The following is a 142081-nucleotide window of genomic DNA, read 5'->3' as shown; positions in this document are numbered from 1 at the left end:
CCTGGATGCTCACTGAAAGTGAGTGATCCTTAAAGTTCCCCGATGCGAGCCTTACACTTTTGAGTGTAACCTTAACCATAACCTTAACCAACCTTAACCAAGCAGTAATCAAAAGGCATTCAGAAGCATTAGTGCACAGAAAGAAAAAGGAGGGCTCTTGTCTCATAACAGAATGTTTTCTCACTTAGAGATTGGCTTCAGCTGCTTGAGACAGGAGCAGAGTTGTACAGAACAAATGCAAAAAGTTGGACAGCCATGGTTTAAACAAATCGAGTGATCCAGGAATGCTATGCAAGTCCCCAGGTCAACAAGACTTAGGTTCTTCTAATTCCGTCTTCCAGGACGCCTGGTTCTCCGGTTCTCTACATGTGAGCAGAGCTCCAGCTGTAATGCCTGTTAGCTTCAGCTCAGAAAAAGAAGATGGACACAAAACCAAGAGCAGAGCTTTGGCTGAGCTAGCACCCTTTAAAGGACCTTTCTGGAATACCCACCCCCCTGCCCTCTCCTTGTATTGATTGGCCAGGACCCTGCTGCTTGACCACCCCTGCCTGAAAGGGACAGGGAAATGCATGCTGCACCAAATAAAATTCAAGTTCTGTTTGTGAGAGAGGAGACAGAATATTGGACAGGCGGCCAGCAGGCTCTGTCACAAATGAGCAAAGATGATCACAGTTATGTGTATCTTTGCCTGCAATCTAGAAAAACAGCAGCTTTTTGTAGGGCATCTTTGCTGGTTATTTTTCTCCTGGACCATCATATTTAATGCATCTTTTTAATGCTCGAAGGTGATTCCTAGGAAGTTTCTGTAGTGAATGGAAATGCTAAGAGCTTCCCATCACTAAAATAACTATGACATCATCTCAAAAGAAAAATAACAAATCCCCCGCAATTACTCTTATAAACACTCAGAGTTGGAAATATTCTACATTTTTTTTTTTAACATTCTACATTTTAATGGGAACCGGGGCAGTCCCCATGGGCAGGACAGGGTTGATAAGCGCTGCATGCCACTTCCTTTGTTTGCTGTATCTTCCTTCTTCACATCCAGACAGGAGATGTGATGATCCACAACATGGAGCAGATGATGCCCTTGTCTGCTTTTCTCACCACATGCAGTCTCGTCCTCTCACTCTGGTCCTGGATAGTGTTCTCTAAAAACACCTGCATCCCCCTAAATGGGAAAGGTGATCTGTGTGACTGCAAGATTTGCCTCCAGCCCTAGATGTGGCTGGAACATCTTCTGGTTGTTGGGCTGTGCGGGCGTTCCCTGTCTTAGATGGTAGTTCTCTATATATTTATACAGGATTCTGGAATCTCTCACATCGGACCTTGAAGCACCAACAAAGGAACAAGTCAATATCAAGAATGAGTAAACAACACCCCCAACAAAACTTGAGCCTTTTAAGAAATCTGAGGAAAAGTAGAAAAGGAGTAATGGTGTAAGAGTTTAAAGAACATGTTTTCACCTTATATTCTTGCTGAGTTAAAAGCAGACTCAAAAAACTATTTTAAAAGGTTGGAATAAAAAAGGAGTGGGAAAAAAAAAAGAGAAAAGCACAATAGCCAAAATAAAATCTTAGTCATGCAGAAAGAAAAAAATGACAAAACTCTGAACAAACCATGTTACATTACATGAACCTGGAAGGCTCAAGAAATGAGACATCAGTTGATTAGTTTTTAAATAACAGAGAAGGTAAAAGGTTTGTAAAATACAGTTGGGAATTCTAACCTTAAAATAACAATAATTCCAGAATGGGAGAGATCAAATACACAAAAAGGAAAAAAAAAAAAGAAAAAAATTAACAAAATTTATTTTAGCATCTGGCACATATTAAGAACTTAACAAGTATTTATTAAATAGTTGAATTAAGTAAAAAAAAATAATGAGACTGAAAATGTAGAGATTTTGCCATTTTTATGCAAAACTGAAAAGCAAAAATCAATGCCAACAAACATTCTGGGGAAAGTTTTCCAGTGAATACCTTATGTTTATCCACACACACACACAGTATTTATATTTAACAATAGTGAAAATCAAGATGCCTTCCTGTTTCTTCTCTGGAGCATTGATTAATGAGAAGGTAGTCAATAATACCTTCAGAGGTTTTAGAAGGAAAGTATAACACTATTGGTCCATTTCTCAAAAGCCATTCTCAGCTCTTCTTAGCTCCCCACAGGATTGAGGTGAGGGGCTAAATATCTGCCCTCCCGGCCTTTCTTAGTTAGGGGTGGATACCAAGCCTGACCCTGGTTCTTGAGAAGAAAACAGAATTCTGCTGACAGCACTTCTGAGAAAGCCTTTGGATTTCTATAAAGAGCTGGAGATTTGACCGATGTGGCTCTTTTGCCTCCGCCTCACTTTGAAACCCTCCCTTGGACATTGTATAGGGATATTGATGCCATAAAAAACTTAGTGGCTGAAAACAACACAAATATTACCTTACAGTTCTGGAGTTGGGTCAGAAGTTCAAAATGTGTCTAAATTGGGCTTAAAAAAATCAAGGTGAGGGGCACCTGGGTGGCCCAGTCTGTTAGGCGTCTGTCTTGGGCTCAGGTCATGATCTCAGGGTCCTGGGTCAAGCCCCATACCGGGCTCCCTGCTTAGCAAGGAGTCTGCTTCTCCCTCTCCTTCTCCCCACCCCCCTCCTTTCTCTCTCTCTGTCAAATAAATAAAATCTGTTTTAAAAAAAATCAAGGTGTAGTAGGGCTGTGTTCCTTGTCCAGGCTCTAGGGAGAATCTGTTTTCTTGCCTTTTCTTGTGTGACTTCTAGGGTCTACTGCATTCCTTAGCTGATGTTCTCTAAGCTCAAAAGCCAGTAACGTTGGGCTGAATCATTTTGCTGACTCTCTCCTGTCTCCTTCTCCCACTTCTAGTAATAGTGAGTCCACCCAGACAACCCAGGATAATCCCTCTACCACAAAATCAGGTGATAAGCAGCCCTAATTCTATCTGCAAACTTAATTCCCCATCACTATGTAAACCAGCATAACGTCCTAATTCCAGGGATTAGGATATGGATATTTTGGGGGATCCCCCCCTTATTCTGCCAACCACAGACATGATGCTGGAGCGTCAGTGTCCATACTGGCACCTGAGCCAAAGCCAGCAACGACATATACTTTTTATGTTACGTGAGAAAAAATAAACATCTGTAATTGTGAGATTTTTCTTTTCTTTTTTTTTTTTACCTGTAGCTTCATACAGCTGTATTGGGTTAGACTCAAACATTACATCCCCAGCTAAGGGCTTATTCTTTTTGAACATCAAGCTGGGGTCGTTCTCAGATCTGTAAATTTTTGGAAGATTTACCACTCAAGACTGTTTTCCAGCAAGACACACAACAAATGTACTCTGAATAATTAAGAGATGAATAAGCAATTGCATTCTTCATTAGGGAGGTTGTGATTGAGAAAAAGTGGCTATAATCACTGAAACTATCTAAAATTGTATGAAATTGTAGGATAAGTAAAATACAAAACAAAATATAAACTTGCAAAACACTAATAACAACAGGAAAATTCAGTAATTGAGGGTAATTATGGCAACCGAAGTAAAATACTCAATGTAAACATAAAAAGAAAGTCTTTTTTTCTTAAACGAGATTTTAACTCCAATTTAGCAGCCTGCAAAATATGAAAGGGAGATAGCAAAGATGAGGATATCATCGGTGTTAATTTCCTTGATGCCCATCAAAGGAAGTCAGTAGTTATTGTTGACATAATTAGGCAAAAAGAACTTTAATGTTTTAAGATAATCACATAAGATTATCTTTTAAAAAGAGTGTTAACCTTACAAATCAGAGATAAAAGCTAAAAACCAATGGATATATTTCATTCATCCAAGGAAAAACAGATAAAAAATCACAAGGAAGCATTAAAACATAGAAAGGATAATTAAAGTGACAGATGTCAAGCCTAGTACAATGTCCTAATAAGCATAATATTCTAGAACAATTTCTATGGTAAGTCAGTGGAATAAGTACGCTGTGAAATTTCCTCATGCAGCAAGTAACAGAGTCTCTTCCACATTTTATAATACACTGAAATGAACTATTGTCTCTTGCATGCCTAAAAATATTTATATAAATGAGACAGTATTTGGAGAAACTTGACCCTTTTTTCTCAGATGAAAGTGGAACTATTGGTGATAGTACAAAATAATACTGTTAAAATTAAATATATAATTTTGAAATATTTAAACCAAGGAATTAAAATACACACACACACACCAGGAAGGAGAAAATTGCCATTTTTCTGTTTCCCACCCTCCCTCTGATTTCATCCTTGCAACCTCATAACCCAAAGAGAGATGGGAAGATGATGTTGACTTGTCTACAGAATTGATATTTTTTGTTTTGTTTTGTTTTGTTTTTAGGATTTTACGTATTTATTTGAAAGAGAGAGAGCTCACAAGTGAGGTGAGGAACAGAGGGACAAGTAGACTTCCTGCTGAGAAGAGCACCAGCTGCAGGGCTTGATCTCAGGACCTGGAGATCATGACCTTAGCTGAAGACAGATGCTTAACCCACTGAGCCACCCAGGTGCCACTGATTAGGTTCTTATAAGCAATAACTTCCAAGCTCATTCCAGTCTTTGTGTAGCTAAAGTAGCAATCATGAAAAGAGATAAAACTTAGAAATGAGCTTCCTTTTTATTATAATATACCCAAGAGGATGCAGTGTGAAGGTGAGAAATGATTTTTTTTTAAATCGTAGTATAGTCACATTCAAATTCAAACAAAATATAGACTTAAAGACTTTAATCACTTTATTTTTTTTAAGATTTTATTTATTTGACAGAGAGAGAGAACGCGCAAGTAGGCAGAGTGGCAGGCAGAGGGAGAGGGAGAAGCAGGGACCTTGATGTCCGCGGGGCTCGATCCCAGGACTCTGGGATCAGGACCTGAGCCAAAGGCAGGTGCTTAACTGACTGAACCACCCAGGTAGATGCCCCAAACTTTAATCACTTTAAATTAAAACATGGAATTATTTCTGTATTGGAAGATAGAGTTCACTCCTTAACTGGATTATATTCGTTCATTCCATTGAAAGTAAATTAATGAAATAAAGACATTTGACGTGTAAAATGTTAAATAAAACTAATAAAAATTACAGAAATTTCCCATATTAACTCTCATTAAATCTCTACTGACAATAGCAACTTCGCTCTTCCTCTCTCCCGCAGTCTTATTGCCCAGAAGCAGCTTTGCTAACACTGCTCTTCATAATAGTGTAATTACTCATTTTATTACAGGCAAGGTGGGCTTCACTAATTGTTAGATAATGAGGTTTTTCCTCCTTATAATTTTGTTCTGTACTATCTATGAGAATTAATGTTTGGCCTTGTGAGTTGCGCTTTTCTGAATCACTGCTACCTGTTGGATACTAGAAGGAAAAAAAAGTGGCATAGTAATGATTCATGTTGGTTATAAGATGAAGAAGGAAAAATGGATTTAGTGTCACCTTCTTTATTGTTCTCTTAGAGGCCCCAGAGTAGGGTAAATAATTCAGGATTCCCCCCAAAGGAGATTTTTAAATGCCAGATTAATTTAGTGTAGTATATGAAAGAGGAATAGAAAAATAATACATTCATGCATGCATTTCTTAAAAAGAAAATCATACTTTTGCTCAAACTAATGGTTCTACCTAGGGAGACTTTCTCTCTTTGGTCAGCTAGTTACCTCCTGTTTATTCTTAAAAATCTCAGCTCACAGACCAGAAATAAATCCTCACAAACATGGTCAACTGGATGTATATATGCAAAAGACTAGAGTTGGACCTTTATATTATAGCAGATACAAAAATTAACTCAAAATGCAGCAAAGACCTACACTTAAGAGCTAAGACTATAAAAATCTTGGAAGAAAACAATTGGGAAAATCTTCATGCCATTGTATCTGGCAATGATTCCATAGACATGATACCAAGAGCAGAGGCATCAAAACAAAAAGCAGAGGAATTGGACTTCATCAAAATTAAGAACTTTTGTTCTCCAAAGAACACATGCAGATTACCAATAGGCACATAGAGAAGATGCTCAACCTCGTTCATCAGTCAGGGAAATGCAAATCAAAACCGTAATACGATATCACTTCACCCTTACTAGGATGGCTAGAATTTAAAAACTGGACAATTACCAGTCAATACTGAGGATGTGGAAAAATTGGAACCCTCATGTATCACTGATGGGATTGCTAAATAATGCAGCACCCGTGGAAAACAATCAGTCGGTTTTCTAAAAAGCTAACGTGGAACTACCACATGAGCCAGCGACTTCACTCCTAGGTATAGATCCAAGAGTCCGAAGCAGGCACTAGAATAGATGTTTGTATGCCCATGTTCATAACAGCGTTCTTCACAATAGCCAAAAGGTGGGAACAATCTAAGCATCTGTTGATGAATGGATAAACAAAAATTGGTATAAACACATGATGGAATATTATTCAACCAGAAATAGGAACCATATTTTGAGGTATGCTACAAAGATGGACCTTGAAAATATTATGTGTAGTGAAATAAACCAGATCCAGGACACATACTGTATAATTCTAGCTTTATAGGGTATCTAGAGTAGACAAATTCATAGAGACAGAAAAATAGAATAGAGGCTACCAGGGGTTGGGATGGGGAGGGGTTATTGTTTAATAGGACAGAGTTTTTGTTGGGGAAGATGAAAAAATGTTTGGATACACATAGTGGTGCTAATCACATAACATTGTAAATGTATTTAATGCCACTGAATTGTGATTAAAATGATGAATATTGAGTTACATATATTTTTACTACAATTAAAAAACCCACCTCAGCTCACAGATTGCTATTTCAGGAAAACCTTCTGAAATCCTATTACACTCACAGGGTCTGTGTTTTTTTCTTTCATCATATTTACTCTTGTGGGTAAATATGTATTTATTTGTGTCATTTTTGAGAATGTCTTTCTCTTCCCGAGACCATGGGCTCCATAATGATTTCCATCTCAGGCTTAGTTACTTATCTCCGGACAGTGTCTAGCCCATTGAAATAATTTGGTATAAAAGCTTGTATTGGATGAATGCTCCTAGTATTAGAGGACACTACACTACAATCTTGAGTATCACACACATTGCAATTATCTAAATCTTTCTTAGCCATGACATTTGTAAAGTTGACTAAGTTTAATAGGTCATATAAAAAATATCATTTAGCAAACGTGGCGTGACGAGGCCACACACAAACACAGGGCAACAAGTCTAATTATTCTATTGTTACATCACGTAATTATCCATGATCAAATTATAGATTGTAGAAGGGATAATTATTCCTAATGGTGTCCAAAAGCCATCATTTTCTTTCACTCGAATTTAGTAGGAACTGAGTGAGGTAGCTAACTAGCAAAAGGCACAGCAACACATTCTGATTTTTGGTAATTCATTCTGAAGACGAATAATCATGGCACATGAAGTTTCCTATGAGAATCTATGTGCCTTGTGATGGATTTCAGATAAACTAGCAGAGCAGGACGTATTATAGAATTCTATACCCAATAGCCTGCAATAGCTTTTCACACAATTGCTAATAGTTTAAGAGTTGAACGATAACAAAAAAGAGTGAGATTTGCTCTTCTTTTTCTTTTCCTTTTCTTGTTTGACTCAAAAATTTAAGATTTTAGGATAGCTTCTTTGGTGAATGCCTTAGATTCTGAATACCCTGAAGAAGACTGACTTCTGAGAACACCCAGGAGAAGAGTGACAAAAGTTTATCCTATCAGCGTATTTACAAAGCAACTCTCCTTCTACTTTTTCTTTTTTTCCCTTTCTTTTTCCTTTCTTTTCTTTCTTTCTTTTTTTTTTTTTAGTAGTGATAGTAGAAAGGATGGTGGATTCAGTGCTACTTAAAATGGGGAATTACTCTAGTTTACATTAATTATATTGACATTATTTTACTGTGTGTCCGTTCCTATGTGATCTGCTTTGTTACTGATAAGCATATTCTTCACTTACATCACTTAGTCTATTTTTCCAAAGGAAAACATTTTCATGTCTTTGTAAATAAATGATTAAGGCCTTTAAGACTGTTTTTGTTGAGACTGGTAAGTTTGTGTATGATTATGATGTGTGCCTTTCTCTATGATCTATGGTTTTTCCATCTGCTAAATGCCATTGAATAATTTTTTTTAAAAAGACTGCTAAGAAACTGGTTGGCAGAGAGACAACATTCAAGCAATAGCAGTTAGTGTCATAAGATAGAGAGTGTTTTTGGTTTTTTCCTCTGAGCAGCTGCTTGAATACTCTCCTTGAGGAAAGTTGTTTTGTTTTGTTTGGAGGAAATGTGTTGTTGGTTAGCTCTGGGGGGTTAGCGTGTACTCGGGTACCGTAGGATGCTTCCACCTGCCGCTCGTCAGGTTGACTGTCATACCCTCAATTTTTTAAATAAATTTATTTTTATTGGTGTTCAATTTGCCAACATATAGAATAACACCGAGTACTCATCCCGTCAAGTGCCCCCCTCAGTGCCCGTCACCCAGTCACCCCCACCCCCCACCCACCTCCCCTTCTACCACCCCTAGTTCGTTTCCCTGAGTTAGGAGTCTCTCATGTTCTGTCTCCCTTTCTGATATTTCCCACTCATTTTTTTCTCCTTTCCCCTTTATTCCTTTTCACTATTTTTTATATTCCCCAAATGAATGAGACCATAAAATGTTTGTCCTTCCCCAATTGACTTATTTCACTCAGCAGAATACCCTCCAGTTCCGTCCACGTCAAAGCAAATGGTGGGTATTTGTCGTTTCTAATGGCTGAGGAATATTCCATTGTATACATAGACCACATCTTCTTTATCCATCATCTTTCGATGGACACCGAGGCTCCTTCCACAGTGTGGCCACTGTGGACATTGCTGCTATAAACATCGGGGTGCAGGTGTCTCGGTCTCACTGCATCTGAATCTTTGGGGTAAATCCTCAACAGTGCAATTGCTGGGTCGTAGGGCAGGTCTATTTTAACTCTTTGAGGAGCCTCCACACAGTTTTCCAGAGTGGCTGCACCAGTTCACATTCCCACCAACAGTGCAGGAGGGTTCCTCTTCCTCCACATCCTCTCCAACATTTGTTTCCTGCCTTGTTAATGTTCCCCATTCTCACTGGTATGAGGTGGGATCTCATTGTGGTTTTGATCTGTATTTCCCTGATGGCAAGTGATGCGGAGCATTTTCTCATGTGCTTGTTGGCCATGTCCATGTCTTCCTCTGTGATATTTCTATTCATGACTTTTGCCCATTTCAGGATTGGATTGTTGGTTTCTTTGCTCTTGAGTTTATTAAGTTCTTTGTAGATCTTGGAATCTAGCCCTTTATCTGATATGTCATTTGCAAATATCCTCTCCCATTCTGTAGGTTGTCTTTTAGTTTTGTTGACTGTTTCTTTTGCTGTGCAAAAGCTTCTTATCTTGATGAAGTCCCAATAGTTCATTTTTGCTTTTGTTTCTCTTGCCTTCGTGGATGTATCTTGCAAGAAGTTGCTGTGGCCAAGTTCAAGAAGGGTGTTGCCTGTGTTCTCCTCTAGGATTTTGATGGACTCTTGTCTCACATTTAGATCTCTCATCCATTTTGAGTTTATCTTTGTGTATGGTGCAAGAGATTGGTCTAGTTTCATTCTTCTGCATGTGGATGTCCAATTTTCCCAGCACCATTTCCCTCAATTTTTTTTAGCTGAATATTGTATGCATATGTAAACTTGGATATAGGGGTGGGAGCAGGGCTGAGCTGCTTTACACAATAAAGGGATGAGTGTTTAGGGGTTTGTGTTTAATTCTTTTTCAAACAGCAATTGGATGGAGATTTCAGAACACCAATGAAAAAAGGGTGGTCAAGGGGCTCGAACTTCCTTTCTTCTAAATTAAATGTACTGGTAGAAGGAGATGCAGTTGTCAGCTCCACTAGTTCAGTGCTGGGCTTCCTCAGTGACTGGTGGGTGACAACACAAAGGCATCGGTGGCCCATCGGTGGCCATCTGAGGTTGGGTCCTCCAAAGGCTTTAAAGCTACCACAGAAGAGAAAGTGTATCATGGTCATAATTATTACTCATAATTATTACTCCTGCCCAGGGCAGGACCTTATGTGTACTTTCCAAGTGTATTGTGGGAAAATCCATGAACAACGATTTCTGTCTTTTTGAGATATTAAAGAGTGACTTTCTTTCTAACCTGCTAACTGAAGCAGATGTGTAAGCAAACAAGGTTCCCAAAGAAAGTATCGGTAGGATTTTTAGGAAAAGGTTGCAGTGACCCTGAGTTACTTTTCTGTAGATAATGATTGTCATCTCTTCATTAAGGGCTCTGTTCCTTTTCCCAAAAATGTAAAAAATCACCATATACCTTTGCCTGGAGAGGTGTGGAGATTTTCACGTGGAATCTCAGCTAAGAAGGAAGAGGACCCGGAAATAGAAAAGACACAGTGAAGCTGGACCATTTGAGGAGTGGGAGGGTGGAGGGAGACAGGGACAGAGACAGATAGAGGGAGATCCCAAGGCAAGCCATGTGAGTGTGTCTCCACCTGCAGATAACCTGTGGTCACCTCCAGGTCAAGAAGCTCAGTAGACAGGTAGGCTTATCTCTCTCTTTACTTTTTACCAATTTGATATAGATGAGTAGAAGGATCTTGGAAGTTATGTTTTTAAAAAGGCAGATGGGAAAAAACAGCCACTCTTGAGTCTTTGAATTACTCCTTGGAGTAGTGGAGAGGTAACCGTCACCCAGAAACAACCAGTGAGGACTTTACATAAGCAAGAAATAAATTTCTACCATGCCTGTGCCACCGTGAAGTTTGGAGTTTTGCTTGTGACAACAGCTAATGTGTCCCTAATGTCCTGTGCTGGTACACGGAGAAAACAGATCGTGCTTGTGGGTGCTGAAGTCATAGGATCAGAGAAAGCACTTATCTAGGTTGTATTAAGAGGCCAGGAGATTGAACAGAAATTTGAATTGGAGACACTCAAAACCTCCAATGTCATCCACTGTCGCGGGGCTCCTCCTGTAACGTCTATGTTTCAGAGAAGGAAGGTAAAGAAAGCGTTAGAGAACGCAAAACACATCTACCTCGGTCCTGGCTTCTGTAGCTGGTCACAAGGTTTAAATTCATAGTCATCGTGACCTTCTTTCACCTGCCAGTCCACTTTCCCTCTACCCTCTACTGGCACCTCAGCACGGCTGAGTTCTCTCTTGGGATGCATCACGTCTTCATTCCCAGAGGCAGAGGGCTGAGTCTATGGGGCCCCAGCTTCATTGGGTTGCTGCAGTTTTTGTTACCTAGAAATACTGGACAGAGGAACATATCCTAGGGAATTCTCTGCGTTCTGGGCTTTGTCCAGCTTGTCACTATTATGCAGTAGCCACCAAATTTCCCTTGGGTCGTGGGGATCATTCATTGAAACTGAGATCACGACCACTGAGATAATGATGAAAATATGTCAAAAGCATTTACCCACTATTGCTTACCGTTCCCCCTCATGTTACGCACCTGTTTAGGGGTGTTTGCTTGTTTGGGGTCTATATTTTTCCAGTTTTTCTCTGGAAATTTTCATGTAAGCAATACTTTTTAATGTATGTGAACTCTTTCTTCTTCTTTGATGTTTGTTTGTTTTTACTTCATCCTTTCTCTAATCAATGAGCGCAATATGTCCTCAGATTTTTCTGAAAAGAAAAAAGACACTTGGAATTAAATAAATGTCCTTGTCTGGGATTTATCTCTGTTCCCTGAAATCTGTATTTCGTTCGATTACCTTGGTCTTTCCCTTTAATGTTACCACATAAGTAAGAGTAGTTAATGAACCAATCCTCCAGTTTTTAATACCTCAATCCAGTAGAAATCATTTTGTTTTGTTTTCTGTTCACATGAAGGCCATTGCATATCTTCCTGGTCAGGAAGCTCACTGGGGCAGCTCTCCTACAGAGGTGACTCAGATCCAGGAGGTCAGTGCCCAAGGCTCCCCACGGCTGACACAAAAGGTGGAAGAGAGGAGGATCATATGTTGGAAATTAGGAGTTTGGGACCAAACCTGCAAGCGTCATACACTTCTGCTCACATTCCACTCTTCAGAACTAGTCATCTGGTCTCCTTGAGACCCTAGGGAATTGGGAAATACCATTTTTCCAGAATCCCAAGAGGATAATTAAATGGTTTGTTAAATCCATAACATTCTCCTTACCACAGCTGTTTTCTTTTTAAAACCAAATGTCTGCTGATACTGTTATCCAACCACGTTTATGAAAAAAAAAAAGTTGATTATTACCTATCACTGACTCACGTTTTCTGCGAAGTGCTGGCCAGTTCCCTGCATGAGAAGACGACCGCATGTTCTCTGTTTTTGGGTGTGGTGGGTGGACTGGCAGCCTTTGCTCTCAGATAAGCAAGCTGGCAACCCTTTCTCTGAAAGCCACTGCCCCTCTTAGGTTCACAGTTGAATTCTTTGGAAGCTGTGTTTTCTGGCTTCACGTTTTAGACATGTTGTCTACACCTAGTCATACACATATGGAGGTCAGAAGGAGACTCTGACCCAGCAGCCCTTGAACACACAGTTCTTCAACCAACTGGGCTAAGTTCTCTCTCATGCCCTGATCATGTCCCTGTGGATTGAGGGAACCCTGAAAATGGCCCTCACTCTCTGCTTTCTCTGCTACCTGTCTAAGCTGCGTTTCGGCTCTGATTTCTGTATCACGTTGGCCATAGCTGGTTTTGATCTCTCAGAAAGGCATAAAGTCTTGTTTTGTTATTTCCTTTTAAGCATTCAGCAATAATATTAATTTCTTTTCTTTTGTGCATCTTTACCAAAACCTATACTTTGATAGTTCGTGGCTTTTTTTTTTTTTAATAAGGAGAGGTCAATGATTTTTTTCAATCTGTTGTCTTAAATTAAAAGCTATATGTTTTTCACATAGCAATAAATGGTTTTCCATGTGAATACAATTATTTTCTGTAACACTAAATGATGTCCTAAGACAAGTTTTGAATTATGAAAATTAGTCCATTTTGTGGGCCATAATGTGTCTTCTGACTTCCTCTGGTTGAATGTTTAGCTTATTTTGGTATTGCTACTGACAATTATAAGCAGCTCTGCAGGGGCGCCGGGGCGGCTCAGTGGTTGGGCGTCTGCCTTTGGCTCAGGTCATGATCCTGGGGTCCTGGGATCGAATCCCTCATCGGGCTCCCTGCAGGGATCCTGCTTCTCCCTCTGCCTATGTCTCTGCCTCTGTGTCTCTCATGAATAAATAATAAAATATTAAAAAAAAACAGTTTTGCAATGGACATTCTTGCACCTTGGGATGTAAAATATCTGAAGATTTTCTTAGATCACATTCCTTGAAGTGGAATTGCTGACTCAAGGGTATTTGCTTTTTTAGGACTTTATATATATATAACGAATTGCCCTCCAGAAATAGCATACTGTTGTATAAGCTCATCAGCTGTTCATATTATCATTTAAAAATATTTATCAATGTATTTATACTAATAGCAGTTACTATTGGGCATATTGGTTTCCTCAACTGTGAAGTATAGTCTAGGTATTGGGAATCTTGTAAAGATTAAACGTGCACCTCAGGCATGCCCACCACACACTGAATATATGATACATTTTATTTTAAAAATGATAAATTATTGGGAGCTCCTGGGTGGCTCAGTGGTTGAGTGTCTGCCTTTGGCTCAGGTCGTGTTCCCAGGGGGTCCTGGGATGGAGTCCTGCATTGGGCTCCCTGCAGGGATCCTGCTTCACCCTCTGCCTCTTTCTCTGTCTCTCATGAATAGGTAAATAAAAATCTTTTAAAAAATGAAAAAACAAAAATGATGAATTATTAAAAAAAAAAGAACCAGCTGGCTGTCTTTCAGGGTCATTATGAGGATTAAGTGAGATAATATGTGTGAAAATACATAGAAGGGGCATATATGTAGTATGCAAGTGCTAAGTTCCCTGTCCTTCTAATCCAGGCTTCTTGAATGTGACAGTAATTGAAATCCCAAAGCCCTAGTTCAGGCACAGAAAAGCAAGCAAATCATGTGGATAGCATCTGAGCTTGGGGGTGGGTGGCAGGACCGACCCATCACTGAAGAAGATCAAAGACACCAACAAAGGATCGACTTCAGGCAATTTACTTCCCCTTGGCCAAGCATTCAGATTTCCTTTTGATTACAGATTTATCTGAGCATCTGTGTGTGAGCAATTTATCCACCAGACTGCCATTGTCTCCTCCCTCTGCTCCATCCCTGTGGCTAAGTGATTTTCTGCTCTCCCCCACTCCCACTGAGTCTTTCTATGAACATGACCCAGGGATGGGGAGAGGACACATTTCCGGTTCACTCCAGAACACTGGGGGTCTTGATAACAGTTGGCAGGAAGGGAAGGACAGAGTTTTGAAAAGAATAAAGAGGAGAGAACCAGCCAAATAAACTGGGTATTGAAAGGGACTACTTGGGTATGGAAAGATGAATATAAAATTGTTAGAAAGTTAGGTCCAGAAATGATAGAACAAAGAGAATTTGGGTGGAACAGAAGAACGGTTGACCAGGTGTGCTTCTGCCTTGAACTTTTCTGTAAATTCCGGGTCTTGGCTACACGGAACATTTTGGGTTAAAAGCCTTATTTTCTTCTTCCTCTTTTCTTCCTTTTCCCTCTGCTTTTCCTGTCCTGGAGGTAAACCCTAGTCAGTTACGTAAATCCATTGTTTTACATCGACAGTTCAAATAAAATACGTTTGATTAGGAATAAATGTCACCAAACCCATTGACATGGTCATTGTGTCCTGCTTTGTTTCCTATGTGTGTGCCCTGAAATCAACTGGCACCTTCTATGTTGTTGCCTTGTGAAGTAAAGGAGCCAGGCAAGCGTGGAAAACAAAAGCGTCCTTTCTGAGTTTATATCAATTAGGTTATGCATTCTTCTGCAGGTAAGAGATGCGAAGTAAACATGATTTAAACAAACACAACATTGTTGCTTTCATTTACATAAAAGATGCCCAGAGTGAGGCAGCAGAGAGCTAGTAAGTGGTTTGACTGCAGAGTGGTTTGGGCGAGATCAATGTTTCTTCTCTTTTGCATAAAAGTCTGAATGTCAGTAGTTCAAGGCAGCTGTAGAAGCTGTAGAAGCTGTAGAAGTCCTAGGTGACTAGGACCTAGAATAATTTTCTGCTTTGCACACCCCAGAGCACTAAAGGTCCAAACATGAGTGAGGGCGTCCCACTCAGGCACAAAGGAGCAGGATAGGGGAAGGCAGCCAGAATGAATGTATCCACTTCCTTTTAGGACTTTTAGTGACAGTTGCAGACCACACTGGAGCTTACATCCCTAGTCCCATGGCTATGCCTCGCTATAAGCAAATCTGGAAAATCTGCTTCTTTAATTCCAAATCTCCATATGCTCACCTAACTTTTTTTTTAAGTAGGTCCCATGCCCAGTGTGGAGCCCAATGCAGGGCTTGAACTCACAACCCTGAGATCAAGACCTGAGCTGAGGTTATGGGTTGGTTGCTTAACCGACTGAGCCACTCAGGCACCCCCATATGCCCAACTAAATTTAATTTGGGTTTCTTAGAGTAGAAGAATGGAGAACAGATATTGGGGGACAACTAGTAGTCACATAATTTACTTGGAAGACAGCATGGAAAAATAAACTGAAAATATGATAATTTATCAACTTATTTAAAAAATACCCAGAATTCTAATTCCAGTAAAACCAATAAGGTGATACAAGAGAGTAACTGTACTGATACCTGTATGACTTTGCAGAAAATAATTACTTCTGAGGTCATGATAACATAAACACTGTTTTAACTTTTCAGCTTTTAGAGTTGACTTTATAGAAGAAGCACATAATACTCAGTTGTGCTACAGAATAGAATGTAAATTGTGTCAACCTCGATTAATGTATAAGTAAAATTACAGATGACAAATTTGGTGCATGGAAGGAAGGTTAAAGAAACAGATGAAATTTAGGACACCAATGACATCACATTATGAAGTAAGGAGTCAACAGAGAGTATGGATTTTTACAGGATAAAAGAAATAAAGATGTAAGGATGTGTCGATTGTGAACATGTTTTGGAGGTACAAAAGTAATCAATAGAGAATTTATATAAATAATAATATGTGGGAGTATTGGCTTGGTGAAGAGAAGGGATAAGCAAACTAAATATTCATCTGTGAAGACAATAGCATCACACCCTGGTTAGGTCCTCCTTCCCAAATGATGATATCAATTGGTTGATATGACCGCAGCGGAACCCCTCTATGGACTCTGGAGTAGACAAGAGGATGTCACTGTGATCTGAGTGGATGATATAAAAGTTATATGCTGGATGAATGGATGAAGGAACAAATGAGTGGTTCTGAATTCAGAATTCCTCTCGTTCAAGTAGATGGCTCAAGAGCATGTCTCCAGAACCTGTGATGATTTTTCATTATCGAATTTTAAATTTGTAAACTGGCATTCTAGTTTATCAAGCAACCTTTGAATGTGGGTAGACCATGATAGATTCATCCACCTTTTCTGAGCTGGTACAAATTTACGAGCTTAGAAAGCTTGGGATTGCAGCTTGGGACTTGATGACTTCCATGAGGGGTACGATGCCACAGAGAAATCGTTTGGTGGCCAACAAGGCAGAGGTCCTGGAGACGTCATCCCTCTGTTACTTCCTTCTCATTATCTAGGCAGTGGTTTTTGTGGTTTTTTTTTGTTTGTTTTGTTTTTGTTTGTTTGTTTTTTAAGGAGTTAAACCTTCACTCTCCTAAAACTGGGCAAAGCTGGTTTCTTTAAAGTTGTCTTCTACCATTGACCAACTGATCTTCCTCTCTGTACTTGGACATTTTGTGAGTCCTTTCATATTCCTCTTTGTAGCCAAAGCTTCATTTCAGGAAAGAATATTTTTCTTTCCTTGCTAACATCTACTCCTGTCCCAACTATGCCTTATCTTAGATTCTCAGGTCCTAGTTTCTCAGTCCGTGAATGCTTGGGTTCAAGTCCTAGCTCCACCACTACCAAGCTATGGGTGTCAAATGATGCAAATTACTTAACAACTTTAGGACTCCTTATTTTCATCCATAAATATAATGGACTCACCTTGGTAAGCTAGGAGGCCCTCTCATTGTTAGAATTAATGAATCTGTAGGCTCATAGGTGGGCTTCCCTAGAACTGACAGTTCCCAATATAATCAACTAAAGAGATGATTTTATTATTTTATTTTTACATATGAATTTTAAATTTATGATTTAATTTTTTAAAAATACTTTTAAAGTATAATCATTTAATATTTTTTACTTATAATTATATTTATATAATTCAAGGGTTCAAAGTGACAATAATTGTTTTGTTTATTTATCTTAGAGACAATGGTTAATACTATGCGATAATTTCCCAAGTTAGGAGCCAAGTGTCCCCCCTCTTAAAAGCCCTGTTGACCAGTGCCACTCCTTTAATGAGATCCTTATAATCACTCACATTCCCCAGACCTTCACCTGTGTTTGCTGTCCTGCCTTACCTGGAAACTGCTCCTAAAAAGGCCTGGCCTTCTGCCCTCTGCTGGCGTGGTCAGTCTTGCACCAGCTACTTTCTTGCTTCCTTTCTCTCCTCACCCTATCCCTTCCTCCCTCCCTCCCTCCCTCCCTTCCTTCCTTCCTTCCTTCCTTCCTTCCTTCCTTCCTTCCTTCCCTTTCTTCCTTCCTGCCTTCCTGCCTACCTTCCCATTCCCCTCCATCCCTTTCTATCTGTATTTGACACACTCAGGCTACATTTTATCTAGTCATATGTGTGTCAGAAGTCACTAACTTATTTATCTATATTGAGCACATCTTCAGAATCCTGCCAACATCTCACAAGCTCCTTACCTCTACATTCACTTTCTTTACCTTCTTTATTTGCCTTCTGGTCTCTCTAACAGATTCTAATGCTCTCATAACACTGGATATGAAACATACAGAAATGTTAGATATGTGCCATTTATAAGTAGTACAGCACCTGCGCAATACCTTGCAATTCCTTCCTGCTTGGTTTTTCCTTCCAGTGAAATCTTTGAAGTCTAGCTAGGCCAGTTGTTCTCATACCAGCTTCTTCTTTTCTTTTCTTTTCTTTTCTTTTCTTTTCTTTTCTTTTCTTTTCTTTTCTTTTCTTTTCTTTTCTTTTCTTCTTTTCTTTCTTTTTTTTTTTTTTATCTTTGTCTTCTTTTCCTTTACTCTCCCTGGACATGGAGATGTCTTTTGGAAGAAATATGGGAGTTCACTTGACCTAGAGGAGCCTCCGCTCTTAGTGAAAATACCACAATAGGGGCTTCTTCTGCTTCATGTTTCACTCTTCCTTAATTATAGCTTCATTAGGCTTAAAGGTAATGGCCACACCTAAGGCTCTTATGAAATGTGCAGAAGCCAGCTTGCTCTCTCCCAGGGTGTGTGTGCGTGTGTGTGCGTGTGTGTGTGCGTGTGTGTGTGTGTCCCACAGAGTGGCAGAGCTTGCTTCAACTACTTCACCAAGGACCTGAGGGGTGGTGCAGAGGAGTGCTGGAGGAGGGACAGCTCATCCCTAACAATGACCTTATACACCCATTAGGGGTCCTCACTTCACCTTGACTCTCTGTACCTTTCAACTCCTTAAGGAAGGAATATTAAACTTCCAAACACCGCACCCTCACCATGCAGGAGCTCCTAGGTTATTCATTGTTCATCTTGCTTCCATCAGTCATGGGTCATATTAAATGTAATATTTGTATCCTTATGGGTAGAGAGCTATTTGAAATTTAAGCAAATATGTTATGTTAATGAGTAAGGCTCTGTAGACATACTTAGCGACTATGTTCGTTGTTTTTTACTACTGTGATCAAATGAAATTATGGTGTCTTTAGGAGACTTCCAGCTTACGAGAAAAAGGTAGAGGAAGGTTCTTTGTCAAAGTGCATATCCCTAGGCCTACCTGAGCTCTGAGTATATCTATATATACTATATAGTATATATATATACTAGTAGCTATATCTTCTAGCTACACCTAGCTACACCTAAATCAGTGGTGTTCCTTGGACAATATTCCTAGAAGTCTTGTTTTCTCACCTTCGCGTAATCCTCATAGTATGCTTCTTCCTAGCTCCTACATTTTACATAAACCTGTCATGGGTTTAAGTCATCTTCTAGCTTGGGGAGGGGGGGTGTTTGCTTGTTTTGTTTTACTATAATCAACTCTTCAAGCAGGTTGTCTCTGTGGCTATATCCTTAGAATCTTATTTTGCATCTGGAATCATAGAATCTAGAATCATTCAAAGACTAGGCCTTATTGACTTAATATTTTAAAATGAATTTCAGTTAAAAAGATATTATTGCTCATGTAATCAAATCTATCCATTGCTTGTTGACTCCATGTTCTTGAGGAGGTTCTGAGTGTGTTTGCTGATCATTCTAACCCAGGGAACGTGCTGTCTATAACCGTGGCTGCTACATAGTAAGTATTCAATAAATGTTTACAGCAGTAGTAGTAGTAGTATTTTTGTAGTCTGATTCGACTCACTTTGGATTTTTTTTTCTTTCTCATATTCCCTGACCTCTTCACAACACTCTTCCTTTGAGCATATTTGGATTCACTTCGAGACCCATTTCCTGAAATTCCCGATTTTTGTGAAATCCCCCTTGCCTTTCAAATATCTGAAATTCCTAACACTGCAAATGTATTTGCTAACAGAAAACTCAATCTTGTTGTTTTGCCTTTTGCCTGTTTTCCTCCTATGAAGAGGAAAATTAATTCATCTCTTGCCTCCCATCCGAGCCTTTTCTTGTTTCTGTGTCCCCCCGGGGAAGCGAAAGCGAGCATTTACCCTGATAACGGGGCACACCACCACCATCATTGGAGATTTGGAGTCAGACTACCTTGGGTTGACCTCTTGGCTCAACCACCCGCTAATCTTGCAACTGTGGGCAGGATTATGTAACTAATCTGTGCCTCATCTTTCTTATCTGTGGAGTGCTGTTGATAATAAAAGCCCTTGGAACCAGGGTCTTTATCAGGATAGAGTTGTTAAACATTTCCATAGGAAGGACAGGAGCCAAGGAAGCACCAACATGAATAGATGGTCGGGGTGAAGGGCAAGCCTCTGTGCAGCATCAGTGTGAAGCTCTGCTGTTCCCACTCTCTGGTGACCAATAATGAAGTGTAGCAGCTTAAACACAGGTGCTTTGTAGTCGGTCAGCATTAGACAGAACCCAGATGATGCCGGTGTTGTGTGACCTTGGGCAAGTGATTTCGTCTCTCCAAGCCTCAATGCCCTTGTCAGTTGCATGGAACAGGATGATGCAGCTTGAAGGGCGATGAAGAAGGAGACAACTCGATTGCACCTGAACACAGCAAGGGCCCATCCTGTGCTCTCTGTTAGAAAAAAGAAATTGCCCATGCCTTCAACCTCATTAATCCACTAATTTTAAAACTCGTTTTGGGATTTGCTTTGTCATTTCTTTTCAATTTGCATATGCAGCTTATCATTTTTTTTCCCTTAAGGTGCTTTCTTTAGTAACTCTTCTACTTCCCTGAAAATTTCCCAACCTGCTCTGTCTCAACTTGCTCCAGTAAGAGAAACTCCATTATCACGGAGCACCCACTTTCCAACAGAGCTCTGTAAGTTTCTGAGCGGAGCTGTGAGGCTTGGTCACATCGTCACTGTGCTCTTAGTAATGCAGTCATGAGTAAACACCCCTGCCAGGTCAAACAATTGTTGCTATTGACGTGACTCATCACAAGGCTTGCTTTGGGATCTTAGGGTGTGTGTAGGAGAGAAAGGGTGCAAGGGTGTGCGCATGTGCACTGGCCTCTCCCAGCCTGAGTCTGATGGTTGGTCTTTGGGACACCTTGCTCTGGGAGTGACAGCAACCGGACGCCCTGGTTCTCCTGACTTTCCCCTGAATGGCTGTCCTTTTTGCCTCCTGCCAAGGTTTCCGTGATCCCAGGAAGCCACACCCGGAGCTCGAGGCGCCTGCTTCTCCCGCCTCTGCAACTGGGTCCCCACCCTCCATCCTCTTGGTAGCACCCGGGCTCATCCCCGTTGCTGTTGACTTTATGCAGCTAGTGTCTGCTCTGCTGTGCATATTTTCCCTTTTGTCTAGTTGTCCTCTTCTGCTACTGCTCCTCTGACTTTTCTCTCCTCCCGGAGAGTTCTCCAAGGTGGGCCCCGCGGGAGGGCCCAGGAGGGGGTGGCTGGAGCAAGTGCACTGGGGTACTTCTCCCGCCCTCCCTCTAGGCCGCATTATTTCAAGTCCACACTCCTCTTGAAACGGATCTCTACTGACCCATTTCACATGCTAGAAAGATTCAGGAGCAGATCTATGTTCTTTTTTTCTGGCCCCACATCCAGGTAGGAGCTTCCTCTCTCAATCCGTAGAACCCCTCCAGATCTTCAATCTCACACCGCTTGGGCCAAGCACTGAATATGCCTTTACCTTACAAGACAGGTGGTTCTCAGCATCTTTTCTTTCAGCTTTTGCAGTCCACACATTCATTCTCCCAGTCTTGGACCATTGGCTTGTGCGTTCCTTGTTCCTTTCACTGATACAGCAGCAGATGGACCTCCCGACTTCCTGTGGGTCTGAACTCTTCTGGCACTTTTTTTAGATGCTTTTCTCAATAAAATATTTACTATTGAGAAATAGTAAATGGAGTTCGAGCCTAATGCCCTTAATTCCTTTAGTTACCTGCTCAAAATAAGGGGAGTGACTTGGGCTCAGTCGATGGTACTCAACAGTGTTACAGAAATACATCTAGCTCCAAAAATAAAAACACTGCAAATCAAACAAAGGCTCTCTTGACAATTTTTGTTGCTTTGTTTTTCAGAAATAACTATTAGGGCCAGTCTGGTGTGCATTTTTCCAGCCCTTTCTTTCTCTTTATTTGCATCCCTTACTAAAATAAGCCACGTGGGGAATGTATAGCAGGCGCTCAGTGACTACTGGTTGAGTGAATGAGTGTGCACAGGCACACATAGGTATACATAGAAACTGCTTTGTGTGTGTTTTTGTGAATGTGCTTTGATATAAATCATATTGCTTTATACATATTATTTGGCAACTTGTTTTTTTCTACTTAACAGCGTATCTTGGGAATCTTTCCATGGTACCACAAACTGCCTTATTTCATTCAACAATACCGCTGCCTAGTATGGCATGTTATGGATAGTTACTTTCCATCCATTTACTGATGGGTAAATGTGTTTCCTACATGTTGCCATTTATAAAAAATGCTATAGCATAAATTTTAGCAAAACTGCCTGCATGTACATGTATTTTTATGGAATTGTTTCTTTGAAATGAATTGTTCAGTAAATACTATGCACATTTTTAATAAACATTGCCAACCGCCCTCGACAAAGATTATTGCCGTTTCCATTCTAGCTGTGTAAACTGAGTACGTATTTTCCCATACATTGGGGAATAATATCTGACGTCGGTATGCTCACCAACGTCAGATATTATTAATTCTCTTAATTTTGCCAAACTGCTGAGTGAAATGGTGTTTATTTGTTTGTTTTTTTAAATTTACCTTTCACCGATAATGAGTTAGATTTGGCATCTTTCAATATGTCTAGTGGCTGTCCTTGTTGCAAGTCTATCTTTCAGACATTCTTTTAAAAATTTCTTTTCTCCTATATCAGAGGAAGCACTGTCCCTCTCTTAGTGCCCAAGAATTAATTTCTTCCTGCTTTCCTTGTTTCCTAATTACCTTCTCTCTTTGGCATCTTTCATTTTTCCGGTCCTTTGGTTTTTGCAGATTTCCTCCTCTACCTTACGAACACAACCAGATTGCAATTTCCCTGGGAAAAAAAAAAGACTTACATTAATGCCACTGTCCCCTTTATCTCCCCTCTAGTCTCTCCACCCACCTGCCCTTTGTCTCAGGAGTGCTCCTCATCTGCTGCTCTCACCGCCTCTCATCAATAATCCCAGTGATTTCACTCCAGATTTTATTGACCTTTTTATGGCCTTTAAATATTCTCCTCCTCTCTTTTTGGTTACCCTCTCCTCTGAGCTGCTAGGGGCCATCCTACTTCTCTTATTACATCTAGGACTACTTTCTTTCTATCTCAAGGTTTCTTTCCTTCCTTTGCCAACAAATGTGTGGATTTTCAGGGATTCTTGCTTTTGGACTTTTGTTCTTTTCCTTCACTTTGGAGATCTCACCCATTCCAAACATTTCAACTATTATTTCTGCCAAGGACTCCCACATCAGGACTGATATCTCATTAAAGCTCCAGTCTTTTACTTGGACTTCCCCCCCCCCCTCCACTGAATTGGGACACAGTAACTACAAGATCCGAGCCCTAAATTACACTTATCACCGCCCCCCCCTTCTCAACAATCCATGTAATTTTACCAATTTTTGTGGTAAACAACAGAGGGAAAAATCTTATTTTCTAACTAGCAGAATTCTCCATAGATAGAAACTTACTTTGTCTATGAAATACTTTGATGAATCACTTTCAGTGAAGGTGGTGGGGAGATATCAGAAACAATGAAGCTTACGTAAAACAAAGTCATGTTGGAACTGCTTTGCCAGTGGGGCTGACCCACTGGTCCACTTTGGTTTTGCTAGCTATGCTTTTCAAGAGCTGAACTGTCTGGGACAGTAATGAGGATGGGAGCCGCTGTGGAAAGAGGAAGAGAAAGGTAGTTGGCATGCTGAATGGAAGTTTGGCTAAAGAATAAGCGTGTTGAAGAAAGATTTTTTTTTTTTGTTAACTTTTATTTATTTATGATAGTCACAGAGATAGAGAGAGGCAGAGACACAGGCAGAGGGAGAAGCAGGCTCCATGCACCGGGAGCCCGACGTGGGATTCGATCCCGGGTCTCCAGGATCACGCCCTGGGCCAAAGGCAGGCGCCAAACCGCTGCGCCACCCAGGGATCCTGAAGAAAGATTTTATAAAGCTTTTCGCCTGGTATGGAATTATAGATTGGCACCATTTTTTGATTGTTACTCTTCTATCTTTCCTCTTGCTTTGTGTTCATCAAGAAAACTTCTGCTTCCTTATCTTGTTCTGCTGTGCAAAACATGTCTTTATTCTCCCTCTGCTTTTAAGATGTCTCTAACAATAGTCTTGAGCAATTTGATTGTGGTATTCTTTGGAGTGTGTGCGTGTATGTGTGTGTGTGTAAGTGTTGTGCTTGGGTTTTGTCAGGCTTCTTGGATCTGTAGGTTTAGAGTTTTATCAAATTGAACATTTTTCCAGTCATGCTTTCTTCGAATTTTTTTCCCTTCTTTCCATCCCCCTCCTTCTCTTTTGCGATTCCATTTATATTAGGTGACTTGAAGTTGTCCTAGTCTGTTTATTTTTCAAAAATTCCTTTTCCTTGTGGATTTTATTCTGGTTTATTTTTAATACCATGCTTTTTGAGTTCATGAATAGTTTTTTTTTTTTTTCTGCAGTTCTGATCTAATCCAGTATTTTTTTTCCAGACATTGTAATCTTCCCCTCTAAAAGTTCGATTTGGGGCTTTTAAAAAATATCTTCTATGTCTGTATTTAACATCTTTCCTCTATGCTCTTCAACATATGGGATACACATAATAAATAACCTTGCTAAGGTCTTTGTCTTGTAATTCTCGTATCTATGTCAGTTCTGCGTTACTTTTGATGGATTCATTTTTCTCCACATTATGAATTATATTTTTCAGCTTCTTTGCAAGCTGGGTAATTTTTTTATGGCATGCCACGTATTGAGCTTTACTTTTGTGTTGGGATTTTTATATTCCTATAAATATTCTCGGGTCTCTATTTTAGAACAGTTAACTTCCTTGGAAACAATCTGATCCTTTTGTGTCTGGCTTTAAATATTTGTTAGGTAGGACTAGACCAGCATTTAGGCTAGGGATAATTATGCTCTACCCCTGAGGCAAAGCACTTCTGAGTACTCTACACAATACTCTGTGAATTTTAAGGTTTTCTAGTCTGGCTGGTGAGAATATGCACTATTTCTGGCCCTGTGTGAAACCCAGTGTTCTCTTTAATCCTTTTGGGTGATGGTTTTTCCAGTCTCAGATAGTTTCCTCACATCCGTGCTCTGATCAGCACTCTGCTAAATACTAAAGATCTAAAGATTTCTAAAATTCTCTTTTTTGGGCAGCTGGCTCCTCTCTCAGCTCAAGGGGTTTGCTGGTCTCCACCTGGGTTTCCTCTCTGTGTGCCACAGCTTGGAAATTCTCTCAAATGAGCAGCTCGGGCAATTATAAAACTCACCTGACTTTTCTGGTCTTGTCTTGCTCGATGTATAACATCTTAACAACTATTGTTTTAGATATTTTGTTCCATACTTCATCTTGGCTCGAAGTAGAAAATCAGCTATTTACAAAAGTATTTTAAAAAATAAAAAATGTTGGGGTACCTGGATGGCTCAGATGGTTAAGTGTCTGCCTTCAGCTCAGGTCATGAGCTCCAGGTCCTGGAATCAAGCCCCACGATGGGCTCTCTGACCAGCAGGGGGGCTACTTCTCCCTCTCCCTCTGCCTCTCACCCTGCTTGTGTTCTATCTCTCTCTCAAATGAATAAATAAAATCCTTAAAGAAAATTAAAATGTTTTAATATTTATCACATATGTGTATTATTGATATTCCATCAGTAATATTCTATAACTGGCTTATAGCCTCTCAGGAGAACTGTTAGATATTCAGAACTATCATGACCTAGTTGCTAAACTGTTGATAGCTTGAATTGGCTATCATGAAGGAAATGGAAAAAAGATTTTTATTCATGATATTGGTCAGTGCTATATATCCAAGCATTTCTTCTCCTTTTATATTATAGCTCCCCACCTCTCCCCAACAGCTACCTTACCAATCTATCTGGACCTTTTCTTTTTAAAAATTTTGCCTGAAATGTATCCTTAACATTTCTTGTAGTGTATGTCTCCTGGTGATGAATTATTATAGCTTTTGCAGGGTTTTTTTGAAAGACCTTTTCACTGGATGTAGAGTCATTGCTGATGTAATTAGTTGGGTTAGGATGAGGTCCTATTGGAGTATTGTGGGCTCCTAATCTAATACAATTGGTATTCTTGTAAGAAGACAGCCAGTGAAGAGAGACACACATGGAGAGAGCATCACATAACAATAGAAGCAGAGCTGGGGATCCCTGGGTGGCTCAGAGGCTTAGGGCCACCTTCATGGTCCTGGAGACCCGGGATGGAGTCCCACATTGGGCTTCCTGCATGGAGCTTGCTTCTCCCTCTGCCTGTGTCTCTGCCTCTCTCTCTCTCTGTGTGTGTCTCTCATGAATAAATAAATAAATCTTAAAAAAAAAAAAAAAAAAAAGAAGAAGAAGAAGAAGAAGCAGAGCTGCAGTTCCATAGCTACAAATCAAGGAGTGCCAAACATTGCCAGCAAGTCAACAAACAGGAACAGGCGAGAAAAGATTCCCCTCCAGATTTCAGAGGATGCATGGCCTTGCCATCATCTTGATTTTGGACTTTTACAATCTAGAACTGTGAGACAATGAATTTCTGTTGTTTTAAGCCACACAGAGTGTGGTACTTCATTACAGCAGCTCAAGGGAATGAATATCAAGGACTCATTGGATACCAGTTTCTTCATCATGGCGGGAAGCAGAAGTCCCCAAACTCCTTTAGCATTTGTTATCTGAATGACTTTCCCACCTTCCTAGATGGATAATAAATTATTGGGAGGCAAGTATCATGTCTTATTTATTTTTTGTGTTTTCCATACCACTTATTTACCATTGAATTTAACATGCATAAGGTAGATATGATATTTGTGACTTCAAATATTGGGTAGGCAAAATAATTTTATTTTCTAAAATGAATATCATTTTAAGTTCCCATCCCATTGGGGTACATGTATTTATTAAGGGGTTTCTCAGTCAGATCATGCTTTTCTCCTTATCTTTCTTCCTGGTGGAAGCTAAGTTCTGGGGAGTTTACAAAGTGTCAAGGCATTGTCAGGGAGGGTACTTGGTCTTTGGTCACTGATTATGTTTTCTTCAGAATTCTCATTCATCCTGGTTTTCAGCATCTTTCCCCAATTATATCTGCTGCCTCACTGGTGTGTCTGTCCTTCAGTCCCCGTTGATCCATGCAAGATGCTCTATGTCTTCCACATTTCAAGCAGGAGATCTTTCTGGGCTCAATGGCTTCTCTCACTTCATCTGTTTTCATGCGAATGAGAGCATGGCTATTCCTAATCTATCCTGAGTGCCTTGGGGGTCCTTCGAGACTATTTTGGGTCTCTCTGTCAAGAAGCATCACAGAGCCATGCATTTGCTCTCCATTGCTGCTATAATAAATTACTGCAACTTTAGTGGAATAAAACAACTTACAATTAATAGCTTATAGTTCTATAATTCAGATGTTTGACATAAGTTTTGCTAAGCTAAGGTCAAGGTGTCAGCTGGGCTGTCTTCCCTTCTGGAGGTCCTGGGAGAGAATCCATCTCCCTGCCTTTTGCAGCTTCTAGAGATCATCTGCACCCCTTCTACCTTCAAAGCTAGAGATACAACAGCTCTCTGACTGTTTCTATTACCACATCTCTCTCTCTCTCTCTTTTATATTTTCCCCTTCTATGTTTACAGATTCTTGTGCTTATGTTGAGCACACCTAGATAATCCAAGATATTGTCCCTATTTTAAACAAAGCTGATTAGAAACCTTAATCCAATCTTTAACTCTAATTCTCCTTTCTTATGTAACCCAACATACTCACAGGTTCTGGGAATTAGGATGTTGACAACTTGGCAGGGGCATTACTCTGCTTACCACTCTACTTACCAGTCTGGTGTGGGTGATACGTAGGAACCCAGGGCCTGGTTCTTCTCACCCTGGAAATTGGCATAACTCTCCTCTGCAAGAAATTTTGAGCTCCTGATTCTATACCTGTCTCTCTTTTGTTTTCCAGATCAGAATGTGGAGGCTGGGACACAGAGAAAGAGAGAGATTAGGGAAATGCAGGAATCCCTCTTTGGCTGACTCTCCTCCCTTTCCTTTAGCCAAAGTAATTTTAGCTTTTTCATAGAAGAACAAATAGACCCTGCAAGTATCTTCCAAATCCATCATTTAGGGATAGATTTCAGTTTTTAAATTAAAAAAAGAAGAGTTAAATTTATCATTCTCTTCACGTACAAAGCTTTATCCTGTCAGTAGCGATTCATTAAGAACCTAGCATGGAGAGAGAAACCCAACACGGTAACAAAAGAATTTGAGGGAAGGCTTGCCAGAGAGGCGGCACTCACCTGAGAAAGTGCCCAGAAGGGCAAGGAGACAGCAGAGCATAGTTCAATCTAGCCTTCATTTCAGCCTGTCTGGTCAACACCTCCTCATCTGGGATGAGATATGGCTAGTTCCTCTCTTGGAGATCAGCTGTAACAGAGCAGAGGAATCATATTCTCAACCACATTTCAATGTATGAATGACTTGAATGACTTGAATGAATAAGTGATATTACAGATGGGGATGAAGAGTGAGGAGAAATTTTTCTAAGGCATGAGCCATATGGAAGTTGCTCCAAGCTACTGAGTTGTGACAATCATCAGAGAGTCAGGAGCCAGCTGGCTCCCCTGATCTGGCTGACATGTCTCTTCACCCTCCAGTCTGTTGTGCCATCTCTAGGGAGGAAGACCACATTGCTCTCTATGCGTAATGATGACACTGAGCCAATGCAGGCGACCGGTTACGTCAGCTGTCATGGGCTGTGCAGGACCCACACAGCCTTAGCTGGTGTGAAAGCCTGCCAGCTAAATGGAGGGATGACGTGGTCTCATCAAGAGCAGGAACGGTCCCTTCTCCCTGTATCTGCAGCCACCCTCTGTCTCCCTCCCTTCACTGGCTCAATAAAAATTCCAGGAGCAGACATGAAGGCCAGAAGGGAAAGAAAAGGAGAAAAGACGCTGCATGTGTGCCTATGGGCACGGGTCCATCCTGGGCTCACTCTCTCTGATCCCGACATGCATACATGTTTTTTTAAGATTTATTTATTTATTTATTTATTTATTTATTTATTTATTTATTTATTTATTCATGATAGACACAGAGAGAGAGAGAGAGAGAGAGAGAGAGGCAGAGACACAGGCAGAGGGAGAAGCAGGCTCCATGCAGGGAGCCCGACGTGGGACTCGATCCCGGGACTCCAGGATCACGCCCTGGGCCAAAGGCAGGCACTAAACCGCTGAGCCACCCAGGTGTCCCCGACATGCATACATATTATATTGAATCCTATCAATGGACTTCTTTTTTTTTTTTCTATCAATGGACTTCTAAAAAAGAAAATTGAACAACTCATTAGCGATAGCAATTTTCTGCATGTTCCAAATGCTCACAGAAAGCACACTCTGCTTACCACTTGATTTTTACCATTATCTGGATATTATTAAAGAATACATTAGATGAAGAAAGGATAAGAAACAAAAACCCAAAATACTCTCCCACAAATATAGTGCTGCCACTCACACCCTGTTAGGAGTGAGAACCCTAACACTAACTTTTGTTGTGTTACTGTGGCATCGGCAATAAAAACAAAGATAATACATCACTAGGGCCCTGATGAAATGATGATGGGTCATGAATGACTGATTTGCTTCAGGCTCCTTCTCCCTGTTAGACCACTTCTACCGTTTCCTTTCCTAGGTACTCACCTTAAAGCACCCCATCACATCCAACCCAAAGTGAATAATCAGTTTGAAAATGAATCCTTCAGAGGACCTCGCATAGCAAAGGAAAAGGGAAGAGGAGGTTGGCTGGGACACACTGGCTGTCCTCCAGGCATCTTGGGGTCTTATGTCTCATTTCAATCAAATGGGGTTCCACCAGCTGCCTAGCCCATTCTCATCCTTATCTATTATGGATCCATGGCCTGGCAAGGATTCTTGGGTGTCATTCTCTCAGTCCCCACCTTCCAGCCCATCCCACTGGAAATCTCCCAGTCTGCTGCAGGCACAGGTTTTCCCTCAAGTCCAAAAAACAGCCAGCCAATACTTGTAAGAGTTGCCCACAGCAGGCAACATGGATCTTTCAACCATTTGGAAATATTCTAATCCTTCTTTTATTTCTATAGGTGAGGAAATTGAAGATGAGAATTTTCTAAGGGTTCCTAAACCAGCACAGTGCAGAGCTGCGATTTGAACCCAGATCTATTTGATTCCAAGGCTCCCTGATGTTTCCTCTACTTCATGTTGCATTTGGAGCGTAAATGAGATCTAGTGAGGTCATTAGCGGCACATGGAACATAGAGTCCAGCTTTGATCAGTTCAGCAGTTGACTCCGCCTGTCCAGGTCTCAGATCCCATGTGCGGGGATGAAGAGGATACAGATCCCTTGGCTGGCTGTCAGAAGGGTTCCTTTCCTCAGAGCTGAGCTTCTTTTGCTTTGAATATCCTGGAGACCTAAATCTCCTGAGCTCTGATCCACTTTTATCTCCTTTCTTTTCAGCTACCCAGGTGACATGTCCTCTAACAGGTTTCTAGCTTCAGAGACTGAAATCCCTTTTCATCATCCTGCCAATGTCACATTTTCTCTGATGGTTATTAAAGACTCAATGGTCTCTTGGGGGAGCCAGAGAGTCATCTCTTGTTTACAGGTAAATAATAACCCTTTAAATATATTTACATACTAGAACTTCAGCAGGATTTCAGTAAAGATAACGTACAGGGTAAAGCTGGTTCCCAGGGAGGATGGGGTGATTCATCACGTACTTAAGAAAGGACCAGCCTCATTTCCTCCCCAGCTTGAGGGGAAATGATCACTCAGTTCTGTGGCAGCAGATCTGTAAGAGGGAGGAGCCCTGTCACCACTCTGGCCCAGATGAGGTGTCAACCGTCCTAGCTGAGCTGAAGCTGGCTTGAACTATGCCCTGCTATCTCCTTGCCCTTCTCCTGGGCACTTTCTTAGGTGGGTGCTGTTCTCTCTGGCAGGCGTCCTCTCAAGTCCTCACCCTCAACGCTAACCCTATGAATCTAGAGTCTCAGCTGTTGGATTGACTCCCTTTAGTACATTCCTTCCGTTTTCTCGAATGGCTACTGGGCTTTAATCCTAGTGGTTGGTATGCTGAGTCTTGGTTTTCTCTATCCTCTGGGAAGGAGTTCGCTCTATTTGTCTCTCTTTGACCAGGGCCCTTCTACACCCTTGGCCTTCCCAGTCTACTCCCTGCGGTGGATCCCATATGCCTGGGCCATGGGAGGACTTGAGCCACCCCTGGGTCAAGGAGGAAGGCAAGTTCAGTTGAGGTTCTTCACTCTAAATGGCCTTTTACACTTCCCTCAGGTGTCAGAGCTCAGACCATCCACCAAAGGCCGCTTGCCAGGGTGCAGCTTGTGGGCAGCCTGTTCTCCCTGGAATGTACCGTGCAGGGGGCATCGAGCCCTTATCTCTACTGGTACCGGCAGTCCCTGGGAGGGGCCCCCCAGCTACTCTTCTCCTCAGTAAGTGTTACCCAGGTAGTCCCTGAGACACCGCACAACTTCACAGCCTCCAGGCCCCAGGACGGCCTGTTCATCCTGAGTTCTAAGAAGCTCCTTCTCAGTGACTCTGGCTTCTACCTCTGCGCCTGGAGTCTCACACTGAGTGGGTGGGGGGAGACATCTGTGCAAAAACCCCACCCTCCCCCAGAGCCCTCCCTCTGGGGCTGGGTGGAGGATATCTGGGTTTCTGATTGTCAGGCACTATGAGAACAACGGAATCAAGTCTGATTCTCCCAAAGAAGTTGACTGAGTTCTCAGGGAGAACAAAATGTATTTGCGTGTAGGGCCTGTGGATTGCACGCATGTCCTCGAGCTCACGGGGCACGGATGCGGCATCCCAGGCTGTTAACCTCCAGCCCTCAGAGTGAGCTGGGCCTTGCCTCACGCTCTCCTCTCCCCCCATTCCTGTCTGTCCACACTGGGGAGGGAAGCAGGTGGGAAGCACCAGTAGCGGGTTGCGGCGTGGTGGCAGGCAGGTGGCCGAGTGAGAGGAGGCCCACTCGGGTGACTTCAGTGGTTAATTCTCATCACCTGGAGAGTCTCCTTCTGTTGTCCTTTCTGCAGAGAGTAGACGTCTTGGGGGAAGCTTTGATGAGGCCCTGTGGCCGGGAAGGGGCGAGGCGTTCTGGAGACTGTCCTCTGGCGGGCTGGCAGTGTGCTCCTGTTAGTATCAGAAACCACACTCAGGGACTTTGATTATTGTTTTGGATTTTAGGCTTTTTAATTCGTATCCTACTGTGTCTCATCCCTTCCCTTGTAGCAAAAGGGAGCAGAGAAGCGGATGGTGACCAAAGACACACCAGAGATGAGGGAAAAGCTGAGGACACGCGTATATTATGGTAATACCCTAAAAAAGAGAAATTATTTGGATGAGAATGAAGGAGAGGAAAAGGCTTCTGGGGGTGGCTGGGAAGAGATGCTACGGTTGCCTTGGCAACCGAGCTTCCTTCCTCATCCCTGGGTCCCTCATCCCTCCCTCGTCCTCCTTATTCTTAACAAGCTTTTCTTTTCTACTGTCCCTTGTGCTCCACGAGGGGGCACACGAATCTTAAAATACTCTGTTCCTGGCATCACTTTGTCTAGGACAGTTCAGATGGTTGTTTCGTTTCAGCGCCATTGAATCTGCAGAGGAAAATCTGAGACGGCCACGCATGGTGATCCAGACAGTATTTAGGAATTCCTGGGGACTCTCACCGCCTGCTTCTGCATTAAGCAGCTCTCCCGTGCTGGGAACTCTGAGCCATCAGAGGGATCAGAAAGAAAAATGAAGTGCACTCAGGATGGTGCTGGGTGGAGTCACAGCATGGCTTAATCAAGGCACTTGGTTTACTTCCCCCCCCCCACCTTTATGGAAATACTCAGTTACTAAGGCAAGGGGTAGTGCCACGACAGTAAAAGTAAAGACGGGTTTACAACTCAAATTTGGTTCACACCTAAAAGTAAACAACGTTTCAAGCTATTGCTTGCTTGTTAGCTGGTTATTTAGAATTGGATCTCTCTCTGGATCTCTCCCGGTCCTGCCAGATTACTTTCAGTTACTAGACTTCAGGATTTGGAACGGGCTTAGAGAAACATAAACACTAGCAGATAATTTTTTTTAAGATTTTATTTATTCATGAGAGAGAGAGAGAGAGAGAGGCAGAGGGAGAAGCAGGCTCCATGCAGGGAGCCCAGTGTGGAACCTGATCCCTGGACTCCAGGATCATGCCCTGGGCCAAAGGCAGGCACTAAACCGCTGAGCCACCCAGGTGTCCCAACACTAGCAGATGATTGAGTGAATTCTAGTATTTGTCCCTCTACTCCCCTGGTTTCCCGTTATTAATATCTGGCACATTTGTTATTTTTTATGTGGTACCTGTCTATGGCTTTTGACAAAGGGTCCTGCAGGAAGTTTTACTAGCCCAGAGCTCCTGTGCTTCACCCACTGACTTCTCTCCTCGTTCCCTGATCTTGTCCCAGTCTCTGTATTTGTAAGGCACCTCGGTTTTTCAGTCAAAATTTACCAATTGCTTTAAGTTGGGCTCGTGATCTCATCTCTCTTTTTCCTCACCTATCAAACTTCCCTCATTGGACTCAGTGTAGTGAATGAGATGTTCTAAAGCCTCATCACAGGGTCCGATTTTCAATAGATATGATTTTCCTCTTTTAGTTTACAAGATATTTTGATCCCGACTTACCCGAAAGAAAGACTTACTTAAAATAAAATATTAAATGTTAGGCTATGTAATAAATATTTTAAAATGCCAAATATACTCAGATGGCAAGCCAGTGAAACTTGTCCCATGTGTGGTACCCATTCAGATACAGGTGGTTTCTGGTGGGGTTTTATGCAGCCTCAGAATCCTTCCTAACACAGAGCTGGTCCAGGTAATCACTACTACTAGGCAAGTGATGGGAGAGTGAAGATGGATTTTCAATTTTTTTTTAAAGATTTTATTTATTCATGAGACACAGAGAGAGAGAGAGAGAGAGAGAGAGAGGCAGAGACACAGGCAGAGGGAGAAGCAGGCTCCCTTGGGGAGCCTAATGTGGGACTCAATCCCAGGACCCTGGGATCACGCCCTGAGCCAAAGGCAGGCAGTCGCTCAACCGTTGAGCCACCCCGGTGCCCCCAGATTTTCATTTTTGTAAGATATTCAGAAGTTCTGCAAAATTTCACAAAGGAGATAGACATTTAGTGAAGGTTAGGTTTTTAGGAGGCTCGGATTTAGATAAGCAAAATGACATTCTCAGCAGGAGAGTCTGTTTGAATAGAAATGTGGAAGTGCCAGTGAATACTGTGATCTCTAGAAAAGCGGTGAGTGAACAACACTGATCCTTGCACAGAGTGACAGAGACAGGAGGACATTACTAGGAAAGGGGAGGCTGGTGAGGGAGAGGCTTGAAAACCTTCCAAAGTTCATCAAAACAAATTAATATCCTCCATGTTACCTGCCCTATTCATGAGTAAGACTCCTCGTCCCTAATGGTTTCCCTAAGTCTAAGGACTCAGGAATCTACAATTACCTTAGTTTCTGGGGGACAAAGCAAACCAGCTCAGGATGGCAGATGCTGCTCAGATACACTCTTCCCTGCCAGGAATTCATCAATCTCACTTGTGCCTGGGGCAGATGAGGCTGCCTCCTTTCTAGGAGAGCTTCCAGGACCCCTTCCTTGGCTGACTTTGTAGGCGTGCCAGGATGGCAATTCCCAGGCATGTCATTCCTGGGCCACTGGCACGTGGGGGGCACCGAGCCACATGCTGTTGGCCAAAGAAACTCCTCTCAAGTGGTTTTGCCTGGATGTCTGGCACTCATGGGATTGATATGGAGTGAGCTGGGGGCCTCTCAGCAGCTGAGGAAGGCAGGGAAGGCCCAGGGTGGGAGAGCTGGTGATACTGAAATCAGGCTGCTTCGTATTTTTGTCCAGGATCATATGCTTTGCGTTGAGAATGTTATAGCCCCGTGAGCTGCTACAAGCACGCGTGGCCTGTGACACAGCCTATCATTTACCCACTCCCTCCTCCGGAGGCTTCTCTCTGTCTGGTCCTCTGTTCTCTCTGCATTACCTTCTCCTCCTCCTCTTACCCAGCTGAGATAGAAACTGTCCATCACACAGACCTCACAGGCCTCAGCAGGAGGGGATGAGGCTTTAGAGAGGCCTGGTGAGTCCAGCACACAGACACCAGCTCAGATATCCAGGGACTGCCCATGTTCTGTCTGTTGATTATCTGGGGCTCTTTTCCTGTGACTCATTAGCAACTCTCATTAGATGAATGGAAGGAAGCGGGAGGTTGCAAAGGAGGGGGGGAGTGCATGAAGGGAACAGGTGGGAGGAGGGAGTTGCCGGAGTGATGTGGGGCCGGGAGGGACCCCAACTGGGTCAGAGCGGTTTGCAGCTGTTTTTAGTCTTCACTATCTGCTCTCTGATCTCAGGGGTCACCTCCAGCAGGTGTAGAGGTTGTGTTGGGGGTGGGGTGGTCTGCACGGGGAGCTGAGGTGCCCAGATCCCCCTCTAGAGGGCCTTTCTTCTCCCTGCTGTAGTTCTATTTCCACTGCCAGGGTGCTCACCAGAGGCCCAGTAGAAAGAGTGGCAGGGAAGGGGTTGGGGCAGGATGTGGGGAGTGTGGTTCTCATGATGCTCAGAAAGGGGGGGGGCTTTCACAGGCCCCCAGATGCAGGACCTGGTAAATGTCAAACCACATCCTGTTGTGAGTCCCTGAGATGAGCTAGGGGCAGGTGGGTGGCTGTTGTGATGTTGCTCAGAGATAAACAGCTCAGCAGCCAGCCCTGGGCTCAGACATCCCCAAACCTCCCCCAGTTGTCTCCTAAAAGACCCCAATCTGCATCTCTTTACTTCCTGCCTTTGATTCAAGGCCACTCTCCTTTAAACTCTATGTTCTTCTCCTCATTCACCACCTAACCAGGTCTCCTTCTGGAGGAGAGCCAGCGAACAGGTGTCAGGGTGCCAGGTGCCTCTTGTTAACTGCGGGCTTCCAGGGTTGGCACCCCGCCTCCCCACCAGAGACAGCTGCTGAGGCCATGTCACTGTGTGAATGATTTGCATCTGGGAAGAATTAGATCCCCAAAGCTCTCTTCCTCATGGTGACTTGGGGCCTGCAGACTGTGAATCACTGAATCTAAAGAGCAGAGTTTGAAGATTCTTTAGACATCACTTTACCTAATCTCCTCACTTCACAGACGAAGTGTCAGAAGCCCCACAAAGCAAAATGAGTTATCCAGAGCCATGCAGCTGTGGACAGAGGAGAATCAGAAGCTAATTATCTATGTTTGAGCAGCTCCAGGATCTCAGACAAAGCTTAGAGGAACGTGGACTCTGTATTGAACTATGATCTTGCTGTGGGTTTTATGAGCCACTTCTGTAGAAACACATAAGGTGCAACCATCAGGCCTGAGTGGCATGAGGATGGAGGGGTCCATACAATGACCCACAAAATTAGATCCCTCAGAAATCAGACAGGTTGAAGAGATGAGCTGAAGAAATGCGATACAATTCAACAAATCCCCCCCATCTCCCCTCATCTTCCCCTGAAAAGAGAAAAGCAACTGTCGGCAAATAGCAAGTCTCATAGCAGGACCTGTGAAAAAGACTCAGGGTCTGAGTCAAAAGTGAATTCTGTGAGTGGGTACAGGATGTTGAAAATTGCCCTAACAGACCCAGTATAGGCAATATCGAGACTCAGGGGGTAAGCGCTCTGTCTCCCTGATATAGGTCAGAACCCACCTGGCACGGTCTTCCGTTCCGAACACCACACTTCTAGAAAACTGAAGGGCAAAAACACACAAAAATGTTTTCAGAAGAGGGTGGCTGGGCTGTGGGGAGTTGGAAGTGCTCAAAACTGGGCCGTATGCGAAAGACATTGAGAGAACTGGAAATGTCTAGCCAGAAAATAGACTTTAGGCTCCTAACAATTTTTATGATGGTGGCTAAAATTTATTGAGGCTGTGATGGCAGCTTTGCCTGTTGTGTGCATTAATAAGATGAAACCACCTCATGGAGTCGGGATTGTAATTCAGCCCATTTTATAGGAAGGGAGGCTGAGTCTCAGAGGTGGTCCTAAGGTGGTGAGACCTAAGGCTTCGGTCTAGGCCTCTTTGGATTAGAAGTCCATATCTTTGTCATCCTAATGTTCTCTCTCTGCTGAGTCCTTTTCCTCCTCTGCAAACTCAAATTCAAGCTTTTAAAAGTTGTGCTTATTCTATCTCTCTTAGATTTGTGGTCTCGACTGGGGTGGGCTTGCTGGCTTTCATGGGACTATCTCAGTGGTCAATGAGGGTATGACAATGAGTTTGATGGATATGGAAATAGGAGAGAATTCTTCACAAGAGCCATCGGGGGATGAAATGGCTGCTCAGGTGGATGGAGAGCTCGCTGTTCCCAGGACAGGTCAAGCATAAATGGGGGGATACAAGAACCCTTATCAGTGAGGGCATGTATAGTTCCCAGACCCAGTCCAGTTAAAGTCTCACCGTGGGAGTGAGGGTGCAGAGGACTCAGCTGTGATTGCTGGAGTGGCCCAGGACTTGGGCAGGAGGGCTCATCCCAGCAGGACCACCCTCAAGTCGCTATTTTAAAAAACCACTTCTTACATTAGTAAGCCCTAGAGTGCAGTCTCCTGTGAGGACCACCCCTCAGACTCCCAGAGGACAGCTGAGATACTTCCAGCTGGCTGATGACTCTCCTGGGGGAGATAGTCAGAGCTGTGGGCTCTGGTGGACCTACAGATCTGACCTACAGATCCACTCCCTTATCACCAGGACTCCATCCTCCCCAAGGAGGGGAGCCTGTTAGGAGTCCAAGTGCAGCAAAAGTAAAGGCAATGGGTAGAAATGGAGGAGGAACACCATGTAGTGGGGACTGTGGGTGTGTGCTGAGCAGAGACTAGGTCCTCTGTTGGAGGGACATGATTCAGGATATGGCCAAGTGCTGTCACAGTAAGTCCTAAGGAATGATGGAGAGGTGTGGTGTGTTAAGGAACCCAGAGACCTCAGATCCATAAACACAGCTTGAGAGCAGAAAGTTTCCAAGAGGGGAAAGGAGATATCTAGCCCAAGACTGAGGCAGAAAATTCTTTTTGTGTTTGGGGCCCAGATGGGGTGGATAACATCTCAGATTATGGGGTACCAAGCTTCAGAAATCACTATTCTGGGGACTACAGGAGTCTGCCACAGACAATGGGAGTGAACTGTCATCATTGTTGTCCAGGCTTGGTGGCCTTCCATACTCTGATTCTTCTTATATGGGCATAGGGTAATTTCCATGGACAGGGTAAAAGTGAACTTGGTCATGAAAGAGAGGAAGTCAATGGGCGAGCAGAAGAGCAATTCACCCATAGGTCAGTAGTAGTGCTAAGAATTGATGTGGGGTTTTAGCCATTCCTGATCTCCATCAGCAGTTCCTGGCACCCTAGATGAAAATACATGTAGGCATGAGTGTGTCTTTGGTCTCAAGTACCAAACCCCCATTCTCACATCCATCCCTAAGCAGTGACCTCATGAAACTCCTCCTACACAGGGACATTTAGGGCTGTGTGTCTCTCTGACTGTAAGGGGCTGGGGTCAGCCAGGCTGCCCTTTCCTGGGTCCCTATGGAAGAAGAAAAATAGGGAAATGTTTCAGGGCAGGAAATGGAGATATTGTTATCTATCAGGATCCATTGCTCCTTTTCCAGCCTCTCTTGTTCTAAAATCTTTTTTTTTGTCTCTTTTCTTCCTCCCTCCCTCTTCCCCTACCACTTACTTAAGAGAGAAGAAGTCTTTGTCTCTTGGAAGGTCCCAGCACCCTCGGCTCCCATCCCCACCACCCAGCCTGGGTATCCGGGCCATGAGCCCTGCGGTAGGAGGGCATGCGGGTCTTTCATGGATACTAGTGCTGACAGGAACATTTTTCTGGGCAAGTGACAGGGGCTTGAGCAGCCCTTCCCTACAGGAACCTACCCCCCCACCAGGATGTTCTCATGATTCCATGACCAGTTGGATGCTCCCATTTCCCTCCTAATTTCTAAATAAACCTCTACAGATCACAGGGTTGAGGTTGCTCTCCTGGTTCACTCTCCCAACGTGAGTCCAGCTGTGCCCTGGGGAAAGGTGAGAACCTGGGGACCCCCGGCATTCCCTTAGAGATGCTTGGCTTCTAAGTCTTTTCAATCAATAAGCACGCTTTGTTTGCCCCGTATTGGGCTCACTTCTGGAGTTTGTCCCTGGACTACCTTCTGCCCTCAGGTCTCTTCAACAGGATGCTGTTTAGATGAGCCCTGAGATTGGAATAGGCTGATAGGCCCAGGCCACTGAGGAATTGCTTCAGGGCTTCCCATTCATTCTCTGGGCTCAGAAACTCTTTGGGAGCCCTTTTAATTGGAATGGCCATGTATCCTAGTTTGCAGGGACAATCTTGATTTCCTTCTTTTGAAGACTTTATTATTTTATTTGAGAGAGAGAGCACAAGTAGGGGTAAGGCAGAGGAAGAGAGAGAAGCAGACTCCTGGCTGAGCAGAGCATTAGATGTGGGGCTCTATCCCAGGACCCCAGGATCATGACCTGAGCTGAAGGCAGATGCTCAACCGATGGAGCCACCCAGGTGCCCCTTGATTCACTTCTCTTGTCCCAGAATCTTACCTCTCACCCTCGGCAGGGTCCCTGATCATGCAATAAATAAATCACATGGTCACCTGGCATCTAACATGTCTTTGCTCAGTTTCACCTGAGGAAGGATGGATGGGATGCCCAGAACTGGTCCAGAAGGACCTACTTGGATTCTACAGAGAGAGGCCGAGGCAGAAGAGGTTAACTTCCTAGTGCTGTGAGTCGAATATTGAGGAGGTGGGGGGGTGTTGTCTGAGGGGGCAAGGAAACAGCTGTAAGAATTGGGTCGAGCAGGGTGCGGTGTGGGTGTGGGGACTAGGTGATGTTTGTAATTCTCTCCAGCTCTATTATGTCTCCCGGAGTGGAAGGGTGGAGGGTGGTTTGTTCTCCGGAGGACATTCTTTCAGTCCTCACATTGGCAAACCCCAGGTGCCCACGGGCTCCTCTGCCCGCATCCTCCCCAGCTGCTCGTGCCCTGCTCAGCGAGCCCCGTTTCCCTTCTGTGTGGGGTTACCCTCTCTCCACCTGCTCCTCCATCTCTGTCCTGCTTCTGCTCAGCATTCTCCACCCCCGCCACTGCTCTGTGCCCACAAACACCCGTCCTCCACACCCTGTCCCAGGGAAGCCCCTCTGGTCCCCACAATGCCCTCTTCTCTCTGAAAAGCTTAGTAGTCCCTTAAGCTTCTCCTTTCCCTGTTCTGTCCTGTCCCTTCCTGGCCTGTGTCAGCTGTGTCTGGGGAACCCCTCACCTCCCATTCCTGGACACACAGTGCAGTGGGGTAAATAGCATCGCCTCAAACTTCATGCCCACCCTGAACCTCAGAACAAAAAGTGGCCTAATTTGTAAATGAGGTCTTTGCAGAGGTACATGCTAAGGATCTCAGGACAAAATCCTTCTGACTTCAGGGTATGTCTTAAATCCAATGACTCCGGTCTTGGTAAGAAAAATAAGGGAGAAATTCAGGCATAGGGACACAGGGGGAAGGTGAGGTGGAGACAGGCAAAAGGTCGGAGCGATGTTGCCACAAGCCAAGGACCACCAAGTGTGCCAGAGGTAGGGAGAAGCGGAAAAGATTCTCCCCTAGAGCTTTTCAAGGGGGTGTGACCTTGCTCGCACCTGATTTTGGACTTCTGGCCTCCAGAACTGGGAGAGAATAAATGTCTACTGCTTTAAACCATCAAGTCTGTGGTTCTTTGTTACTGCAATGCTAAGAAATGAATACTCAGGAGGAGTCAAAGTCTCTCTATAGTCTGTGCCTGTAGGTCCTGCACCGGAAGTTGGGGGCAGCTACTCCATGTCAGCCTGTGACAGTCACACCATTCTGGCCACTATTCAGAACAGGCTTCCTGAATTTCCATCTTCATGAGAACGTGCCACGGTTTCGCAGCTTACAGGTCCATGTGACCCATGAACTGTGGCTTCCTCATCCGTGGCCGAGGGAGAGTAACACCTGCTTCCAGGGGCGCGATGGGGATGAGCCGGGACACCTGTGCCAGCGCCCAGCCCCAAGCCTGGAACAAGCAGGCTACCAGCAAGGGACTCCACCTTCCCCATCCTTTCTTGACTTTCGGACTCCCTGCTCACCTCTGCCTAAAGGAGCTCACATCTCCTCTCTCAGTGGTCTGGGGGTCTGTGTCCTTCTTTCCCCTGTTTGTGTCCCTTCCCTCCCCTGCTGTGTGTTCCACCACAGCAACTGTGACTTCCTTGGAGGATTTCCCCCAGTAAGATAAGTAACTGTCTCTGCCCGAGTGGATGTGCTTGACACGCTGCGCTTGGGGTGGCCGGCTGTCTACCGCATCAAGTGAGGGGCTCCTCATGTGTAACATCTCACCACGCCCCACCCTGGAGCATGATCCCCTCGCGCCCCGTTTCCGTGAAATCTCTGGGCTTCATTCATCAGTAGTTGCAACTCTGTGCCTCCTTTAGGATTCTAACCCAGACATGCAGAAGAGAGTTAGATCTTCTGCCGAAATCTCAAAACAAGATGAGATGGAGGCATTAAGAACAGATCCAGAGAAGACCTAAATGGATAATAAATGAAACCTGAGTCTGGAATTGACAGCTGACCAAGCATTCCAGACCATAGGCTACCCTGACCTGGGTCCCATGTGAGGTGAGCTTAGGGCTCATCTCTGCTCATCCTTATGCAGGTTTTCCCCTCTCTGTGCCCTTTGGGCCAACCCTACACCCAAGGAACCCGGAACACCTGGGTATGGACCACGGAGGCCATCCTCCAGCAGGATGGACAGGAGAAAGCAGCCTTGCTCAGAAAGAAGGGTCAGTCATGGATGGTGCCTTCCTGAATCTTTAAAGGACAGAACTTCATAGATACTCCCGAGACACCACACGGCCTGGCAGGACACTTTTATTGTTTTAGTCTATTTCAGTATCAGGCCTGAGGAGCTCAGTCTGCAGGGAAGCAGAGAGAGGGGACAGATATCCCAGCAGGAAGGTGATAAGAGGTAGAGAGAGAATAACTCTTTTAGAAACGCAGACTGGAAGCGTGCGAAGGAGAATCGAGGGTGAGGCTCATGATCATCTCAGGATGCACTTTTGGAGCCGGTCTCAGGAACCTTTTCTCTTGACCTGAAGGAGAGAGAGTATTGTCAAGGTCCCAGGAGCCATGAACAATAGGAGGGGGCTGGGGAGCCTGACGCTGGGCCTGATTTTGGGTATGGCTGGTTGACTCTCCCCATCCTCGGATGCGACGTCCTGTAACGATCCCCATACATTCTCCCCAGTCTGACAGTCCCATTATAATTTCCTTGAGACAGAGGATATATCAGGGCTGAGTCAGGCTCTGAGATCCCCTCGTGTTCCACGCCTGATGTTCTATTCTATCCTTTCCCTCCAGGCTGCCCGCCCCGTCCGCCTCCCCTACCTTGGCCATCAGCACCAGGGCGCTGACCAGCAGAGCATACAGCGTGGCCTTCCCCAGTAGGATCTCATAGAGGATGGTGGCAGACAGGACGCCCTGATGGTAGGACACTGCGGGCGGGAAGGGAGGGCACACGGGGACCCGTGAGCAGCAGGTGGCTCTGGCCTCTCCACCCCCACCCCAGGGCCCATGGGGTCCCCGTGCTCTGGGTCCAGGGCAAAGCCACGGGAGGCAGAGAGTGAGCAGCAGACAGGGGCACTTACCCGAGGTGAAGCCACAGTCTGAAAGAGAAAAAAGGGGGAGGGAACGGATGAGACACCCCATCTTCTAAAGCAGGCGGGGAGCTGCCCAGGTAGGTGCACCTGAAGCTAATGCAATATGACTTGTCAGCTGGGCTTCAATCAAGAACAAAACAAACACGAACACAGGAAGTGAGCCTTCTGGGGAGCAGGGACCCCAGGCCGGACCGGCCTTCTCGAAGGCTCCTGGACTGTCTTTCTGGGCCTGTGTTGATGGAGCCACACCACCCTGGAACCCCGTGGAGCGTGGTGGGGCTGGGGGCACCCCTCGGTGCGGAGCCCTACAGGCTAGGACAGTGAGGGCCCCCGCTGCAAGGCTCTGCTGGGCTGAGGATCTGGGGGAGGAATGAGCCCGAGGCGCCCCGTCCCCCTCATGCTGGCCTTTAGTCCCTTGCTCTGTCCTGGGTTCTCTGCACGTGGTTTTTCTTTCTTCCTGTTTTTCATGGGGAATGTTTTATTTCTATCTCGCTGCCTTCCACAAAAGGCTTGGGGTGCTTATTCTTTTTTTGCAGTTTAAGTTGGATTAATGAATGTATAAGACTGATGATGAATCTCTGAACTCTACCTCTGCATGTGGCCTGCCTGGTCTTCTGCCTGGAACCACCCCCCACCCCCCGTGCCCCCTTGCTGGGCTCTGACTCATTTCCCCCCCTCCCCCGGGTCCTCCCTCACCTGCTCTGCCCCAGGCCTCAGCACTGATGTTCTGGGTGACAGGTTTGACTCTATCGTGTTCCCACTCATCGTCGTCCCCGAGCCCATAGAACTGGACTTGGCAGCGGAAGTGGTTGCGCGGGTTGTGCCAGAAGGAGGCAGAGACCCTCAGCCGGCTGCTCAGACAGTAGCTGGAGTCATTCTCGCTGGGCCTCTCCTTGTAGGGCTGGGGGTCGGTGCTGAACCCACTCGTGACCTCCTTCCCGTTCACCCACCAGCTCAGCTCCACGTGGTCGGGGTAGAAGCCCGTGGCCAGGCACACGAGTGTGGCCTTCTGGGTCCGCGAGATCTCTGCTTCTGATGGTTCAAACACTGTGACCGTGGGAGGGGTGACCTTCTGCAGATCCTCTGCAAGGGAAGAGAGGTTGGGACCAGGGCTGGGCTGACAGCTGTCTGGGTTTGCTCTGTGTGTGTGTGTGTGTGTGTGTGTGTGTGTGAGAGAGAGAGAGAGAGAGAGAGAGAGAGAGAGAGAGAGAGAGAACAGAGACAGAAACAGAGAGAAATAGGGAGACAGAGAGAGAATGAGCTGGAAATGGAGTCATCATAAAGCAAAATTATGTAGTAGCAGGTCCTGTGTGTTTGGGGTCTCCATCATGTTCGTCTGTATTTGTTCTCCTGCCCTGCGTGTCCTTTGTAGTCACCCTGTAGGCATTCTGAGTAATGTCCCCTCACCGATGTTATTTGATTTCTTCTCCAGCAGTGAAACCTTATCTGTCTACATTTCTCCATATCAGGTGGTAGTTATTTGAGGGGATCGAGCACACGATGGGAATCAGAATAATAGGATCCAGATCTTAAAGCTGACTTTGCCCACCAGTGTGACGTCGGGACAACATCTTAAATTCTAGGCATCATTTTCCCTGCTCGTGAAGGGAAAATCATGACACCGACTTTCCAGAGTGGCTATGGAGGCTAAGTGACGTTAGTATTCAGAAAGGCCCTGTCCTCAGCCCGTAGGTTACTTCTAAATCGAAGTGGCCAAGGAGTAAAGAGGAACTGGAGGTTAGGGGGTCATTTGGGAGCTGGGGGTCTTCTTCAGATGATAGTCTACAGAGGGCATATTTTTGTGCACTCAGGGGAGGGTACCCTTTGGTGTTATGCTGTGCTCCTGAGAATGTGGGAGCTTTGGACTTTCTGGCAGTTCCCGAGGCCACCCTAGCCATTGCTCTGCCTTCAGGTGCCCCCCGAGCTTCCTAGCTCACATAGAGAACAATCGCTCCTTATGTCAAGTTCAGGGGCTCATCGACCTTCTTCACTCCTTTCTCAGTCTTATACTTTTTTCTACCCATCAGCTTCCTAAATAAGCATCTGAGACCATCAGGGCAGCTTCTTGCTAGTTTTGATACAATTTTTGTCCAAAGTCTCTCCTTTGCAGAGTCTTGGGTGAAGGCCCGGACCACCCTCTGATTTGGCTGGCTCACTTCTTCTGGGTCTGCTCTCCATTCATTGTATCCTACTCCTTTGCTTTTCACTGATTTTTTTTTTATTCATTTCTTAGCAATTCCATTAAAATGAAAAATCTTCTTGTAAGAAGAATCCAGTTTAGCCCGGAAGATGGAGAAAATGTCCTTCTGACACTTCACATTCCTACGGATGTGACCTAACCTCCAGGGCCAGCTTCTAGGGTATATGGGACCCCACCCTTACAAAGTCCACCCCCACCCCTTGGCTTAATGGCTGCTGTCGCCATCTTGAAATTCTAAATTATTTTTAATGAGAACCTGGCATTTTCATTTTGAGCTGATCAGGCCTCCTTTCCTATCAGCTTCCCCTCCCTGCAACTCCTGTTTGCTAACTGTGAAACTATGTCTCTAGGTCTTTACTGGCTGACCCACCAGAAGGGGTAACAGCCTATCTCCACTGCCCGGTTCCATCAATGTCTCTGCTCAACTTGGTGTCTTCACTCTCCTCTCAAAGACCTGGCTCTGAAGTTGTACCAGCCCTCCTGGCGCACTACCGAATGTACTTCTCTGACCCTCCCTCTCCGGTAAACACTCTGTCCTTCCCCCAGAATTAATGATGTGTGATGCTCTGCACAATGTGTGATGCTCTCTGCACAATGCTTATTGATGCAACGGGCAGGACAAACAGGATGCCATGTCTACACAGCTCTGGATGAGGGCAGGGTCAGTTTATCCTTCCGTGTTTGTGAGTCCCTGCGGGGTGTGGGTGAGCGTGCCTACGTGGGTGTGTGTACTAGTGAGAGTCTGTTTGTATATGCTCTGTTTGTGGCTTGGACTGGCTTTAGGCAGAATTGTGAAGTTTATCTTTTCCTGTTCCCACCCATGGCTCACGCCCACCCAGCCCTCCCCTCTATTATCCATATGCCAAACTGGGTCCCTCCTCAGGTACTGGGCTCACCCTCTCCCCTCACTCCCCACTGACCACCTAGGGGAAGGGTGGAGAGGAGAAGCACTGAATTATAACAATCCACCTTCCCTGCACACTCTACACCCTCACAGCAATGGTAAGGGGTAGGTATTGATGATGACCCTATACCGTAGAGGGGATAAAGCTTCACATAGATTCATTTGCCCAAGACCACCCAATCCTTAGCCAGCCAGGGATTGGGACCTAGATCTATCTGGCTCTAAAGTCTGGTCTTTCCCCACCCCGGCTGATCACAGGACTCTGGCATTTCCTCTGGACAAAGCTTAGCTGAGCCCCATTGGCTCCAGCTTAATGCCTGTCTAACTATAACTGGAGCCTGTTGTTATCAAACAACCCAGGTTAACGTACCAGTATCCTGAGTGACCCTCCTGCACCACCTGGTCTGTTGAAACTGGGATACTTAGTGTGAGGCCCAAGATTGCAGGCTGGGGGGCAGAGGGAGACAACTGGAGGGGGAGGGGTGAATGCACCCCAGTGGCCAAGGTTCCAGTGCTGCCCTGGGCAGGCAACGGGTGCTGTGGACACACCTCAGGGGGCTCGGGCTTAGGAGAGAAGGGCAGGGGTTTTAACTCTAATTTTACATGCTAAAGACTAAATCAACTCACCTTGCTTGTTTTGAGTCTTTTCTCCCCTGACTCAACATTGATCTGCCTTTCTCTCTGGCCTCCCTTGTCTCTCATTCCTTTTCTCCTCTGGTCAGCGGCCTCCCTTGCATCTACCTGTCCCAGGAGCCGGCAGGGCTGGGTGCCCCCCACCCATCCCGAGCTCGGCGCTGCTTTTTCCTGCCCCTCAGGCTCGGTGCCCCTCTCTGTAGCAGCTACACCCCTGCTATGCTCCCCCAGCCCCAGTTTTCCCTCCTCAGCCCCGTGCCCCAAATCCAGCGGCTTGGAGTCCTCATCAACGCTCTCGTCCCCCACTCGCCCTGCCCCTAAATGCCCCAGACGGGAAAAGAGCCCCACGGCGCCCTGGCCCTCCGCCCTGGTCCCCGGCCTGCGAGGAAGGACTGGCCCCCGCCCCTCCCCGGACGGTTAGCGCCCCACGCGCCCCGGCCCGGCCCCCACCCGCGCCTTCTCCGGGTCCCAGGGGCTGGGCGGGGTGGGGGGTGACGCCCGCATCTCACCGAGGACCGTGAGCCTGGTGCCGGCGCCAAAATACTGCTCGTAGCGCACAGAGGCCCAGCCCCGCGCGCAAACCCCAACGCGCCCCCGCCGCGCCCCAGCCCCCAGCGCGGGAGCCCACCCGGGGCGGGGGTGGCCCTGGGGTCGCCCACCCCGCGGCGCTGCCCGCTCACCCACGACCGTCAGGGCGGGGCTGCAGAGCACGGCCCTGGGCCCCCAGCCAAGACCCCCCCCCCCCCGGGGGCCGCGCTCACCCGGCACTGGCACGGTCAGCCGGTGCCGCCCCCCAGAAGTACTGGGCGTCCAGGCTCACAGCCCCCCCAGGCGCAGCACAGAAACAGGCCCGCCGTCCCCTGCCCCCTGCGCCCCCCAGCGCTCCCGGGGCATCCCCCCTCACCTGGCACGGGCAGCTGGGTGCCTGCCCCAAGCACTGGGCGTCCAGGCTCACAGCCCCCACCCCCGGAGCAGCACAGAAACAGCCCGTCCCCTGCCCCTCGCGCTCCCCGCCGTCCCCCGCCCCCGGGGCACCCCCGCTTACCTAGCACGGTCAGCCGGGTGCCCGCCCCGAAGTACTGGGTGTCCAGGTTCACAGCCCGCCCGCGCAGCCAGGAACTGCCCCGTCCCCTGCCCCCCCCCCGCGCTCCCCGGCGCCCCCCCCAGCCCTCCTCCCGCACCCCCCCTTACCGAGCACGGTCAGCCGGGTGCCTCCGCCGAAATACTGAGTTTCTGTGCTCACAGCCCGGAGCCCCAGCACAAAAAAATCCTGCGCTGTCCGCTGCGGCCAGCCGCGCTCCCTTGCGCACCCCATCCCGAACCCCGAGTCCCGCGGGGCCCAGGGAGCCCCGCCTCTGAGCGCAGCCCCAGACGGAGCTGGGCACTTGCCCGCCTGCCTCGTGCCACCCCGCGAGCGCCCGGCACCCCGCTCCACTCCTTACCCAGCACGGTCAGCTTGGAACCGGCCCCGAAGTACAGCTGCCCCGTGTTGGCACAGCTCAGGGGGCCCAGGCGCAAACCCGCCTTCCCCGACCAGGCGCCCGCTCCTTGCGGGCCAGGGTCCTGGGATGCTGCGGGCTGGGCAACCCCTTCCGTGCTTGCACCCAGGAGCGCCTTTCTTACCTAGGACGGTGAGCCGGGTCCCTGGCCCAAAGTGCTGCTCCCCGTATTAGCACAGTGGGCAGGGGCTGCCAAGAATTTCTCTCCTCCCTACTTCCCTTGGCACAAGCTGAGGGGTGCTCTCCTCCCCCCTCCTGGGCCTCTCCCTCCCCACCTCCAGAGCTAGCTGGACATAGCAATCTGGAAGCTACATGAGGTCACCTCCAATTTGCAGGGAAGAATCAACTTGGTTTGGGGACAGTACAGTGGAGGTGGAAAGTGAACGAGGACTGGCGATGGTGCTTTGGGCTGGAGTTGGGAAGTGTTCCGGGGGACACTGTCTCTCACTCCCTATAGGACCTGCAACCTCTCTGGCCTCTCAGCTCTTTCATCCCAAGAATGGGGTGGTATCTTTCGCACAGTGTCATGAGTTCTCAAGAAATAGCTCCTGTGTAAGTACTTTTGTCAAGGGCAAGTGTTCTGAAAAGTGCTGGATGACAATCCCACTTCGATGCATTGCCTTTTGTGTTCCTGGGAGGCTGTCTGGAGCCCAGAGACACAGAGGTATCCCCTGAGTCCAGCACTTTAGGGACCAGCTAGAGAGACACCTCCCAGCCACTCCCCATCCAGGACCTGTGTTCCCCCTAGGCTGGCTGGAGAGATTTCCAGAGGCAGAGCTTTTTGTAAAAGGACCCCCTCCACCTGAATCATGGTGAGTCCCCCAGTTCCCACAATGTTACAGCAGGATACAAAAATGTTTCTTTCTCTCTGGTCTCCTCCCCCAACCCTTGCGCAGAGACAGGAAGTGCGGGTGACAGAGGTTGTATTGACTTGGGGCTATGAGCAAACTCCCAGTACATTGAAAGTGGGGAGGGGTTGAGGAAGGTCTTGGAGCTCGTGGGGGCGGGCAGAGAGGCTCCTTTGTGGAACACGTACCACTCTGAGGGGACCTCCTATGTCACCAGGTCTCCCCTCTGGGACTCACTGTGCCCCCCTGCACAGACTGGCATTTATAGTGAGGCAGGGTGGGAGGAGCAAGGGGTGCAACCCACAGAGCAGGTGATGGCAGTTTGTGGCATGGGGACAAGCGGGTGGGAAACCCCTCTAATTCCCCATTGCTCCCTAAACAGAGTCCAAGCTCCTTCCCCTTCGTGTATTCCACAAGCTCCATGAACATCTGCTGTGCACCAGGCCTCCTGCCGGGGAGTCCACCTTCGGAGGAGCATGTACCAGCTCTGCCCAATGCCTCAAGCCTCCTACCTCTGAGCCGTGGCCCTGGCTAAGCACCCAGGAGTACCCGACCCTGTTGTTCGGCTCTGGCTCACGCCTCTGACTGTCACCACCACCCTCTCCCATGGATAATTGTACCAACTCTTGCTTTGAAGAGTTTGCCAACTTCTCAGACTCTTCCCGGAGGATCCCAGTTGGAAATCAAGTGCTAGCCTCTGACTGCATTGGAGTTGACAGCTGGCAGTGCTATGTGAAAGGGCCACTTTGCATTTCAACTTTCTATTGAATTTCTATTTGTGTTTCAAAATTTCTATTCATGAACGACCCCCTCGTGAACGGGCAGGCTCCTTGGGGACTATGACTTGGATGTCTTTATTTTCTTGAAGGTTAATGGCAGAGCACTGCAATGATGTGTGCTTGATGAGTGTGGTAGTGCCCATGTGCAAGTATGTAAATACGTATATACACACACGTGTGTGTGTTGTACAAGTGAGCACACACATCTGAATGCCTCGTGTGTGGCGATGGAGAGAGGAGGCCACGTGCTACAGTCCCGCGAGTGAGGGAGTAGATGGCTGGTTCAGGCAGGCCTGGTGGCGATATCTGCTCTTGCACTGGGTCACACTGGATTCACTCATTTCTCCATTCACTTACTCAAAGATAATTGATTATGCACGTCCACGGAACCAAGGTCCTCTGCTGTGTCCCAGGGAGACTATAATAAAACATATCCCTGTCATCAAGGACTGCCTGCCAAATGGGGTGTCAGACAAGTGAAGAGATTGTTCCCATCAAGTGTGGCATGGGTTCTGACGGAGGTGTGCACGGGGCACTGTGACAGCAAAGTATAGGGTGCATCTAAGCCAACTGCAGGGGAGTAGGGGGCAAAGAAATGCCTGAGAAGGTTTCTTGGAGGATGTTGGGGCTGAAATTCAAGCATAAGTAGGGGTTGGAGTACGATGTCCCTCCAGGTAAAGGAGTGCAAAACATTCTGAGAGCAGGTGGCCTGGGGACACAGGGTGAGAGGAGCGGGGTATGCACGGAGCAAGGGAGCAGAGGACCACTGCCATGTCCTAGATGCCATCCTCAGGACTGTGCACTGCATCCCCTCCGTGGCAATGGGACATTGAAGAGCCCTCAGAGGATTTCTAGAAATAGCACCACGGCTGATTCTGGATTTGGGGGACCCTTATTTCCTATCCCTCCAGCAGTGGTCAGGGCACATTTTCACACCCATTTAATTCACTAGAGAGAAATTCATAAACAGACTTGTGACTTAAACTGGGAGACACACGTGCTACTTGAGAAGTCAGCACCTTGTCTTCTTGGCCGGGAAGCCCACTTGGTGAAAAATGGAGCACAGTGGCCCCAGGGACACAGCTGAAGGGAATGTGGGTGAGGGGTATGAAAGCAAGCTTTGTTAGCCAAGCACGTATGACCTGTGAGAGACACACCTGTGTAGGCGGTAGGCGGACTCTTCCTCAGAGCACCTTCGTTCAGGTAGGACGCAAAGTTCTTATAGGAAATGGCACCATTTTTTCTGGGCTGTTCCTAAGTAAGTCTCTTCAATCCCATCATCTCCCATTACCAGTTACTCAGGTTCCCCTGACGGGAGGGGCAGTGCCAGCCACAGGCGGGGTCCCTCAGCCCTGGTACCGGAAGGGCCTGCCCTTTCCTTGATCCCTCCTGTTTCTGTCCTGTCTGGAGTCACACTGGAGGTCTGAGAAGATGTACCCAGATACTCACAAGGCAGTCAAACCAGGTCAGGCCATGTTTATTGATTCGGTCAATGTGGTCACACTAGGGTCCCCCGGGGTTAGGGAGATTTGGGTCATGAGCATTCAGGTGTGCACAAACATAGGGGGTAGGTGTTGGGGGTGAGCAGAGAGATGAAGACAGCTCTTGAGAAGCACTGGCTAGAAGTGGAAAGAGGAGAATCCGTCCTGGGGCAACAGCAGGCTGGAAGCTGCTGGCTCTGCCTCCGAACTAGTTTCAGGAACCCTTTCTCTTGACCTGAAGAAGAGAAGGTTTCAGGGAGTTACTGGGAGTCAGGAGTGGTAGGAATTGAGAGGAAGTAGGAGGGTCCACCGACAAGGTGAACAGTAGGGCTCTTTACAATGTCTGTTGGGTTTTCAGGTGACCCCAGCCTCTCCTTCCTTGCATGGCTCTCCCCACTGTGATCCCAGAGGCACAATGTGTCTTCTGAGGCACACGGGTGTACCTCCGTGTTCCTCTACTGCCACCGCTGGCTCTAGCAGGGTCCCTTGCTACTCACTGCTCTGAGTTGTTGTGTTTCAAGAGTGACCCCCCGCCCCCCAGTGCCCCATCCGCACCCCCTACCTTGGCCATCAGCACCAGGGCGCTGACCAGCAGAGCATACAGCGTGGCCTTCCCCAGTAGGATCTCATAGAGGATGGTGGCAGACAGGACGCCCTGATGGTAGGACACTGCGGGCGGGAAGGGAGGGCACACGGGGACCCGTGAGCAGCAGGTGGCTCTGGCCTCTCCACCCCCACCCCAGGGCCCATGGGGTCCCCGTGCTCTGGGTCCAGGGCAAAGCCACGGGAGGCAGAGAGTGAGCAGCAGACAGGGGCACTTACCCGAGGTGAAGCCACAGTCTGAAAGAGAAAAAAGGGGGAGGGAACGGATGAGACACCCCATCTTCTAAAGCAGGCGGGGAGCTGCCCAGGTAGGTGCACCTGAAGCTAACGCAATATGACTTGTCAGCTGGGCTTCAATCAAGAACAAAACAAACACGAACACAGGAAGTGAGCCTTCTGGGGAGCAGGGACCCCAGGCCGGACTGGCCTTCTCGCAGGCTCCTGGACTGTCTTTCTGGGCCTGTGTTGATGGAGCCACACCACCCTGGAACCCCGTGGAGCGTGGTGGGGCTGGGGGCACCCCTCGGTGCGGAGCCCTACAGGCTAGGACAGTGAGGGCCCCTGCTGCAAGGCTCTGCTGGGCTGAGGATCTGGGGGAGGAATGAGCCCGAGGCGCCCCGTCCCCCTCATGCTGGCCTTTAGTCCCTTGCTCTGTCCTGGGTTCTCTGCACGTGGTTTTTCTTTCTTCCTGTTTTTCATGGGGAATGTTTTATTTCTATCTCGCTGCCTTCCACAAAAGGCTTGGGGTGCTTATTCTTTTTTTGCAGTTTAAGTTGGATTAATGAACGTATAAGACTGATGATGAATCTCTGAACTCTACCTCTGCATGTGGCCTGCCTGGTCTTCTGCCTGGAACCCCGGCCCCCCCCCTCCCCACCCCCCGCGCCCCCTTGCTGGGCTCTGACTCACTCCCCGCCCATCCCCCAGGGCCCCCCTCACCTGCTCTGCCCCAGGCCTCAGCACTGATGTTCTGGGTGACAGGTTTGACTCTATCGTGTTCCCACTCATCGTCGTCCCCGAGCCCATAGAACTGGACTTGGCAGCGGAAATGGTTGCGCGGGTTGTGCCAGAAGGAGGCAGAGACCCTCAGCCGGCTGCTCAGACAGTAGCTGGAGTCATTCTCGCTGGGCCTCTCCTTGTAGGGCTGGGGGTCGGTGCTGAACCCACTCGTGACCTCCTTCCCGTTCACCCACCAGCTCAGCTCCACGTGGTCGGGGTAGAAGCCCGTGGCCAGGCACACGAGTGTGGCCTTCTGGGTCCGCGAGATCTCTGCTTCTGATGGTTCAAACACTGTGACCGTGGGAGGGGTGACCTTCTGCAGATCCTCTGCAAGGGAAGAGAGGTTGGGACCAGGGCTGGGCTGACAGCTGTCTGGGTTTGCTCTCTCTCTGTGTGTGTGTGTGTGTGTGAGAGAGAGAGAGAGAGAGAGAACAGAGACAGAAACAGAGAGAAATAGGGAGACAGAGAATGAGCTGAAAATGGAGTCATCATAAAGCAAAATTATGCAGCAGTAGGTCCTGTGTGTTTGGGGGTCTCTGTCGTGTTCTAGTCTCCCTCAGCTTTGCCACTTTTCTCGCTTACCCCATGGGTGCATACTGCCAACTACCTCTTCCATCTCCCTAAGGCAGCAGGGTGTCCTGATTTCCTTGGCTTGCTTGACAGTCTCTTTCTCAAGGCCTTGGCCCATATCTATCAAGAGTCTATCTGTTTTTTTCTTCCTCATTCAAAGCCCTCTTCGGTGCATGACTATCTAGTCCCTCAAACTTAGAAGCAGCTATGATAGAATTGAATGGGCCCAGGATTTGAGGCTGAGGGTTCTCACATGATCCCGGGAACCAAGTCAACTCTTTCTAATGATCATTCTCATGTGGCGGTCTGTGTGGGTGATAGCACATGTGAGAGTTAGCCTTTGTTGCCTGGAGGAGACCCTGTCCTCTTGCATCTGACTCTACTTTTTTCTAAATGCTTTTCCCAAGTCACTTTCCCCCCCTTTTCTTGTGTGTGTGTGTGTGTGTGTGTGTGTGTGAAATGTGTAATCTACTTTGAGGAGCCAAGAATCCTCTGGCTATCATGTTATCAGACACTCCACATTTACTTCATTTGCACTGGGGCGCACGGGGTATGTGGTAGCTTGCCCGGGATGGCTGTAATCCTATGAAAGATACTACTCCTGGGTTGAATCTGTTTTCTTTCCAGCACCCAGCAAGCCTCCCTGCCAGCTTTGGAAATACTAGTTCACGGCCAATCTTGATGGGTATGAGCAAATTCCAAAGTCCAAGGGCCATGTCATCAGAGTGTTCATGTTGCAAAGTCCTGGGCCTTTTTTTCGTGCCTGACGCATAGAGAATTTCTGGAGTTGTTGGAAGGCAGGGCCTCATGTGCAGACACAGAGGGATGAGAGAAGGCATATCCATGCCCCCACATTCCCATCTTTTTGCTGGAATGGGCTGTGCCCTCTGCTTGGCTCTATACTGACTAGAGGAGTGGTTTGGGGGAGCAGAAATGTGGGCAACCCAAATGTCTCCACTTTATCCACATTTGAGATGCAGTTTGGGAAAAAGGCCAAAGTCTGTGACACAGTGATGATGCACAACAGGAATGGAAAGGATGGCCACAGGAAGGAGAGCCTCTTACAAGGATTTCAATATAAGTTAGTCCCTGATAATTTAATACCCCAAGAGGCTGGCGCTATCATCCCCATTTTATACATCTCAGAGATTCTGAGATTTCCACTTTTCAGTTGTTCTAGCAACCCCATCCTCTCCGGTGAGCCCAAGTATTTGGAACCCAGTAATTGTACTTTCTAATTCTTAATCCACTTGCTGGCATAGGCACCCATCTGTTGGACAAAGTCTGCTCCAGCCAACCAGTCTGGTAGGCCCAAGTGTCACATTCCTCGGGCCTTGTCTCTATGGCCCAGCACAGACCCATCCCTCCACGGCCTGTCCTCCACCTGCCCCTTCCTCCCAAGCATGCTAATGGTGTGTTTGTGTTTCTTGATGGGCTCCTTACCCTATCAGCCCAGCAAAGATCCCGAGGTTTGGGAAAATGGGGCCTCCTGTCTATTTTCTCTTCTTTACAACCTATGTCTTACTAAGATGGCACAATTTTCCTTGTTGTATCTCCTCTGATCCTGCCAAGCAGGGTATCCCTCAGACACCCATACTGTGACATGTACTTCTGCCCTTGGGGCTCAGAAACACCCCTCAAACCAGCCCAGTCTCATCAGTCTGCCCCCCCCCCCAACTACCTTCTGAGCCCTAGATCACTTCAGGAAGGCACGCAGGGATCTTTGGAAGTTAGTTGAGACAGAGAAGGAGGACAATGAAGGCAAGCACAGAGTTCTGAGTGCGGGGTAGATTCTAGAAGGTCTTCAACATAGAAGCCAGACCCATTCACCAAAATGAAGTCAACGGTGAACGACTGGAGGTGGAATAGGAGGCAAAGTGGAGAAGATCCGAATCAGGAAAGAAGAAAAGGGAGAGTAAAACAACACAGCCCTAAAAAAGAAGAGATGAGAGGAGTCCCAGAGAACAATGAGAAGCAGAGCAAGGAAATACCAAGTCTGAAGACTAAACCGGAGCCCCCTACCCGAGGATCCACGACAAGCACGGCAGAGCAACCCCAGAAGCCCCAGGAGGGAGAGGACAGCTCTGACCCCCATCCTTACACCCCTGACCCCACCTCGGGCTGATCGGTCATGCACAGGCACCCCAGCCAGGAGGGCAGCCCCATACCTGTCACGGTGAGCCTGGTGCCTGTTCCAAAGTAGAGGGGCGAGTTATAGAAACACAGCTGCAGGCAGCCGTGGTAAAACCCGTAGAGGTCTCCTGCCAGAGGGCGAGTCCTCACTCCGGGACAGGGCTCAGCCACCCTCCCTGCCTGGATGCCTGGCTCTGGACCAGGGGGGTCCCATTAGGAGCAAGGTCCCCATAATATGCTGGCTTAAGCGGGGGAACACAGGAGAAAGATGAACCAAGGAAAGAGTAAGGAGGAAATATGAAGGGCTGAAGACTCAGGGAAGAGAAATAGAGGACCCACCAAGCCACACCACGAGGAATGGCAGCCCCAGCTCCTTGGAAGCTCCCCAGGGATGAGAGAGCTTACTTGACCCCCGACAGCCAGGGCTGGGAGGAGAGACGGGGACCCTCTGAGTCCAAGCGACCATGGCCCTGTACCACCCCGGTCCTGCTCCTTATCCAGGACAGAGAGTCAAGTCCCATCTCCAAAGTGCTGTGCCTGGTTGTTCCACAGCACAGCAAGAGTGTGACAAACCCCAGAGGTGCTCTCTGGGGCCTTTGTTTCCAGAAGCTTCCTTCCACCCAATGTCCAGGGACTCGGGCACCTCCTCTGCTTACCAGCACTCTCTGAGCCTTTCCCCTGCTGTGTCTAAGGAGTCATCCTGGGACCGCACTCTCCCAACACACTACCCCCAGGGAAGCCCCTTACTTACCCAAGACAGAGAGCTTGGTTCCACTTGCAAAATACAATTTTTCATTGTTACACAACCCTGCAGGCTGGTAGGAAAACTGTCCTGACTGCATCCTATTCCTGTCCTCCTAAGTGTTCCTGCCCTCTCTCCCTTTCCTTAGCAGAATTTTGTCACCAGAACGTGGGAGCCGGGGGGGGCGGGGGGACAAGTGTGCCGTGTGAAGTGCCGTGGTCAGAGGATCGATTTGGCCATGTGGCTTCCACCCCCTTTCTCCCGTGTCCCTCTCCTTTCTGAGCAGGGGTTTAGGCAGCTCTGAGGCCAGAGGCTTCTCATCTACGTGGCCATGGTGGGGTACCCTCCAAGGAGACAGGAGATGGACAAGGTGACCCCAAGAGGAGACTACCTGCCTCCCAACAGAGGAACCCAGACTTAGCATCGCCCGTCCATGAAATCATGGAGATGGAAGGCCATCCCCGCCTGTCCTCATCAAGACAAGAATCCAGATCTTTTTTATAAAAATGTGCTTTAACCCAAGCCCTCAAGACAGAGGTTCCACCTGGACCCCTGCCCCAACCTGGGTGGGGGTTCCCAGCCCTCCATCCCTGATGTACTTACCTACAACAGTGAGCCGGCTCCCGTCCCCAAAGTGCAAGGTGTTTCAAAAGCACAGCCTCCCAGATCCACTTCAGAACCTCCCCCTGTCTGCTGAGCTCAGCTGGGATTCAGGGACAGATGTCTCCCCTCACAGAGCTCCCAGCCCTGCTTCACATATTCCCCACTCCCTTCCAGAGCTCATGCAGGCCCCTGGACAGTCATAAAAAAGGAGCCGCAGTGTGGCCTCCTGTGAAATCCAGGGCAAGGAAAGATATGAAGCCCCTGCCCAGAGCCCGAGTCAGTGAGGAAGATGGACCAGCGTCGGGGCTCATGAGTTGCCTTCCAGGCTTTCTCGAGGCTTCCCTCTGTCAGATAACTACTCAGAGGGGCAGCACCATCTCCTTTCCCTCCTCTGCCTTACACACCGAGGTTCAGCTCTGAGTTTACAGAGGACCCTCCCCCCCACCCATAGCTGAACGGATTTGCCCTGACCGGGACCTTCCTACAGTTCCCAGAATTAGGGACGACCTCTCCTTAACCAGGACCCAAGACCTGGGTGATCCCCTCCTCCCGCATTTCCCAGGTTAGAATCCTCCCCTTAGGACCCTGCCGGAGACCCCCCTCCGCCTTACCTACAACTGTCAGCTTGGTCCCTGGGCCAAAGTTAAGATCATAACACATCAGAATATGGCCACTCTAAAATGGACACTTGGGATCTGCTTTCACCTACAAGGGCTCTGGGAAGACCCAGAGTACGTCTTACCTATAACTGTGAGCCTGGTGCCTTTTCCGAAGAACACTTCAGTGTTCACACAGTGACATGGGGCAAGGAGGCAAACAAATTTGAGGCCTGGAAAGAAGAGGGGTCCCTGGTTGGTGTCTGGAGGACTCTGTGGATCCCCTTCTGTGGATTAGAGATACTGCATGGAACAACGTTTTCAACTTTTAACTCTTGGGGCCACAGAGCACGGCCAGAGTCTATCCAGAGGGCCCTACACTACTTTCTTGATTCTTTCTGAGGGTTCATCAAAAAAAAAAAAATGGTCTGGAGAGGAGGGCAGGGCCCTGGAGCTACTGACCATGTCCATGGAGAGTGGGGCTATTTCTGGCTCCTTCCTCTACAGAATGGGTCCCCTCCCATTCACCTTTACACTGACCTTGCCCTGGGTTCTGCGGGGCTTAGGATGAAGGGGTCTCCCTGAGTCCTTCACCTGAGGGGCCACTGAGGCATTCTTCTTACATCTGGACTCTCTGTAAGCTTCCGTCCCGATCCAAGCCCGTTCTTATCCATGGTCTTGGCTTGACAGGTGAACAGGGGTGAGGTGAAGGCATCCTGAATCACACTGCCCTCGGGTCCATGACCCAGGACAAAAGTGGAGAAACTGTGGTTTGGGACAGGCAGAAAGGTTTTTGTAAAGCTTTCCCATTGAGTTGAATCACCGTGGCCCCCTGTACCCACAATGTTACAGCTTTGTACAAAAAACGACCCCTCCCATGGTTCTGCCCATCAGAGCCTGGAAGAAACCACCAGAGCAGCTGCTTCTTCCAGGGCATTGGAGGGCAGGCCGGTGACATCACTCCCCATGTTGCAAGGTTGTGGCCAGGAACAGACGAAGCCAGGCAGGGGGGCCCTCCTCACCCCCATGCCCATTCTTCAGGACACTCTTGGCTCCCCAGAGCTGGGTGTCTTTGCAGGCCATCTGTCCCAGGGGCTGCTTTTCACTGGTATCCGCCCCTCTGCAGACTGTCGTCATTCATCGTCATTCATCGTGGGAAGCTATCCCCCAAGAAACAGCACCCCCCCTTTCTACCCAGGGCCTGCCCCTGGGACTGTGTCACTCAGAAGCCACACCTTTCATCTGGGAATAGGATCTTTCAATGCTCAGACCATCCATTTGGCCTAACTCTGAATCTCTAGGGTGATCTGGAAGGGAACTGACAGGAGCTGCTCAGCGGTAGGGCTCCCTGTGTAGAGACAAAACAACAGCCGAGAGCTCAAGTGTTTCCAAAAGGGTGCTGGTGTGGGAGGACTGGGTGTGTTGTTAGCCTGCCTCCCTTCTCCGTGGATTTCAGACTTCAGGGTTAGGAAAAGGGAGTTGGGGAAGTGGATATGGAGAGCTGCATCCATAAAGTCATAGGAACACTCAAATGTAATCAATGTCACTTTTCCCCTGAGGGACAGACCCATTTAAGTTGCTGGTAGGTGTTTTATTTTCCTGTGTCAGATAACCCTGAAATGTAACCTCCAGTTGAGTGGCCTAGGTCTCATTTCACTCGACGGTACATCATTTTATTGCCTTTCAAACTATTACTTAAAATCTAGAAGAAAGAAGAAGAGGAAGAAGAAAAGAAGAAGAGGAAGAAGAAGAAGAAGAAGAAGAAGAAGAAGAAGAAGAAGAAGAAGAAGAAGAAGAAGAAAAAGAAGAAGAAAAAGAAGAAGAAAAAGAAGAAGAAAAAGAAGAAAAAAGACAAACTTCACTACATAATGATGACACACTTTCACAGAAAAATATACAGAATCAAAAGTGAAATGACAATATGGAAAGAACATCTGCAATCCTCATCGCAAGGGCCGATCTCCCCAGTATATGATGAACTCCTAGAAATCAGTAAGGAAATAATCCAGCAGCACAAGGAAAGTGGCAAAGAACAGATGGTTCAGAGAAAAAGAAATGCAAATGGTGCTTCACCACGGGGGGGGGGGGGGGGGGGGGGAATCTTGCAAAAAAAAAAAACTGCATCAAAATATCTCTGTTCACCAATGTGATTGACATTGAACTAGGGAAGACCGTTCTGTTAGCTGGTGTGTCATGGAACATGCACTTCACATAAAATGATACCACCTAGGTGGACACCGGTTTGGAAATATCTATGAAAATTACAAATGCGTTTACCTTTTTACCTGGAACTCCCTCATCTGGGTGTTTATCCTATAATTATTCTTGCATACAAATAAAAATGTGTGTAAAATATTTGCATTATCTGGGGTAGCAAAAAGATCAGGAAAGCTCAAGTGCCCATCAGGAAGGGACTGGACAAATAACCTGGGATACATCCAAAAAACAGAATACTATTCAATGTTAAAAAAGAATACAAATGTTTCACTGCTGTGGAAAGCTAAGATAAACTGTTAACTGGGGGGAAAAAAAGGAAGAAAGCTGCAGATCAGCATTTCTGTACACCACTTTTTGTCCAGCAAAGGGGAAATATACGAATTAAATATTTGTTTGCCCGGGGTCCTGCACAGAGGCACACTGGAAAGTCACAAAAGATACTCATCAAAAGCATTGCTTACTAAGAATGAGTAGAGGAGGGGGTGTCTGGGGGGCTCAGTGGTTGAGCATCTGTCTTTGGCTCAGGTCATGATCCTGGGGTCCTGGGATCGAGTCCTGCATCAGGCTCCCAGCAGGGATCCTGCTTATGTTTCTGCCTCTCTTTCTGTGTCTCTCGTGAATAAATAAATAAAATCTTAAAAAAAAAATGAGTGGAGGAGACAGAAACAAGGTGGAAGTAAACGCAAAGTTTACTTGCGTTTTACTTGAAATTACTCAAGATTTTTAAATCTCAACTTTATTGTTTCAGTTTTTGAGCCATATGGCTATATTATCTATTTAAAATCAAACTTAATAAAAATTTTCAGGAAAATACCAGCAAATTATTGCATTAAGTAACATTTTGAAATGTGCCACTTAAAAAAAAAACCCTACTTGTTTAATTTACAAAGTCATTATTTTTCCAAAGATCAATTTATGTAAGAAGATGTGTTATGGTCCTGACTTTTCTTATGGGGTCTCTAATCACTCAGGAAGCTTGTGAAAAATGCGTATTTCTGAGGAGTCCTCAGGATCTTTAGTATTAAAGATCTCCGGGAGTGGGTTTATTGTTATATTTAAATAAACAATCAGGCACAAAATTATCCTAGATATTTCCATTTCAGCATGGGGCTTGGGACCCAGTGCCTGCCCCCTGAGCAGGTGTCAGCTGTGGTGAATGCCAGAGTGCTATCTGGTGGTGCCTCTTAGAATTTAGGGAAAAGAGAAAAAGAGAGACAATCTGTGCATTTTATTCAGGAATAGTGATGGATCTCACAGCACTCTGCCTTTGTCCGGATAAAAGGTCCTCGACTGCTTTCACCAAGTGGAACTTCCTGTCCTATTTACCCCTTTTGTTTATCAGTAATTTACTCTCTAAGTAAATTTCCTTTTGACCATCTGGCTGGGGACCCTCAACCCAACTGGCCTTACAAAGACTGCCACTCTGTCTTGGTGTCGCAGCTGCTTTCAGTCCCGATGGAGTTTGTCCCATTTTGCTACTCAGTCACACCGGTGCAATGCCCAAGCAGCGCATGCAGTTTTTCTTTTTTACCCCCTGTGACCCGAGTTTAGAAGTTTAGGCGAGTCCAGGGAGCTCATTCAACATCTTGGGCAGAAGGGGGCAGCCTTTCCTTATTTATTTTAGACCTAAATCCTTGCCCGCTCAGGGTGACCACTTGAGGGCGTGAAAAGAATGTGTTTGGTGCTGGAGGGGACCCCCCCCCCCCCACCACCACTATCACCCCACACCCCGCAGGGGGAAACTGGGTTACGTGCCTGCCTTTCCCAAGGCTGAGATGTGGGAAGGAGAAACACAAATTGCATCTCTCACATGTGTAATTCTGGAAACTTTTTTTTTTTTTTTTAAGGTTTATTTATTTATTTTAGAATGAGAGTGAAAATATGCATGGGGGTGGAGGATCAGAGGGGAAGCAGACTCTCCTCTGAGCGTGCCCCCACCCCCCACACCTGCACTGTGGGGCTCCAGCTCCGGACCCTGAGATCATGCATGACCTGAGCCAAAGAAACTGAGAATCAGAGGCTTAACCAACTGAGCCACTCAGGTGCCCCTTCTTGAAACTTTTGGAGCATGTTCATAGATTCATTTGAATCCCAAATTTGGGATGCCTGGGTGGCTGAGCCGTTGAGCTTCTGCCTTTGGCTCAGGGTGTGATCCCGGTCTGGGGATCTCGTCCTGCATTGGGCTCCCCTCAGTGAGCCTATTTCTCTGTCTCTGCCTCTCTCTGTGTCTCTCATGAATAAATAAATAAAATCTTAAAAAAAAAAAAAAGCCAATTTGTCTCCGAATTTCCTCAGATGACACTGAAGCCCAAAGAGGCTAAGTGAGTTGCTGCAGTCATGCCTGATGATGTCATGCGTTGGCTGGAACCAATGCTCGGGATTCATATTTAAGTTCTGAGGCCCCAGTGGGGCCACTGAGGAAGGAAGGGCCACTGCGCTTCCCTCAGCCAGGCTGCCTGGCCCTCCTGGCCGATGGGTGAGGCCTGGGGGGTGCTGCTAAGCCCCTTTAACAATAAAACCACCTACCTTATGGAGTTACTGAGAGATCTAAGTCAGATAGTGCACACCAAGCCTCACTGTGGTGCCTGAAAATAGTGAAAATGTGAGTGGCTGCTGCTTTCGCAGGGACCACCGGCCTAGGAACACCTGGACCGCATTGGCTTTCAAGCTTCAGCATGCATCAGAATGAAGTAGAAGTCTTGTAAAATGCAAGTGGCTGGGCTCCACCTCAACTTTCTGAATCAGTAGGTCTGGGAGGGGCCCTGGAACTGGCACTTCTCCTAAATTCCCAGGTGATTCTGGTGCCACCGGGCCAGAGTCCTCATGGGAGAACCAGTGTTCTGGAAGGCAATTTTTTCCTTCCATATATTTCCCTCTGGTCCCAGCTCATACTTTTGTCATTCAATTATTCAACTTATTATATTGTAGGCATTGTTTATTTTTTATTTTTAGTTAATAAAGGTTTTATTTATTTGACAGAGAGAGAGAGAGAGAGAGCAAAGTGAGGGGCAGGAAGTGGCAGAGGGAGAGGGAGAAGCAGGCTCCCCTCTGAGCAGGAAGCCCAACTTGAGGCTGGATCCTAGGACCCTAAGATCATGACCTGAGCCAAAGGCAGACGCTTAACCAACTGGGCCACTCAGGTGCCCCGGTAGGTATTGTTTAATCACTAGATATGCCAGGATGAGCAAGATGAGATTTCTTGCCTAAGGAGTTCACAGTTGAATGCCAGGTAGATGCATCCAGAGTTACTAGGCAGCAGGAGCAGGATTGTGACAGCAGTAAACATCCACAGCAGGAGGACCCCTCGCTGGGCCCACTAGGCCAACAGCCAGCACAGGGGTGGGGGTGGGGGGGATCCCAGATCCAAAGGAGTCAGAAAGAACTTTTCTAAAGAGGGTGAAGGGGCAAGTGGGAAGGGTGTCAAGCCAGATGGACCAGTAATGCCCAGAGCCAGAGGTACCAGATCCGTGGCTTGTTGGAGGAGCCACCTGGATTTCTGAGCACTGGAGCAGAGTCAGGGAGGGGAGGAGGGGAGAGACAAGAGATTGGAAATGTAGGCAGTGGCAGAGAAGGAAGGACCTTCCCTCTGCAGGATAAGGAGCTCAGGTCAGGAGGGGTTTTAATCAGGAATCAGTGTAACATGCAGAATCGGAGCTCAGTGCTGGGAGGTGGCCAGGGGCCAGAGCCCCGATGAAGTGCAGGGAGGCAGAGAGAGGCCTGGAGGAGAGAGAGCCTTGGAGGAGCAGAGCTGAAGGCCGAGCAGCATCTCAGACCACGGCTGCAGCAGGTGGGCAGAGAGAACTCGCGCTACGGGGCCAGGCTAGCAGGGAGCCAAACCCCAGGTTTCCTGTGTGCTGGCCGAGGAGGCTGGTAAGATAACCAGGAACTTCCTTAATGCAGCCTTCTGAGATGTCTTTTTCTTTAGAAAATAGCCCCCCATGATCTCCTGCTTATTAGTTTTTGGATTCTTTCTCTTTACGTGCTCCACCGATATTCCAAGGAACGCATTTTGGGAAATGGGGCACTCTGTTCATCTTTAAGGGGGAGCCCTGTCGGACCGATGCGGCCGGAGAAGGAGGGGGCACAGACACAGACAGCTGACAGACAGTTACACTTTATTAGCATGGTGATGGTAGAGGGATGGAGGTGGGGGTGGGGCTTTAGCTGTTGGCAGCTATGGTCGAATGAATCCAGTCTACGAAGTTGCACACCTTGGTGTAGACTCCAGGTTTGTTCTTCTGGGCACAGCCGTAGCCCCAGGAGACGATTCCCTGGAGCTCTCCATTGCAGACCACAGGGCCACCAGAGTCACCCTGGGGAGGAAGAAGGTGGGACAGGTTTTATCGAGAAGGTGGAAAGGGCACCTATATAATCGGAACCTTTAAAGATTGCATTCTGGTCAGCTCTGTGGCTCTGCATGTCTCCCATGGTGGTCCCTTCTCTGTCCTGACTAAGGCGGTGACTGTCATACAGCCTGGCCTGCCTCGCCCTGTAGAAGCCTCCCTTCTGCACGGAGCCCTCCTGCCCCAGCTCCACAGTCCTGTGTGTCCAGTCCTGCTCCCCGGTAGAGCAGGTGGATGGGCAAGGGTCTTGGCATGGGAAGGGTCAGGTCACCTGGCAGGAGTCCTTGCCTCCCTCGAGGAAGCCGGCGCAAATCATGTTCTCCGTGATCTGGCCGGGGTAGGAGGCTTCGCACTGGGCCTGAGTCAGGATCGGGGCGTCCAGGCACTGCAGCAGCTCGGGGTAGTTGGCTTTGAGGAGAAGGGAGAGATCAAGGCAAGGAGAAAGGTGAGTCAGGCCAGCATGGGGTCAGGGATCCAGTGCTGAACACTGAGGGCAGCCCACAGAGAATGCCAAGAATGTAAGCCCCGCGGAGGAACAATGGGTTTTGGTTTCCAGGCTGAACCCTGCCAAGCCCCTCCCTTGATGGGACAATAGTAGGTGCTCTATTTGTCCTATATTTTGATTCTAGGGGGTCAACTCCTTAAAGCTTTGCCTCTTTCTAGGACCCAGGACAAAGTCCTGTGTGTAGTGGTACTCAAGTTCCAGGGCATGGCTGGTTCGGGAAATTGGGGACATTGGAGGATGAAGTAGTGAAGGTCCCACTCACTGCCAGAGCTCAGAGTGTTGCCCCAGCCGGAGATGAGGCACTGGGTGCCAGGGGCTGCGCAGGCCTTGGGCAGAGATATGGTGGCCACCCGGGCATTGAGGACCGCAGGTGAGGAGAGCTTGATGAGCATGATGTCATTGTCCAGGAGCCAGCTGTTATAGTCGGGATGGCGGATGACCTTGGCGGAGTTGATGAACTGCTCATTCCCCTCCAGGACATCGATGTTGTACTCTCCAAGTCTCACTTGGATGCGGCTGTTGGGGAGACAAGCACAGGGAAACCCTTTTCTCCATTATGTTCGCTTTTCTCCAGGGTTCTCGAGCTCTCTGCTCATGAGTGGGAGTGTGGCAATATCACCTGGCAGGAGAGGGGTGGTGGGTCCGTGCAGATGTGAGACCAAGAACTTTCTCCCCGAGAGGTAGGTGGTCATAGAGTGGGGTGACATAAAGGGATCCAGTGGGGACTGCTCCTCAGCCTGCTTTTCCAGCTGCCTTCCCCACCCCACCCCTTCCCTGGCACCTGGAGCCATAGGCATACATGACTGACTTGAAGTTCCCCATGTATTCCTTATCCTCTGTAATTTGCTGACTACAGGCAGTGACTTCTACTCCCTCCCTTCTAGGGCTGGTCCGTGCCATCATCCTGTATGATCTACTCCAGTGGTTCTCAGTGTTGCCCTGGGATGTGCAGCCTCAGCATCCCCTGGGAACTTGTTAGCAGCACGAGGTCTTGGTTCCCACCCCAGACCCGCTGAATTAGAAGCTCTGGGGTGGGACCCAGTGGTCCATATTTTTGCAAGAAGCCTTGTAAGTCATTCTGATGCTCACTCAGGTTTGAGAACCTTTGGTCTAGGCAGTGACCTTCAGCTCTGCTGCAGAATAGAGTCACTAGAGGTAGAAAGCATTAAAAAATCACCAACATTCAGACTCGTCTTCCTGAAAATTCTGAGTTAAGTGCCCTGGGATAGGAGCTGCACATCAGTATTGTTTGAACATAGCTTAGGTCAGTGGGTGGGGCAGCTGGGGACAATTTCTTGTCCCCACCCGCCCCTCTTCCTTAACCTCCACACTCCTGGGCTGACCCCACCTCTCCACGAGGGTTCTGGGCATGGAGAACAAGGTGGGAGACAGAGCACTTACGACTTGTAGCAGTGAGCTGCAGACACCACCCACTGGTCACTGATGAGGGAGCCCCCGCAGAAGTGGTAGCCTGAGTTCAGGGACACCTGGTAGGGGACGGAATTCTCCTCACAGGTGTAGCCCCCGACGATCTTGTCATCGTCGTCTGTGGGGGTAGCAACTTGAATGGAGACAGGAACAGAGAAGCCAATTCAGCAGATGTAGGCGGGTGGAGCCCAGAGCCCGTGTGGCTGGATCATGCTGATTAGAAGCCCTCAGCAAGCACAAAGATGATAGATGGGCCAGTGGGGAGCATTACATCCCTGATAGGTATCATAGTGCGAAGCTCTGCTGAGACTCTTAGCGTGTCTACAGGGCACATGGCCAGGTGCCTGCTGGGGCTCCGGCCCAGACCTCTTCTGGGGGTGCCAGGGCGAGGACACAGTGCACGCAATGTAACACGGGTCCGAATGTGGTTTTCTCATCCACTGAATGCTTCTCTTCCTCATCATTGGTCTACGCCTCATGGCTGTTTGAGCCCCAGATTGTCAGGATGGGTTGGCCTAGCTAGGAAAATCTGGCTAAGTAGCCCTGGCTGTACCTAGCTTTTCCCATAGCTAAAAAATCTGCACCATGAGGTCCGGGAGAGGAGGCCCCAGGCCAACTGAATCAGAATTTCTAGGGCTAGGACTCTGACATGAATGTTCTTTCAGCTTTCCTAGGCATATCTGGGATTGAGAACAGCTCCAGGGGAGCTATCCCAGAGCTGATGGAACTAAGCCTCAAGCCCCCTGGTTCATTTCATGGCCTACCTGCACCTGATCTCCCTTTCCAGGCTCTGCCAACAAAGTCCCAAAATGGATGAATGACAGGGTCTGGAGTGGGGTCAGTGCAAGGTGGGAGAGGTGGGGCTTACAGAGAGCCCAGGAATGAGAAAGAGGGCTGCCGGGCAGGGGAGATAGACTCTCAGAGCCCAGGCAAATACAGAAGAGCAGCAAGAGTGGAGCAGGATTCCTGCCAGGAAGGAGGCGAGTGGGGTCCAAAGCCATGTATGGAACTCACCAGCAGCTCCAAGAAAAGCAAGGATCAGGAGTGGATTCATGATGGCAGAAGTATAACTGAATGGGTGGTGGAGAGCCTTTATACCTCCCAAGGTGAGGGAGGGGGTGTACGCCAGGGTTGAGGGTCACCACTCCTCCCAGGACAAACACACCTGTAGCTTTCCCTTCCCTTGGCCTTGTATCACCTCTGCTGTGTTTGGCTGTCTGGGGATTTGTGACCCTCAGGTGATAAGAAAACCTACCTTGTGAGAGTAGAGAGGAAGACACAACTGACTCCTGGGAGGATTCTGGGGTGTGGGAAAGAAGCCAAGTCCCCATATGTCACAGCTGGACCTTCTGAAGCTGAGATGAGAAGAGGAGGAAGAATGGCCTGGGCCCTCTGACATGGAGGTTCATTTAAGTTGCTCTGAGCAAGGCCTAATACTGGAAGGAAATCTGGCTGCTAGTGACCTGGAGCCCCTACGAGGGGAGTAAAGTCTTGCATCTGTAAGCATGAAGACCCTTCTCCCAAGTTTAAACCACTGGGCAGGAAGGTCACATCCAAGGTTTTAGGGAACCAGGATCCCAATGTCAAGAGGCGATGGATGAGAAGGGAGACGGGAGATGGGAGTCTGGGCTTTCAGCTGGCTTTCCTTCCCATCAAGGCTTGTGGACAGGAGCACTTGGAAGGAGAAGTTCAGTGGGCATTTACCTGATATGTTTGGAGGATGGAAGCTCAAGATCATATCCTTCCTCTTTCTCACCATTAGGACATTGGTCTTTCTCATCACTCACACTGCCATGGGTTCACTTTATGTAGTCTCCTGGTTGCCCTGAGAATCGGCACCGGTGGTGATGAAAATTGCTCCCACCTGCTAGGGGCGGACAGCCTGAGCTCTGATTGTATGCTCCAGATCAGACATTAGACAGGCTCTGGGTGATGGTAAATGTAGGTTCCAATCAGAGAATCAGCAGTAGGTAGCACATAGTGAAGGGGTGGAGTATTTGGTGATCATTCACTACAGTGGAACGGGGGAAATTCTAGAATTTTCTATTGTAGATGCAGTGAGATTATTGTGCTGGACTCAGCACAGAGGTAATCTTCCCAGAAATGGCCTCAGTTTGGGACCTTCCATGAGACCAAAACACAACCCCATAATTTACTGAGGCACAACCTGGCCAGAGGGGAATGGAGGTGGAGAGAGTGTGTTGAGTGTAATTCCATGGGCCAGGTGAAGGAACCCTCTTGCAAAGACAGTTCTCCTTCCCAGCTCCTCTGAGCTCTGAGGTGATGAAGGGCAGAGCTGGACACAGTTCACTTTTGAATTTTTTGAAAAGTGGAAATGAGTAAATGTTCTGGGACAAAGTGAAAAAGGCTCAGACATCCGGCAATAAAACAGGAAGTGGGCTGGGGGAATGGAGTCAATGGAAACTAGCAGAAGTTGGCCTTTGTGGGTTCCCATAGCCGGGAGGGGCCCATAGGAAGTCTTCCAGTCCATTGCCTGGCATGGCTGGAGGCTGGTCTCCCCATGACGGGAGCACTGCCCTCAGAGCTCTGGCCTCTCTGATAGCACCCCCTCTCATCCTGATGGGCTCACACCTCTGTGGGAAGGTGCTATATTTGTACAGTGTCGGACAGCCTTCTATAAGGCTTCACATACCCCAACAACAGCAGTATGCCGGTCTTCATTGGCATTGAGTTTTGAACTTGTCTTTTCACAAATATTTTAATTGTGAAGCATACAAAATGAAATTATTTCCATTTGTAGAAGAAGAGACTGAGAACAGCACGGTTCTGTATTACCCACAAATACAGATCTAAAAATAGCAGAGCTGGCTTTAAGGCTACCAGAAGACGTGGACAGCACTGGAAGTTTGGGAATTGGGGCAGGTGCCACATGAGAAGGTTTATTTGGGATCAAGCCAGAGGTTCCTAGAGGACAAAATGTACCTTCAGCTCCTTCCTGGTGCTTGGCTCCCTGGCAGAAATAGGGATTGAATGAATATTCCACCTCGCACCTGGTCTCAGAGCATTACCTTGCCATGGCCCTGGTCTACTCTAAACCACATTTAAGACACGGATGACATGTCTCTGTGCTCATGGGTAGCTGAACCAGGCTGTAGAGCTTTATAATAGAGGCTTTCCCTATAATGTCACCAAATATGCTATTTAGTTTTGTCCCTTTGTCGTGGGGTTTTTCTAGGAAGTCCTGCTGTAGCAGAGAAGGAGAAGAACACATACCAGTGTTCCTGGACAGGTATCCTACCAGGAGGTGCCCCTTGGGAGAAGACAGGAAATTGAGGAATAGGGAGAAAATGTTTGTGGCCTTGACTCTGTCTAAAAGGGAACACCCAAGAGCTCAAGGAATTTCTGTGTCTAAAGCCTTAAGACTAGCTTTTTCCTGATATTTTGTGCTCCTCCTCAGAATAAACTATTATACCCACAACATAGTATGAAGTCAGTTTTTGTTGAATGTAGAAGGAATCACTTTATAGGCGTAGAAAATAGCTCTAAGTGAGACTATGACCTCATGCTTTAGGCTCAGACAGGTAGGGTGGATTCAGGTCCAGCTTTGCCCAACTTTGGTTTGGTTAAGTCTATGCAACTCTTATAATCTTCCTTCTGAACTATTTCTCTAAGGCATTCTCATAGTTCATAGTTAATCATTAGCCTATCAAATCACTGAGTTTTTTTTTTAAAGATTTATTTATTTATTTGAGAGAAAGAGAGAGACTGTATGAAGGGGCAGAGGGAGAGGGAGCAGACTCCCCACTGAGCACAGAGCCAGATGCAGGGCTTGATCCCAGGACTCAGATCATGACCTGAGCCAAAATCAAGAGTCAGTCGCTTAAATCACTGAACCACCCAGGTGCCCCATTCCTGGTTTTTAATTATAATAGTGAATAGTTTCTTCGTGCTGACTATATCAGACATTGTCAAAGTCTTTTATGGACCTTTTTTCACTTTATTATAACAACCAACTATGAGGTTACCCATTTCATAGATGACAAAACAAGCCTTATAGAGATGGAGTAGCTTGCTTAAGGTCACACAGCCAGTAGGTTGTAGAGATGGGATTTTAGCATGATAGTTGACTCTAGAGCCTGCCCGCTCTACCAGAGACCATTCAGCTTCCTGTCTTCTTGTCTGATCCCGAGGGCAGCCCCATGAGGGAAGCAGCAGACACCACTTTCTCGGGCACTTATAATGAATACCTGGAGTTATATGGAAGTGATGAATCACTAAATTCTACTCCTGAAACCAATATTACCCTATATGTTAACTAACTAGAATATAAATAAAAACGTGAAACAAGCAACCTAAAGCTCAGAAGTTAAGTGACTTCTGCTGGGTCACCTGGACGATTAATATGGAGTTGACACCCGGGCCTTCCCCTACTTGGGGTAGTTCATTTCCTATTGTGTTGCTACACACTGGGGGCTGTTGGACCTCTCAGTGGTCTGAAAAGTAGATTTTGGTCAGATTCCAAATTCCAGCCTTTTTTTTTTTTTTTTTTTTAACACTTTCTTCCTAAGCCCTTCCCCCTGACTCAGGTATTTTTCCTCCACTCATAGTCAACTCCGCCTTGGGCCCCATATCCTTCACCGCTCTTCAACCATGTTGTCAAATTCTGAGCTGTCTTCTCTCCAACCTTCCAGCTCCTTTCCTGCATTATTTTTTTCTAAACTACATATTTTCTCCATGGCACAATTTCTTTTTTTTTTTTTTTAATTTTTATTTATTTATGATAGTCACAGAGAGATAGAGAGGCAGAGACACAGGCAGAGGGAGAAGCAGGCTCCATGCACCGGGAGCCCGACGTGGGATTCGATCCCGGGTCTCCAGGATCGCGCCCTGGGCCAAAGGCAGGCGCCAAACCGCTGCGCCACCCAGGGATCCCATGGCACAATTTCTTCTTGTCCAGTAAGAACTGCTTTCTTGAATATTGGAGCCTGGGAGTTGCTGACTCTGAATAGTGAAGGGGGGGTTTTGTGTGGTCCCGAGAAACAGAAACATTGAGACAGAGGTGTGGATGTGTAGACGGGCCATGCTAGTTGGCTAAATGGGGGTATCCATCCTTTCTCGCCCCTTCATCCTGCTCCCCACCTCGAAGCCAAAGAAGACAAGTGAGTTTCAGGCCCAGAGCAAAGTTCCATTTGCATATTTTATCTATTGTTCAGGCTTGAGGGGTAAGTGGGCAGTGTCTAGCAATTGAGGTTTTAACACTAACGAAAGACCGTTTCCCGTAATGTAATGGTCATTCTGTTCACATTTCCATCCCTCCTGGGCCTATTAGATCTTCTTAAGTCGCTCCAGCATCTTCTGGAAGGTAGTAGCAGAAGAAAGGCAGGAGAGAGTCCAAGAGGAATACCCATGTGGGCTGTTATTATTGTAGCAGCCGTGAATTATTCCATGATACTCAAAGTTTAATAAATAACATGTGTTTTTATTTTTCTAAATCGTGTTAGGTCCAGATTGAGCTCCACAAGCCAAGTTCAATAATAAGTCCAATCAGTCAATTGGGCTCTCTCCACTCATTTGGCTTATAAAAACTCTAGAATGTGTTGTCCATTTGGAAGGCAGCTGCTGGTGACTCCAATTCCTATTGACCAAACTGTCCAGAAAGATCTCCAAATGGCTTCCAAGGCTCAGCATTGAGTACTTAGTCCACATAGGCACCAAGACAGTTCCAATTTGAGGACCATCTACTTCAGGGCCACTGGGTTTGAGCACGTTCTGGGCTTTGGTCTCTAGAACCCATAACATCTACTCCCTTTCCCAGCCGTGGGAATGCAGCAGAGGGAGCTGGCGATAGTTGGGCCACCTTTCTATTCAAACGTAAGCTGAAGCATCTGTTCTGTCCCCATTAGAACAATTCATTTGCTTGTGGGCTTACATTGTCTAAACTCAAATACTTTTGTAGACTTTTTCTCCAGGAAAATCCACACTGCTTGTCAAATTTTCCTTTTTTTTTTTTGAATCATATTTATTTAGTCAATGTGTTAGTTTGCTGGGGCCACCATAACAAAAGAACATAGACATAGGTGTCTTAAACAACAGAAATCTTCTTTCTCCTAGTTCTGAGAGCTAGAGGTCTCAGATCTAGGTGTCAGCAGAGTTGATTTCTCCTGAGGCCTCTCTCCTTGGCTGGCAATGTGTCCTCATGTGGCCTTTCTTCTGTGGGTACAACCCTGGTGTCTCTCCTAGGATGTCCTCATCTCTTCTCATAAGGATACTGGCCAGTTTGGATTAGGGTCACTCTAATAGCCTCTTTAAAGGCCAGATCTGTAAGGGCCAAATCTCCAAATACAGTCACATTCTAAAATAGTGGGGCTCAGGGCTGTAATTGTGTGAATTTTGGAGGAGTCGAATTCAGTCTGTAACTCTCAGTAAATACTGGCTGAATTTCTGTAGCATTCCTGCAGTTTTCTTAAGATGAAAGGAAATAGCACTGAAGAAGATAGAAGTGTCCTTGCTTTCACAGCAGTTATGTGTATTTGTGTGTGTATGTGTTCACACATCTGTGAGAAGGTATAGTGACAGGAAACAGACAATAAGGGATGTATATATGTCGTGTATATAGAGTGTATATATTTATACCGGACTACGGTGGTTAGGTATTGTTAAAATAGGATAAAGTGGTAATAGGTGTGAGTGAATGCCAGGTTGGCAAATGCTCTGTTAGCTAAGGTGGTCAGGAAAAATCTCTTTGGGGGAGGGGGTGGTATTTGAGCTGAGACCTAACTAAGAAGGGCCAGTTGTAGAAAGGTGGAACAGGGAGAGCTTCCATTATTCCCTGCCGAGACTGCAATAGAAATAAATCAGTACACATGCCGTTGCTTTTAAATTAAACCTTGTCATCTAGCATATGATATTTACCTTGCCATTGGTTTTGATTGTAAAAATCGAAATATAAAGGACAGTCATCAATATATTGAAATAGTCTTATAAAAGCCAATGCAGGGTACATTTTTTGACATGAAAGGGTATTTATGAAATATTCTTGGGTTGAGAGAATAAATGGTAAAACAGTATGTATCATATGATCTAGCTTTATTTAAATGAGTGACTTCAGGGGTGTGCGGGTGGCTCAGTCGGTTAAGCATCTGCCTTTGGCTCGAGTCATGATCTCAGGGCCCTGGGATCAAGCCCCGCGTCGGGCTCCCCGTTCAGCAGGGAATCTGATTCTCTCTCTGCCTTCACCCTGCTTGTTCTCTGTCTCCCTGTCTCTCCTCTCTCAAGTAAATAAAATTCTGAAAAGAAATCATGGCTTGTAATGGCAAACCTCTATTAACTTCACAGGCTTTTCCTATCATCTTACAACAGCCCTTAGATTATTTGTATTAAGGATTGGGTTATACTGTGATCTCCAGGTACATTCTTAAAGGATTTGTAAGCCCCAAATGCCCATTATCCATCATGATGTAATTTGGTGAAGACAAACTGTGGAATTGTTTTCAGCAAACAATAAACAATGAATTGTGGACTTAAAAAAAAAAAGAAAAAAAAAGAAATAAATGAGCAATTTCAATGTTTACAATAATGTGCATTGATTTTGCAATGCAAATAGCTAAAAGAAAGAGAAATGATGGCAATAATAAATGAAATTTTCCCAGAGAAGATGATACCTAGCCTTGAAGAAGGAGTGGCTACTGGTAAAATTTCATATGTTACAGTGAGCTCATCAATGTGGCAGGTCTCTGAACTTCTGCGGATCTTACATTGGTCTGGCGTGCATATGTCATGCTGAGGCATCGCGAGCGCTTTCTAATTCCTACTCACTGAGAACATCCTGAATGATGCCATTGGTCTAATGGACCTGTATGATATCAAGGTGACTAAGAGCCTTCTGGACTGTATTGATGGAAAACAAGCTACATAGAGCTTTGAGATAAAATAGTTAAAGGTTCATTCTGACCCTGCCCCTGGAAGGCAAACTATCCGATGGTCTCTACTAAGTACTTCTTAACACTGTCGTGGAAGGAATTTTATCCTCAGCCTCTTGGTAGCCACCTTCCCTGTATTTCATCCTGCAGTTCGTCCTGCAGATTGTGTCCCTGTGGCTAGTTGGCCTATTCACACCCAGATCCACCAACAAGCACACAATGAGCAGCTCAAGCTGTGGTCTTCCCCTCCCATCTGCCTTGACTGGGGCCTTGAGTTCATCAGGCTGGAAGCTGGGTGGGAGGGAGCCAGCTGAGGTTCTTGTTCAGATCTTTGATCTGTCCTGGGCGCTGTGTCTCTAGCGCTGCAGAAGTAAGAGCTGCTGTCTTCGAGGCTCAGGTTGCTCACAGTCAGAGTGGAGAACTTTAGGGTTCGGCGGCTGATGGGAAACTTCTCCCTGGTAAATCCACTTTCGTAGGTGGCCTCTGCACCCTGGTTTGCGGTTGCGATCAGTGTCAAGCTCTGTCCTGGGAGCTGACGGTACCAGAACATTAAGGTGACTTGGGTATCGACCTCACAGTTGATGGTCATGGAGGTCCCGCGTTGACAGATGTCCCTGTGTGGCTTTTGAGAGACAAGAGCTCCGAACACAGAGCCTAGTTTCAGAGAGAGTGAGAGAGTGAGAGAGAGCTGACAGGCCTGTCCCCAGGCAGGAAGGTCTTTTTACCATTAGCTTCAGTGTCACTTTGGATTCCAAAGAACCCTTGGCACTGCCTCCGTTTTGTTCTTCCAACTGTTATTGGGTCAGAATCCACTAATCACCTAACCCATTTCCCTCATCCTCCAAAGGGTGGCCTCAGGCCCTCTGCACCTCTACTCGGCATCAACATTAACCCCAAACTTCCCCATGGGATTAGCCTCATACCTTGTCCCAGGAGAAGTAGCAGGCAAGTCAGCATCTTTAGGTGCTAGCCTCTCACCGTCCCTGAAAAAAGGCAAACTCTAGGGCCTCTTTCTTCCCCAGTGGGTTCTTCCTTCCCTACTGCATTTCTGTTCCCCTCTTATAGTAGGAGGGTGAGCTTCTGCAGAAGCTTTGTTTGCCCCCCAGTGGAGCTATGTGGCTCTTCACTTTGGATGGATCTTCATTCACAAGGAATCACAAGTGAGCCACTGTCAGGTGTCCACCGTGTATCCACCCCTCCCCATCCATCACCGAGTACCACGGTGTGCCACCCTTCGGGTCTTAAATATTTGGGTTGTTTTTACCTTCTTTTAAATGCAAGTTTTAAAATTTAATTATCCTGGGATGCCTGGATGGCTTACTGGTTGTGCATCTGCCTTTCTTTGGCTTAGGGTGTGATCCCAGGGTTCTGGGATTGAGTCCCACATTGTGCTCCCCACAGGGAGTCTGCTTCTCCCTTTGCCTATATCTCTGCCTCTCTCTCTGTGTCTCTTATGAGTAAATAAACAAAATCTTTAAAAATAAATAAAATTTAACTATCCAATTGTTTGCCATAGTATATGAAATGCAATTGATTTTTGCATGTTAATATTGTAAGACAAGCCCTTTAGAAATTCACTTATTAATTTTATAATTTTATAGGTTTCTTTTGATATTTAAATATAAATGGCGATTTCATCTCTTAAAAGGTTCTACTTTATCATTTACTCTTCAGCCCTTTCATCTTTTTTCTTGTCTTAACGTGCTGCCTAGCACCTTTAGTAATGTGGAGTACAAGTGGTGTTAGTGAAATTACTGACTTGTTTATTAGCTTAGCGCTAAAATGTTGAATATTTCTACCATCAAGTATGCTCTTAGTTGTGGGCTTCTTGTAGATGTCCTTCATTAAATTGATGAAGTTCTATTCTGCTCCCAATTCTGAGTGTTGCCATCATCAATGGATATGGAATTTTGCTAAGTGTTTTTTCTATCTGTAATAATAACTGTGTAGTCTTTATACATGTATTAATAAGGTAAATTACAATGACTGATTTTGAATGTCAGAGCAAACATATTCCTAGGATAGACAGACCCTATTTAATTATTTGAAAAAAAAATTTAATGCTATTTTAATTTGTTAACTACTGGCATTTTAGGTATACTTCTTTAATTTTTTCAATGATTGCTCTAATAATTATCATACTCATTTTAAACTTTTTACAGCTTACTTACAATTAATATGGTAAAGATTCACTTAAAATATAGAACTTTGCAACTAAATGTGCATGTTTTCTTCATCCTTATCTTTTACATTATTATTGTCATTTTTACTGTGTGTATCCACTACATGTCTCAATGCTGAAATGTTTGCTTTCACTAATCGTACATATTACAAAGAATTTAAGAAAAATCTTTAATATCTATCCACATTTCATCATTTCCTGCGCTCTTCATTTCCACCTCAAAATCGAAGTTTCTTTCTTTTTTCTAAAGATTTATTTATTTATGAAAGAAAGAGAGAAATAAAGAGAGAAAGAAAGAAAGAAAGGAAAGAAAAAAGAGAGAGTGTGTGTGCAGGTGAGTGTGTGGCGGAGGGGCAGAGGGAGAGGAGAGAGAACTTGAGTAGGCTCCCCACCCAGCGTGGAGCCCAGCACAGAGCTCCATCCCATGATACTGAGATCAGGACCTGAGCCGAAACGAACTCAAATGCTTAACCAACTGAGCCACCTAGGTGCCCCTCAAAATTGAAGTTTCTTTTTTTAAGATTTTATTTAGTTGAGAGAGAGAGAACATGAGCAGAAGGGAAGGGCATAGGGAGAGGGAGAAGCAGACTCCTCAATGAGCCGGAGCCCCACGTAGGGCTTGATCCCAGGACGTAGGGATCATGACCTGAACTGAAGGCAGATGCTTAAACAACTGAGCCACCCAGGTGCCTCAAAAACTGACTTTTCATCCAAGTGTTGACTTCCCTGTAAATATTGCCTTCTTTTTATTGCTTTCCAGTGTTAAGGGAGGCTTTTTAAAATTTTTTGTCTGGAGAGTATATTTGCTATTTGAGGATGAGTCTTACAGGAGTTCCCATATCATCAGAAGACCTACCTCATTCTTTTAAATGGGTATCTAGTGGGACACCTGGGTGGCTCAGTGGTTGAGAATCTGCCTTCAGCTCGGGGAATGATCCTGGGGTCCCGGGGTCGGGTCCCGCATCGGGGCTCCCCGCATAGAGCCTGCTTCTCCATCTGCCTGTGTCTCTGCCTCTCTCTCTCTCTGTGTGTCTCTCATGAGTAAATAAATAAAATCTTTTGAAATAAATAAATAAATAAATGGCTATCTAGTAATCAGCAGACTTTGTAGTTTAGTTGCCACCTATATCTGAAACCTCTGAATAATCTAGATTCTTTTTAGTGGAGTCATCTTCTCCAGACTGGATCTGGGTTTCTGCACATGTTAACTCATGCTAGATTATGTTATGGATGAGTTTCTCATTTCGTGTATCACAGTCTATGTTTTGGCAATATTTGAAAATGTACCCTGGAGCCTCCCTGCTTCTGTCTGGATGGGTTGCTAACCAGTTCTACTGCACAATTCCTATCCTAGGGCTTTTTTTTGTTGTTATTCTGAGTTGGATTCCCTAGTTCCTGAATCCTATGATTTCTTCTCTTTTTGATTTTCTCCCACAGATTGCTGATACACATTATCCAAGAAGCTTCTAAGGAAGAATAAAATAAGAATTTATTTAGGTTTGAGGTCCTGGCAGAAACAAAAATCACATTTTTATGGATAGCTTGGGTTAGTTGAGAAATGCAGGCTGAAAATTATTTTCTATCGGAATTTCATAGTTATTTTTTACACCGTTGTTTTCTAGCATTCAGTGTTGCTGCTGAGAAATGTGAACCATTGTGTTTCTCGTTCCTTCATTTATACATTGTTTTGGTTTTTAACACTTTTCCTTGTCTTGCATCACTTTAAGATCATTTTATCCACCTCATTCTGAAATTGATTGAAGATATGCCTTAGTTTCAGTTGCTTTATATTCATCAAACACACCTGGCTTTTTTTTTTTTTTTTATGGCTGTCTCCACTTGTCCATCACTAGGATGATACCATTTCTTCCCTTAACACTTCATCATTCCATTTCAAGATGGAAGTGTTGGAAGTTTACGCTATATCATGAAAAGTGTCTTTGGTGCTGGCTATGCTGCTGGTACAGAGATAGGGGGTCCAGTTCTTTGGCTGTGTGAATCATATCTTTGCATTAATGGTTGGATTCGAGACCCATTTGGCTGAAGCAAGGATATTTACCCACCTTGGACTTGAGTTTACCTCAGCTTGAGTTTACCAGCTGTGTGGCTTTGGGCAAATTATTTAAATTTAGGTTCTTCATTTGTAATGAGTAGAAAATAGTCCTTGTATGTCACAAGTGTATGTTCAGATAAACTAGTTGGGATATCTCACTCTTGTCTAGAAAGAAGGAGAAGTGCTTTCTTCTGTAGCATCACCCTTGTTTGATATTTCAGTTCTTTTCTAGAAAAAAGGAAACATTTTTTCCTTCCCTTTCATTGCCCCTGTTTCTTAAGAAGCCATCTCCTCTTCCCCATCATGTCCTAGTAAACCCTGCTTTTATTTTCATTTAATACAGAAGAATTTGTTATATTTACCCATGTCACAGAATTTTAAACCTTTGATTCATAGAAGGAAAATAGCATTTTTCCTTCTATGAATTTTTCAGGATGTTAATGTGACGACTCTTTATCTAAAATCATGGTTTACATTTTCTGAATTCTTCCTTGTATTCTTATGGTAAACATTAGTTAACATTTTATGTGCTTTTGAGAGTGTATTTTGTGAGTTCTCCTTAGAACACTTCGATTTATCTCGAAACTCAAGCCTCCTACCCCAATCTATAATCCTTTCAACCTCTTGAGACATCTTGTGTGATTCATGAGATGTGTGATATTCAGTCTCTGCACTTAATTCATGTATTCTACATCTCTGCTTGGGTGACAGTTCCTTAGTGAGATGAGATGCATCAGAAGAAACAGGTGGCACCTTGTTGAGACAGCAGCTGGGCCTGGGGTGGTGCTCTTCCTATAAGGGTCTCAGTTGCGGTGAGGATGGTCCCCGAAAGCACTGGGAGTGAAACCACAGTGCCTGTAACTGTTCCCCTCTCTCAAGGTTGATCTTCTGAGTCAGTACAATGCTTCTGGTGGGAAAGAAATAATTTATTGGACATCACAGGACTCCCAGACACCCTGAAAGCCCCCTGAAAATAAATGTTTGTAGATGTGTCTTGTCATTTAACAATATTCTGTGAAGGTGTGTTTTCTCTGTTCTAGGCATTGGCCTCTGTTGGGAGACCTCTGATCCCTGCCTTTTCTCAGAGAAAAAAATTCACTTTTTCATTCTGGCAGGATCTCTCACAAAAACATTGCAGGATATTTCTTTCTTTTGATAGTTCCTTTTGCCTTTATTTTGATCTAAAATCAGCTCAAGTCCTATCACTCATGTGAACTTGATCCTGAATAGTGTAATACACACTGATTTTTTCTTTTCTCTGAATTCTACAACATAAAGAATTAGCACTGAATCAAAACTTCTTATATGTCTGTTTTGTCTCATTAATACTTTGGTAAATTCCCCAACATTTGGGATTTCCAACACCCTTTATATTTGTTTTGCATTCCCAAAGCAGAATAGGCTCGATTAATATTTCCTGGCAGGATCGTGTATGTCTTATTCCTAAACTAAACAAACGGATACTTTCTCCTGATGATTGTGATTACGGGTATGGCCTGACTCATTCTTACCACCTTCTGTGTCACAGGGTACTCCTCTGATCAGAAGTTTCCAACACAACAGTATTGGCCATTTAGGGAACCTCAGAAAGATTTATTTTTTATCAGTATTTTTCTCTTTTTCAATTGAATGAACAGAATCCAAGCTCCACCAACTTTCTCTTGAATCAGCACACAGATACTAAAATTTATCTAAAGAAAGGGTTTAGAATGTGTGAATGACCTCTAGCGAAATATCAGTCAAGAGCAAAGACATGGGGCAAAGTAGCAGAGTAGGGAGCAGGATAGGAAGGGGAGGAAAGACCGATGAACAGTCATAGAGCAGGGCCTCTCTGGTGTGAATATGTGAGATACGACTCCTCTAGCTGGGGTGGGGTCTCATGGTTTTAGGCTGGGGATGACACATAAGGTTGGGTTGGTTGGGTTTGGAAGGCCCTCTGAGGTTTTTTTTATTATTATTATTTATGATAGTCACAGAGAGAGAGAGAGAGGCAGAGACACAGGCAGAGGGAGAAGCAGGCTCCATGCACCGGGAGCCCGATGTGGGATTCGATCCCGGGTCTCCAGGATCGCGCCCTGGGCCAAACGCAGGCGCTAAACCACTGCACCATCCAGGGATCCCCGGCCCCCTGAGTTTTAAAGGGCTGGTGAATGAGGCCTGAGAAACATTGCTCCCCTGGCCCAGGTGTGCGCCTGTGGCCTGGGTTCCTCTTTAGAGGCTGCCTTTCTTCTAATTGGCACAAATGTGCCATAGGAGCTAACGCAGCTCAGCCCCGAGTTAGGGTTACTGCCCCATGATCTCCGAGCTTCTTGTGCAGAGAGGATGTGGCTGTGGAGCACTGTGGCTAACTGCTGGCGCAGAAGTACACAGATGTCTGGTTGATGCCAGCAGACTCCAGAATCAGGGGGAAGGCATCCTTCTTCTTCCTAGAGACACTGTACCCGTAAGGGATGTCTCCTGTCTCAATACCGTCAGTATTATATGACCAGTGGAGTAGCCGCAACCCCAGACCTGGGTCTTGTCGATACCAGAACATTCCTTCATGGTCCATATTCTGTGAACATTTCAACAAAACTTTCGCTCCCACTTTTTTGATGAGATGTCTCGGGGTTTGAGTCACTTGTGCGTTCAAAAGGCCTATGAGAGAAGAGCAGAGGATGTGACTCCAGAGGCCAGGAAGCCTAAGGAAAAAAAAGGCTCATACCAGGGCCTGGAAATAACAGCACAGGGGTTTTCCCCTAACATCCCACACTCACCTACTCCCAGGAAACAAAAGGCCACACCACAGAGGAGCCCGATCCCCATGGCAGACTTGAGGCAGGACTGGCTCCTCTCAGGCTCAGGCTGGAGGTTGGTTGTCTGTGATGTCACTGTCCCTGCCCACACTCACCGTCCGTTAGTCATCTTCTAGATTTAAGAGAGTTTAGAGTTGCCAAAGTGAAAGCCATCTCTGTCTCACGTGGCAGTGTGGGTGCGTGTGTGTGTGTGTGCGCGTGCCTTTGTGTCTGTGTGTGTATGTGTGTGTGCAGAAAACAGCTAACACAGTAGGCCTGAAGAGTCTCCCCTTAGAAGGACCGGCTCTTGCAATGTAGGCCCCAGGCTGGTGTCTGGGAACTTGGATTTCAGGAGTGTTCCTACCATTGAGTAACTGGTAAGTGTTGTTCATTTTGCCCGGACTGCTTGCACAAACAATGTAGTGTATGCCAAACACCCACTTTGTCTCTTCAAGTCTGCAATTTGGGAGTGTGTTAGGCAGAGAGTGCCTGTGTGATCAGCTGTGTTACTTTTCCAGGGCTGCCCCGATGTACTACAAACCGGGTGACTAATCCAATGGAAACTGCTTTTCTCACTGTTCTGGAGGCTAGAAGTCCAAGATCAAGGTGTTGGCAGGACTGGTTTCCCAGCGACCTTGCTTCTCGGCTTGCAGCTGGCCTCGTCCCTCTGCCTTCACACAGTGTTGCCTCTCTCTGTGTCTGTGTCCTAATTACCTCTCCTTATAAGGACACTGGTCATATTGGGAAAGGGCCACCCCCACGACCTCATTTAACATTAGCTACCCCTTTAAAGAACTTATCTACACATACAGTCACATTCTGAAGTACTGGGTGTTAGGACTTCAATATAGGAATTTTGAGGGGACCTACTTCAGCCCATAACTCTGGCTTCCAAAAGTGTCTAGGATGCTGAGCCTGCATATTCCTTGCTGGGGAAGGAGTGCATCCTCCGGGGAGGGCAAGAACATAAGGAAATCTCCATGGATTCACCCAAACTCTGGCTGGTTTCTTTCCCTTCCAATCTGCCTGTGTATCCTAGCGAGGTCTGGGTAGTAAGTCTTAACCACATGGCCTGAAATGCTGGTCCTCTAAAGTCCTTCTAGTGAGTCTCAGGAAGTGAATCTCCACCAGCAAGGATTTTTTTTTTCCTGATCAATTCCAATTAGGAAAGCATTACTGTCCTCTGTCTCTATTTCTCTCCCTCCCTCCTTCCCTCCCTCCCTCTCCAAATATTTTTCCTTCACAGCATTTTTAGTTTTTCATACAATCTTATTAAAGAACAAGAATTATCACAAGTAATGTGTTGGTTACAAGGCAGGCTTTGGAGCTACACTGTCTGGGTTTGAAATTCAATTCTGTTGTTAATTGGCCGTGACCAGAGGCAAATTCTGGGTCTCAGTGCTCTTATATGGAAAATTGGACTAATAAAATTATCAACTATTAATAAAAGTACCAACCACTGTAAGAACGCAACAGATTGGTACATATGAACTGGTTATATCATCGCAGACCTCAATAAATCCAGCCTTTAAACCCATGAAGTCTTACTACTGCTACTGTCATTTACTGAATACTAATTTTGTGTCAGACAGTGTGTTAAAATTCTCCACTGATATGATTTCTTGTACTCATCCTTATGTTACCGTTTTGGGGTAAATCTTCATCTTTTTATTTTTCTTACATTTTTTAAAAGATTTATTTGAGAGAGAGAGCATGCAGATGAGTGAGGGGGAGGGACAGAGGGAGAGGGAGAGAGAATCCCCAGGCAGACTCCCCACTGAGCACAGAGCCCCATGCAGAGCTCAATCCCATGACCCTGAGATCATGACCTGAGCTGAAACCAAGAGTCAGACATTCGGCTGACTGAGGAAGCCAGGCCCCCCAAATCTTTTGCCTTCCAAAATGTTTCTGCAGGAATTGTTTTTCAATGAATTCAAAACAACAAAACTGAAAGCACACTTGCTATGCCCTTTTAGGCCACCATGGATATTAAACTGTGGCTCGTTACCAAGTGTCCTACAGCTTTCCTACCGTCTCTGAGCTTCATGGTACTTGTGTAATAGGGTAGTGACCTCACTCAGACAGCATCGGATCCTACTCACTCACTAGGAAGGAAAAGCTACAAAGCCCAACATAATTCTGACTTAGCCATCAATTTATTTTCTCTGAATTCCTGGTGAAGTTCATAACCAGAAGTGACCAGAAGAAATATGCCTAACTCTGGGTTCTGGCTCAAATTCTATCTTCATGTTTTGCTATTCTCTGCTTTTGAAATGATTAGCTTTAGCACTTAGGGGATTTTTATCAGATGCCTTAGTAGCCCCTATACTAAGTGCCATCCCGAGCACATCCTCGTATCCAGGTGGCATCTCATATTGCAAAAATTTACCAATTCCTCAGTCCGCATTTCTTATCTGTCTGTCCTAAGGTACACATTTAGTGTGCTGAAAGTATTTAGTGTAGATATTTCTGTTCTAATTGTTACTGATTTGCTTTCATAGATATAGGTACATCGAGGTGTGAGTCTTCCCATAAGCAAAAGGCTCATTCCTTTTATAAAACACTTGCCTTTTCTGTCCATTGTGTTGGTGGTGGAGACACAATGGAGACATAATGGAGACATGATGGTGCCCATATGTGCAGGCTCCCCCTGGTGATGTAGTGGAGACAGTGGGGGTACCAATGATGGGGTGCAGTCACTAGAGGTGCAATGTCTGCGAAGAGGAAGAAGAAGAAGAAGAAGAAGAAGAAGAAGAAGAAGAAGAAGAAGAAGAAGAAGAAGAAGAAGAAGAAGAAGAAGGAGAAGAAGAAGGAGAAGAAGAAGAGGAGGAGGAGGAGGAGAAGAAGGAAGAGGAAGAGAAAGAAGAAGGGGAGGGGAGCAGGAGGGAGGGGAGAAGATGAGACATCACAATCAAATGCAAAAGCAAAGATTTAAAAGGGCATTTTCAAGGTAATAGGAGAAGTTTAAATATGATTCTGGCTATGCATAATATGAAGGAATTGCAAATAATTTTGTTAGGTTGGCAATATGACTGTATAAAAATATTATTTTTTAGAGCTTACTAAAATCTGGAATAAAATATTATGATGTCTGGGAAATTGCCTCAAAAGATATCAACCAAAAATGCTGGAGGAATGGAAGATGAAAGTGTGGCAGGTGTTAATTATTGAATCCGGGCGATAGGGCTCGTTGTATTACTCTCTCTGCTTTCATGATTGACAATTTTCTTAATAAAATGCTTGAAAATGTTATATCAAGAGGAACATGGAAAGTACGAATTATTTTCATCTAATGCTTCACCTTCAACATGCTTTACCATGGTATTATATTAAGTACGAGGCTCTACAAAGCAACTGGTTTATACTCTTCAAAAGTATTGAATTACAAAGGACAGATGGAGGGGCATTCCAGAGTAAAGAGAAATAACAACTAAATGTAAAATGTAATTCTGGATTGGATTATAGACCAGAATCTGTTTTCCTTTTTTGTTACAAAGGACACTATTTGGACAATTGCCAAATATGAAAAAAGTAATAGATACTGATATAAAAATATAATAATAAAATCCGATTAAAAGTCATTCTGTTTGTGTTATCACCATGTGCCAGAAATCCTAAACAATTATGGTGATGAAAGACTCCTTCCTTCTGTGTAATATCTGCCCTTCTGGGACTGCCTTTGTTCACTTAGCACAGGGACAAATACCTGGAAGCAGAGAGAATGGCAGTTGCCAGGGGCTGGGGAAGGGGAAATGGGAGTAGCTGTTCAAGAGATACCAAGTTCCAGTCTTGCAAGATGATGACATCTGAACAACATTGTGTCTAAAGTTAAGGAAGCTGGAGTGTACATTTAAACACTTGTTAAAAGGGACCTCATGCGAAGCGTCCTTGTCACACACGTGCACACACACAATTTTTAAAAACAGCAAAAAAGGGGATCCCTGGGTGGCTCAGCGGTTTAGCGCCTGCCTTTGGCCCACGGAGCGATCCTGGAGTCCCAGGATCGAGTCCCACGTCAGGCTCCCGGCATGGAGCCTGCTTCTTCCTCTGCCTGTGTCTCTGCCTCTCTCTCTCTCTCTCTATGTCTATCATGAATAAATAAATAAATCTTAAAAAAAAAAACAGCAAAAAAAAAAAAAAGCCCAAAACAAGCCCTCAGTGGGTGATTTTGGTGCACATGGAGATTTGTAATTACGTACATGACTATTAATGAAAATAATATCGTTGCATACAGGAGGGGATGCTAAAATATTATTTGTTCTGGCAGCCAGGTAGGCATGATACGCCATGGGTAGGAGGCAGAGGATTATGGCCCTTTCTGTTATTTGTTATGATGAAGAGGAATTCGAAACTAACAGATACTCGGGTGAAGCTTACTTCTTTTTATTTTATTTTATTTTATTTTTTTTTGAAGCTTACTTCTACAGGATCCCTTGGTCACAGTCTTCTTCTTGTCCTCCGAAGAGCAATCTGGTGGCAGAGGGCCCGCTTGCCCGCTCTGAACTCTGTGACGTGGGCAGTTCACATGAGGGGCCTCTCCCCAGGAGAACTCACCTCCCTCATCCCCAGTCACCACAGCTCCTCTCTGGGCCTGGAGCTGATTTTAGTCTGTGTCTGGAAAAGTTTGTCCCTGCAGCTGTGATGGTGAGCGTGTAACAGAAATGGGGCATGTCTAGAGCAGAAATTGGTAGCCTCTGTGTTCAATAATAGCATTATCCAAGTGAAAAGCTTGTCTCTTAGAGAATTTATTCATAAGCTTTGTTATTTAAGCTGCTTATTAAAAGGGCTCATAGCTAGAAAAGAGAGATAAGGAAGACAAATCCTGATTAAAATTCTTGAAGGCATCTTAGAATCCTTGCATTGATATTTCTTGAACACTTGCTATGTGCTGGTCACCGGGAACGCAGTCACAGACCATGGACGCACGCTCCGTGCCTCGCAGAGCGTCCATTCCATTCCGGAGCCAGTGGACCAGGCATAATGATGGTTTGGTGATGCAAACATGGGAGGACACATTACCCTAAATCAAAGAACAGATGGCCTCAAAGGGAGATTTATAGCAAACAATAACAACGACACAGTGAAGCTGTTGCAGAACTGAACTGAGATGTATAGAAAGGGTGTGTGTTCGGGAAATGACCAGAGACATTCTGGGGAACATGTGAAGCAATCATGAGATCGGGAGAGTAAGAATGAGTTTGCTGGGTGGGCTTGGCAGAGCAAATGACAGCATGATCAGAGCCAGTGACAGCTGACATGAAAATAATGCTAATTATTAGTAATTATAAATAATTATTAAAATATTAATTTTAATATTAATTTTAATTAATATTAATAATTAATTAATATTAATTATTAAAATATTATTAAAAATAATAAGAAGTTGAGCCCCAGAGTAATGAAATCCAGAAGCCAACACCTGAAATTAGAAAGGCGATTTGTCTAGAGGTGGAGTGCAAGTGTTAGATGGAATGTGGGTGATGGGGAACAGGGCACCGCCCAGGGCTGGTGGCCCACGGCCCTGGAGACAGTCCCCTAAGACCAGTGCATCTGGGTGGAACGACGCTCCCTCTTGCAGGTGGTGCCAGGGAAGCTGAACTGGTACCAGGTGAGCTCTCTTAGGTGGCCTGGTCTGCGCAAGCCCCATGCAAGTCCGGAAGGGAAGTGAGGACTCTGGCATCTCATTCATAGGTGCTGTCCCTACCACTGTCTCCTGTGGGTGGCACCTTCCCCCCTGTGACAACCCTGTCAGTGCAGAGAGGAAGTGGCCGTACAACGCTGTGGGTTCACTGCTGGCAGAAGTGTCTGAAAAGGGCTGGACGTCTGGAGGCTGGGAGGAATGCTTAGGCTTATTTAAAAACACACCATATCTCTTAGGGACTTCTCATCTGTTGGGGTTCTTGGCATTGAGTAAAACACTAACTGTAGCCTCATTCTTGGCTCTTGTCTGAATCAGCACATACTGGTCATGGTACATGTTTTGGCCACAACACAGTCACCCTTTTTTCTGACACTGAGATTTCAGTGACACTAGCATCCATGGACACTTGTGGATAAAGTGAGATGGTAAGTCAAGGGAAAGAGCTTCAGAGGGATGCCAGTGTATAAACCACCAGACAAAGCCTTAATGCAGCAGTCAAGAAACCAAGTTCAAGGACATAGACCTGTGCCCATGAACTACCTATCCCAAGGAGGATGTCACAGCAGGTGAGTCCATGGTGGGGTGTCTGCATTAGCTCTGGTGTTAGTGAAACAATACCTCGTGAGCCCACTTGTAAGGGAAGAGTATATATGGAAAGAGTAGGGTACCAAGGACATTGACAATGGGTGAACCAAAAATTAATACTTAAAAATAAACTGTGACTAGTGTCCAAATCTGAAAATTCACTAAATCTTGTAGGTATTTCTTTAGCATGAGTGAGTTTGGTTGAGGTATGAGTAATCAAGAGTAGATCCCATAAAGTAGCTGAGGATACATGCCTCTTCGGAACTCTGTGAACCTGAGCCCTGCTGGTCCTGGGAAATAAGAGTAACAAGCAGGGTAACCTGGTGTCTAAAGCAGGTCCATGTTAAGAATCAGGGCATCGTAGCTATCATCTCTAGGTCCTGTGACAGAGGGCTCTAGGTGTGTGGGATTCTACAGAAGTAGGAAGGCGTCTGTCTACATCATGGTCCCATGGGCTCCCATGGGATACAGGGTCACCCAAGAAGACTTCCAGGAAATAAGACTAAGTCATTAGATGGTAGATCCCCATTCCAGGAGGAACAATCTTTGATTTTATAATCTCCACTTCCTTCTCTGATTTAATTAGTATAATTCTATTTATATTGAGGATGTGATAAAAGTAGTAATGGAAACTCAACGTAGACGTGAGAAGCAACAATTTTTGTAGTTCAGAAATATCTGAGCCAATCTTTCAAAAAGGAGAGATACGTCCACTGGAAGCCCCTGTGTGTAACAACATAAGGTGCCTCCTAGAGGGAGCTCATCCTGAGATTAGGGCAAGGGGCCGACGGGGTGGAAGACCTAGTAATACAGCCAGTTCTTGGAGGGATGAGTGGATTTGGAGTTCAGCAGGGTTTTCTGCTGGATTTTGCATCCTGGATGAGGCTCTCTGCATTTCCTTATCCCAGGATATAACTACTATTTTGGTGGTTGGTGAGGAATGTATGTAATTGAGTGAGCCTTCATGCCAAAGTCTGGATAAGATATTTGGGATCAAGATGCGGAGCTGTAGTTTTGCCCTTCCAAAACAAAGAAGGAAAAGGAAAAGCTTGAGCAAATTTTTCTTCTTGTGCTTCATTAATAGAGGTGCCACTCTGCAGGAGGCTCTACCTGGGAGGGATGTTGGAGCCCGTGGGCAGCAACAATGAAGTCTGCTGTATTGTACTGCATGGCAAATCAAATGGTACAGAGCCGAAGCATCAGCAGTGGCTGGCAGGTATTTTAGGGCCCACCCGAAAAAGAAAAAGATCCCATGGGAACAGTGGTACCCAGAGAGGCAACATCGTCATCAGGGGGACATAGAGCTCAGGGGCTGGAGTAGAAGAATAGATCTCTATTAGAGCACACGATCTGACTTGCTTGGATACACGTATGAAAAACCCTGGAATCTCCCCAGACTATGTGTAGGAGAGGACTTCGCGGGGCACCTAGATACTGGACTAGTCAGAGGGGTGTTGGGAAGAGGATCTCGAGACAAGACTGATTCACTCATTCATTTAACACTACTACTGCCTTCAGGGACTCTGGTAAGTACGGACATAAGTAAGCAATAGAGGCATGATCCTTCTTCTCTTTAACCTGGATATTTATGACTGTAAATGTTAAACAATAAACAGTTGAGTGTGTTGACTGCATCAGGCTGGAAGTTCAGGCTGTCATAAGAGGGCAGAGCAGAGGAACTGACCCAGCCAGGGATTCAAGGAAATCTTTCTGGAGGAGGATGTGACTTCCGAATTAGCATCCAGAGGAGCCATCAGTCAGGTGACCCGGTAGGTAGGGAGAGGAAGGGCGCTCTAGGGAGAGTGAACCTTGGTGGTGAACACCCAGCAGTGAGTCAGCAGAGGGCATACGTGGTAGTTGTGGTCACTGAGGGAAAGAGGACATTCACGTCAAGAAGGCAGGTAGGTACACAAAGACCTCGTCAAGGAGGAGCTTGTAAAGTCTTGAGCTTATACTTTATACTGGCGGTGGGGGCGCCTGCGTGGAAGGCGGTTAAGGAATCCAGGTGAGAGACGTTGGCTGGGCCACAGCGTTGTCATTGAGGTTAGAAACATTAGTAAAAATTGCAAGGGATGTAACATCTGCACGTACGCAGGGTAGGAGACGCGGGACTAGGTGTCTCTGAGAGATGGCGAGGATGACCCCTCCGTTCCCAGCTTGGACATTTGGCCAGAGGGCGGGACCATTTGCTGAGATGAGGAAGAAAGAGGGACGTCAGATTTTGTGAATAACTCAGAGCGTGCTCTTCCCCCCGGGGCAAGCAACCGGGAATAGGACGAGGAATATGGGACAAGGTTTTGTGGAGTGATTGGACTGAAAATGCGGCGTTTGGTTTGGGCAATAGTGAAGCCCAGCAAGGAGTACTGGGGGTGATAGTAGTAGTAGTAGTAGTAGTAGGGAGACAGGATCACAGTGTGCAATCCTGTTCTTTTTTTTTTTTTAATTTTTATTTATTTATGATAGTCACAGAGAGATAGAGAGAGAGAGGCAGAGGCACAGGCAGAGGGAGAAGCAGGCTCCATGCACCGGGAGCCCGACGTGGGATTCGATCCCGGGTCTCCAGGATCGCGCCCTGGGCCAAAGGCAGGCGCCAAACCGCTGCGCCACCCAGGGATCCCGTGCAATCCTGTTCTATCCTGTTCTAGGAAGAGAGTCCCTTGCCCCTGGCAGTAGACCTACCGCGGCCAGCGTGTCCTACCTTGACTTGGACAAGCACCTCAGTGGTGAGAAGCCCCAGGAGAGCAGCACCCTGCAGGGGAGCTGCCCTGACAGCGTCTGCGGAGCTGGGGAGCCGGGGAAGGACAACTATGGGGCGGATGGTGGAGGGAGTTCTCCTCGTGGTTGGGGTGGGGCTACCCAGGAAGGCACCTCCTTGTTCTCCAGGTGCCCTTTCTGTGCAGCGAGCACCTGGCTGAGCGGCGCTGTGGATAAACTGCTGGCGCAGAGGTACAGCGAGGTGTGGTTGGTGCCTGCCGACTCCAGGGTCAGGGCCAGGGGGAAATTACTCTTCTCTTTCCGAGAGACCCAGTACCCATCAGGGACATCTCCCTTTTCAGTAAACTGAACGTTCCTTGAAGAGTAGATCAGCTTTAGACCCAGCCCTGGTCTTGTCGGTACCAGTACATAGCGTCGCGGTTCATATCCTGAGAACAAAGCAGTGTCAACTGCCTCCCGGTCCCTGTGATGAGGTGTCTCGGGGTCTGGGTCACTCCGGCTTCCATGGGGCCTGTGAGGGAAGGAAACAGAGCTAGAGTCAGCCGAGAAGGGCACGGCCTCTAGAGAAAGTCTCGAGATGAGACCTGCAAGGTGCAGCCACCTTGCCCAGGTGTCCTGAAACTCACCTGCTCCCAGGAGACACAGCACCACCCAGCCCAGCAGCCCGAAAGCCATGGGTGTCCTCCAGCCCCGGGGACTCCAGTCGACTTCTGTGGCATCTTTGCAGTTACTTGGCCCTCATTTTCGGGAGTGAAGCCACTTCCCTTTCTCACGGGGCTGAAGGGAAACACAAGCTACTGGTGGTGGCCGCTGTGGGCTGGCGAGGCTTGTGGTCACCAACATTTATTAGCCTCCCTCTCCTTTGAGGCTGCTCGGTGCGGTGCCCTGGACAGTGCTCTAGCAGGACACTTGTCAAACTTGGAGGGTATCTGTGTATTCTGAATCTTTATGATGAAAACTGATAGAGCACGTTTATCACTTAGAACTGCGAGAGCATGAAACTTCCACTGCCGTCACAATTGCACTTTGGTATTTTAGATGCCTCACGTCCACCCTGCAGAGGCACGTCCAAGCATATTCCTACCCTTGCTTCTCCACCGGCATGGGGTTTTTAGCCGTTACCTTTTCCAAGAGGCTCGTCTGTAAAACCTCGGTCAGGCCCCCAGCGTGGATTAGTTCACGGGTCTGTACCCAGTTCACACTGTTCGGCGCAGGGCTCTACCCTCGTTAGCCGACTACACACCCCGTAGTTGCGGGAGCTGGTGGCTGCTTTCCTCAAGGTTGGGGTTTGCTATATCTTTCTTCTTTCTCCTCTCTTCTCTGAAGCAGGCAGGGATGACAGCTGCTAACTTCAGTCACCTCACATTTTTACCAGCCAACGTGGTTTCTTCGTCGGCTGTGGGCATGCAACCTCTTTCTGGCTTTCTGGTCTCCACCTGCTGCTCCACGCAGCAGCACGGCTGTGCCCCCGGGTGCTGAGAGTCCTGGGGGAATCCCGGCCGTGGCTGGGGGGCATCAAGGTGTCTCTTCTGCAGTCCAGCTGCAACATACTGCTCCCTTTTCTGGGTCACGTGTCCTTCCTGCGTTGGGGTGACGTTTGTGGGGATTGCACAGTGTTTTCCCTCTTGGATACCTTCAAGTTTGTTTTGTGCTTTGTTGGAGCCAGAATATTCTTGGCTGGGGTGGGAGTGGGGGATGGAGGAGGAGGAGAGAGCAGAGACTGCCCTCCCCCCTCCAATTGCTTCCAACCACAGCCAGGGCTTCACGAGTCCTTCTCTATTTTGCCAAATCATTGTCATCTCCAGGCAAGAGGTGGGTCCCCAGTTTGGGGGCAGCACTCACACCTCAGAGATGGCTTTCCTGCTTGCAATCCCCTTCATGCTGGGGGCGCATCTCTGACCTTCCCCATTCCCGGCCAGTGAGGCGCATCTGCTCTCAGGACAGCAACTCTGCCCTACAGAGGCGTGTTTTCTTTTCCTACGTTGCTACCGGTGTGGTTCCTTTCAGGAAAAGCATGGCAGGGAACAGGCTTGGCTTCACGTCAGCTCTTGGTGTTTTTCTGTTGTCCTGGGAGTTTTCCACATTCTAGCTGTGGGGCAGGTGTTCTCTGTGGGAAAGCAAGCAGCTTTCATTCTCAAGAACCCTCTTCAAGCCAACAATTTCCTTATTACTTAGTAAAGCTTGGCATCCCGAATTTCGTCTTTAGAAATCTTTCACAGTTGACCTGCATCTACAAAGCTAAACACGACTCTATTTACGTGTCCAGTGGATTTTCCCAGGTTCTATGGTGCTTCCAACACCATAGAAGTGGATAATTACAGCTCAAAGATTTATAGTTCATCCCAAGCATTCTCCATATCAGATTAACCCAAGAGTCAGGAGGCACCTGATTTTATATTCCCAAACTCCCCCCAACCCAGCAGCAAACTCACTCTCCTCAACAGGCTGCTTCCCTCCTCTGCACCCCATTGACAGGGAGGCTGCTCTGGTCTCTCCTTTCTTTCTCTACATCAAAAGCGATGTTGTTGACCTGAGTCCCTAATAGCCTTAGATCGTGAGCCAATGGCTGTACCTTCCCACTCTTCCATCCTAGAACCTTCCTTCTGATCTCTCCTTCTTCAGGCCACCACCTTCAAGACTTTGGAAACTTTTCCCCAATATGGGGCAGGCGTCTAAGTCTGGGAATCCTGGAGATGGCCAGGAGCCCTGAAACATCTCCCTCCGTCTTTTGTACTTTAATGTAATGTGTTCGTTGTGTGCTGTCCATCTGTCCATGTCTCTCCCAGGGACTACTTCGGTGTCTGCTCTCGGCCTCCCTCCTCGGAGGCACTACTTAGCAAATCTGTTGCGTCTCCCAGCCGTCCTACTGGGCTAACAGTCTCTGGACAACAATATCTATGCCTGCCTCTACTCCACTAAGGAGCCATTTCTGAAAAACCCCTTTAGGAGAACATTAAGTGCCCTTTAAGTGCACAGCAAAATGTATCCTATGGCTGATCCAGAGCCCAGTTATAGACTCTAGAATGTTCACTACACCTCAAATCCTATTTTACTTATGCTCAGGCCCTTGGAGTTGTGAGGAAGTTGCTCTGCCCTCTATATCTTCATGTTATATGATTGACCTTTGAAATATCTCATGAGAGACTTTTATGTAGTGAGTTCTCTTTTAATTGGTGACATGGTGCTCAATTTTATCAAATGTTCCCCTTTATCAGGATCCTAAGTGAAACATTCATAATAAGGAATGCGTTAGTGCCCTCTAGTGGAATTTTACTGAAATCGGCAGGGAAAAAATGGTCTTAAAGAGGTTCATGTTTCATTATTTTTAAAAGATCATTAATTAATTAATTAATTAATTAATTAATTAATTAATTTGAGATAGCGAGAGAGATCACAGAGAGAAGAGGGAGAAGCAGACTCGCCACTCAGCAGGGAGCTCAAACCCAGGTCACTGAGATCATGACCTGACCCAAAATCAAGCGTTAGTTACTTAACCCACTGAGCCACCCAGATGCCCTGAAGATGTTCACATTATATTTTAAAGATTTTATTTATTCATGAGAGACACACAGAGAGAGGCAGAGACATAGACAGAGGGAGAAACAGGCTCCCTGCAGGGAGTCTGATGTGGGATTCATCCCCAACCCCGGGGATCATGCCCTGGGCTGAAGGCAGACACTCAACTGCTGAGCCACCCAGGTGCCCCTGCCGTTTACATTTTAATCTCCACAAACTGTGAGTGTTTGGATTCAATTAAAAAGGGAACCAAGGTTAGAAGTGAGGGATCCCTGGGTGGCGCAGCGGTTTGGCGCCTGCCTTTGGACCAGGGCGCGATCCTGGAGACCCAGGATCGAGTCCCACATCGGGCTCCCGGTGCATGGAGCCTGCTTCTCCCTCCGCCTGTGTCTCTGCCTCTCTCTCTCTCTCTCTGTGACTATCATAAATAAAAATTAAAAAAAAAAAAGGGAACCAAGGTGGTGGATACAATTAAGGTTACTAATCAGCTGGCCTTGATCTAGGGAAGCCCAGTCTAATCACATGGGTCTTTAAAAGAAGGGAACCTTTCCCAGCTGTGTTTGGAGGGAGACCTGGGTATGGAACAGGGTCTGGGAAATGGAACATCGCTGGTTGTGAAGGTAGAGGTAGCAGGTCATAAGGCAAGGGCATTTGATTCTTTTCTAGAGCTTTCAGAAAGAAACATAGAGCCCTGACAAAACATTGATTTTACCTGAATGAGACCGGTATTGGACTTCTGATCTCCAGAACTGTAAGATAATAAATTTGTGCTATTTCAAGCCATTGAGTATGTGTTAACTTGTTCTAGCGTGCAATCACCGAGACTATAAATTCATAGCGAGATGTGGTAAGAAAGCGATTCAGGAGCAGCCCCGGTGGCCCAGCAGTTTAGCGCCACCATCGCTGGGTTTGTGATCCTGGAGACCTGGGATCGAGTCCCACGTCAGGCTCCCTGCGTGGAGCCTGCTTCTTCCTCTACCTGTGTCTCTGCCTCTCTCTCTCTCTCTGTGTCTCTATGAATAAATAAATAAATAAAATCTTTAAAAAAAAGTGATTCAGATGGGGAAAAGCGAAGGAAAGGCTAATAACTGGGTGGTGATGAGCATCCGGGCCGTCTTGTGGGTGGGGGTCAGGCCATGCAGGCAGAGGCTGTGTGCCTCTTGGGTTCGCCATCTATGTGCAGAGGATGTGGCTGCACTGATAAACCGTTGGTGCAGAGGGACTCAGGTATCAGGTTCCTGCTGGACTGTTCAAGGGTCAAGGGGAGACCATTCTTCTTTCTCTCTCTCTCCCTCCCTCTTTTTCCTTCTGCATGCTTGAGTGCGTTTGTGTGGTCATCTTGCAGGGGGATGGAAGCTGCAAAATGTATGGGCTTCTGTGGATATGCACAAAGACAACAAATTCTACTTTCCTGCCATTTGGAAAGTGACATCCTCCCTGCCGGCCTCAGCCACCGCACCTCACTGGTTCTGCGCCGCTTAGCAGAGGCCACAGGGTGCACTGAGCCAGCCACGGATGGTCCCACCAAAGGCAAAATTCTTCCCAAGAGAATAGGCCCTCAGAGGCTGGCAGTAACACCTGCTGGAACATTCTGATCCAAAGCCTGTGCAGAGGAGGCATTTGCAGAAATGGAGCATGCCAAGAGCAGAAACTGGTAGCATCCGCCTTTAAAAACGGCATCATCTGATTCAAACTCCTGTCCTTAATATCCCTTTTCTTCTTCAGCTTCTCCCAGAGTGGCTTTCTTCAGCAGCAGCCTTCTTTCAGGGGCTCAGAAGTAGGGCCCCATGTTAGTTTTCTACTGCTGCTGTAACACAGGATTACAAACCTAGTGGCTTAAAAGAACATAAATTTATTATCTTGCTGTAGGTTAGAGGTTTGACAGGAGTCTCATTGGGTTGAAATCAAGGTGTGGCAGGGCCATGTGCTCTTCTGGAGGCTCTGGGGAGAATCTGTTTCTTTGCCTTTTCCAAGTCCTGGAGGCCACCTCCGGTCTGTCTGGGGCCCCTTCTTCCATCTTTGAAGAGAGCCACAGCAGGTGGCATTCTTCCCACATCACTCTGTAAGGACCCATGTGTTTAATTGGGCCCACCCGGATAATCCAGAACAATCTCCCCGTCTGTCTCAACGTCAACTGATTAGCAAACTTAACTGTATCTACAAACTTGATTCTCTTTTACCATGTTGTAAGGCAATATATTCACAGATTCTGAGGATTAGCAAATGAATATTTGGGGTGGGGCATTACTTGGCTTATTAGGAACCCTTAGCTAGAAAAGGAAGGTAAGACTGGGAACTGTTGAAATGTAAGAAATATAATTTTTAGGGGGAGGAGAGGAGGCAAGCCCAGGGCCCAGTCCTCTTAGACATTGCTGAGCCATTCTATTGTTTCCTTTAATGGACATATAATGAATATTAATTATGTGGCAGGTACGGTTTTAGACTATGGAAATACACGAACAAGAAGATGACATGCCTGTCTCCAAGACGCTGATGATTTTTCATATTGATCATTGAACTTTGTGTGCCACGCACGAAGGAAGATTCTGGGAAAGGAATGCTGGAAACACATATCTTCTTACCATAAAGATTTTGTAATCACTTTAATTTGGCATCTGCAGAAAGGAAGAATTGTGGAAGGTGTAGTGGGAGTACAGAGGAAGGAGCCCACGATCTTGGGAAAACAGAGCACATTTTAGATAGTGCTATTTCAAGTAATATTTTGAAGAACAAAATGATTTTGTCAGATGGGCCATTCAAGGGAAATATTATGTGCTAGAGTTCAACGTTGCTAGAGTAGAGCATGCGAGAACGTGAGTGCTAGAAGGCGTGGTGGGATTTTCTAGTAGAGTTGTCATTTTACCCTATATATGCAGGAAGTTTGTCCACCACCAGACACCTCTGTCCTGGATAGTTTACTTATGTCTCTTCCCAAACTCACCACCATCCGCAGGGCCCTGCTGGCCTGTATCAAGCTTGGGAGCAGAGTATACACATGCTTTAAATGCTGGTAAGCATTTGGAGACAGAGGGGCAATTACTTTGTGTGTCGGAGGCTAGATCTGGTCAGGTCATTTGGTTTCCTCCTTCTCTGAGAAGGCCTGAAGAGTCTGAAGCACTGGCCCATTCCAGCTACGTCCAGCTCACGGGTCCGTCCTCCCCAGTGCCCGACTGTGATGGACTTAATGGGGAAAGGGATCTGTAACTCAAGAAGGAAAATAAAGAGCTCTTTATCCCAGACTCTCATGAGAACTTGACATTCTAATACAAAGATGTCTTTTTGGCAAGGGATTTAATTTCTTTCCTTTCCAAATACTAAAGGAATCATCATATGTTTCTTTGCATGATAATCAGTTTAGATTTCATATCTGTTAGACGACAGAGGGCCACGGAAAGACAAAGGGGAAGGGAGTGACATGGCCAGAGTTTTGCAATCAGGAAGGTTGCACTTGGTACTGGGATGCTGATGCTTCATTAGTTGGGTGAGGCTGGAGCCTGAGACATGGATGAAGAGGCTACTGAACTTACCTGTGGAGCTGATAAGAGCATAAATGTGACAGTGTTGCACTGAGAGAATGGATGAAAAGAAAAGTTATGTGGGAGTTAGAAATCAAAGCTCTTGGAGAAAGAGTGGGTGTCCGGGGTAAAGGAGGAAGAGAAATGTAGCACAGCTTCAATCTCATGCAAGTAAATGACTCATACTTCAATTCACCAAACCAGGAAACCAGAGAATAGCTTGCAGGGCCAAGATGACATATATCCAAACTCCAGGGGGAGGTGTTCAGTTGGTCTCCTAAATGGACTTAAGTTCAAATTAGGAATCAGGGTGAAGAGGGTGGATCTAGGATTCATTTATTATGAAGTAAGGTTCTTGTGCTCCCAACCCCAATCTTGGGACGGCAGACAGCAGCCAGCTTGTAGAGAAAGACAGGAGACTGATGCCATCTCAGAAAGTACCTTTTCCCTCTAAGAAATTAACTTTTCTTTCCTCTTCTAGTTATCAGTCTCTCCAATTATGGCAGCACGTGGCAATTCAGTCCTGCTTAACTCATTAATACTTAGGCTACCCCAAAGAGAGTTCTATTGTCTAATCATGGAAGGGGTAGGTCAATTCATGAGAAAGACAGCTTGCCACCCAAGACACTGATGAGTATTCAGATGATCCCCAATTTTTCCAGGAAACTTTCACAAATTGGCTGATAAAAAAAACTAAAATCACACTAGATATTGTCTTGTTAATTGGATCCTGATATTTGTTGTTTTCCCTAAGGTCTTGCCTTGAGGTTGCTAGTCTTCTGACTCATTGGAATTTCAAAGGATTGTGCTCCCCAAATAATCAATCAACTGAAAAGTTACCTCTATGTTACCTCAAAGTTCACAGGAACAAAGCTCGTTGTAGATTGCATTCCCTTTGCCAAACAATTTTATTCTCTTCTAAAAAATTCTCTCAACCTTCATTCCATCCCTTTCCCTGGCAGCTGTTCTGGTCTCATTTCTCATCCTTTTTCTCAACCCATGGAGTAAAACAATTTGGTTTCTTACCCTGAGGCTTTGGTGTCCTTGCAGTAGGAGCTAGATCTTTCCTCTTTATCTTTCCTTTGTATAATTTCCCTTTGCTCCCTTTACCAAACTCCAGGCCACTCTACTTTTATACTGTGTCCTTGATAAAACAGTGGGAGGAAAACTTGATCTATTGTGTCCAGGACTCAGAAATCTCTCTCAAGTAGTTTTGATTTCTAATTCAATGTATTTGATTGCATCTAATTCTCTGCATTTCTTGTCCCGATAATCTTGGCATTTGTTCTCCTTTGGTGTGGTAGACAAGATTCTAAGAACAACCTGCAGTGCCCCTTGCCTGTGGGTAATCCCCTCCCCCTTTGAGTGTAGGAGGTACCAGTAAATATAATAAAACCTCGCTCCTGTGATTGAGTTACATTGTTTGGCAAAAGGGATATTATCCACATGAACCTATCCGAACCTAATCACATGAATGTTCAAGGCACAATTTTCTCCAGCTGGTAGCAGAAGGGGAGGTCACAAAGCTTTCAGACCATCAGCAGGATTTGATGTGCATTTCTGTCTCTGAAGGTGGAGAGAACAAGGGAGACTGCAAGGAACTGTGGGCAACCCCTAGTGACCACAGGCAAGGAAACAGGTGATCGTCATACTCACTCCTACCACCACAAGCAACTGAATTCGGCTGATAATAAGAATGAATGGGGAGAGGAGCGGGCTCCAGAAGAAATTGCAGCCTGATGACACCATGGTCTCAGCAGACCTTAGAGACCCACCACCCTGGTCTTCCGACATGCAGCACTGTGGGATGATAAATCAGTGTTGTTGTAACCTGCCTAATTTGCACCATTTGTTATGCAGCAACAGAACATAAATACAGCTGGTTATCACCCAACATTTTCCTTTGGGGACCTGCACAGTGACCCTGTTGCATCTCTGTCTACTCAGCACCATAGGTTTTGATTTTAAAAATTACACTTGCATCTACCCAGGTGAGGTTCTGCTCCCTAATAATCCCTGTGAAAAAACACATTTCTTTTGTCTTATTATCAACCCACCTCCCCTCCATTAACTTTTCCCTCCTTCTCCGTAATTCTGAGCCCATGGGTTGTCTGAAAACTTGTCTTGACCCTCTGTTACTCACGCTCGGGATTCCACATCTGAGGAAGCCCCTCGGTCCTACTGAATTTCCTGTATGACTCCATCAGTCATCGAGAGACACCATCGTAGAATCTTTGAAGGATCTTTGTTAATCTGAGGATTTTGTTCTTTACTTGATCAGAATTCAGTTTTATCAAAATTTTCCCTGCATCTGTATCTGAAAATTGAAGTTTACCATAGGAAATAGGACACTTTAGGTTAATGCTCTCTAGTCTAGCACAATATCATCAGCCAGGGGTAAAGACTTGGATTACAACAGGAAAGATGTCTTGGAGGGGAAAAAAGAAGTAAGGAATATTATAGTCAAGACAGGGCTTCGGTTCAGTTTTTGTGAGAAAACTCCTAATTTGGGTCAGGAATCTTGAGGGCAAAAAAAAAAAAAAAAGGAATCTTGAGGGCAGTGTTCCTTCACTCCTTGGTTGGCTCCTTTCTTGTGCAGAGAGGATGTGGCTGTGCAGCGCTGTGGCTAACTGCTGGCACAGAGGTACACAGATGTCTGGTTGGTGCTGGCAGAGACCAGGGTCAGGGGAAAAGATTTCAGCTCATTTCGAGAGACATCATACCCCTCAGGGGCATCTCCTTTTTCAAAGTTGTTGGTACCAGTTGAGTAGTAGATCAGCTGTAGCCCAAATCCTGGGTCTTGGCGATACCAGAACATTGAAACATGATTCATATCTTGCAAACACTGTAGGGTTAATTTCTCTCCTGTCCCCAAGATCCTATGTCTTGGGAACTGATTGACCAGAGCATCCTTGAGATCTGTGGCATTAAAAAAAAAAAAAAAAGTGGTCAAATAAAGACAGAGCCCTGGGAGAGGGGTCTGATGCTACCATCCTGAAGAAACTCCTCTAGTTGGAGCCCTGGAAGCCTAGTGGCAGGTGCCGGGGACTCACCTACTTTGACAAGACAAATGACAACACAGCAGAGCAACCTGTTGCTCATGGCAGCGTCAGATGAAGAATGCTGTCCAGCGCTGTGATGAATTTAGTCTCTGAGGCCAACGCTCTTCGTTTGCTTCCTGGCCAGAGACCACACCCTCCTTCCTCACTGCTTCAGAAAAGAATCAAAAGTCTCTTAGACTGAACAGAATGTGGCTGGTTTCATTTGTCTCGGTCACATGATTGTTTATGATGTTCTTTTAAGGAATGAGCACTTTTTACCCCTATGAACTCTAATCTCCTTTATATGATATATCCTTAGTAATGTGGTGGGTTTGTGTCTTTTGAATTTTTGCTAGACTCTTATGGTACGTTGAGGATTGTTGCATGGACCCTTGAGGCTTCCCTCCAAACACTTCTCTGGAAACTCTTTCCCATTTCATCCTTCGACCCAACTTGAGATTTTACCATAAAAGCCCTCTAATCTTCAGCCAGCCTTATGTTATTCATTTCCATGAGTTTCTGCTCATTAATCTCGGCTTGGTTTTCCTATAATGCCTGTGCCCTTTCTCTCTCTGTGGGCTGCCTCGTAAGGGAGTGAGCGGTATGGTGGAGGGAATGGGGCAACTAAGTGTATACACACAGGACATCTGGTGGGTGCCTAGAACTCGCTCTGAGGTGATTCGGATCTGGTGTACGATCTCTTAACTGGAGCTTCCTCCAGGCAGAACTGGGTGCAGACATACAGTATGCACCCCCTTGTAGCTACTGATCCCTATGAGTGGTCTAGTAACTGCTCTCAACACCACTTGCTTGGTTGGGGGGAGGGAGCATTCTTGGGAGATTGTGAGTTGTGAGTCGCCACAGATGAACTGAAGTTCAAATGTTGTAGATGTGGCTTTTTGCTATTTAACATTCTTTCTAGGAAGATTTTTCCCCCTCAAATTCTAGGCCCCCTGAGGGTGTGGCTGTAGATTTCTGTAGATAAGCTGCTAGCAAAGAAGCATGAAGATTTCTCTAGAGCCTGAAGAAACCCTCCTTCTTCTTCCAGGAGACACTGTGTGCATCAGGGGATCATCTTCAATGTTGCCAGCAACAAGTGAGCAGTGGATCAGCTGTCACCCCAACGTTGGGACTTGGTCATACCGGGACATTCTGTTATGAACAAAGTCCTAAAGACTTTCCACCCCCACTGCATTCTGTTTTATATCTAGATTCTGGATCACTCTAATATCCAAGTGACTAGTGGGAGAAGGATACACAAGTTATAAGCAGTGGCAGGTGCCGGGGACTCACCTACTTTGACAAGACAAATGACAACACAGCAGAGCAACCTGTTGCTCATGGCAGCGTCAGATGAAGAATGCTGTCCAGCGCTGTGATGAATTTAGTCTCTGAGGCCAACGCTCTTCGTTTGCTTCCTGGCCAGAGACCACACCCTCCAAGGAAGGCCAAAATTTTGGCCATGAAAAAAAAAAGCCTGGTGCTAGAGCCTAGAAATCCCAGTTTATGATTGTTCCTAATGTGCCATGATCTTATCTGCTGCCAGGAAACAAAAAGCTTAGTGCCCAGAGGAGCCTGATCCTCAGGGCAGGGTAGGAGGAGCACGTCTTCTTCTAGCTCTCGTCAGCCTGTGGGTGGTTTGCCTCTGATGTCACTGTGTCTGCCCACACCCATAGTCCTGAGTCCCGCAGAGATGGAGTCTTTCTTCCCCCTCACAGAGCATTACTCAGCTAAGCTCAACTTTCCTGGGCAATTCAGAAACAATTGTTCTTTTGGGTCTATACATGCTATTCCTTTGCATTCTTTCTGAATCAGGCTTAGTTTTTCATCTACAACATTCCTTAATAACCACTATTGCCACAGGTTACCAATTAATCTGGAAACTTCTAGAGGGAAACTTTTTGGATCTGAACACCGGTTCTGTCTCTTTTAACTATCATCTTAGGCAAGTGAGTGGACTGTCTCATGCCTTGATTGTACTATCACTGATTTGTGCCAATAAAAGTGTGTATCTGACAGAGTTGTGAAGAGCGAGTGAGTTAAAGTGTTAAGTGGTATAACAATGCCTCCTATATAGTAACCACTGATTAAGATTTAGCTCTCAAAATAGTTAACTAATAGTACTGCTACTAACGTCATTATTGACTATTGAGTCAAAAAAAAATTTTTTTTTTGAGTCAAATTTCTATGCTGGGGATCTTGTTAGGCAATCCACATACATTTTCTGGACCAAATAAAACCTCTGGGAGCCAGATATTACTGATTGCATTTTACAGACTAGGAAACTATCTTTAGAGAGATTCGGTAATGTGGCAAAACTAGAAAGTGACCAGATAAGTCTAATCCCAAAACTGGTAGTATTTTCAACAATTAGTAATGAATTTCTCAAAGATTCTCTATTTCTCTTCCTTTCTCTTTTAAGGGTTTGACGAAAGCCTCATTCCTGCAGGAGTTATTTTTCAATTTACCCTGACTTCTGAATCTAAAACCACATGTGGTATACCATCCCCTATCTGCCTGAAATGCAAAATATCCTTTACTCTCAGGGGTCCTAGGCTAGCTCTGTCTTTTCTGGTTGAAAACCTTGAGCACTTCACTCAGCATAATAAGCCAATCAGAGAAGGACAAACATTATATGGTCTCATTCATTTGGGGAATATAAAAAATAGTGAAAGGGAATAAAGGGGAAGGGAGAGAAAATGAGTGGGAAATATCAGAGAGGGAGAAAGAACATGAGAGACTCCTGACTCTGGGAAACGAACAAGGGGTGGTGGAAGGGGAGGTGGGCAGGGGGTGGGGGTAACTGGGTGACGGGCACTGAGGGGGGCACTTGATGGGATGAGCACTGGGTGTTATGCTATATGTTGGCAAATTGAACTCCAATAAAAAAATAAAAATAAATAAAAAAGAACAAAAAGAAAATGCAAAACAAAACAAAACAAAATTCTATTAACCAAAAAAAAAAAAATGAAAAGAAAAAAATAGAGACTTAAGAGATATTTCAGACATATACATTTACTCATTTATGCCACAAATATTTTTGAATGCCTGTGATTTCAGGAATGAGGAAGGCTGAGATGAACAAGATAGGTTTTTTGTTGTTGTTGTTGTTTGTTTATTTTGGGAGCAGCTCACTCTTTATTGATGGAAGGCCCTGGGTCACTTGGAGCTGGTGTATGTGGTGACGGCCTTGGTGCCCTCAGATATGGCATGCTTGGCCAGCTCCCCAGGCAGCAACCGACGCACCGCCGTCTGGACCTCTCAGGATGTCAGTGTGGCCCAGCCCGAGTACCGGGCCAGCGGGGCAGCCTCGCCAGCCAGCCGTTCAAACACATCGTTCACAAACGAGTTCATGATGCTCATGGCCTTGGAAAAGATGCCGATGTCAGGGTGCACCTGCTTTAGCACCTTGTAGATATACATTGAGTAGGTTTCCTTGCACCGGCTATGCTTTTTGGACTTTATCACCAGAACCATGGTCTCTGAGGCCTCCGGACTGCGGCTGCTGCCCATGCTCGGCGCCCATCCTCCTGCTTGTCCTCTTGGCATGCACAGTCTAAGGGGGAGATGGACATGAATTAAATAATCATATACATAAGGTCACTGTGGAAATGTGGAAAATGTGCCAAAGGAGTAGTAGTGGGTGTGTGTAGGGGAGAGTTGACCAAGTATGAAAGCCAGGGAAGGCTTCCCTAAGGAGGGGTATTTAGATGAGGAGCGTTAATCAGATGGAAGTGGATTCTAAGAGTGTTCTAGACAGAAGAAAGAGCACATGAAAAGGCCCTGTGGCAAGAGAAGGAAGGAACAGGGTTCTGGAATGGAAAGGAGGCCAGTGCCACTGGTGTAGTATTGTTTACCTTCCAAAATATATAAAATAATCTAAATGTTTAGTACGAAGAGAGTTATTAACTGAATTATGATGCTGCTGTAGAAGGGGACACTGTGTAGTTACCGAAATGGTGTATAAGTCTATGTATGTGGGAAATACTCATAATATTGATGAGTAATAAAAACAAGTTGTTAAACTGATTACTGATATTGATAACTAATAAAAACACACTGAAACAGTGTAAAAAAAAGAAAAAAGAAAAAAAGAAAACCTTGAGCATGTTTTTGTCAGGTAGCTGATTCAAGTTCTTTTTTTTTTTTTTTTTTTTTTTCTCAGTTCTTGGTAGATTTCTTTTCTAACCGTCCATTGCTGGCCATTTCTGGGTTCTGCCTTTAGTTGTTTAGTATTACTTACTTCTGAACAAGTTTCCTTTAGCATTTAGCAAGTCTTAAGTGATTCCAAACACTTTTTTATCACACGGAATCACCCTTGTAACCAGGTTGGTCTCTTATTATAAGAATTAGGAGAGAATTCTGAAGAATCTTGTCTTCCTATAAATATTTCTGTTTGTAGTAAATATTTCATCCAACCGAAGGTATTTTTGTTCTAGCTGTTTCTGCTCCTTTGGCTACCAGTTTGCTTCCAATAGAGGAGATAATTTCAAGGAATGTGATTCTGGGAATGCACATACTGCTAAATGCACCATAAACTCTCCTCCCATCTTTCATTTTCATCGTTGCTGCTTTGTTGCTGGGATGGTGACAGTACATGACTTTCTCTTATAGCCATGAGCTATTGTTCTGCTTAGACTTTCTATCTGCATTAGAGTCAGTTTTGTGAAACTGTATTTTCCTAAAATATGATCCATTTAGGCTTTGGAGTCATTTATAAAGAAATGTACAAAATACTGTTTTAAAAAATGTACTCTGTTGTGATAATTTCCCTTTGTCTTTTTTTATTTGGTATATTTGTTCTTTCTGTCTTCTAGTTGGCAAGACATTTTCTATTTTTCCCAAGAAATTAGCTTATTTATTTCTTAGTTCTATTGTTTCAAAATTTGCTACCTCATTTACTTCTGCTTTTATGTTTATCTATTTATTTATCTATCTATCATCTATCTATCATTCTTTTATATTTACTCTTTCAAGTGCTTTTTATTTCTTCCTGTGGATTTGAGATACTGTCAATGTCATATTCTTTCAGCTGGATGACTTTAATATTTTTCTGTAAGGCAAGTCTGCTAACTGAAATCTTATTTTTTGCTTATCAGGGAATGTCTTTATTTCACCTTTATTCTCTAAGGCTAGCTTTGTTGGGTATAGAAATCTTGGTGCCTTTTGTTTGTTGCTATAACTCACACTATCTTCTGACCTCCATTATTTCTTCTGAAATGTCAGGAGTCAGCCATATTGCCAGTATCCTGCACATGAGGAGTCATTTTTCTCATTTTCTTGTTGATTTAAACATTTTCTCTGTGTATTTTGGCTTTCCAAGGTTTGACTATACTATCTAGATAAGGATCTCTGTGTTTATTGTACCTGGGAGTCATTAAGCTTGTAGGTTCTATTGATTAATGTTTTCCATAATTGATTGGATAATTTTTGGGCTATGATTTGTCCTTCCTCTCTCTCTTGCTCCTCTCTTCCCAAGCCTCCTATTTTTCATAAATTGGTAAACCTAGTGGTATCCCACAAATCTCTAGATTCAGTTCATTTTTGTGTAGAGAGCATTTGCCTGGGCTGCACCGTGCATGGATCTCCTGACATATATATCAATACAGTTCCAAAATACATGAAGTAAAAACCAACAGAAATGACAATAAATGAGCATATCAAAACTTTGGTTGGTGGTTCCAATACCTCACCTTCAAAAATTGATCATACCAACTATACAGAGGACAAATGAGGGTAAAGAGACTTAAAAAAAAAAAAAAAACAGTATCAACCAAGTTGACCTAACTGATGGTTTTAGAATACTCAAAACCACAAAATATGCATTGCTTTCAAGAATATATAGAATATTTTCTAGTATAGACCACATATTATGCCATAAAACTATCTCAGCATATATAGAAGTATTGAGAAAACAGTTCTGATCAAACTATTTAGAAATAAACAACAGAAAGAAATTTGGGAAATGCCCAAATACTTGCAAATTTGACAACATACTCTTAAATGAATCATGGATTACATAGATTACTGAAGAAATCTCAAGGATAGTTATATTTTTAATTGAATGAAGGCTGAAATATATTAAATCATGGAATGCAGTAGGAACTACAGGGATACTTATAGCTTTAAATGACTACTTTAGAGAAAAAAACAAAGGCCTGCGTTATAATCTACATTTCTACCTTAAGAAACTGTAAAGAGAAGCTGAAAGTAAACAAAAAAAGAAGAAAGAAGGAATCATAAAGATCAAATTTGGAGTCAACCAAATAGAAAACAGAAAAACAATGAGAAAATCCATGGAACTAAAAGTTGGTTACTTGAAACAATCCACAGAATTGATGAACCCCTAGTTAGACTCAACAAAGATGCAGGAGAGAAGTCAGTTTCTGATTGTGGACTGGGCCATTTCCCAGCTTGGTAGAGACTGACCCAGGGTCAACTCTCCACCCAGATGGTTGGGCAGATCACACTGCCTTCTCAGGGCTGAGGAGTCTGGGAAGATTTTCAGTGGCTTTTGTAGTTTCAGATGACATTGGGTGGGGCTTCCTCACCTTTGTGACTATCCTTTTTATGCAGGCTGTAGGTGCCTGTGTAGCACTGTGTATTCACTGCTGGCACAGAGGTACAGAGATGTCTGTGAGAGGCTGGTAGACTCTAGGGTTAGGGAGAAAAGCTCTTTCCTTAATCTGGAGACAGTTGATCCAGAGGAGAGCTCTCCTTTCTCTGTGGTATTAACACCATATGAATAATGGAGCAGCTGTAGTGCCTTTCCTGGGTCTTGTCGATACCAGTACATGTTCTCATAGCCCATAGTTTGAGAACATTCCAGGGTAATCTTCTTTCCTGTCCCTGAAATACAGTGTCTTGGGGTCTGGGAGACACTACCATCCATGAGGCCTGAGAAAAGGAGACAAAAGTTAGCAACAGAGACCTTGATGCTGGAACCAGGTACAAAACCAGAACAAGGGAAAATATTCCTTTTTAATTTTAGAGAAATCAATGTCTATGACTTACCTGTCTCCAGAAGGAAAAGGGAAACATAGGAGAAGAGTCTGAAAGCCATGGCACAGTTGAGTCAGAAAGGTATCTCCCAGTTCTGGGGAAGTGGGCTGGGCTCTTGATGTAGTCATTGTGTGACAACACAGTCCCTGCAAACTATCTGGGCCCCACAGCCATCCTAGTATAGAGCAGTGTCATCTAGATCCCTCTACCCATCAAAGGACTAATATTTTTGTTTACTTCTCTCATCCAAAGTAGGCTACATGCTTTGCTTACTTGTCTTAACTCAAGTCTCTAACATTTTTGCAAAACATTAAATTGCAGCTGTTTTACAAGCTATGAAAGTGATGGCTGCAGAGGTTTGAAAGGCTGTAATAGGAAGTTTGACCTACTTGGGAAAGTCAGGAATGGAAGTGATGTTGGATGTGATGTTCTGAAGGATGAATCAGAATTAATTCCTCTGCAAAACTGCAAAAGAAGAGCTCAGAAAGGAGGTCCCAGTGAACAGGGTGGCTCAATCAGATAGGCACAAGAGACCACATTGGGAGGTTTACAAAGAAGGAACCCATTTAGGTAACACTTGTGAAGGGCTTAGGGCAGTAACTGACATTTGCTGAGTTCTCAGAAATTTATTGTTCTAATTGTATAATTACACCACTTTCTCAGTCTGATTTCTCATCCACTCAGGGTTCGGATTTCACTAATCTTATGAATTGAGGCTCCTTTATATTAAGTTTATTTTCTCTTAACTGCACCATGTATCACGACATAATAGAAAATTCAGACCTATAATTTTTTCCAATACATGCTTTGGTAACGTTGACTAAAATATTTTGGGTGATGCTACAGTAAATAACCTCCAAGCCAAGCACCATCCTCTCTCCTCTCTTCTCCTCAACAGAAAAGTCTTTAGCTTTAGTCACGAGTTACAAAGATAAATCCTGAGATCCCTTCCCCCTCCATCAGCTCCCTTTGCCCTAGTTCAGTGGGATCCACGGTTGACATTCGGTCAAATTCTTGCTGAGCCACTGCTGACCTGGGGGTTTGGATTTGACTATTTTGGCTTCACTATTTAAAGATCACCTTTATGTATTTTATATATGACAACTAGAGGCTGCGGCTCACTCTTGCTCTCTTATATGTTCTAAAAGAATATAACAATTTTGACTTACATTACCCTGAAATATTCTCCTCTCGTTAAAGACTTAAGACAAGGCAAATCAAGAAAATTGAATGACATTCATTCCTTGCTCTTACTTTGAAAGCTGGTCTTACCTTAATAGGTAGCATCCAGGAAGAAAAAAAAATAATGAAATTTTACTGCCCCCTGCTGAAAAAAAAATTGTGAAAAGGATGACTAGACAGACATTTGGGAAGGGTTTTTCTGTTGAAGTTTAAAGAAATAGGAAGGGGAGAGGCCCCAATTGTTGTAGGTGTGAGAATATTCAAGGATCATGGATGAGCTGATGAAAGTCCTCAGCAGTAACTGGGTGTATAATCTGATTCCTATGGTAGAAGTGATTAAAGAAAGAGAGAAGAACCCAAGGGGTGGATCTTGGGTTGGGAGGAGGTATGAGAGGCTCAGGTCCCACTTGGACAAAGGGTTCCTTGAAGGCAGGAGTGGCTCTCCAGCCCTCGTTGCCAGGGCAGGAATGACTCATGCTACCTACCTGCCTACCTACCTACATGACTCATTTCTACCTACCTACCTTTCTAATATAGCTAGGGAAGTGTTTGGAGCAGCTGCTGAGGATTTCTCAGTGTCAACAATGAAGGACACAGCAATTATCAAAAATAATTGTTACATGTGTCTCCACACTTTTGATCCAGTAAAACATCGTCTCTCATTTTCCAATGTTCTTAGTCTTCTTATAGAATCATGCTTCACCAAACATATTTTATTTCTTTTAAAAGGATTTGTAGGTGGGGGCTGTGGAGGACTTAAATAAACATGCACCAGAACTCAGAAAACATGTTACTTGGAAGAAAATCCTGAGGAAGTACTCGAAAGACATATTTTTCCTTTCCTCCCTCCTTCCTTTCTTCCATCTTTCCTTTACTAAGTCAGATGTTATACTTAGTTCCAGGGATGTAAAATTGGAGGGCATCACTCTTAAACTAAGGAACATATAGTCTCAAGAAGAGTCAGAAAAGAATACAATAACTATAGTCTTTGGAATGAATAAGAACTGAGTCTTCTGTCTGTGGGAGTCAGAAGAGCCTTTATTAATTTTATTTATTTATTTTTAGACTTTATTTATTTGAAAGAGCAAGAGAGAGCATGAGAGGTGAGGAGGGAAAGGGAAAGGGTATGGGGAGGAGCAGACTCTCTGATTCCAGGACTCCAGGTTCACAGCCTGAGCCAAAGGCAGATGTTTAACTGACTCAGCCACAGAGGCACCCCACAAAACCCTTTGTAGATAAGCTAATCTCTTAGCTAAGAATTAAAGTCTGTGCAAGAGTAAGCTGGGTAGTGAAGAAGTAAGTGCCCATTTAGAATGAGAAAGAACACTTGCACTTAAGGATCACCTTTATGTATTTTATATATGACAACTAGAGGTATAGTCGTAAAACTTGGCTTGGCCTCTTCAGGGAAATATAAAGCGTTCAGCTGAGCTAGAGTCTAAAGGGCTGAAGGGAACATGGAAACTTGGCTGTATTTGTAGATAGAGATTCGTTCATGAAGGGCCTTGCATGCCATGTGAAGAACGCCAGATGCATTCCGGCTAGTGATGATGTTGAAGACCGAGTAAAGCCGATGAAGGAAGAGGCTAGTAGGCCAGTGAGAAGGGATTGCATTTTTGTCTAGAGAATGGATGCTGAGGGTCTTGTGCTGAAGTAGAAGCAACAAGGAAGGAAAGCAGTAGCTGAATCAGATGAACACATGTATTAGCTATGTGTACCCTGTGATGTGTCCTATCTCCCTTCAGCCCTGAAGGACAGTTTCTTTCTGCTACGAGTGCTGCTGACTAACAGCCCTCTTTGTGGATTGCCTTGGCCAGAGAGACACCTCCCTGCCCTCCCCACCACCTAAAGGCATGCCCTTTCTTAGGACGACCCATGCACACTGACACTGTTGCAGGGAAAGTGGGTACAAGACCTGGCCCCCTCGCCTCAACTTCAGGAGTTTCTAATGGCCATCAAGGCTTCAAGGCTCCTTGTGGCTCAGCTAAGACTTTTGTCAAGGCTGCAGGACAGCCCAGCTTTATCCTCAGCCTATCCTCCTTCTTTCTTTCCACAATAACACTTTCTAATGGCCCACAGAACATTAACCTCCCCTGCAAAGTCTGCTTTCTAGAAAACCAAATCCATGATAATATGGATTATAGAAATCACTGATTTGTAAATGGACTTAATGTGAGGGCTTATGGAAAGAGGAATATAGAATGATGGTTCCAGTCACTGAGAAGCAATGTAGTGTATGAAGCCGGAATTGGTGCCTACAATGTTAGGGGATGAGAAATCCAGCAATAAACTACTTGAGTTTGAACTGTGGAGCATCCAGCTGGAGGTGTCCAGGAGACTGGTAAGTTCACTAGTTTGGAGCTTATGAAAGAAATTGTCATGATCGCAAATGGGAAGGTTAAGGAAGAATATTTATACTAAGGGAAAAAAGAAGGCAGAAGGAAAGTCCTACGAAAATCTACTGGAAATGGCTAGAAAATAATTAAAGGGAATAGTTAATAGCGTATGAGAGAATTATTATTATAGATGAGATTTTGGTGAAGTGCATATAGAAAGCAGGGAACAAAATTCTAGAAAACTGACTTAATTTTTTTAATTTTTTTTTTTAATTTTGAAAACTGACTTTTTAAAGGGAAAGCAGATGAGATAGAACTCATACAGGAGATTTTAAAAAAAAAGCATGACATTCTTTTCAGATCAGAACAGGTAGAAAATGAAATAAGTTGCATTCTCTGGGTGAACTGTCACCGAGTCAGGGATTCTTTTGTTGAAATAATTGAGGCTCATGGGGTATGAAGACAAAGCACATCAGAAAGTCTTCAATTTATTTCTTAGGCAGGTTTTACATCAGGCTATAGCAGCCCTTGATTGAGTATTTTTGTGCCTGGAGTTCACTGGCTCCCAGGAGGGTCCCCTCTGCAGGGGAGCAGGGGGCTTATTCCAATACCTTGAGAGAAAAGGAATCTCCAAGCTCTGAGCTTTGGCTCCATGCTGGGGAGCAGGCAATTTTTTTTGGAATCCAGTACATCTAGATAATGACATAGTCTCTCTGCTCCCACAGGTTAAGATTATTCTCAGCAGAGATCCGAGTGTGGGGCAGTAGATGAAAGATATCTTTTATAGATCACAGTCTCTAGTACTTGACACACTTCACTTTCTGAGTCAGATTTAAATAGTAATTAAATTTACTTAGCGTGAAGTTTTAGAAAACAAGGTGGTCAGTTTGTGCCTGGTATAAAAGCACCCAAATACAGAGTTGAACATTGCCCAGCGCTTGGAGGAACCAGGACTGAGAAGGGGGCAGCAGGATAAAGGGTCCATCAGAAGGAACAGAATGGAGTGGAACATGTTGCAAAGTGGGCAAAGAAGAGGCAAAAGAACGATGACAAGCCACATCCTGTTGGAGCTCATAAGAAATGCTCTTACTGAAAACCATGGTGGTCTTGGCAAATGTCAGGTTCATTCTCCTAGAAGGACACTACTGAGCTAGCCCCACTAGAATAGAGAAGGAGGGTCAGTCGGCAGGGGAGATAGGTTCAGTCCAGCCTGTGGTTTCCATCACTGTATGGCTTGGGGACATTGACCCAACATGGCCACAGCTCAGATTGAGGCTCACACGGTGTAGAACTACTCAGACTCCTCTAGGTCCCCATGTCCCACATGGAGGAAGCCTTCTGTGTGGTCCGAGCAAATGTACCTGCTTTCTGTATGGGGAGCAGGTGACCAATAAGCACTGTGTGAATCACTGCTGGCACAGAAGTAGAGAGCTGTCTGGTTGGGAATGGCAGTCCCTACAGACAGGGAGAATTTCTCCAGGTCTGTTCGAGAGGCACTGTACCCATTGGAGACCTCTCCTTCATTAATATAATTGACACCAAAGGAGTAGGAGATCAGCCGTAGCCCCATTCCCGGGTCTTGTTGATACCAGTACATATAGTTATGACCCTTAGTCTGAGAACACTCCAGTGAAATGTTCTTTCCTTTCTTTATAATCCCATTCCGGGGGGTCTGGGTAATGCCAGCATCCATGGAACCTGTGGGGGAAACAAGACAGAAACTGGAGACAGACCCCAGGAAGGGTCCTCCAGCTACAGGCTGAGGAGAGAAGCTTCAGCCAAGAGCTGGAAAATGTAAGGCAGGGTTTCCCCACACTTCCCAAACTCACCTGTTCCCAAGAGACAAAAGGCCACACAGCAGAGGAGCAAGAAGCCCATGATAGGGAGAGGCAGGATGGAGGCGTTTCCAACTCTGAGTGTTGGGGAAACAGGGCATGGATATAGGAAATGGGAAAAATTCAGTCAGCGATGTCCCTCACAGCTTTCTTGGCCTCTGAGAAAGATACACCCACACCTCTGTCCCCCCAGAACCTAACCTTCACTCACTTATTACTCAGGAAGGTGGTGCCTTGGTTTACTATGCGTCCTACCAAATGGGCAGAAACTCTTTAACTTGCTCGTCTTCTCTTCCTGGTTCTTCTCTGCCACCCACTGGGTGGTAGTCTCTCTTCCCCTTCCCACACCTCACCTATTACAGGTGCTCCAGGGCACACCCCCACCCCAGATGAATAAGCTATGGAGTAAATTCAGAATCATCTCAAAGAAAGGGAAGCTAGTCCCAGTGGCATGTTGTGACTATAACATTTCTTTCTTTTTTTTCCTGCATTTATTCATTTTTGTCTAATCCGGGTTTAGGTAAGCTACGCTATTTGAATATATTCACCATAAAGTTTGAAAGTTTTGTTTTGTTTTGTCTTTTCCTGGGGACCAGCACGGCTACCTTTGTTCCAAATTTCCACTGTTCTTTGATGGATGCTGCTTTTCTGGTCAATGTTTCCTGGGCACGTACCTTTACTGAAAATATGGGCTAATTGTAGGAAGGTATTCTCTTAATGCGGGCGTGTATTTCAAAGAAATACTTAATATCTTCTCTTTTATTTTGAATGAACTGAAAATAGTTCATAAAAGAGGTGATTTTAGCATAACACAGATTGTTGCTGACTTTAGGAGGAAAATCTTCAGTATTTCAATGCAACAAAGTATAAATACAGCACAACAGCAAAGACAGTGAGAAACATTGGTGTCATAAGTCAGTCTTCTTTGCCCTCCAGGTCTGTGCTTTTCCTGACTTTTCCTCATCCATGAATATTCCATAGCCTCCTACACTAATCAATCTGGCCATATATCTCATTGGGAAAGTCTTCTTCTTCATAATTTCTAAGTCAATCGGAGAAGGACAAACAGTGTATGTTCTCATTCATTTGGGGAATATAAATAATAGTGAAAGGGAATATAAAGGAAGGGAAAAGAAATGTTGGGAAATATCAGGAAGGGAGACAGAACATAAAGACTCCTAACTCGGGGAAACGAACTAGGGGTGGTGGAAGGGGAGGAGGGCGGGTGTTGGAGGGGAATGGGTGACGGGCACTGAGGCGGACACTTGACGGGATGAGCACTGGGTGTTTTTCTGTATGTTGGTAAATTGAACACCAATAAAAATTAATTTAAAAAATTTTCTCTTTCGATTGGGGAAATTTCCAGCATATATAAAGAAGATATATAATAATATAATGAGCTTCCATGTCCCTATATAACCTGGCTTCAGTAATTACCAACTCATGGCTTCTCTTGTTCATTTCTCACTATTTTCTCTCTCTCCTCTTATTTTGCACACTCATTACTTTGTTCCGGCACATTTTTATAGCCAGTGTACACCTTCTATATGACATTCCAGTGTTCCCTCCCTTTTTTCTCTTTCTGGACAGAATTGTTCATTAGTCCTACCAGTAGGGACTTGGATTTAAATTGCTTATCCAGGAGCTTGATTAATACAAACAGGATAATTTTAAGAAAGATTGTCATCTCTGAGTTTGTCCTTAATTGGAAAAACATCGCCCTACTTTGCAGTTCTTAAAGAAAACATGCTGTTTTGCTGCCCCCTGCTGTAGGAAGTCACTGGAGTGGAAGAGAGATTTGGGAGGTATCAACTATTACCAGGGTCTGTCTGTTGAGGTCTGGTGGAGGCCTACAGTATAAGTCTGTAGATGCCTGGCAAGGACAGGAGAAGCATACCTTGTCCTAGGAGCAGAATCTATGCCCAAGGAGGAGTGAGCGACCATTATCAGAGGAAGGAACGGAGGAGACACATAATTGGATGGGCATAGAATTGAAAAAGATGCTCCCATTTCTGGACAACCCAGAAAGACCTTGATGGCATGAACCAGTACTCCTCCTCCAGGATGACTCATATGGCTCTCAAATTTTTATTTTGTTTAAATTCAATTGATTAACATATAGTGTATTATTAGTTTCAGAGGTAGAATTTAGTGATTCATCAGTTGCATATAACACCCAGTGCGCATTTCCATCACATGACCTCCTTAATGCCCATCACCCAGTTACTTTATCCCCCCTCCATTTCTCCTCCAGAAACCTCAGTTTATTTCCTAGAGTTAAGGGTCTCTTATGGTTTGTCTCTGATTTTATCTTATTTTATTTTTCCCAAATCTTATTTACAACCTACTTCTTTGACCCATCCCCCACCACAGGCAGAGCACGGACTGCCCAGTCTCCACCCCCGCCCCCCAATCCTGCTTTTTACCGTGTATTGTGTGTTCGTGGGTGTGATCCTAGGGATATAGAAAGCTCTCTTCTCATTTGTGAATTATTGAACTGTATGACACATATCCTCAGGCACAAAAGATGTTTATTGCTGGTTAGTGCTTTCTGGGTCATAAGAAAAATCTCACAAAGATGTTTTTATGTTTTCCTCTAGAAGATTTCTAATTATAGCTTTTATACTTAGGTCTATGACCCATCTCAAGTTGACCTTTGTTTCTGGTATGAGGTATTAGTAAAGTACGTTTCTTTTTACATGATCATCCAGTTGTTCCAACATTATTTGTTGAGAAAACAGCTATCTTGATGCATTGAAATTTCCAACCCATAAACATGATTATTAATCTTTCCATTTTCAGTATTTTCTTTAATTTCCCTTTGTGATGTTTTGTAGTTCTTCACTGACCATCTTTTGCTGAATCTATTCCTGTTATCGATAGTATTGTATATGATACTGTCTCCTGAAGTTTATTTTTCCATTGTTTGCAACTAGGATGAAAACACTTGGTTTTAAAAAAATAAAAATACTTTATTTATTTGCTTAAGAGCAAGAGAGAGAGCATGAGCAGGGGGGCAGGGACAGAGAGAGAGAGAGAAGCAGGTTCCCTGCTGAGCTGAGAGCCCATCATAGGGCTTGACCCCAGAACCCTGGAATCATGACCTGGGCCAAAGGCAGACAGATAATTCACGGACTGAGCAACCCAAGTACCCCTTGGTTTGTTTTATATTGACCATGCATATCGTCTTACTAACTTCACTAATTAGTTCTAGTTGTTGTTCTTTGATTCCTTAATGTTTTTAATATAAATAACCATGTCATCTGAAAATAGTCATAATTTTATGTCTTCCTTTACAATATTTAGGATTTTTCTCTTTTTCTTTTTCTTTTCTTTTTTTGGCTTGTCTCACACTGGTTGAGACCTCCAATCCAATGCTGAAGGAAAGTGGTGACAGAAAACATTATTATTGCCTTATTCTCAACCTTAGGAGGAAAGTGTTCAGTATTAACCATTAAACATGATGTTTGTTGCATTCTTTGTTGATAGCCTCCAGCAGGTTGAGAAGCCTCTCCTCTTATCAGTTTGATAAAAGGAAGACTCATTTTGAACAAGTAGTGGATTTTGTCAAAAATTTTCTCAGCATCTATTTATATGGTCAAATGATTATTCTTCATTATTCTGCTAATAATTCTCCTGTGAGAAACCTACTTGGTCATAATGCGTTACCACTACACATGGATATACACATACACACACACACACACATAGCTATGCAGATATATCTGGATTTGATTTGTTAATATTTTGAAAAGGAGTTTTTCCATCTATGGTCATAAAAATATTGTTTTGTCATTCTTTGTCAGAATTTGGTGTCAGGTTTTTGCTAGCTTCACATAATGAGTTGAGTTTAGAAAATGAGTCCCTCTTATTTTCTAAAAAAGTTTCTGTAAAGTTGGCACTATTTTTTTTTTCTCCTTAGATGTTTGACAGAGTTCACCAGGAAAGGAATCTGGGTCTAGAGTTTTTTTGGAGGGAATGTTTTTGATAAGTGATTCAATTTCTTCGCATTTCTAATTTCATCTTGAACCAGTTTGGTAAGTTTGTATTTTTCAAATAATTTCATCTGCTTGTAGAATTTATTGGCTTGTACTTATTGATGATATTGTATTATTTTAATGTCTATTGTATTTATAGAGATATTCTCTTTTTCATCATTGATATGATAATTTGTGCCTTTCCCCCTTTTGTCTTGACTGCAGTGAGTTAATCACTTCTGTCAATTGATCAAATTATAAACACGTTTTCCTCTAATATTTTTAATAATCACCTAAAATTCCTTGTTTTGGGATGCCCGGGTGGCTCAGCGGTTGGGCACCTGCCTCAGGTCGTGATCCCGGGATTCGGGATCGAGTCCCTCATCAGGCTCACTTCGAAGAGCTGCTTCTCCCTCTGCTTGTGTCTCTGTCTCTCTTTCTCAGTCTCTGTCTCTCATGAATAAATAAATAAATCTTCAAAATTTCCTTGTCTGAAATTTCCAGCATCTATGTTACTTCAAGGATTCCATTGCCCACTTCTTTGCTACATGTTGGGTGATATTTTCCCATTCTCTCTGCATCTAGTACTTTAGGTGTGACCCCTCCCCCCTTGGGGTGCCAAGTGTATTTCCAGGGGGCTTAGGAAGGTGTCCCCACTCTGGTTGGTCAGGATTCATATGTCCCCCCAAGACTTTGTGACTGCAAGGACCTCCATTCCTGCTCTCTGTCAGGCTTCATGGAGGCTCTATATGTATCTGCTGTTCAGTGTTTGACCCCCGTGCAATATTGGGAGCAATTTTTCTGCAAAGCATCCTTTTCTACAGTGGCTCTGTCCTACAAACATCAACCACTTCCACAGCCCTGAACTCTGCTCTCTGCCTCCCCACCGCATTGAGACCACTTGCTCTGTTTGGGTGGGCTCCATGCTCTTATGCTACAGTGTAGAAGCCGTTCCAAGGCAGAGACCTGGGACAAACCCCCCTTTCCTCTTCCCTCTTCTCTGTGATGGCAACCCTCTATTGCCTGCTGCCTAATGTTGGAACTGTCGCCTTAAAAACTTCCATCCAGATTTATAGAAGCTTATTGATGTAGGCAAGTATAATAACAACTATCCGTTATGACTTGAAGCCAAATTCCTGTTATTCTTATTATAATTATATAATTATGATGATGTTTATTGCACTTTTAAGGTTCTGATCTTCATTGTCAAGCTGACACAATTGGAAGTAATTTATAAGAGTAACCTTCTGACAGGGCTTTTGATCAAATTGGATAACATAATTTGTTTTTTAACTGTTCTTAAACACCTTTTCACAAGTATTATTTCTTTATAAATTTACATGAAATTTTTCCTACTCATAATTTCTCATTCTCTGTTAAATTGTTGGTTTGATTCTCTTCTTAAGTTAGTCTCTCCATCTTTATAGCAAATGGTTATTGGTTTTCTGGGTATTATTGAAATTTGTTTCCCTAAATTATTCCCCAGGAATTTGTTTTAATTTGTCTAGTGAAATATCTCTCCCTACCGAGCATATAACATTCTCATATTTTTTTTTGCAAAAATACAATCTATTTGCCATAACTATACACACTCTTTGAATATAATTTTCATGGCTCTCTTTTTCACTCTTCTCTTTCCCCAGAGACTAAAATTCCATGTAATGCAATGAAAAATTTCCCAATCCTTTTATGTCTGTCCCAATCCTTTAATGAATTAAAATGTTGGAATTAATATGAATCAGCTGTCATATCAAGAGCTCAATGAAGGGACATCTGGGTGGCTCAGTGGTTGGGCATCTTCTTTTGGTTCAGGTCCTGGGATCGAGTTCCACATCGGGATCCCCACAGGGAGCCTGCTCCTCCCCCTGCCTGTGTCTCTGTCTCTGTCTCTCTCTTTCTGTGTCTCTCATGAATAAATAAATAAAACATTTATAAAAAAAAAAGAAACTCAAAAAAAAAAAAGAGCTCAATGAAATTGGTGATTGTCTGGGATGGCATTTGGCCCTAAAATAGATAATATGAGGACAAATGATAATTCTTGAAGAAAAATGTGTGAATTTTTACTATTCCTTGCTATAATCAGTCAGCAGAATTCAGTTAGAAAAAAAGAAGAAGGAAAATTAATTTGGTTTACTCCAGGGACCAAAAAGCATAGTTGAATGGAGTGAAGAATTTTCTCAGTATTTCTGGATGAAAGAAGGTTATTAATGGGTGGTAAGTAGTCTGGGGTACAGTGGTGGTTGGAAACATTTCTTCACTAGACAAGGATATGAGTGATAATGAGGAAGACAACACTCTGGATGCCTAGGGAGCTGGAATTGGGAGAATGGAGATGTCATTCATGTCATGGACATAACAGGCACCTGCTCAGAAGAGAGACCAACTGTTTCTCTTCACATCTACTGTTTCTTTGACGTTTGGGATGGGGATACACTGTATAGGGACTTCAACTTTATTCTAAAATTTAAAAAGGACTGATATCTAGCAAGGAGCTCCTATAAACATTGAGGAAAATACAGAACTTTCACTAGAGAAGTGGCCTAAGAATACCAGTAGACTATTTTGAGAACAGAAATCGAAGGTCAATATCTAATGAAGAGGTAGTCAAACTCGTTAGCGATCAGAAAAAAAAAAATGCAAATGAGAGAGGGAAGGAGAGATCATCTTCCAGCTTTCTAGATCGTTGCCAATTGATAGTATAGGAGTGTAAAGTAACCTCTTTGTCTCTTTCTTTTAAGTTATTGCTTTTATTAATTTTTCTTAAATTATCATCTGCATTGTTAGGGTAAACACTGATGGTCTTCTAAGAGAAACGGGGTGGAAGAGACTGGAATTCTCTTTCCACTTCCAGACTTGCAACATCTGGAAAATGGATAACATCATATGAGGGTAAGGGGATATAGGAAGCTTTATGCCCTTTTAAGTGATTATTTGAGACTCATACAGCAATTCTGAGGGGCCCTCTGGTGGTACCTAGATGCATAAAATAGCATATACAAATGGTACTCCATGTCTCAGGAGTCATGATTCTGGGCATGTAATCCTATAAAATGATTATACAGGTCCAGGAAGGGATATGTGCAAGCATACTCAAAGTTGTAATGAAATGGGAGGAAAATTCGGTATATTCCTGGAGAAGTGGGCATGGAGCATTGTGCATCACTTAGAAATGACCGACCACATGCACATACAGAAAAAGGAAGCATTTCACTGACTTGAGCTAAGTGGGAAAATTTGGAAGGCAGGATTGTATGCATAATAAAGTAAGATTTGTATGATTTGAAATACATACATGCATATGTACATGGTAAGGGTTGAATGTTCCAGGAAAAACTTCATGGCTGGATCGTAAACAGGCTATTGTTTCCTTTGGATTTAACCCCAGGTTTAGAAAGAGCTGAGCTGTATTGACTTAATATAATTTTCATAATCATCATCTTTCCCTATCAATGTATTTTTCTTTTTTTAAGATTTTATTCATTTATGAGAGAGAGAGTGTATGTGTGAGTGAGAGAGCATGAGCAGAGGGAGAGGGAAAAGCAGGCTCTCCACTGAGCAGGAGCCCGATGTGGGCCTCGATCCCAGGACCCTGAGATCATGACCTGAGCTGAAGGCAGACGCTTAGCTGACTGAGCCAACCAGGTGCTCCTATCAATGCATTTTTCATTTTATCTACTACTACCCAGTTTTTATTCAACGTTTAACAGCTTTTTGAGAAAGATCCTTTAATATGGATTCAAACTCAATTTCTAACTCGGGACTGGGCATTGCTTTTGATGATTCATTATCTAATTATCTTTTCATATAACAACAGGTCCCTTTTGTCATGGTTGTTTTTTGATTCTGAGACTAGTTACTGCTTTGCAGAATATTTCACCTTCTTGATATTTCTGATATAATTTAGCTAGTTCATTTATCATGAGGTAATCTCTCATTTTCTTCTCTGATTTTTCTATCAACTCATATTTTAAGTGGTTCTTTTTCATTATCTATTTTTAGCTTACTTTCTTCTTCCTTCCTCCCACCCCATTCCAGGGAAGTCATGTTAACAGCTCAGTGTGTATCTTTCCATAAGTTTCTCTTTCTTCCTTCAGTTCTTCAATGAAGTTAAACGACACCGATACTGATTATATAATTGGATAACACACCGATAAAATGAGCACTTGAACAAATAGTCCAACTCAGGAAATAAAATATTGCCAGAGTCTTTGAAATCTCTTGTTTTTTTTCTCCAGATCTCATGATCCCTCTATTCTATCTAATCTAATTACTCCCTTACTAGACCATTAGCTTCTTGGAGAAAGGTTCTGTTTCTCTTCAATTTTATATCTTTTGCATTTGGAAAGGTGGCCGGACACAGTAACATCTCAAGAAAAGATACAGATAAATGTAAAAGGATTAAAAGAATGGAAGTCCAAGAAATAAAGTGCATCCCCTGGGTCTGTCCTCCTGAGTGCTTTATCAAGAATCCAGAGAGTGCAGGGAAGGATATTTAGCAGAGGGGCCTTAAAAAAAAATTAAAACAGAAGTTGTAGTGAAGGCTGCAGGGCTGGAGCAAGTTTGTGTGCAGGTGGCCGGTGGAGCGCTACCAGAACAGAGGTAGGCACCTGTCTGGTTGGTGTGCACCAACCTCACAGTGAGAGGAAACAGCCCCTTCTCCTCTCGGGAAGCATTGTAGCCTTCAGTTATATGTCCTCTCTGAACATCTTTTTCAAAAGTTGAGAGGTAAATCAGCCGCAGACCTTGTCCTGGGTCCTGCCGGTACCAGTACGTGGCATGGTATTTCAAGTTCTGTTTGCACTCCAGGGACTCCTGTCCAGCCTTAGTGAGCAGGAATGCTGGCCTCTGGCAGATTTCAGCATATGTGGGTCCTGGGGGTGATGGTAAGGATACAAAGGCTGGGGATCACATCCAGAGGGGAGCCCACTGCTGTTGTAAGAAGTTATCACAGGGGGGGGGGGTCTGCACGCCTGAGTCAGTAATTTGCTCACTATGTGTTGAACTCACCTGTTCCCAGGAGACAAAAGGCCACATAGCAGAGGGCCCAGCTGCCCATGGCGGGGTCAGAGCTTTTCTGAAGGTCTAGACACAGATTCTGAGAGAGGCCAAGGGAGGGGAGTAGGATGTAGGGCTCCCCCGCCTCAGTCTGTAGAAGTTGCCACTGTTATAAGATGACTGTTGCAGCTCGTTTTGCAGATGGGGATACTCAGGCTCAGAGAGATCAAGTCACCTGTGTCTTCTCTTCTGCTCTTTGTATCCCTTCCAAATGGACAAGTCCCCACATGGTGAGGAGACCAGATTCTCCATCTCCTGGTCAGAGTCACAGTATGCCGTGTGTCTGTGCACTCAGCATGATAAGAGAGAGGAAGAGAAATGCCTACAATTTGCAGAATCTATTGCATATCCATCAACTGCGCTGTTCCCACCAATACTGCTCCAAATACAGGAACATGTCCAAAAGTTTTGTTGTTATAAAATGGAGTCAGTTCTCTCCGTCTTCTGAATTTATTGTAGTTGATACAGTAGAGATTGGGCATAGGCTTCTCGAGTGATTTTGGCAACAGCAAAGGGTTCTAAGCCCACCCTTTCCTAGTGCCATGGATTAGAGCCTGGCCTTGAGTCCTGGTCCTGCCATGTAGCAGCGGCATAAACATGGACAATTCTCTTAACTTCCCTTTGACTTTATTTTCTCATAGGTAAAATGGGTATAATGAATATCTACTTCAAAAGTTGTTACCTTTATATAAATAAGGAATTTAGAACCGTTCTTCATACAGAAGAAGTACCATATGTGTGTTTTCTGAATTATTATTTTCTAGACCTGGTATTCTAATCCATGGGATTTGTGGAGGTAATACTATGTCAAAGAAAATCAGACATTTGCTGACACAGAATTGTGTTGGCTTACTAACATGTCATTTTCCAGCACTGAGTTGAAATTTATACAGTGAATTTTAAATCTGTTGCATAATATAGTTTCTTCTTGAGAGTTTTAAAAATAAATAATTATAGGTTAGCTATTTAACAAATGTTATTTTGGTAGATAAATGTTTGCTTTATTTTTATGTTCTGAGGTCATCTGTAATAAAAGACAATTTTTTATGATGAAACTTGTGGTTGGAATGGGGTGGTTTAGGACCTGTTTTGCTGCTTTAGAAGAGATATGCTTCATACTGCAGTACATGGAAGGAAATGGTATGACGTTCACATATTCCCAGAAATAGTTGGCCTACATGTGCAATCTTGGATTTGTCAGAAGTGTTCTCATTAAAAAAAAAAAAAAAAACAGAAAAAATGTGAACCCCTTCTTTAGACTGATTTGCAGATCTAAGTTTGACGATAACAGATACTTAACTATGATTGCATTCTAGTCCTGGGAACATGATACAGTTTCTATAATCTATCTTTCTATAAGATATCTTCAATATCGGTTATGTTGATCCTCTTTCTCTTCCTCTTCATTTTTATGTTTTCTTCTTCTTCTTCTTCTTCTTCTTCTTCTTCTTCTTCTTCTTCTCCTTCTTTCTTTTTCTTCTTCTTTTTTAATAGGCTCCACACCCAGCATGGAGCCCAACACGGGGCTTGAACTCATGACCCTGAGATCAAGACCTGAGCTGAGATCATGAGTCCACGCTTAACCAATGGAGCCACCAGACATTCCCATGTATACGTGGTTCTTGAAAGGCATTAGTGGAATAGAAAATGACAGGGACACAGCATGATAGAGATATCCTTTCTTGCATGAAAAACTTGAGGCTTAATGCTCAGGAATTTTGCAACCAGAAATAAGATCTCCAAAATGGAAGAGCAGAAAGATCTCCACAGTATATACTTTTAAATAACCTCTTACAATAGCAAGGGTTATGAATTCAGAGATCCTAGTGAATGATATGAATGATAATATGTATTCTCTTCTTGTAGACGGAATTTAGATCATTCTAGTGGGCTCAAGATACTTGGTGCATGCCTTGTTATGCAGTGTCTTGTTTCAAAGGTAGCTCTAAGGAGTCAGCAATGAGAAAGTTTATATTGTTAAACATCTTTTCCCATATTGGGAAATATTCCACAGTCTGTTCCCATTCCATGCCTCTAATGAGGTAATGCTTCATCTGGGATGCTTACATATTTTTTTTTAAGATTTTATTTATTCATGAGAGACACACAGAGAGAGAGAGAGAGAGAGAGAGAGAGAGGCAGAGACATGGGCAGAGGGAGAATCAGGCTCCCTGCAGGGAGCCGGATGCAGGACTCTATCCCAGGACCCTGAGATCACAACCTGAGCCAAAGGCAAACGCTCAACAGCTGAGCCACCCAGGTGCTCCCTCCATATTTTCAAAACAGGCACTAAAAGTATAAACCAAGAAAATAACAAAAATGTTTACCTAGAAGGGGAAAGAGGAAATAGGGTAAAGCAAAGAAATAGGGAACAAGAAAAGATGTGGCATTTTTGCCTAAATATTATTTATTTATATTACTTATTTTAATTATATTAACTATTATCATATTTTATATATTATATATGAAATAAAATTATTAAATTATAACTATCATTTAATTATATATAATAGCATATTATATATTATATTAAATAATATTATTTAAGTGTAATGAGCTATTTAATTATTTTAATTACATTAAAAGTAAGCAGTCTAAGCAATCCACTCAAAAGGAAGAGATGGCTGCTCTGGATACCGAAAGCTAAGAACACCAAATCAATTAGGCAGGAGGATGAGGAGAAAGGTAACTCTGTGTTGCAGGACCAAGGACCCCACGAAATGGCCCAGGGGAGGAGCAAGAAAAAGCTCCCTGCCCCAACCCGCACTCCAAGGCACGTGCTGCGGGTCAAACACTTCACTCCTTGCTTATTCCCATCAGCAAAAAGTACCTGGTCTCCCAGGGACCTCTGCAGAATTTTCACAGCTTTTACCAATATGTTCGGTTTAGTGTATTTTCACCGAGAGCAGAGCAGGACTGACCTTGGCTGGTTCACTAGGAGGTGAGGTCGACATCGTGAGCTCACAGGCACTTGCTGGAGAAGGCTGTCTGTGGGTGAGGGTAGTTCCACGTGATGCACTCACCCTGAGACATCAGTTGAGAGATGTGAAGACTGAATTGATTGGGCCCGTGTGTGGGGGGAAGACACAGAGACTGCAGAAAAGCCTAGGAGGCAGCCTGAGATTGCGGCCACAGGACCAAGTTCTGAAACTAGAACCCACCACCACGTTCACAGCAGGAGCTTTCCTGCTCCCCTGAAAAAAAGGGCCACAAGGCAGAGAAGTCTGAAGCACACGGTTGGCTTGGGGGGAAAAGAAGTGGCAAGTGGCCTTGCCTGTAAGGCTCCCCTGTCCCCATCAGCCACCTCCGTGTGATGTGATCGCTTGCCATTGCCTTCACAGTCACTGTGGGTGTAAGAGAAGGTTTCATAGCATGTGGGAGCCAGGGGAGTGGGGGTGAGCAGGGAGAGCTGGTGAAGGCCACCAGGGTGCGTTTCAACATGCTCTTATTTTCTTTTTCCCAGACTCTGCTCTTGTGCTATTTTTTATGAAGTCACTTACACATTATTCATTTCTTGACTTCTTTAACTTGTCAATTTGCCTTCTCCCCCTCTCCCTTTCCTCTCAGGCCATGAATCATATAGCCTGGAGTTTATCAATCCATAGTTTTACCGCACTTATGAAATCACAAAGCAGTTATTTTATGTTAAAAAAATGTTGAGCTATTCAAAACAGTATCTGTGACAAATGCACAATGCATCTAGGGAAACAGTAGAATGACCATTCTGCCGGAAGCAATCAGCTTAGGAGATGGGTTATGACTGGGGATTTAAGCCTCCGTGTTATTCTTTCAAGTACCATTGTTCTTTACCACATCCAGGTATCCATCGCCCTGAGGTTTATATTTTTATTCTCCTGCTTTTCATTATATTTGTAGTACTTACGTAAGATCTATACGTTATAGATTATTTAATGTTGTACATCTTCGCAATTTATCTAAAGGGGATCGTTTTGTTCATATTTATGTTCTGTGAAACGTGCTCTTTTTCCATTTAGTGTTACGTCTGTGATATTAATTCATGTCGATGCACATGATTTTAGAGAATTCATTTTCACTAACATGTAGCATTCTATGTACTCACTCTAATTTATTATCCATTCTCGAATTAGTGTTTTTTCTCTAGGTTCTTATGCCACTACAAGCAGTACTGCCTTCTTGTACATTTTTCTGCATATCTAAGTGCAAGATTTCCTCTATACCTGGGAGTGTGGAGATTGAGCGGAAGGGTGTTTCATGTCAACTGTACATAATGTGGCCAGATGCTTTCTGGATTAGTTCAGCCAAATAAATTGTCCCATCAACAAGTTTGTGTTTTCAAATGCTCCACATCTAAGACCTAAAAAATCGTTCATATCCTTTTAATTTTGTCAGGTTAAAATGTGTCTCACTGTAGTTTCAGTTTGCATTTTCCCGATTGCTAAGGAGGGTAAATGTATTTTTCACATTTAGAGGCTAATAGTGTTTTCTGTAAGTGGCCCTTTGCCCGTATTTCTTTTAGCGTGGCTAATTATTATTTATTTGTAACAGTTCTTTGTATATTCCAGAAACCAAACCTTTGTCAGCTATATGTGTTGTTTTTTATTTATTTATTTTTTTTATATGTGTTGTTAATATCTCTCCAATCTGTGGCTTATGTTTTTATTCTTTTTGTGATTTCTTTTTGTTGTTGAATTTCTTAACTTAGTGGAGTTCATCATTCTTTTATTTTGGGTGTGCATTTTTAAATTTTTTTAATAGAAAATGCTCCCATAGCTTAAGCTCATAAAGATATACTTCCATGTTATTGAATATTTAGAATTTTTCATTTAAGTGTTTAATGCCTTTACTTAAGATTTTATTTATTTATAAATAAGATGTCCAAGGGAGCATGAGAAGGGGGAAGGGAGAGGGAGAAGCAGACTCTCCACTGAGCAGGGAGCCTGATGTAAAGCTCGATCCCCAACCCCTGGATCCTGACCTGAGCTGAAGGCAGACACTTAACTGACTGAGCCACCCACGTGCCCCAAAGATTTAATCCATTTAGAATTTATTTTTACTTATTCTTTGAGGAAGGTTTCAATTTGCCTTGCCTTCTATGGACAACCACATACAGCAGAATAACTTACTGAACTACTGTGTATTACATCATTCCCTTATACATCCAGTGATGGTTGTCATATATTAGACGCCTTAGATGCATGGCACTATTTCTAACCTTAGCATTATTTTCCATTTGTCTCTTTGTTTATGCCTTTTTCCATTATCCTAAGTTATAAAATAATTGCACGATTGGTAGGGTGCTCTTTTGTGATTTTAATTAGTGCTGCATTGAATACAGAGGAAATTGCACAAACTGGAATATTTGTACTTTTGGGTTTACTTATTCATTTTCATGGCATGCTTTTACACTTATCAGATTTTTAAGAAATTGTCTATTTCTTAAATTTTAATAATTTTTTGTTTCAAGGTGTTGCTTGTATTTTAATAGATTTGCTCTTAACTGTTTTATAATTTATGTTACTATTTATAAATGGTCTCTCTCTTTAAAAAATATAGCTTTTAACTCACTAGTTTATGGAAAAAACTGACTTTTTATGATAATTTTGAATTCAGAAAACTTAAAATTTACTAGATTTTGTGATTAATAATACAATGATTCTTTAGATTCCTTTGGGTTTATATGTATGTATCTATCTTTTAGAGAGAGAGAGAGAGTACCAGTGGGGTACGGAGGGAGAGAGAGACTCTTAAGCAGACCCCATGTGCCCAGCATGGAGCCTGACAAGGGGCTGATCTCACCTCCCAGAGATCATGACATGAACTGAAATCAAGAGTTGGATGCTTAACCCACTGAGCCACCCAGGGACCCCTCGCTCTTCTTTTAAACTGATCATCTGTGGATATCACATTTTCCTCTTCCTTTCTCATTATCATCCAATTTTTCTTGTTCCACTGGCTGGAGATTCAGCATAATATTGCCTAGAAACGATGATGGCATTTATTTGCTTATTTACCAATTGTGTATGCATTGGACAACTATAGAAACCAAATATGTGGTAAATGCTGTTGGGTTCCACTATTTCAAGGATCTATGAGCATCCCAAGAAATGCTCCAAAAATGCTGCAATTCATTCTCCCAACCAGCACCTAAAATATTTCACCTGAGGAACCCAAAGTATCCAACAACTCAGAACATGGAAGATCTGTGCTTGCTCTTTATGTGCCAGAGGTGTTTTACAGAAAGAGCCGCATCACCTCTTAGTGGTCAAAGGGAACAAATTCACCAGATGCCCTCTGATACTGCCGCCATCTGCCCTGTGGTGAGTGAGAGGGTTGCCAGTTCCATGTTGCGATGGAGCAGCCAGGAACCTCAAGTATCAGAGCCCGACTAGGAAACAAGCAGCCCTCCTGTGGTATGTGCCTCCATACTACATAGACGCGTTATTAGTAGTATAATTTCCTTCTCAACCATTTCTAGCCACCATTCAAGGTGAGCATGCTCCTTAAATTTCTGCCCTAGGTTCTCTACAATTCTCTTCGTATATTCCATCATCAAGGGATCATGCTTTTTCATTCTTCTTGTTGAATGTCCTGAATTTTCAGCTCTCTCCAATCTCACCTTGTACTCACCCCCTTCTTTCCTCTTTGCTCATGCCACCTTACTACCGACACCTTTCACTGAACACACCAATTTCTTTCCTGCCTGAAAAATGTTGCACTGGATCTTCCAGCCATGCCAGTCAGTTCATTATCCTCAGTCCCACTTAATTAACTCCAGGTCATCTTTAGGATGTCATCTTAAACATGACTTCCTCTAGGAACTTGCTCTGGCACCTTATTAGGTCTTCTTGTGTCATAGGCAGAGGCAGCTCGGTCCACACAATATGCTCCTCCGCCTGACTGATACAAGGGCAGAGACACCAGACCTCAACAAATATTTTTTTCAAAAAAAAAAAAAAAACAAATATTTTTTTCCCATGACTTTGAAACTTTAAGAGACCTAGAGACAGAAGGTAGTGGTTTCTGAGGCTTTTTATGCCTTTCTTTCAGAAAGAATATGTATGAGCTCCTGTTGCTTAGGAACACAGGGCTAGAGTTTCTGTTCTCATTAAACTGTGGTCAATTGTCTCTTTTCTCATCCCTCTGAGCTCATCTGGCATCCAGGCAACCAATTCCCTTTAATATGTAAGTTAGTGTTTTAGAGGCCCTTTCCCCCAGTATCAGATTTACTTTCCTCTTACTTATTTTTAACAGCTTTATTGAGATAAAATTGCAGAATATGTGCAGAAAAACTGCACATATTTGGTGAATAGAGTTCGGTGAATTTAGAGATAGGTGTGCCTCCATGAAATCATTCCCACAAACCAACAGACATATCTGTCACCTCCAAAAGTTTCCTTGTGTCCCTTGTTATGTCTTTGTGGCAAGAGCACTTAACATGAGACTTATCCTCTAAACCAAATTTGAAGAGCACAACACAGTATTGTTAACTGTAGGCACTACGGTGTACCGCTATGTTGTAGAGCAGATCTCAAGCAAGTCTTCATCTTGCATAACTGAATTTTTTTACCAATCCAACAAATCCCATTTCCTTCCCATAGATCTTGGCAATCACCATTCTACTTTCTGCTTCTATGACTTTGACTCTTTTGGCTACTTCATCTAAGTGGAATCATACTTTATTCATGTCTCTGTGACTGGCTTATTTCACCTAGCACATTCTCCAGCTTCATCCATGTTGTTGCAAATGGCAGAATTTTCTTCTTTCTTAAGCTCAAAGATGTTCTATTATATGTATATATCACATTTTCTTTATCCATTTATCTACTGATGGACATTTGAGTTGCTTCCATATTTTGGCTGTTGTGAATAATGTAACGAACATGGGAGTCCAGACACCTCTTAAGGTCCTGCCTTCAATTATTTTAGGTATATATCCAGAAGTGGGATTGCTGGTAGTTCTATGTTTTTTTTAAATTTTTGTGGAGCCTCCATATTGCTTTCCATAGCAGCTATACCACCAGTTATGTACAAGGGTTCCAATTTCTTCGCATCCTCATCAATATTTATCTTTTGTTCTTTAATAATAGTCATGTGAAATTATAGCTCATTTTGGTTTTGATTTGCATTTCCCTGATGATGAGTGGTCTTGAGCACCTTTCTATATAACTTGTCAATTTACATGTCTTCTTTCCATGAAATGTTTATTCAAGTCCTTTGGCAATTTTTAAATCATGTTATTATTTTTTTATTTGCTACTGAGTCGTAGGAGTTTCTTATATATTTTTAGATATTAACATCTTATCAGATATGTGGTTCACAATCATTTTCTCCAATTCCATACAATAATTAAAGAGTAAGGTACTGGCATAAAGACAGATACGTAGACCAGTGTAACAGAATAGAGAGGCCAGCAATAAACCCACTCATACATGGTCAACTGGCCAACTGGTGCCATAATGGGAAAGGACAGTCTCTTCAATAAATGGTGTCGGGAAAACTGGATATCCATGTGCAAATGATTGAAAATGGATCCCTATCTTGTACCATGCATAAAAATAAACTCAAAATTAATCAAAGATTTATCTTTTTTTTAAATTATTTATTTATTTATGATAGTCACAGAGAGAAAGAGAGGCAGAGACATAGGCAGAGGGCGAAGCAGGCTCCATGCACCGGGAGCCTGATGTGGGATTCGATCCCGGGTCTCCAGGATCGTGCCCTGGGCCAAAGGCAGGCGCCAAACCGCTGCGCCACCCAGGGATCCCTAATCAAAGATTTAAACATAAGACCTGAAACTATAAAACTTCTAAAAAGAAAACACAGGAGAAACACTTGTCTGTGATGGTCCTGGCTATGATTTTTTTATCACCCTAAAAGCACTGACAACAAAAGCAAAAATAGACAAGGGGGAAACATTAGAATAAAATGTTTGTTTTCCTTTTAAACAGTGAATTGGAGGTTTTATACCACTGAGAAACTTAAAACTAAGATTTTCTACTGGCCTTTCCGTTTCTATCCAAGACATGGTAACATTCCCTTGTTGCCTTTCCTGGTTTCAGCTCTCTGCTTGTAAGGGGGAGTATTTGAAAGGTCTGAGCCATCCCTACCCCCTTTGGGGACAGTGAACCCAGAGGGTTTACTCACAATCAAGTAAATTTTTAAAAGGTGGATGTTATTTTGATTGTTTTCATGAACATTTTGGGAGCAAGGAAAAAATGATAAAGACATCAACTAATCATAATTTCATTAGTTATTTGAAGTGTTGTTTTTAAAAAGGATTGTGTTTATTTATTCATGAGAGACACACAGAGAGGCAGAGACATAGGCAGAGGGAGAAGCAGGCGCCCTGTGGGAAACCCGATAAGAGATTTGATCCCAGTACCCCGGGATCCCGACCCGAGCCAAAGGCAGATAGACGCTCAACCACTGAGACGCTCAACCAGCTGCCCCTAGAGAGTATTTTTAATTGACTGTTGGTCAGTCAGAAGTAGTCAGAGGGCTTTCCATATTCCAGAATGGAAAAAACAGCCAAAGGGGTAGGAGGTTGCGATAGAGCCCATCAAATGCTTACTGTGGATGCCTGAGTTAGGGTATATACTGGAGCAGCCGGAATGGGACTCCCATAAACTACTCCTGGAAATTCTTTTTGTGCCATGTTGCATTGCAGTGCCAGCTGACTCACAACCTTGCAGATCTCTCATGTGTGAGGTAAAAAGTAGACACACAGAATAGGAGTATCCAAGGATAAGAGAGACATAAATTAGGACCCTGACTTCCTAGAAACCTGTGGAATTCCTCCCTTGATGTGTGTTGGGCGGTCAGGAAAAAACCTAGGTCTTACAATTTTTAGCTCAGGGCAGTGGGCCACTTTTTAGGACCCAGCTCATTCCCACATGAGCTTTCTTCATGGAAAGAAGACATGTAAATAGACAACAGTTATACAGGAAGGTGCTCAAGACCACTGGGTGTAGTTCTCAAACACCCAACCTTCTCCACACTCTGTGCTCAGATGTTTTCTCTCTCTCCTTCCCTCCCTCTCTACCTCCCTCCCTTTCTCACTCCCTCTCTCCAACCCTCTCTCTCTGTCTCTGACACACACAGATGTATCAAACAGGGAAGCTGTGGTTTCCTCTCCCCAGCCTCACTCCCCAGCGCCTCCAGGGTTCAGGTTCAGGGTGGTGGGAACCAAGGGGCTGGGACTGGGGTTCTTGTCTGGGTCTCTCATCTCTGCTCCAGGCTGTGTGACTAGCACCACAGAAGTAGAGGCCGCTGTCTCCAGGACCTGAGCTCGTCACCATCAGGGAGGAAAACTTGAGGTTTGGGTGGCTAACAGGGAACTTGGCTGCAGGGAACCCCTGCTCATGTGTGGTACTGCTGCCCATGTTAGAGGTCACCATAAGGGTAAGGCCCTGCTTCGGGAACTGGCGATACCAAAACATGGTTGTGGCTTGAAGGTCCACTGTTTGGCACTGGATCTGCACGGTGGCTCCGCTCTTACAGATCATTGTGCTGGGCGACTGGAAGACGAGGGCACCGAGTCCAGAGCCTGTCCAAACAGAGGTCAAAGAGGTGACAGATGCCAAGAGAACTGTCACATGAGACCACAGCATGAAACTCACAGCCACACTCCCTCTTCCTTCTCCCAGCTCTCAGAGATTCCTGCCTTTCGGTGAAATCTTCCTGCTAGACGCCCCAGGACCATGATCACCCATCTCCCCTGCCTGGTGACTTCTCACCTGACCCTTCATCCCTCCAGAGAGTGGGGATGTCCCCTCTCGTTTTGCTCTGCATAAAAAAAAAAAAAAATCCACTTCACTCATGCCAATACACACACACACACACACACACTTGCCAAACGACTCAGATAATAAGGTTCTCACTGGGCCCCAGGAGCAGCAGAAGCATCAGCATCTTCAGGTGATGGCCTCATACCATACCTCTCTCAAGATAGATATGACCACGCTCTTCCTTCTCCCTTTCTCCACCCCTAGAAGGATGGACCACGGTTTACATAATCCTGAAGATGCTTCAGTCCACCCCCTGGTGGTGACTTTTTTTTTTTTTTTTGCCCCAGGTACAGGATCTGTGCTCTATGAAAGAGCCACACAGACGTGGTTGAAAGAGGCCTCAGATGTTCTAATTCTACTCCTAACTTTATAAAACACTAAGACCCAGATCACTGAAATGACTTAAACAAGTTCCTTGGCTTTATTCAAGAAAAAGGACTATATGTTTGCGTAGCAAATGGAATAACAGGCAGTCCTTTATGTCTGTAACGTATCCTCAAAGTAATGGAAACAACTCATGATTGTTAATCACTAGGACTGTGAGTGAGCCTCAGAAATCCTGGACTCTAAGCTCAATGTTTCTCATACTGATAACAAGGACAAGTTCTCATCTTCTAAATGAAGTATTTGGGATCCCTGGGTGGCGCAGCGGTTTAGCGCCTGCCTTTGGCCCAGGGCGCGATCCTGGAGACCTGGGATCGAATCCCACATCGGGCTCCCGGGCATGGAGCCTGCTTCTCCCTCTGCCTGTGTCTCTGCCTCTCTCTCTCTCTCTGTCTATCATGAATAAATAAATAAAACCTTAAAAAAAATAAATGAAGTATTTATTTCACAACTGTCTCATGCCGGTCTCCCTCATGTTGACAGACCTAATACCACACATGGCTATTTATCATAGTCTGTAAGTCTCAGTGTACATTACTGTGGAGGCGAGGAGGATAATTTGTTTACGGCTCTTTCACCATGATATAGGTCATATGCTAAGTATTGGCCAGTGGCAGTAGGTTCTAGGAGATTTAGGGAATTATCTCTGCTTTGAACATGCTGGAATTTTTATTTAAATGGCTCATGCTCAGAAAAGTATAGTAATTTCAAAGGCTAAAGATTTTTTTCCAAAGCATTATACTTTCACTTTTATAACAACCTCTCAGTTGTGCTTCATTAGTATTTAGTTCTTTATATCTGGAGTGAATAACTCAGCAAGGTGGACTAGGACTTGATCCATCAAATTCTGTTGTACTGTATTGATGCAGATTTTTATCATAACAAATATAATATTGTGTAGTAAATATTACTATACGTATTATATGGATACATGTATTAAAAGGCATCTGATATGCTTCTGTGGCTGTATTTTTTTCATGATGGAGAAAGACCACATCCTGGTGGGTCACTTCCCACCATAACTGTACATTTTCCCTGCAAAGAGTAGGTGAATGTACCTGCAATGTATTATTTCTCCACAACATTATGACACATATATGGGATGAAGTCTCTGGAAGCCCCTGGAGCAAAAGAAAATCTTTCTACTCCTTTGAGGACCATTAGCCATCTAGTATACATATATCTATGGTGTTTTAAATTCAGAGTCAACTAAGGAAGAAATACATTTCCTAGAACTTTCTTTGTGGTATAGCTCTTGATTAGAGTTGACCTCAAGAAAAATATTTGCAAATGAAGCAGCTGTTGCCATGCTCCAAAGTCATCATCGGTCTAAGATAGTGAGGAATGAGATCAGTAGTACCATTTTATTATATTATGGTAGCTACTCCTCAAAGATGGCACTCAGATGAACCACCATACTCACCAGCATTCACATTCCTCTCAGGATCAGGGCTGACTTGCATGTGATGGAAGGGGCACTGTATGATTTTCATACATACTCTTATAGATTCCACCTGGGTCTCTTGAACGCTTACTCTTGGGGAAGCCAGCCAGTATGCAATAATTTGAACTACCCTGAGGCCACCATGTTGTCAGGAAACCCACCTAACTGTGTTGAAGGGCTATGTGGAGAAAGAGAGATATGCAGGCCTGGTCTAGACCTGTCCTGGTCACCCCAGGTGAGGTATCAGATATGTGTATAAAGAAGCCATCTTGGATATCCAACCCAGGGGAGCCTTCAGGTATCTTCAGCCTTGGTGACTATCTGTTTGTCACTTCATGAGAGACCCCAAGTGGAAACTGCCTAACAGAGCCCATTCAAACCACAGAACCATGGCAGAGAATAAATTTTTTTATTGTTAGCCATTAGGGATGATGGTGTTTCTAAGCTTTTAAAGGGAGACTTAAAATACATATAATAGACTGCACAAATCTTAAGTGTAAAGTTTAGTGAATTTTCAGAAATGAATGCGCCTAGATCAAGATAGATGACATTTTCAGAACCCCAGACTCCTACCTCATGCTTCTCTCCCAGTAAATTAAAAATACCTCCACATGCATCCACTGCTCTAACTTCATACAGTATGTACCTTTGTGTCTGGCTTCTTTGTTCAACATCATGTCTATGAGGTTCACCCATGATTTGCAAATAATATTTGATTTTTTTTTGCTATATTTTATTCTACTCTACAAATGTAACACTATTTGTCTATTGCATTGTTGATGGACATTTGAGTGTCTTTCCATTTGGGGTCATCATGAATAAAGTTGTTGTGATATTATTTTTCTCACATATCTTTTCCTATTTCCTTAGAATCCTGAAATATCCCCTGAGTTTGCATACAACTAGCAAATTGGTTTTCTGGTTTGTCTAATTTACTACTGATTGCTTCCAGTGTAATCTAAAATTCAGAAATTATTTTTACTGTAGCTAAGAAATATGATAGATAGCTCTTTGACTATATTTTTCTATAAATTATTCTTCTTCATTAATAGATACAATGACTCCTCAAAGCTTGCTAAGGAACAATTTAGTGATATTTTGACTTTTTGGATTTTCATTTCATACAATGACTCTTAACAACTTGGTCACTGGAATGGGGGTTATTATGAAACTTGACAGCTGGGACACCTGGGTGGCTCAGTGGTTGAGCGTCTGCCTTTGGCTCAGGATGTGATCCCGGGATCCAGTATTGAGTCCCACATCAGGCTCCTTGTATGGAGCCTGCTTCTCCCTCTGCCTAGGTCTCTCCCTCTCTCTCATTCTCTCTCTCTGTCTCTCTCTTTCTGTGTCTCTCATTAATAAATAAAGTCTTAAAAAAAAAAAAAGAAACCACAGCTAAAAGGTTCTTTCTAGAATCAGGACCACTCTGAAAAGGAAAGTAAATGGTTCAATCGTTTTAGAACAGAGGCTTAAAAATCATGTAAAGTCTATATTCTTTGTTTCATAAGTTCATCAACCAACAGGAGGAAGTCTGTACCCTTTAAGTTATGTCTAAGATAATAAAAATGAAATTGTCTGTCTCCTACTGTGCTCTCCTTCATTTCTTCTCTCTCACTGGACAGATAGCCTCACCCCATCCCATAACCTCTGGAATATGGCTTGTACCAGGTAGCAGAGAACTCTAGGGACTGTGTTTCCCACTGGTCCATGACTGCAGCAGCTGGCTCAGGAAATGATTGATCTGGAGGTATCAATGAACATGCTCTGGACAAAGTAAAGCATCTTAGATCCATCCCATTTCTGATGGTTTCTTTACTATATCAGAGGACATTAATTGCAATGAGGTCTAGTGCTCATCATACTACATTTAAGCGTTGTAATTCCTATTCATAAGCTAGTGTCTCTTTCCTATTTCTGTTTTTCAGTACTTTGGTCTCTGTGTGAGTCAAGCTTCCATAGAATATATGGGAGAAGAAATCCAAAGCTAACAATTCAGAAAAGAATCCAAATAAAATGCACAAAGCCCAGACTTATATGTAATGGTCAGGGACTCCTCGTGTTTTCCCAGAAATTATTTGTCCTGGAAGACACAGAGCCATGCAGGAGAACAGGCTGAGGTTCTTAAATGTTTCCAAGAATATTTAAAAAATATATTTAATCCAGCATTTTTGTTGTATGCAATGGGAGGGATAATCTGAATAATATAGACTGTCATTCATTTCTGCAAGCAGAATTATGTGCCCAAATAAATATTTTTAAACAAATGAAGTCCCAAGAATTAACATCACTTGCCTTAATTTGATAGATAGGTGTCAGACCACAAAGGGAGAAACCACACAGAAAAATAAGCATTTGTAAAATAATGCTGATCCTCTGTCTGCTGATTAATCATGCAAATGTTTCTCTCAAGCCCAACTCTCCCCCCTAAGCACCAAGCCAGCCTACTGGGTATTTATTTTTCTTTTTTGTTTTCCCAGTTTTTGGTTATTTTTAGTAATCTCTATACCAAATATAGGGCTTGAATTTACACCCGAAGATCAAGAGTCTCATGTTCTTCCAACTGACTGAGCCAGCCAGGTGCCCCCCACCCCACTAGGTATTTCAGTGTAAGTATCCAAGGAAGTTTCCCTAGAACTAGAAACTCAGTTGTGTTCAATACCCTCACTCTACTCATTTTTCTAAATCATCTTCTGTTGCCATATTCTGGGGGTGGAGGTGACCATCTTCTTTCATAATTTTATTTCATCACTCCCTCCTTAAGGCTGTATCGCTGTGGGTTCTTGTCCTCTTGGTGAAATCTGATTCATCATTTGAGTTTCATTGTGTGGTTTTGCCTTCTTTTGAAGCCCTTCCTGATGTCACCAGACAAAACCAGCCACGTTATCTCCTAAAGCCCACTGATGACTCCGATTAAGCATATATTATATGAAACTTCATCACAATATTTGTCTCCTACACATTTTTGTCCCTGCTTGGCTTTTAGTATTCTGAAGGAAGGGACCATTTTCTGTTCATTTTAGTTTTCCAGTATTTGGTAAGAAGAGCTAGGATGTAAAATTAATATTTTTTTCTTTTGTCTATTCTTTTTCCTCCTCCTCCTCCTCCTCCTCCACCCTCTCCTCCTCCTCCTCCTCTACCCTCTCCTCTTCCGCCATTCTCTCCTCCTCCTTCACCCCTCCTTCTGCTTCATTCACTCCCCACCTCCTCCTGCTTCCTCCTCTACCCTTTCCTCCTCCTCCCCCTTCCTCTTCTCCTCTTTCTGTATCTATCTCTCTCTGATGTAGATATAGATGTAATTCTTAAAACTAACTTAGTGGATGGCCGAGGTGTAATGCCATTCCACAAAGCACATTGATGGTAGCGGCTGCTTTGGGTGTCTGGTTGAGGTAGAGGAAAAGTCCTGCCACCTGGTGGGAACTCAGGGCTTGAGACCCATTTCTGCATAGAGAGGAGGTGGCTGGGCTTCACTGTGTCTCTACCACTGGCACAGAGATATAGAGCTGCCTGGTTCTTTTGCACCGATGTCATGGTGAGAGAGAAGAATGCCTTCTTCATCCGAGAGGCACTGTAGCCTTCAGGTATGTCTCCTTTCTGAGCATCATTTTCTACCAGCGAGTAGTAGATCAGTCTCAGCCCTTGCCCTGGATCTTGTCGGTACCAGTACATAGAGTCATGATTAAAATCCTGTTCACATTCCAGAGTCACGCCTCGTCCTTCCTCTCTGAACAAATATTTGGGGGTCTGAGTGATTCCACCACTTGCTGTTCCTATGGAAGAAAGAGAGGCTCTAGAAACACAGCCTGGGAAGGTGCTTACTGCTGCTGTCATGGGAGAAAAAGCTTAGGTTTGGAGCTTCACACCCTTGGGACAGGAATTTGTTCCACAACCCCAGGACTCACCTGCTCCGAGGAGACAAAGGGCCACACAGCAGATCACCTGGTTACCCATAATGGGAAGGGTGGGTTCCTTGCAGCTCTAAGCACCTCCTGGAAGATAAATAAGGAAAGAAAATTAGCTCTGGGGATCCCCTGGCTTAATATGCAGAATTTGTCAGAAGGCTGGAATGGATAGTTGGAAAGGACCCCAGAGATATTCCAGACAGGCTCCCTCACTTTGCAGAGAAAGAGACGGACAGGGGAGCTGAAGCTCCTGCTCCTCTGTGGGCCTCCCTCCCCAAACTGCCTCCACCTGGGCTGAGTGGGCAGGTGGCCCCAGGGCTGCAGGCCACAGTCTCTCTCTGATTGGCCCCTGCTTTTACCATCCCAGTTACTGTATGCTTCCATTACTCTGGGAGATCTGTAGACACTGGTCAGACAAGAACCTAGAATTCATTTTTCATCCCACAGCTGGGGCACATAGCACCCCACTCTCATCCATCCTGCATGCATGGCAAGCTCTGGCTTTCATTGGACCCCTTCTCCCTGGCTGGTTAGACTTCTGTCTGTCATTTTCGTTTGCTTGCATGTCCCCATGCCTTTCTTCAATTCCCACACTCATTTACCATTTGAGTTTTTCTAACTTGGGTATCTTTTCACATATTCTCTAGTTCTTAGATAATTTTGTCCTTTTCTTTCATTTCTTCTCTGAGTTTAATAAGCTTTTTCTTTCATTTGTCTCCAAACTTCTGGTTACAGGTGGGTTATCCTATCTTAAGCTGCTTGCTTGAGTGTATTGAGTTCTGTTTGGAGTGTAGACTCACATTTTCTCCTGACTCATGATCATTTTGGGGGAGAGTGTGAAAAATGTGTGTGTGTGTGTGTGTGTGTGTGTGTGTGTAGTTTTCTCTATTCTACAGATTTTACTTTCTTCTTACTCATTTTCAGGATGCTGGGGTGTTTTACACTATGCCCAGCTTAATGGCATCTGTTTTCACTGTTCTGGCAAAGCCCAGGTTGGTTTGGTTGGTTTGGTTGGTTTGATGGTCTGGTTGGTTGGCATTCATGATGGGGGTGGGGTAGGTCCCCTTAGTTTGTGACTCTCTTGTTTTGGGGAAAAACTGCAGGTTCTCTTAGACACTTTTTCTTCTTTTTCCCCCTTCAGTACCAAATTGCACAACGACCCTTTTTCCTTTCTTTTTTTTTTTCCTCCCTCAGAAGTTATACTCTTGGAAGACTACATTGCTGGTCCTTCACATGGAGTGTGCTGTGGAAGTTTCCTGAAGTCCTGCTCGGGGATATTCTTCTAAGGGTGTCTCCCTACCTCCCAACTGGCACCCAGCCACTGCTCTCCTCCATCCTAGCAGGGAGGGGAGGGCCAGAACATGTGAAATAATTTCAAAATATCAAAAGGCAGAAACAGAAAACATAGTAAAGTGACATGATTTCTATCCCATCCTGGTGAGGGCTGACTTCCTTGGCACATATACATTTGAAGTGACTTTGCATTCACTTGCCTTTTGATTTTCTGAAATTGTCCCATCAAAGCAAGTGATAATAAACACTTTTCTGTAAGTTGCCAATGTTTGTTGACTGATGAGAATTTTTAAAAAATCACTGAGATAACAAAAAGTTGAGCTTTCTTTCTTTCTTTCTTTCTTTCTTTCTTTCTTTCTTTTCTTTTTCTTTCTTTCTTTTTCTTTCTCTCTAGTAGGCTTCATGCCCAGCCTGGAGCACAATGCAGGGCTTGAACTCAGGGCCTTGAGATCAAGACCTGAGCTGAGATCAAGAGTCTGATGCTTAACCAACTGAGCCACCCAGACACCCCCAGGTGATATGTTTCCAATTAAAAATGCTTGGGGACCACATCTTTCTCCTAAATTCCAGACAAATCTATCCAACTTTATTTCCACCACCTCTGGGGATCTTGTAGCAGGAGTTCTTAATCCTGGCATCCATACATGCCTGTACAAGCACTAAGCGAGACACAAAGCCAGGATTGTTCCAGAAAGAATAAGAGGCAGCACAAGGTGATATAAAAAGCACAGCTATATGAGCCAGACACACCTGGGTTTGTACTCTTCCTCTCATTCTCTTTCTCTCTCTTTCTTTGAGTCTGAGAAAAGAAAATGAATTTCCAGAACCGTATTTGCTTTTGCTCACATTGAAAATGAAGAAAATATTTCCTTTGCTTGATTGTCTTCGATGACTAAATGAAACTCTACATTTAAAGCATGCCAGAGAGCTCCCTGCTAGGAGCCTGCTTCTCCCTCTGCCTATGTCTCTGCCCCTCTCTCTCTGTGTGTCTTTCATAAATAAATAAAAAAAATAAATCTTTAAAGCATGCCATAGAAAACTTGAAATAGAGTATGAAGTGAAGAAAAGAGGACCTTTCTTCAATAAATATTTTACCTGACAAATTGTATCTAATTTATTTTAAAAGATTTTATTTACTTATTCATGAGAGACACACAGAGAGAGGCAGAGACACAGGCAGAGGGAGAAGTAGGCTCTCTGAAGGGAGCCTGATGTGGGACACGATCCCTGGACCCTGGGATCATGACCTCAGCCAAAGGCAGATGCTCAACAACTGAGCCACCCAGGTGCCCCAAATTATGTCCAGTTTTTTACAAAAAAAAAAAAAAATTTACCTTTTTCTGCTGACAGTGTTAGTTACTGAGGCTGGGTTGGGATACTCCTTGATATATTTGCACAGCCCTCCCCTTTTTCCATGCTCACCCTGCCAAATTCTTTCTAGCTTAATTTGCTCGCTAATCAAACGATGTGCCCCCCTCCCTTTCCCAGCCCACGGCTGTTTCTGAGGTGGGGCATGGAGGACGTTTGTGCATTGACAGGATGGGACTCTGCATTGATGTGGGTTAGGAGCTGGCACAGAAGTACACTGCAGAGTCTCCCAACTCTGCCGGCTGGATCTTTAAGATGCTAAATCCGTCTTTGGAAAATTCAGTAGAAAAGCGTTTCTTTGGCATTCCTGACTGGTCTAAGATAGTTTCTTTCTGGAGGTAAATCATGAATTTCAGACCTTCCCCCAGGAACTGCTGATACCAATAAAAATAACTGTGTCCTTTCTCGGGGCTGCATGTCAGTATTGCCTCTTGTCCTGTCCTTCTCACCAGGTGTCTCGGATTCTGGGTGACGCCAGCATTTGTGGAACCTCAGAGGAGAAGAGATCACATGAGACAGAGTCATAGTGTAGCAACCCAAGGTGAGCTCAAATAACTTTCAAGTCTCCTGTGTTCGTGTAAAAATTCACATGAATGTTGCCCTTCACTCCATGATGTGATCATTTGTTTTCATTTAAATGACAATACCTTTTGGAAAATCTTTGGGCAACATGAAGGTCCAGGGCCACAGACAAAGCCTGGTGATGCTGATCTGTTAGCCGGGAACTCACCTGTCCCCAGGATCCAGATGACCACCCAGCAAAGGAGACTGGTGCCCATGGCAGAGATGACATGAAGAGGACCCATAGGTAGAGCCCAAGAGAGGTGCTCACTAGACCTCAAAGCCACCTCCTCTGAGGCGGGTCTTCCTGTGAGGTCAACATTTCAGGGGATTCTGTTGTCTCTAGGTTCTTCTTATACATCAGTTGAATGACGCATCTCTTTTTCTTTCCTGTAAACACACTCTGGCTCCTATGTGTTACTACACGAACAGTGTCGTGCAGGTATGTAGAGTGACAAGTACCTTCACGATTGGTCTTAGCTTTCTGAGACATTTGTTTTTTCCACTCCCCTCTCTACTCTTTGTTTTTTTTTTTTATTTTCTTTTTATTGGTTCATATCATCTTCCCATTTTCTCTTGTTGAGTAGAGGCAGTGACAAGGTGTAAGGTCTAGGTATACACACCGAGAAACGGGGAAGTCGGAACCAGGGTTGCTGGTGAAAAAATTAGAGACAGGATATGATTCGATTCTGTTTCCTTGTTTCTTCCTCCTCCTCAGCTAAGCAATGATTTCAAGCTTCTTGAGGGAAACTTATTTTGTGCTTTATAACTCACTTGTCTCATCTTTTGTTATTATACATGAATTTTGGATATGAGTAATTCAAAGAAGAGATAATAATATTATCTCTTAGTAATTATTATTATTCTTTGAATAATAATTCAAAGAAGAGCCATTAGAAAAACTGCAAACTCTCCCTCTCACCTTGTGTCCACAATTTTATTTGTCTGTCTGCATTAGTCTATTTGTTTTCTCATATATTTTTAGAGGTAGAAAGAGCATGCATACTTGAGTGGGGAGGGGCAGAAGGAGAGGGAAAGAGAGAATCTCAAGCAGGCTCCATGCTCAGTGTAGGGCTTGATCTCATGACCCGAGATGATGACCTGAGCTGATATCAAGAGTCAGAATATTTATCTGAGCCATCCTACACTGTTCTCTTTAATCATGGGTGGGGTACCTATATTTGAGAGATCTTCCTTCTACTCTTCTGTCTTTCTTTCCTAACCTATAGCATTGAATAAAAATTATGTGAGAGCCTCCTTTGTTCTAGTTATAGCGAAAGGAAGATACAAGGAAGACTAAGGCACGGTCCCACTCTACTAGAAATTATAGGTTC

The 142081-nt window shown here is 44.7% G+C and overlaps 1 protein-coding gene and 9 gene segments (V, D, J or C); 1 reads left to right on the top strand and 9 right to left on the bottom strand.

The window, feature by feature from the left end:
- The first annotated feature begins 30726 nt into the window (after positions 1-30726).
- On the top strand, positions 30727-32848 carry LOC121489710. The segment is given in 4 exon segments: positions 30727-30854; positions 31227-31384; positions 32184-32262; positions 32535-32848. Coding segments are annotated over 4 exon segments (309 nt in total).
- Positions 32849-41853: 9005 nt separating this feature from the next.
- Positions 41854-47734, bottom strand: LOC121489709. The segment is given in 5 exon segments: positions 41854-42090; positions 42386-42492; positions 42646-42663; positions 43354-43740; positions 47586-47734. Coding segments are annotated over 5 exon segments (657 nt in total).
- Positions 47735-50981: 3247 nt separating this feature from the next.
- LOC121489707 lies at positions 50982-90260 on the bottom strand. The segment is given in 8 exon segments: positions 50982-51236; positions 51564-51670; positions 51824-51841; positions 52544-52930; positions 56652-56719; positions 80360-80372; positions 89789-90081; positions 90197-90260. Coding segments are annotated over 8 exon segments (956 nt in total).
- Positions 63595-66794, bottom strand: LOC121489708 (anionic trypsin). The gene is made up of 5 exons (XM_041752994.1): positions 66755-66794; positions 65714-65873; positions 64575-64828; positions 64079-64215; positions 63595-63777 (listed from the first exon to the last, which is right to left on the bottom strand). Exons 1-5 carry the CDS (start codon positions 66792-66794, stop codon positions 63625-63627), a joined length of 744 nt encoding a protein of 247 aa, XP_041608928.1. The 3' UTR covers positions 63595-63624.
- An 8967-nt stretch (positions 90261-99227) lies between the features above and the next one.
- Positions 99228-99787, bottom strand: LOC121489712. The segment is given in 2 exon segments: positions 99228-99520; positions 99655-99787. Coding segments are annotated over 2 exon segments (342 nt in total).
- Positions 99788-102903: 3116 nt separating this feature from the next.
- Positions 102904-106734, bottom strand: LOC121488755. The segment is given in 3 exon segments: positions 102904-103198; positions 106230-106539; positions 106657-106734. Coding segments are annotated over 3 exon segments (654 nt in total).
- A 4719-nt stretch (positions 106735-111453) lies between these two features.
- Positions 111454-112114, bottom strand: LOC121488754. The segment is given in 2 exon segments: positions 111454-111860; positions 111992-112114. Coding segments are annotated over 2 exon segments (456 nt in total).
- Positions 112115-131117: 19003 nt separating this feature from the next.
- Positions 131118-131937, bottom strand: LOC121488753. The segment is given in 2 exon segments: positions 131118-131557; positions 131892-131937. Coding segments are annotated over 2 exon segments (471 nt in total).
- Positions 131938-135254: 3317 nt separating this feature from the next.
- Positions 135255-137605, bottom strand: LOC121488752. The segment is given in 3 exon segments: positions 135255-135367; positions 137106-137393; positions 137526-137605. Coding segments are annotated over 3 exon segments (450 nt in total).
- Positions 137606-140380: 2775 nt separating this feature from the next.
- Positions 140381-141038, bottom strand: LOC121489711. The segment is given in 2 exon segments: positions 140381-140676; positions 140917-141038. Coding segments are annotated over 2 exon segments (372 nt in total).
- Positions 141039-142081: the final 1043 nt, after the last annotated feature.

Source organism: Vulpes lagopus, chromosome 4 (genome assembly GCF_018345385.1).
Source record: "Vulpes lagopus strain Blue_001 chromosome 4, ASM1834538v1, whole genome shotgun sequence".
Taxonomy (NCBI): Eukaryota; Metazoa; Chordata; class Mammalia; order Carnivora; family Canidae; genus Vulpes; species Vulpes lagopus.
This window is presented reverse-complemented; position numbering and strand designations above follow the sequence as displayed.

Excerpts from the sequence above, each read along its gene's own strand:
- LOC121489708 (XM_041752994.1), bottom strand. The coding sequence starts at position 66,794 with ATGAATCCACTCCTGATCCTTGCTTTTCTTGGAGCTGCTG. Across the intron at positions 64,829-65,713 it reads GCAGCTCACTGCTACAAGTC|CCGCATCCAAGTGAGACTTG; the intron begins GTAAGTGCTCTG and ends TCTCCCCAACAG. Across the intron at positions 63,778-64,078 it reads GAGGCAAGGACTCCTGCCAG|GGTGACTCTGGTGGCCCTGT; the intron begins GTGACCTGACCC and ends CTTCCTCCCCAG.